Here is a 144179-nt window from a genome sequence, read left to right on the forward strand (position 1 = left end):
TTAGAATAGTATTTGGGAAAAAGGGCCTTTAGGAACAATCTAGACTTTATAGTGGCATCTAGTTCACAAATATCACCAGTTTCCTATAAACTTACTGAAGTCCCCTTATAAACATTCTCATTAAATAGCAGAACAGAACATGTTCATATACTCTTCCTATTACTTTAATTCAATCTTCATATTTATGATGAATGAATTCTGAAACACATTTGTGCTACATTAAATGTGATTCCTTCTACCATATTTTGGGGGGAAAAGACTTCCCAAACAATGCTCAGGATTCCTGGGGACTGCTCAAAAAGATTTGATGATCTGGCTGGCAGCTCAATTTTAAGGTCTGAGAATGTAGTGATCTTGGGCACTGTGGTACAAGTGATTACCCCAGTTGTACTGGTTTTGCTGAGAGCAGGGTTCCAGGACTCTACCTAGTGATGCCCAGGGGACCGTGTGGGTTCAGGAATAAAGTTTTCTCCATATAAAGCATGTAATTTAAGCATGTAATTGCTCTTTCAATCTCTCTCTCCTTTTATCATTTTATCATAAAGATCTATCTATTTGACTCTAAAATTTTTCTTAATATTTACATATTCCTTGGTTCCAGGAGCCATGATAGTGTTGTTTACTAAAAGTTAGAAAAGATAGATGTGTGACTGAACAATTGAGTGCATTACTTGCATGTGTAAGGTTTTGGATTCTATTCATGAAATTGGGGGGAAAATCATAAAATGGTAAAAACTACACATATAGATATGTCAGTCTTCAAGTACAAAATACTAAATACCACATTTATTTTAATGTAGGAGTACTGCTATTTATTCAGCCACTGATTAGCTGATTGAATTATGCATGGACTCTGCCTTACTTTTTTTTCTTTTTTTATAATTTTATTTATTGAATCACCGTGATTCAATAAATAAAATTACAAAGTTACAAAAGTTACAAAGTTACAAAGCTTTTGGGTCTAAGTCTCGGTCATACAATGAAATACCTGTACCTTCACCAGTGCCCATTCTTCATCCCCAACAACTACAGTATACCCCCATCCCACACCCTTCCCCTACCTTTGGGACAGATGATTTCCACATTACTCTCTCTCTACTTTGATCACATTCAATACTTTGACACCATACCCACCATTATTATTTGAGATTTTATCCCAACACTCAGATTTGCTGAAAAGGCAACAGTAGACAATTTGTTTTCTATTGCTGGTTATGAATAACATATGATGTTGTGTGGCTGCAGTAGTGGCCGCGCGATTTTGAAATACTGAAATTTTAACACTTAAATCTGGAGGGACTTCTGCCAAAACCTGCTAGTTCCGAGATTTGTTCCTGAGTCTCTGGGATCATGGCTGTTAAGCAGCTTGATCAGGAGCCAGAAAAGACTTCATGGGCCATGACTTGGGGTCTCGTTGGGGTGGGGAGGACGGAATCAGCTCCACTCCCATCCCATGTGGTCCAAAATGTCTCGTGACTGTGGGTCCAAACCTGACTGCCCAGTGGCCTCTGGAGGATGACGGCCACCGAGCGGCTAGGGGAAAGCAACACCCCTTCCCCCCTGGGGTGGCCCGGCGACAGTAACCTACTGTGGGGTTCGGACGCATATCTGCCAAGAGCCAGTGGGTTTTGAGATTTGTTTCTGAGTCTCTGGGATGATGGCCGTTAAGCAGCTTGATCAGGAGCCAGAGAGGCCGTTCGTGGGCAATGACTTGGGGTTTCGTTGGGGTGGGGAGAACAGGACAAGCTTCACCCCCATCCCGTGATGCCCAAAATGTCTCGTCGCTGCAGACCCAAACCCGACAGTCCAGTGGCCTCTGGAGGATGGTGGCCATAGGGATGCCAGGGGGGAACAGGCCAAGTCATGAAACCTATTCCTACCTGGGTTGGCCCAGCACTGGTAACCAACTGAAGGGACTGGATGCATTTCTGCTAAAAGCCATCAGGTTTCGAGATTTGTTTCTGAGACTCTGGGATCATGGCCTTTAAGCAGTTTGATCAGGAACCAGAGAGGCCATGCCTCCAATTATATAACTGAGCCAGAGGTGGTTTGTTGGTATGTTTCCCACATACCTCACTTTTGGCCATTTACTTTCTTGGTAAACTTTGCCCCAAGTTTTTAGGGTCTGGCTAACGGCACAGCAGCAATTTTGGGGTATCTGGACTCCTGAAGGCGCCATCAGGTTATTGATGTACTCGCCTCATAGGTACAGATTGACCTGCTGGCAGCACTATACCCCCTAAATACCATATTTTAATGATTCCTTAAAAAGTTTTAAAACCTGCAATCACTTGATTACTTGACATCCCGTTAATCATCGATCTGCTCGAGTGGGTGCCAGTAATGTCTCCATTTGTCCCTGTGGCGTGCTAGTGTAGCCCAATGGCATCTGTTCATTCTAGGAACGCAAAGAGCCTCAAACCTGCAATAAGTTTATTAATAGATAAATGGAATAAAATAAGACACGTAAAATCCTAAAAAAAATAAACCTCAGTTAAAATATTGTGTTTTCTTATAACAAGTAGAATGATAGGTGATGTAATATGGAAGTCCTAAAGAGAAAGGAAGTGAATAACTCCAGTATAAGCAAGAAATAAAGGACAATCCAATATAAGCAAAAAATTGGAGAACAAGTTAGAGAAATATGGGAGTGATAATATGCAAAAACAGGATGAAACAATCTCAAATCTACTCATTAGTAACTCCTTATAAAAATATATTTGACAGGAAAGAGGGGGAACATGCTGATAAATTATTGTAATGGGTCTATATGTTAGTTCTCTTGGGCAAATATTGAATAAAATATGTTCCAATGCATCGACCTGTATATACTTAATTTTTCATTTTGGAATAATGTACAAAATATGTTTCATTGCTAATTGAAATTCAACAGGACTATGCAATTTTATGTGAAACCTTTCAAAATAAAATGTATATAAATACAACTAGCATATTTATAAAGCTAGATTATTTTTAAACATACACTAGTATATTTATAATAAATATGTATGTATTAGATATTAGATACAGATAGAGACATAACTATTAAAACTAGCAGGCTTGTAAATCTTGAATTGTTTCTATTAATTACTGATATTCGCCCCCATCTTCTTCCCACATGTATATTCCAATTATGAGTGTTCCCCTATTCATTTCTAATTTTTGGTTTCTTAAATTCACTGTGGGCTGGAGCAATAGCAGAGCAGGTAGAGCATTTGCCTTGCACGTGACTGACCCAGGTTTGATTCCTCCATCTCTCTCAGAATTCCTGGCAAGCTACCAAGAGTATCCCGCCTGCACATCAGAGCCTGGCAAGCACCTCATGGCATATTCGATATGCCAAAAACATAACAAGTCTCACAATGGAGACATTACTGGCGCCCACTCGAGCAAATTGGTGAACAATGGGAGGACAGTGAGACAGTGCTACAGTGCTATATTCACTGTATTACTGTGTCACTGTCCTCCCGTTGTTCATCAATTTGCTCGAGTGGGCGCCAGTAATGTCTCCATTCATCCCAGCCCTGAGATTTTAGCAGCCTCTCCTTACTAGTCTTTTCCAACACTGCCGTATTGGACGTTTTTCAGGGTCAGGGGAATGAGAGCTGTTATTGTTACTGTTTTTGGCATATCGAACATACCACAGTTAGCTTGCCAGACTCTACCCAGTATTTTAATGTATTAACTTTATTCAGAGAGTGTACAAATTAATAAAAATAGTGGTTTGAATCATATTTATTTTTACTTGAGTGTAAATGGTTAATCACTTCACTTATCACTTAACTTCCCGTTAGTCGTCGATTTGCTCGAGCGGGCGCCAGTAACGTCTCCATTTGTCCCTGTCGCGTGCTAGTGTAGCCCAATGGCATCTCTTCGCTCCGGGAACATGGAGGGCCTCAAACCGATCGTTCATGATCTTGACAAAGAAGTCTGACCATCTGGTAGGTGGGCGGCCACGCGGTCTCTTGACATCCCGTGGAATCCAATCAGTAACAGCTCTAGTCCAATGGTCGTCTTTAAATTTCATTACGTGACCAGCCCATCTGATTTTCGACACCTTGGCATATGAGACAGCGTCCCTGATCCTTGATCGTCGACGGATGTCAGAACTCCGGATTCTTTCTCTCAATTGAGTGAAACGTGATATTCCAAGCATAGCTCTTTCTATTCTTCTTTGGGAGACCTGAATAGCGTTCTCATCTTGTTTGCGTAGGGCCCAGGTCTCTGAGGCATATGTTAATGGTCAAATGGTTAATATTCCAACAAAATGTAAAATTTTTTACTTTGTGGTGGTTAGAAAAAGAGTTCTGGAATGAAATGGATTGGGGCAAAGCCAGATGATCCCATAATATAACGGTATCACATGAAAGTGGTCATCATTTCAAAATTTTTCTTGTAGTTATAATAATTAGCTTTTAAAAATTTATGACTTTCAACTTAGTAAACTTTAAGGAAAAACATAATAGAGCGATGACAATTTTGAATAAATATTTATCTTCTTTCACAAGTAATAAGATCTTAGAAATGATTTAAGTTTTAGAATTATGTCAATATCATAGAATGTACTTCTGAAAGCTGGATATTCTATAGACTGAGAAGTTACATTATATGGTATAAGTGTAGCATATTAAAGCAACTATTTTATATATAACATATATTTATATATATACATACATATATATGTATATACATTATGCTAAGTAATTGTCTGAAAATTAAGTGGACACATGATCATGATTTGAAATAAACAGATTAATTAAACAAAATGTTTAATTATGTGTTTGGGGTTTCTTTTGTCCTGTAACAATTATAGATAAATTACTCTTACTTGATCACATTTGTTTTGTTCTCTACTTCTATGTATTTTTCTGAAGATTGGAACATAATTAGAAAGATTAGGAAATTTGTTGCCTTGATGACTTTACACTTAATGAGGGATTGTTTTAATTCCAAAACCATGCATTACTAATACTTTCTCCTTGTGTTGTCTTTATTTTTCCACAAAGAAGTAATATCAATAGTTCTGGTCACAGTTAAGAGTGCACTGGATTACAACACACACACTATACTTTTTAAAATTGTGGTTTGCATTCAAGTTAACCATAATTTATTTTGAGTCCTATAAATTAGATTAGCTTTTTAAACCTACACTTTGTGTATCAAGATTTTTGAAAATATAAGATTTACCTACACTATATTACAATAGTTTAACAGTTGAAAAATTTCTTGTTTTGCTACATAGATGTGAGATTTGTATGTATGTCATCTTTATTGTTGATTCTGTAATATGTTCACCAATTTAGCTGTTTGTTTCTTATTTTAGTTATTTAAAATGTAATGCACACAAAATAGACACACAATTTATTTTCAATTATCATCAGAAATTATTCCCTTAAATTTAATTCACTAGGGATATATTAGTAATTTAGAAACTCTACTGAAAATAAATTCTGCAGCTACCTTGAGAACAAACATACTTGAAGTTAACTGCTACTTCTTAGTGTTATCCTTTCTTTGTGCTATCAAATCTCAATGGAATGATAAGCATATGAAACATCAGGTGCTTTATTTTAACTGAAGCTTTTGTTGTCTTTTATTTGATTTTTTGGTTTGGAGCTAACCTGGCAAAACACAAGAGTTATTATGACTCCGCATTCAAGAATCATCCCCTGAATAGTGGGGTTCAAAATCTGCCCTAGTCTTCAGCATTCAAAGTTCCTATCTTACCCACTATACCATCTCCCCAGCCCCTTCTTGTTTATTTCTTTGACAGTGATTTAAAACATTTGAAAATGTGAATTTGTAGACAACATTAGCAACTGAACTCTTTAAAACATGTCCTGATTTTTTTTTCAAATGGAATGAATTTTCCCTTTTCTCCTATCTTCAATCCCTGCTTTCCAAGCACAGTTCCCAAATTATAAAGGCTTCATTTAGAAAGTTGAAATAGAATATCCCTGAGGGAGTGCAAACCTTTGCAAGCTCATAAATAAAGAAACAAACCATTTGGACTGAAAAGGAGAATGTTTAAAATCTTTTTGTCATGCACATAACCAAAAAGTTTCCCTTGGAAAAAAAGAATCAAGATTCACAGTTTCTAAAAGGAATGTTGTATTTAGGGGTCAGTTATTTTATTCCTTGGATAGAATATTTCGATTTAATGGGGAATCATTGGCAAAGGATCTTGTCTGTTGATAGTCAGCAGGACAGCTTGGTGCTCAGTGGCAGATCATTGGAGGAAAAGAAAAACACTCTAAGGAATTATAAACATATGGAATCATTAAACCAGGGTTCACTTAGATGCTTTCGTTTTTCAGCTTGGCAAGCAAACTCCAAATACCATTGTTACAAGTATCAGCACTACATTTTTTGGTTTAATATTAAATTTTAACATTATATATCCCTAATATGCCCTTCCATTTGACTTTTAGTTGCAATCTACATCATGAATTATTTCCACCTTTCACGCCAAGTTTTCACTTTGTTTCTTTATTTTGGCTAAAATATTGCTTTAAAACATGCTATAATTTCCCTCCTTTCCTTACTTATGTCTTGCCATGGAAGTTTTACATGTTGTTATTTTGCAACTTAAGTACATTTTGGGACATTATGTCTCATCTAAATTCCATGGCAGGGTCAGAGAGTTTAGTACAGCAGGTATATCTTTCTTGCATGCAACCTGCTGGGTTCTAGTCCAGCAGAGCAGATAGTCCCCAGAGTACAACCAGAAGTGATCCCTGAACATTGAACTAGGAGTAGACAATGAGTACTGGGGAGGGGCGATGTCTCCCAAAAAAAAGAAAGAAAAACATTTCATGACAATGTAGATCTAAACTATGAACTTTTATTTTCTTGCTAAAATAGTCTAATATAATGATATAAGACATATATTAGTATTAGTCTGCTTTGTTATTAATCTAAAATCACACTCATTTTGAATTAATACATTTCAGAAAATGAAATTTTTTGGAAAAGGCTTATAAACTATATTTTTCACAGAATTGAAGTATTATACTGTCTTACTGTTATATTATACAGGTTTCAGTGAATTAATAATAGACTAGTGCACTGGATAATATTTCGCTAAATATTATATCATTTTAAAAAAAAGAAATGAACTTGTTAGTTAATTTACTCGAGGATGATTTACTAAAAATTAATTCTTATGATACATATAAATAATAAGAAATAAGTTATTTAGACAAGGTGTTTTAGGCAGTTAAACTACTAGATATTTTTAACTCTAAAATACCGATGAAGTTTAGCATTAAAAACTACATAATAATTTGATTTTTGAACTTAGATATTGCCATTACATACAAAATGATTTCCAGTAATGGCTTGTATCTAGAAACTCCAAAGTTTGATAGGAGTAGGTGTTCAGCTGTTTTGTTAAAATGTTTGTTTAAAAACCAATAATGCAATCCCTTTAAAAATGTTGTAGGAGATGAATAAAGTATTTTCTTTAAAAGAAAACATAGAGATAGACAAAAAAGGGCAAATAAAAAATACTAATCATCATTGCTCATTGGGGAAACAAACCAATACAGTAATGACATATATCCTCATACCTCTCATACCTCATACCAGCAAAAATGTTTTATATGAATATTAGGAAAAAATAAATGTTGGCAGTGATACAGTGAAAAGGAACTCCCTATTCACTACTGGTGAGACTAGGATATTTTTCAACATTTTTAAAAGTGTTTTGGAAATCTCTCAACACATTACAAACAGAACTTCAATATGATCCAGCTATTCTGATCCTAGGCAAACACCCCCCTACACACACGCACACACCCCACAGGAACACAAACACCTTAATCTTAAAAGATATAACTGCATTTATATTTATCACAGAGCTATTTATAAGAGCCAAGACTGGAAACAACCCAAACAACAACAGAGGAGTAAATGAAGAAAGGATAGCATTTGTACACAACAGAATACTATTCATTGGTGAGAAAATATGAAAATTTATAGCTTGCTGTAACTTGGATAAAATCACAGGGTGACATGCTAAATCAAGTGACCAGAAAGTAAAAGATGAACATCAGATGATAGTGTTCATCAAGGGAAATGTGAGGAAATAAAGAAGGAGATCTGACAACTGAGGGGGGGGTGTGGTGGACAGGGATCTTATATGTGGTAAATTATGCCGCATCCCTTGCAGTCAACTTGAACCTTGGCCAAAGTGAGGGAATGAGAGCTGACCAGGGCTAGGGAGGACTGCATGCAATATACACCATACAGCATACAACAAGTTTACTGTAATCCAAGCTGGTTTATATAGTCTTATTTTAGCGAGGGTCAGCAGGTTACATAAACTGCATAAACAATATTTTTAATCATGCTGTGCAAGCAACTTTACTTTTGCCAATATTAGTTGTTTTTTGCTCCTTCTTGTTTTTCGGTTACTTATCCCAGCTTTGAGAAACAAGGAATGGAGATGTGGCCTCAGACCGGGTCAAGGCAGATACGAACCATCCTTTCCTTTAGCCTCCTCTTAAGTCCAATCACCAGAGCAGGTGGCCTTTTGGCTTTTCTCTTGAGGCAGGTGGTCCTTCAGCTGCCTGTCAAAGCCTGCTGTCAGGGGATGGCTCGTTCTCACGCCAAGTTTCTCCACACCTGTCCCTGTTCACAGGGACAGGGGCAGGAATTGCCTAGATCTCTTCGGCACCCAGAACCTGTTTACAGGGACAGACACAGGGGGTGCCTAGGTCTGTCCCCAACAAAATTGAACTGGCAACTGCTGGGTATACTTGTTGAGGCTGGAGGGCAGTGGATGGGATCATGATGGAGGAATTTTAAAACACTGGTGAGGGAAAAAATAATGAACGATAATAGAAGGAGGTATTTTTAAGTTCACTTCTTTAAAATTGTGCCCCGAAATATTAGATGTCTAGGAATCAACCCAACAAAGGAAGAGAAAAACATGCACTGTGAAATCTATAGATCATTCATGAAAGAAACAGAAAAAGCCACCAGGATATGAAAAAATCTCATATCCATGCATTGGTTGAATTAATATTAACAAAATGTTTATCCTATCAAAAGGACTATTTTGTTTTCATGCAATTTCCCTCAAAAGCTGATTACATTCTTCAAGGAATCAGAACAAATGTTATTAAAATATTTATTGATTCATAAAATACCAGTATGAGACAGAGTGATTCTTGCTGTAAACTAAACTGTAGTAATAAAAATAGCATGATACTGGAATAAGATAGGACGACAAACCAATAGTTCAGCATTGAGAATAGGATAAGGACCGTTAATATATAACAAAAGAATCAGGTACATGAAGTGAAGCAAAACAAGTCGACTTAACAAATGGTTTTGGGGAAATAGGACAACTAGTTTTAAAATAATAAAACTGGATTCATATCTCAATACACAAAATTTAATTTAAAGTGGATCAACGTCTTAAAAGATGAGAAACCGAATAATACATTGAAGAAAACATGGGCAGAACTCATCAGCATTGGACTTGCCTTGTACGCAACCAAACCGGGTTCAATCCCTGGCATCACGTATGGTCCCCCAAGCACCAACAAGAGTAATTATTGAGTGCAGAGCCAGGAGTAACAGCAGATTATCACCAGGTGTGATCCCCCCAAAAAATCTTAGCATCTTGTCTTCAATGACCTAAATATGCTGGGAAAGATAGTAAAAAAAATAAGTAAGTGGCACTTAATGAAATTGAAACGCTTCTGCTTAGCAAAAGAAATGCGCTAAATTAAGCAGACACCCAATTGATTGGGAAGGGATATTTGCACACAATATCTCAGGTCAAGGATTAACAACCCAAATCAATAAAGCACTCACAAAGCTCAGCAACAGATTAAGCGATGAATAGACATTTCCACGAAGAAGACAGATGGCCAACAGGCATATAAAAATGTGCTTATTATCATTCTTTATCAAGAAAATAGAACTCAAAACATCAATGAGGTATTATCACTTACCACTGAGAATAATTAAATATATTATATATGTTATAAAAAAAATTGCTAGCAGGGCTGTGGTATAAAAGAGAAACCCTAATTCACTCTGGTGGAAATGTATCCAGTATCTATGGCAAACAATATGAATATTTCTTTCTTTTTTGGTACAGTTGCATACTTACACATTTTTGTGCTTGGGTTTCAATTATACAATGATCAAATACCCATCCCTCCACCAGTGCCCACTTCCCACCACCACGGATCCCAGTATCCTTCCCACCCCCCATTCCCCCATCTCACCCTGTCTCTGTGGCAGGGCATTACCCTCTGTTCTCTCTCTCCTTTTGGGTGTTGTTTTTTTGCAAAAGAAACATTGAGTGGCAATCATGTTTATGAAATATGAATATTTCTAAAATAATAATAGGACTGGTGCTCCCATTGACCCAGCTATCCTACTTCTGGGTATCTATCTCCAAAATACAAAAACATTAATTCAAAGAGGCACATGCACACCTATGTTTGTTGAAACTCTTATCACAACAGCCAGCATTTGAGTTTAAACCACATGTCTAACAACCAGTGAATGGTAAATAAGTTGTGATATATAAACACAATGGGATACTCTCCAGGCACTAGAAAATAATAAAACCATGAAATTTGCTGCAACTTGGAAAAAAATTGGAAGATATCATGTTGAGCAAAATAAGCCAATGACAGAAAGACAAATACAGAATAAGTTTACTCATCTGCATTATATGGAGAAATAAAGCAAAAACATAGAAAATATCAACCAGTAATAAAACTCAGATACCAGAATATAGAACTAAAAATGTCAGGTTAGGGATTTTGGGGAAAGGAAATGAACATCAGTACCTATTGTAGCCTATCACCTAAATAAAATTTTTAAAATCTAGTGGTGTGATCTCAAAAAATAAAACAAAAAAACCCAGAAAAACTGTTTTGCTCTAATACTGTAAATTCACCAATTATAATATTTTTAAGTTTATGTAATACATATTTCATCTAGTGTCCAATTTGATTTTCACCTAATATGAATTGACCTAATATATTTGAATCACCTAATATCATATTTGATTATTTATATACAAGAGGAATATTTGTTAATAAAAATATATACAAATATTTATTTTAGTAAAATAATTTGTCTCATGTGTAAAATAGATTTATTTTGCATTTATAAAACATAAATATTAATATATTTATATAGTATAAGTAAAGTAAAGGCCCTCCCGTTGATCATCGATTTGCTCGAGCGGGCCCAGGAACGTCTCCATTGGAGACTTTGTTGTTTTGTGTTTGGCATATCGAATACGTCACGGGGAGCTTGCCAGGCTCTGCTGTGCACGCGAGATCCTCTCAGTAGCTTGCCGGGCTCTCCGAGAGGGGCAGAAGAATCGAACTCGGGTTAGCCATGTTGGCTGCATGCAAGGCAAACGCCCTACCGCTGTGTTATCTAATTAATAATAGCTTTATATTAATGCATGTTATCTTATAACTATTTATTTAAATACCTATATTATGAAGTGAATTCATATAAACATTTTTATCTGTATTGATCTATTTACTGTGTCTGGCATATCAAATACTTTTGGTAGCTTGCCGGGCTCTCGAATACTCTCGGTAGCTTGATCTATTTACATAAAACATAAAGAATATTCATGTTTTATATTGATATACACTTTTATAAATATTTATGTATTTATAAAAATATATACAGCAATTTAAGAATTATTCTAGGAAATGACAGAATGGGAAGCTCCAGACCTTCATTTTCCCAACGGAGACACCAAGTTAACAAAAATAGATAAACTGGTTCTTTTTATGAGAATTTCAGACATGAATTATGAGACTTCTATTGCCCAGGCAGGGTGAATTCAGCATTATCAAAGCCAATAGCAACTTTTTCACTGATTTCCCAAAGCATCTGAGTACTTGCCAACAGAATGCAACAAAAGAAGGAAAGAACTTCAGATTCTGGCTTCTCAGTACAGGGAGAAAAATAGAAACGTGTGCCCAACAATCAATTATTTTAGAAGACTGCCAAAGAGAGTGATTTCTGGCTTCTTTTCCCTATCATTTTATTGATTAAAATACATTAAGAATATTAGTTACTGATGTGCACAATTCAAGATCAATATGTACATACTATACCACCAGAAGCTCCATCAATTTTATTCATCCTAATTTTTTCCCACTTATTCAGATTAACACACTTTCACCTTCCGCTCCAGTATTACTGATTTGTTAAATAACCAGAAGTGCAATGATAGTACTTCTATTTTTAATTTGATTAGCACTTATATACCACTTTCTATAATGGATGAACCAATTTATATTCCACCACTTTGTAAGACTATCCTTTTTTCTGTATCCTCTCCAAAACTTGTTTCTTGGCTTTTGGATAATAGCTCTTATAACAGACATTTTGGAAAACTTATTGTTGCTTGGATTTGCATTTTCCTAATAATAATTGATGTTAAACATCTTTTCATATGCCCATTAGCCATCTGTATGTCTTCCTTAGAAATGTGTCTATTCAGATGTTCTGTTTATCATTTGATTGGATTATTTGTTTCTAATTATTGAGTTTTAAATCATCCTCCATTTGGTAGGATGTATTTTGGTGCAAGTTCATTTGTTTTGCAGACATATTTAAGTTTAATTATTTTAATTCTATTTCTTCTGCCATTGGAGTTAAGACCCCAAATAAATATGTAAGGCTAAATCAAGAAGTATATTGATTATGCTTTCTTTACATATTTTATTGTCTTAAGTCTTGCATTGAAGTCTTTAATCATTTTGAGTGAATTTATAGACATGGCGAGTTTTCTATTGTTTTTTTAATATTCTAACACAAAGTTACAAGATACAATGCAGGCCAGAGAGAGAGAAAAAGGGCAAGATGACAGCCTCATAAGAAGCCAATCGTATTTTGATACTCTTCACTTCAGATGGTGGCCCAAGCACCATCAGGAGTTAGCCCTGAGAACTGCCATGTGTTACAGCCCCACCAAAAATTAAAAGAAGTCTTGCTTTAGATTTAAATGACATAACCAGGAAGAAGGTGAAAGAGTAAAATAAAATTGCATTTAATGCGAGCAATAACCAAACGGGACAAGTAAAACCTTATTTTTCTTAGAGAAAATAAACTTTAAGTCAAAATGTTGAAAACTAAAGAAAAATAATATTTGGTGATAAAACCCCCAATATGTAGATGTAGTAAATATGTCAACTAGTCTAAAAGAAGTAACCATGTTCAAGTTAGTAGAAGGAAGAAATTAAACAAAGATAAGAAGAAAATTATAAGATAAAATAAAAGAAAAATACAATAAACTAAGAGTTTATCTTCTGAAAAAATTGACATTTTTGCTACATCTTTAGGTGAATTAAAAATAAAATACTGTCACTGTCATCAATTTTCTCTAGCGGGCCAATAACATCTCCATTGCGAGACTTGTTACTGTGTTTGGCATATAGAATACGTCACGGGTAAAGAAAATTAAATCATAAATAAAAGAAAATGTTACAACTGTTTCCAGATATAAAATGTATGTGACTACTTAGAACAACTAGCTCCCACAAATTAAACAATCTATAAAAAATAGATAAACATCATGAAGGGTAATTTTGGATTAGATTGATACATAGTAGTCTTCAAATCAGAGGAACCTATAAATTTACCTTTGTTCAGATTTTATACATGTAAAAAGTCCCTAGGTATACAACAAAGAAATTCTGTTACAATTATTAAATACAATTATAAAATAACAATTTTTAATTTAAATTTATTATAAAACAATTTTATAATACATTTAGTATAGAAAACCATAAAATATTTACAACAAAATTAAAGAATGTAAGAATAAATGAAAAGCATCTCTTGTTCATGGGATCATCCCTTTTTCTTTCTCATAATAGCCATATCCTTCAAAGCAATTTCTATATTCAATGCAATCCATACCAAAATTGCAATGCTATATTATGTAAAAATATAAGTAATCATAAATTTCACATTGAAACACAAAAATGTATCAAACAGATAAAATAATAATGAGAATAAAAAGACTAAAGAAATTCTATTTCTTGACTTTAAAATACGTTATAAAGTGTCAGTAATCAAAGCAAGAGTGTCTTATGACAAATGTCACTGTCACTGTCCTCCTGTTGTTCATCAATTTGCTCGAGCTGGCCCAGTATAGTCTCCATTGTGACACTTGTTACTGTATATGACAAATGTATTTGTGGTAAAATGGACAATAGAGACTGCAATTCATGCATGTAATATCAAATAACTTTTGAAAAAGATGTCAAAATTGATAAGGGGTAAAAGATAGGTTTTTAACACATTGTTTTAGAAAACTGATGTGCATATAAAAAAGGAAAGAAGGAAGGAAGGAAGGAAGGAAGGAAGGAAGGAAGGAAGGAAGGAAGGAAGGAAGGAAGGAAGGAAGGAAGAGAAAAAAAGAAGGGAGAAAATAAAAGGGGGAGAGAGAGGGAGGAAAGAAATAAGGAATGATCGAGGGAGGGAAGGAAAGAAGAAAAGAGAAGTGTAGTTTAATACTAAAAGTAAAATCAACTCAAAGCTAAATTAAACAAATATAAAATCTGTATTGTAGCATTCCTGGAAGTGAATGCAGAGAGCAAATTTCATGACATTAATCTTAAAAATTATTTTTTGAATAGACAACAAAGCACAGATAACTAAATTAAAAATAAAAGTAAATGTGATTATGTCAAAGTAAAAGTTTCTTGGAGATGATACCTGATCATGGCTGATGGGTCCTAAACTTTGGTGGTGGGGAGGTGGTGTAACTGTATATACTGAAACAATAAATGTCAAAATCATTTTAGACATATTACCTTAACTATAATAATAGAAATTTAATAAAAATTCAGTTAAACATAAAAAACACTTTACCCTGTGGCCAGAGGAATAAAGATTAATAAATAAAATAAAACTGATTTTAAAAGTTTTAAAAAGAAATGTTTTAAAAGAAATAAAAACTGATTTAACTCGAAAATAAGAATGTTGCAAAGAGACTTTTTTTAAACAATTAGGTGATTCCTTTAATTAAATATTTTTTGTAATTTTTTTAATATTCTAATTATAATGTCCCCTCTTATTTCTGTCATTAATGTAATTTTTGCCAGAAGCAAATCAGATAACTGGATAAAGAGCTAGATTAGTCATTCTGAATTACCTATATTTATAAAGGAAAAAATTATCCTCCATCTGCATCAATTTTTTTTTGTCCCTAGGTGAATCTGTGCACCAGACCATTCAGAAATGTATTATTTTATTTGAATTGTACATTGATTTAAATTCACAAGAATAAATTCTTATCAATAGGAGGGAATTAAAATGCTTCTAAAAGCAAAGAAAACCATCATCACTATAAAGACTACAAAATAGTAAAACATACTTGAAAATAATTTTTATCTCATTAGGTTTTAATGTATAAGAAGATTGTATGGTTCAATAATACAACCCAAATAATTAATTTTAAAAATGAACAAAGAATTTTAGTACCTATTTCTTCTCACAAGAGAGATATATTGCCTATTAGTTCTGGAGGCTAAAAGTGTAATTAGCAAAGACATGCTTCTTTAGTAGAGAGAAAACAATCTTTCACCTCTTCCTGCCTTCTGGTGATTTTTAATAGTTTTCAGCTTTATATGCTTGTAGATGCATCCCTACAGATCATCTTCTTCCTGTTGTATTTCCTTTTTCCTAAAAAGGTCTGTCCCTGTGTCTAAAATTTCCATTCTATAAAGACACCACAGTGTCCTAATTTTCCTGAAAAGACTTTTTTACTTATGATATTGTACAAAGAAAATGATACTAATAAAAAAATCTTAATTCCTTTACAAATCCATCCAAACCCAATAATTAATTTTACTTTTCCACAACTATTTACAAATTAATGTAGCATTATATATAAATTGTATATATCTATATAATTGTATAATTACATGAATTTATTTAAATATTCATATATTTATGATATGTATGTTTTATATAAAATAGATGAATTAGTCATAGTTATATAAATTTACATATATGTATAAATTTATTTAAGAAAACATTCACTAAGGAATTGAGCATATAATTAATATGGACAAATTGAATTTACAAGAATAAATCTTATCTAATGCTTATCTTATCTAATGGTTATGCCTTGTGTTTATAATTCTGAAATTTATTAAATTTATTAAATAGGTCCATTCATATACAATCATGGCATTCCAATTTTGTCAGATCTTTCCTGTCTCAATCTTCTGCATTATGTATAGCCTATATATTTTCAATGTTTATCTTTTAAAAGCAGGTTAAGATTTAAAATACAAAGGATCACCTCTGTGCTAAAAACAATAATTTGAAACATATTATTTTCTGCAATTTTCCCCTTACATATGATATTTTATATTATATTCTTTGCTACTATATTTTCATTTAGAGATCTAATTTCATAACGTTGAACATACAAGAATAGGCACGCTATTTTATCTAAAAAATTTTATCATATAATTTAATTGACCTTTCCCTACTTTATTGTTATTCTGCATAATATACTCTCTCATTTACTAAAAAAAGTTTTAATAACCCTAGTAACTGTGGAATCACTAAAATACACAGTTTGAAACATTTCAATCATGTTTCATGTTTATCTTTGATTCAGATCTTTATCCATGGGTTACAGGCAGAATGAAGATTAATTAATTTTCCATTTGTTTGGGAACAGGCCACCATTTGTAAAGCTAACAGACAAATCACTTCAAACAGAGAGCGTTCTCAAAGCGAGGTGGAATACTTCTTCAACTGATACCCCATGACCTTTCAAGATGAAAGGATAATAGTCATTCACCCAGAGAAGAGGGAGAAAAGTTCTATGTGCTATTTACAGAATTCGGGGTCACTTGGTTATAAAGAAAACAAAATACAATGGAAACTGCCGAAAACACTCGAGAGGGGAATCATGGCTACATATTTTTCTAAGCTTCCTATTCACCACTAGTTTTCATCTTTTAATAAGCCCCTCTGTTCCTCAAACTAAGGCCACATTCTGTTTATTGTGTCACTGGGGCTTCGCTTATGTTCAGCTGTCTATCTGGGCCCTCCTTTAGGGTGCAAGTAATTGGCCTAAATCAAGAGCCAAATGGCATGTCTAACTCATTCAGCATGCTGGTGATCATATGACAGAGTTTAGAGAATCTGAGGGAGGTCTCAAGAAACAAAGCAGGATATTATTTTCAGTGAAGTCTTGTGGTTATGTTACCTCTGTTGCAAAACAATTAGAGTCTTTGTTGCTCTTAGAAGCCTGAAAGTCAGTGTGATTGTCTCATTGAAAAAAAGGAAAGAAAAAACTCAAGGGACTTGTTCTAGCCTTTCCAAAGCACGGCATTGTGCGTAGAGACCGCTCTGCAGCCAGTGCCTAAGAATGTATGTTTTGGGAAAATGAGAGTTTTCTAATACACACATATGTATATATATGTAATATTCATACATATATAATAGCATAACTGTAACAGAATTCTGCTTTGAAAAGCATGAAATAATTAAAATTTTCTCTATTGTTTTAAACATATCATTGACATTTCAAAGGTTAAAATATTGAGTTTACATTCTAGACTCAGGATTTTATATGCTTTTTAATATATCTGTTCTACTCACTGTGCAGTAGTAGCACACTAGCTGATTTGCCCAAGATTGGAAAACAAATCTGATTTGTATTCAAAGACTTTTGGAAACTACTTGAAGAATAATTGTTTTTCTGTTCAAAGTGGGTGTAATCACATTGTAAGATAAACAAGTAAACATTTAATACTTCAATAGCTTGGGCATACATAAATTTGATTTATTTAAAATTATAAAAGATGATATATCTTATTTGGCAAATAATCAGGATTGAAGAAACTTGAGTTTATCTAGTACTAACTGCCAGATTAATTTTGATATTGTGTGTATTAATTTGTCCCAGAGAACCATGCAATTAATTCTGATCACATCAAAACATATGTAAAAATCTTTATTAAAAGAGCAAAGATTTCTTTTTGGTTAAAAAAGATAGCTTCTAAAAATTCCTGTCTTGAAGCTAGAGAGATAGTACAAGGGTTAATATGTGTTCCTTGCCCATGGATGATCCTGATTCAATCCCTGACATAACATACAGTAGCCCAAGCACATCTTGAGTGACCCTGAGCAAAGAGTCATGAGTATTCTCTGAGCACCAATACTATGGCCCAGCATCCCTCTCTGAAGACATGTCTATTTTATTTTTCATAATTTACAGTATACAGTTCTTTATTTTTTTCTAAAAGAAATATATACATGTGTGTGCCTATAGATGTGTGTGCATATATATATGTGTGTGTGTTCATATATATATATATACATATATATAATATTTTCTACTCACAGATACAATAAAGTGAAAACTACTCTGGTCAATCAAGGGCACTATGACAAATGTGAAATTTTCTAAATTGAAAATAGATAATGCTCACTCATATTCCAAAAAAGTAATAAAAATATCACTAGAAAATGTAAGCATAATAATAGTAGTGGAGTACTTACAAAAGTATTGTTTACTTACAAAAAAAAGCAGGAAGATTAAAAGAAAAAGGATGTTAAAATAAAATGAAGCTGAAGAATAAATAAAAACATGTAAAGCAAGGATGTGAATAGGAACATTAAAGTTATAAAATGTGTAGAAAAGAGAAAAACTTTTGGATTGTGTTCAAAGGTAAGTAGCTTTTTAGTGAGACTGGAGATACTATCTAGGTTAAGGTAATCGCCTTGCATTAGGCCAATCTGGGTCTGATTCCCAGTGCCATAAACAGTCTCTTGAACACTATTAAGAGTGATCCCTGAGCACGACAATATGAAAAAGCCCTAAGTACCATCAATTATAGGCCCCCAATAACAACAAAAATGTATATAGTCATCAAAAACAAATATTATACATCAAAAGTTATCTGTGACTAGAGCTCTTGGACTCAAGAAGGAGGAGGAGAAGGAGGGGGAGGAGGAGGAGGAGGGGGACGAGGAGGAGGAGGGGGACGAGGAGGAGGAGGGGGAGAGGAGGAGGGGAAGGGGGAGGGGGAGGGGAGGGGGAGGGGAGGGGAGGGGAGGGGGAGGCTCTCTGAGAGGGACAGAGAAATCGAACCCGGGTCGACCGTGTGCAAGGCAAATGCCTTACCTGCTGTGCTATCACTCTAGCCCAATAATAATAATAATAATAATAATAATAGAAGTAGTAATAATAATAATAAATAGTCCATTGAAGAAAAGTACATGAGCTTTCAATTTCACAAAAAGGAAGTTAACAGAAACTATACTAAGATTAGTAAGACTCAAGAAAGAAAAACTAGAAACTTGAGTTTCTCTTATTCATATATCACAGTCAATTTCAATTTTTGATATTTTGAGGTTTTGAAATAGGAGTATCTACAACAGGTGTGATATCAGAGGTAAATATTCATAAAATTATGGAAAAAACTAATAGAAAAAGAGAGTTAATGAGATTCTTTATAGTTGACCTGGTTAAAAAGAATAACCAAAAGCCTAAATACAAACTTCATTCTCATCAACAGGAAATGTTGCTTAGGTAGAGAAAATACTATGCAGAAGCTATAGAATTTGGCATACACATATAAAAGTGAGTATATTTAAAATATTTTAAAGTAGTTTGCCAAATTATATGTCTAAGAATTTTAAAGTATGAAAACTTGCAAAATTATCATATTTATGAATACTTGCATTTTTATCAGACCACAAAATTACACAGATTTTTGCTAATTTAGGTGCTGAAATTCTTGTACAGAGCAGAATTTGCTTATGAGGAAGGAATATTTAATGAAAAGTATACTTCCAAAATTCTTTTAAAATTCTAAGGAAAATATGGCAGGATGTATTGTTTTAATGAAGATAATATTAAATATTGTTTGATTTAAATAGGCTTCTGATTATTTAAATTATTAAATATTAAAAAAATACCTTAAAACTACTAAAATATTTAATATAATGTTACACATTTACTGTAGATGAGTTTTTAAAGTGCAGAAAACAATTGATCACTTGCTATCACTTGACATCCTGTTATTAATGGATTTGCTCGAGTGGGAGACAGTAACGTCTCCATCCGTTTCTTCTGCGTGCTAGTGTAGCCCAGTGGCATCTGCTCGTTCTAGGAACACAAAGAGTCTCACTGATCATTCAGGTTCTTAATGAAGAAGTCTGACCATCTCGTAGGTGCTGGCCACACAATCTTTTGACGTCCCGTGGAATCCAGTTGGTAATGGCTCTAGTCCAGCGGTCGTCTTTAAATCTCATTACGTGACCAGCCCATCTGATTTTCGACACCTTGGCAAACGAGACTGCGTCCCTGATTCTTGATGTCAACGGAGGTCAGAACTCCGGATTCTTTCTCTTAAAAGAAAACAATTAAAATTTAATAAATACAATTTGTAAATTTATTTATACATTTATTTTTTGTTACAGAAATTGAAATGATTAGGGAAAGGGATTTTCACAAAGAAATGCAACTGTATAGTTTTAGTTGATAAGTGAGCATCACAATTGTGAAAACATATTATTCTATTTTAAATTTTGGTTTTTAGAAAGAAAATACCCTAGAACTATAATTTACCTAATCCCAATTGCATTAATTATCTCAACACTTAATATATTTCTCTAAAATATTCATGGAAAATGTTCAAGTCATATTTTGATTTTTGGTAGACTCTTCCCTGGTGTTGCTCCGTCTGGTAATGCTGCGTTGCTGGGATGTGCATATGGAGGGCCGATCATAGGGACCTTCTAGAGTGCTGGGCAGTGAAGTGTGCATTACTGGGTCTGTTACTAGGAGCTTCTTTATGGAATTCATGTGCTTCACCTATTCCCACTACTTCCCAGATCCGTAAATCATATCATTTATGTATAATAAATTTCCTTAAGTTAAGTTAAGGAAAGAAAAATGCTAGATGGAAATGTTTGGGTTGTGAACACAGACTGTAGACAAGTCAATTTCAACAATGTTGTGGCAGGGTTGGAAAGATAGTACAGTGGGTAGGGCATTTGTCTTGCATGCGGCGGAACCACGTTCAAGTTCCAGCATCCCATATGTTTCCCTGAGCAATGCTAGAAGTAATTCCTGAGTGCATGAGCCAGGAGTAACCTCTGTTCATCTCTGCGTGTGACCCAAAAAGAAAAAAATGCTTTATTTCTGTGCATATTACTCATAATATGATGTAATTTATAATGATAGAAGTTAATCCCTAGTTAGAGTAAGGGGGGAAAGACAGTAAATAGGAATAACAATAAGATTTTGAAAAGGTTTTATTATACTTCTCTTAGAAATGTGTAATTTATACATTCAAACATAAATTGTTTAAAAAGCAAAATTTTAAATAAAGGAACTATGAAACAAATAAAATTTAAAAGCCTATATATAATTTATAATTTATTTATTAAACAGTAGCTCATCATAATAAAATAAATATTAATGTGCACTTAAGTTAACAAAATATTTTATATAAACTTCAATTAAGAGTCTTTTAAAAAGCTATTAAAGTACTTTCTTGAATATTTAAAATATCCCTAGGATTAAAAGAAAATCCCAAAACAAAATAATAATTTATAAAAAGTATTTTTCTGGCACATCTAGAAGTGCTAAAATTTCACTGTGGCTAGTAATGTAGAGGGTACAGCGAGATTATACAGTGGGTTACAGTGCTTGCTTTGGATGTAGTCTACTGGAATTGATCCCTGGCACCCAGATGATTGTTTCCCCGAACCCTTCCAGGAGTGCTTACTGTGAGCAGAACCAGGAGTACATTCTGGGTACTTCCAGGAGTATGCCCCCCCAGCAAATAAAAGCCCCAAGTAAATTAATAAAATTAGTAATGAAGAGAATAAAGTAATGAAGGGCTGAAGTGATAGCACAGTGGGTAAGGCGTCTGCTTTGCACACGGCCTACCTGGTCGGCCCAAGTTCAATTCCTCCGCCCTTCTTGGAGAGCCCAGCAAGCTACCGAGAGTATCTCGCCTGTATGGCAAAGCCTGGCAAGCTACCCGTGACATATTGGATATGCCAAACACAGTAACAAGTCTCATGATGGAGACGTTACTGGGCCTGCTCGAGCAAATTGATGAACAACGGGAGGACAGTGCTACAGTAATGAAGAGATTATTCTCATGATAAAAACTATAATTAATGGTTGAAAGAAATATCATAAAGAGGAAAGGTATTAGCAAGTCTTACACATTGCCAATCCCAGTTAGATCCATTGCACTGCATATGCTTCTTCCTAGCACTGCTAGGGAGAAATCCTGAGGGATAGATCCAGACAATAGCATCATATTATATCAACTATACTGTTGACGGGCTGGAGCAATAGCACAGCGGGTAGGGCATTTGCCTTGCACGTGGCCAACCCAGGTTCGATTCTTCTGCCTCTTTCAGAGAGCTCAGCAAGCTACCAAGAGTATCTTGCCCACACAGTAGAGCCTGGCAAGCTACTCATAGTATATTTGATATGCCAAAAACAGTAACAACAAGTCTCATTGTGATATGTTACTGGTGTCCAGTCTAGCAAATCGATTAACAATGGAAGGACAGTGCTATTATGTATAGATGCTTATAAATGCATATATAATGGTTATAAGACATCTCAGAAGGAAGATATTTTCAATTTAAAGAATATAAAATTGTTCCAAAATTATAGCTATGTTGCTAAATTGCCTATATGTAAATTGTTTATTAATGTTTAGTGAGAAAAAAATTGATGCAACCTGGAAGTGTCGATAGACATTTTAAAATAGTCTAAATTCAAAATGTCAATACAGAAATTTCTAATTTAGAAATAAATATATTTACTGTCAATTATATTCAACACAATCTGTCACTGGTAGCAAATATTTGGAAGTGACTAAACGCTTATCATAATAAGTAATAGCAATATATAAAATACACTAACGCCGTCTTTTTTTAAACCATGAAGTTATATTTGTGCAATGCCTATTAACAGTTTATATCTGAATGCTATTCCACCTTGTCATTATATTAATCCATGATAACATTGTTGCGAATTAATAGAACATGCATTACTTAGGAAGAGAACAAGAAGACTGTGATTGCAAGGGAAGAACAAATAACACTGATGACTTTATATCCCCAAAAAACACTAAAATTTTCATGTGGCTCATAGAAATTAGAAAAGAATTGAAAATTCAGTCTTTCAAAAGGACATTAATTTCTGTAACAGTTATTTTTACTGGTTTCTCGCCTTTCTCTAAGAGTAGGCATCATTGTCTTAAAATGTTATGGGATCAACAAGAATTCCAGTGTAGTGTTGGCTGAAATAACTATTGTCAGCCAAATTGAGTGTTTAGTGAAAGGTGAATTTATTATACTGTAAAAAACCAAACAGAGGTATAAAAGGCCAAGTAACAGTCAACACACTTTTCATAGTGTCTTCACAGTTTTTATCAGTTGTTATAAGTAAGTTATGTGCACAGAAAAGTAGATATAATCTTGGTTTAGAAACTTGTAAACATTTAATTATTTCTTAGGGGCTTTGGGAACACTTGGGAATCACCAGAGCTATATAGTGCTCAGTAGGCAATATAGTATGTCAGAATCAAACCCCAGGTCCCTGTGTATGCCAGGGTCTTGCTCCAGCCCAAGTTTCAAGAAGACTTCATTGATAATGTATGATTTATAACTTCAAAGCAATTCCTTGGATTGTTAACTTAATCTGGAGAAACATGTTTGAAAATACACAAGACCTACAGGTCAGAGATGTGTCTCAGTGTTGTGCACAAATCTCACACGTGTGAAGATATGGTTTGATCCCCAGCACCATACAAACTCACATGTAGAAGCTAGAGTAACTAGATGTTATTAGAAAGTGTTATAAAGTATCCTGATAGAATTGTTGGTCAGTACATTATAAAATATTTCACTGAATAATTCATAAACTTAACAGATGTGGACTTGGTCTTAGAAAAATAATAGAATAATCTTTGATGAAGCGAATCCAAAATTTTTTGAAAAACATTATTAAGGCAACTTTTATTTAATGTATTTATACATATAATTGGATTATATTTGATATTTGGTGACCTAGGGATACAGGAAAATATAAAGGATCTTGACTATATATGTAATATATTCTATGTATGACACTTACTTCAAAAGACCACATGGCCGCCCACCTACCAGATGGTCCGATTTCTTCATCAAGATCATGAACCATCGGTTTGAGGCTCTTCATGTTCCCAGAGCAAACAGATGCCATTGGGCTACACTAGCACGCGACAGGGACAAATGGAGACATTACTGGCGTCCGCTCGAGCAAATCACTGACTAATGGGAAGTGATTAAGTGATTAAGTGATGACACTTACTAAAACACTAAATGATAACTAAGTATAGCATTTAAGAAAATGCTAAATAGTAATGTGGGGAAGTGATGGGCTGGAGTGATAGCACAGCGGGTAGGGCGTCTGCCTTGCACGCAGCCAACATGGCCGACCCGAGTTCGATTCCTCCGCCCCTCTCGGAGAGCCCGGCAACCTACCGAGAATATTTGATATGCCAGACACAGTAACAACAAAGTCTCCAATGGAGACGTTACTGGGCCCGCTAGAGCAAATCGATGATCAACGGGAGGGCCTTTTATTATTTTAATATCTCAAGTAAGTGCTGTTTTAGCTTCTGAATTAACCAGTACTGTAACTGCAAACTGGATTGAGGCTAATGTTTGGGGTCAGAGATGGTGTAGTCTTCCCACAGAAGCTCTTAGATTAAATGTGGAGAGGCACAGAACTAAGTAAAGCCAAGCCAGGGTGAGAAAAGAGAGAATAAAAGAAAGAAAAAACACTGTATACCTAAATTATTACTCTGTGAAATATAAATGTGCTTTTAAAAATAGATAAAACTAAGTATTACACTAATTATAGATATACGTATACATATATGTGTATATAGTAGAATATATAAGAAGAATGCATGTATATGTATGTGTGTGTACAATGCAAGTATATATACATTCTTCTGATATACCCTCAAACACATAATTCTTAAAGGTTTCCTAGTCATTTTCTTTTGGAAAAAAATTTCAGAGATTTTTAACAGGAAACCCCCAATAAGTTAAATAATGCAATCTCTCATTGCATATGAAACATTCCACCTTTCTTCTTCAATTCTCTATTCTCAGTCTGTATGTATTCCCCACATCTCTTGTCACAATTCTAATTTATGAGTCTCCTGCATATATAATTTATGATTCTCCTCTAATATGGCCAAGGAACTCCTAAATTTGATCTGAATGGAAGAATCAAAAAGTGAAGGAAAATATCTTTGGCACTCAGATCATTTCTTTTCTCTTTGCTACCAAATTCATTGTTGTGTTTATACTTGATCCCTAACTCCTTATTTAAGGTATTATTTAATTTTTGTTCATGTAATTCTCCAAATAATGTATTCTTCTCTCAACATTATTATTGACAATTCCCTCTGATCTATAGGAGTCGAATTTTTGTATATCCATAGTGAGATGTTTACTTTCAATTATATTTCTAAAATATCTATGATATATGTGTGATTTTTTTGTTTTGGTAACATCTCTTTTCTAACACTTTATATTTTTTTTACAAAACAAAAAACACAATTAGTATTTTTTTAACCTTTGCTTTCCTTTTACTACCTTTGAATTATAGTAAACTGAGCATGATTTGTCTCACCAGCATAAATTTTGTAGGTATAAATTACTGAATATATTTTATAGTATATATAAGTTAATCTGTATTTTTTTAAAGAATGTTTGACTGCTTATAACCTAATTTTTAACTTTGAATTCTGTCTCCAATTTCCAAAAAAAATCAGATTATTGCTCATGTTTGGTAATCTATGCAGTGACTTGAAATAGAAGTTTGAAAAAAGATTCTCTATAAAATTTCATAAAAATTAAAAATTAACCCTGCTTATTTCACATAAATTTTTAAACAAAAATGTATGTAATTTTAAGAAAATTAGTTTCAAAGTTATTTTCTTTATTGGCTATTCGTTTTCTAAGATTTCACAGATAGTCACAAAACTATACTAAATACATGGAGATTTCTAAAAGAAATATTTCCTATATAATTTTTGCGGTTTAAAATAATCAATGAAATGACAAAGATATCTTCACATGCACTTCAACACTTATTAATTTGAGATTATTTTAGTTGATTTTTAAGCTTAGAGTACTGGAAAAATTTTTAGATTCTCCTGATATGCTTTTTTCTTTTCCTTGTTCTATTGGAAATGATAGCTAGATAATAAATAGAAAATTATCTTTTTATGGGAAAGCGTCAACAAATTTTCATAAAATTATGGAAATATATAAATATGTTTATATATTTTAATAAATAAATATAAAGTATATTTAATACAAAATATACATTTATCTTAAAATAAATTTAATCGTGTTATTCACAAATTTAAAACATACACATGTATAAAACAGACCCCTTTTCGCAAGAAGTTATTTAGTTTTGTCTAGTGCTCAACATTTATATGTAAAAGTTCATATGCTTATTACCATGACAACTATGATAAACAAAAGTATTTATTTCAATAACTAGTAGTTAACTAGATGCAAATTTACATAGTTAATTGCTGTCCATAGTAATAGGCACTATTGGTGTCTATTATACATAACAATAATAAAATAATAAAATAAACGGTCATGGTCTTCCCGTTGTTCATCGATTTGCTCGAGCGGGCCCAGTAACATCTCCATCATGAGACTTGTTGCTACTGTGTTTGGAATATCGAATACGTCATGGGTAGCTTGCCAGACTCTGCCGCACGAACCATATACTCTAGGTAGCTTGCCGGGCTCTCCGAATAAAATAAGCAAAATTAATAAAATAACAAATACAATAATTTAAAAGTATCTATGTGCTAATAATGATTAAAGTTCTTATTCTTTTCTTTGACTTTAGATTTCTTTAACATTTTCTTCATGCCTGCCAGTGCTTGGGAACTTCTACTGACTTTGTTCTTAAGGGACCACGCATTTCTAGGCAACAAATCTGGGTCTTTGTTATGTAAAACATGCTCTCAACTTTGTGACTTGGGGGCCCTTAAGTTCTTATTTCTAAACTATGAATTTATTGATTAGTAATAGTGCAATATTATCTGATATACGTATCGGTGGATATTCAAAATAAGCCTTTTTAGCACTTTCTTCTCATGCATAGTTACTACGGAAAAGGAGATTATAATTTGGTCTATACATGTGCATATGAATATGTGTTTATGTATAGCAAATATCATTTTAAAAATAACACTTATTTTAAGTGTTATTTCTTCAAAATAATACTCATTATAGGAGCATTTGTTAGGGACACAAGAAGGACTATTTTGGTCATCGTTATTTGTTTGCTTGCTTCTAATAATCAAATAAGTGCTGTCACATGGCAGGAAACATTAAACAAATGGTCTGGGCTAAGGTTACATACATTTGTGCAGTAACCTCCTGTCTAAGTGAATAGTTAATTGGACACCTATGTGAAACCTATTGGAAAGTGGCAGTTCCATTAAGCCCTATGTCAATAAAAACAACATGAGCCTAATTAGTTCTTATTACTACACAAAAAGAAATTATAGAAACATTTTAAAAATCTGCAGGAATTCTTTGTGTGGTATAAATATGGTTTTTTTTTTGCCTTTCCTTTATTTTCTTTCTCAAACTCCAATCTATGCTCTTCACAGAGAAAGTCAATACTTGGAATTGGAATTTTTTTCAGGGTGAGAGTTAAAGCAAAATATTTGGAAAGCTAAATTTCCTAGTGTTTGATGGTTGGCACTAAAGAGGTCACTTACTTCAGAATTTGAGTAAGAAATCTCTTAGCAATTAATATTGGAGGGCATAGGCTTGGACAGAAAACACATAGAGGTAAAGGAGCGATAGCACAGGGGGTAGGGCGTTCGCCTTACACACGGCCAACATGGCCGACCTGAGTTCGATTCCTCCGCCCCTCTCAAAGAGCCCGGCAAGTTACCGAGAGTATTCAATATGCCAGACATATGCCAGACACAGTAACAACAAAGTCTCCAATGGAGACGTTACTGGGCCCGCTCGAGCAAATCAACAATCAACGGGAGGGCCTTTACCTTTACCTTTTTACCTCTAGATTTACATGTTCATGTGTGCAAATATATATCATATATTCTGTCTCATTATAAAGTCAGTAAATACTATTAGTTGTATGAAAATTAATTAGAAATTTTGATAGATCAAAAGTATTAGACATGATCTTTGTCTTAATTTTTTGATGTTGTTGTCATTTTGGGTAATTCTTGGTAGTATTCTGGTCTTAATCATGGATCAGTACTTAGAGATTACCCTTGGCAGTGCTTGGGGTACCATACTCGATGCTGTGAATCGAACCTGGATCAGGTATGTGCAAGCAATTTGCCCTACCTCTGTATTCTATTGACCCTGATTGTCATTTTTAAAGGACTTGAAAACAATTACAACAATATTAGTAAAATAAGGCAATTTACATAAAAAGAACTGTTCACTACTTATTATTAAGAAAATGGAATTCAAAATGACAATGAGATTTCTCACATGAGTGAGAATGGCATACATCAAAAGGAACGGAAATAATTACAGTTGACCAGGATGTGGTAAGACAGAACCCTCATTCACTGTTGGTGGGAACGTCATATGGCTCAACCTCCAGGGAAAGGAATAAGGAGATCTCTCAAAAGTGAAGAATAGAATTTCCATATGACTAGAAGTCCTATTTCTTGGCATTTACCCCCATAGCACAAAAATATTAATCAGAAAAGAATATATGCATCCCGATGTTCATTGTATCAGTAAATGACCAACTATGGAAAACATCTAAATATTTCATGACATTTGAATGGAAATAGACATTTTGGAGTATAGGCACTGTGGAGTACAGTATAGCCATCAGAAAAGTTGAAATCTTAAAGTTTGCTGCAAATTTAATGGAACTGGAAGAGTATCATGTTAAGCAAAATAAGTCAGAGGGAGAAGGATAAATTACAATGATCTCATTTATCTGTGCCATATAGAGAAAGAAAATATGGAAAAACACAATACAGAATGATGATAATGAGATTTATCATTATTAGCCTTTGAATAAAAACTGTGATTACCAAGCAGTATGACAAGTGGTGGGAGAGTTTTGTCATTTTGGTGATGAAAGATACAGTACTTTTGAACATCAAGACACATACGTTAACACTATTATAACTACAATTATGCAAACATATAAATTATAGCTAAATTATGCAAATAATTATCAAAAATACATACAAATTTTAAATTAGCACCTAATCATAAATTGGTTAATATTTATAAATATCCCCATAATAAAGCAATTTGAATTAGAAAATGAAAATGTGGTCTACTATATGTTAAAGGAATGATGAGTAAATAGTAATCAAGTAAGTCCAACTTGATTAGTAAAATGGAGAGATTCTAGCAACTGTAAATAATTGACCTAAAAATATGCAGAAATAAATGTCATTACTGTTTATAATTTTAACTAAGTCATTAAGGATTCCTACATCAAATGTCTGAAAGAGGGTATGTGGCCTTCATCCCTGAAAAAGGATTTATTTTTGACTACAGAAATAATTATGAATTATTTTTTAATTTTTTAAAATAATTATTAATTATTGTATGTACATCACTGGTATTACGATAATTTCAATGCCCTTTCCTTTTTGCTTTTTCACAATATAAAAGATATATCACCATGTAAGAATGATTTGGAAAGAAATAACTACTTTTAAGTGCTAGGAATGCTATTTTCTAAGGACTACTGTATGGGGAAACTCTGCATGTGCCTATTGTATGGGAAGTTATGCATCTCTAGCATGAGACTAACCCAAAAGTGAGTTATGTAAGAGAGACAAGTAAATAATGATCATACATAAAATTGGAAAATACATATAAACACACACACAAAATCTGATGGAAAATAATTCTCTAAAGACTATACATACAAAACACAGAAAAACATTTGAGTACAAAAGTCAAGGTGTAAGCACAGGAATCAAGAATTTTGAAGGAAAGTGTTAATAAAAGTGACAGTAATGAAGAGAAGATCAATTTCAGAAAATCTCTATTTTTCTTAGAACAGAGTATAATTTCCAATCAATTTTACCCATTATGATCATTGCAAATAGGTAAAAGCTTGAATATATGTTTGAATATATATTTCTTGTCCAGAGTGGAAAAAAACAGCACAAGTTTTCTAATTTAATGGCATACAGACATATTTTCATCTGCTTTAACTTAGAAGGAAAATATACACCTTGATACATGTGAAAAAATATATAGTTAGTGGCACTGTAGCACTGTAGCACTGTGCTCCCGTTGTTCATCAATTTGCTCGAGCGGGCACCAGTAACAAGACTTATTACTGTTTTTGTCATATCGAATACGTCACAGGGAACTTGCCAGTCATTGCTGTGCAGGCGTGATACTCTCAGTACCTTGCCAGGCTCTAGTGTAGATAAAATAAACTAGCATGATTTTGAAAGTTCTATTTCACTGAGGTTAAGCAGAAACAAACTATTTGTTTGGTTATAGCAGTGAATTACAATTAAAATGAACTTGATACAATGAGTAAGCTGTCTTTCAGTTCATATAGATTCTACTTTATAAAGCTGGGACTAGAATTATATACATCTAAGGTTTCTCCTTATGTTAACTACCAGTAAAAAATTAGAATACAAGATGAGGGAAGCAACTCCACACGTTCCTACTTATTTTCAGCATCTTTGGCATGGCTCTGACATACCTACTTCCAGGAATTGTGAAGCTCTCTAGCATTTTGCATGCTAGAAAACTTATAGACCCTATATCACCATTTCGTTCTGAATTTTCAGTGTCAGATAAGCACTCATGTATTCTCAGAAACCTAGATTTCAATCCTGCAGGAACCAGTTTTTATGTTCTAAGTTCCTGAAATAGCAACATAATTTCCTTATATTTATTCACACTTAGAGTTTCAACAATCTCCTGCAGCTATTACCTTGGCATTAACTTCTCAACTTGTTATTTGGCTTTTCTTGCCTCCACTAGTTTAAAACATTCTGGATATTATACAACTTCTGTTATACCAACCAGTGGAGGCAATGGTGCTTGTATGAAGCTTATAAAAGAGTCAGACAACTGATGCCCCAACCAGAACAAACTAAAAATATTATATACTTTATTTTAAAAATCATCAGTGAGCTCTGGATGTAATAAGATTAGATTGGCAAGTCTAGAGAAGACAGATAATTTCAAATAAGACACCATACATTGAGAGGCAAATAATTTTTCTTTGTATACAATCACGTGAGAGTATAGGCTTAATATAGGCAGAGAATCACTGAAAATCCAAAATGAACCAAAAATTTTTTGAACAGCAATAGCAAGTTCCCTTGCTCCTGGTGAACCTGGCTTCAATCCCTAGCACCACACATGGTCTCCTAAATTAGGCAGATGTAATCCCTGAGCACAGAGCCATGAGTAAGTGGCCCCTAAAAAGAATGAAAAAGGGGAGGAAGTAGACGAGGAGGGGGGAGGGGGCAGTGGTGGTGGATTCAGAGAGAAAGAGAAATAAAAGTAGAATTCAGATTCTGTGTTTGGAATAGTCACACTGAAGTGGCAAGGGCTTCCAAACAAACTATAGATATGTTTCAATTCACCTGCTTCTAAAATTTGTGTCTTCGCTTTCATTTGCTTAGGGCATTTTAAAAAGTAAGTTATAATCCTCTGAAGGATACACTGTGTCTCATAGTTTTATAAATGTGAGAAAATAAACACCATATAAATTCCCATTACAAATGTTGTGTAAGAGCCCCACAAGTTGAGAAAAAGTGTGTCAGACTTAACGAGAACATTTTTAGACAGCGGTGATTAATCTCTATTCCTACTCTCCTAAGAAAGCAGGTAAATCATTTATAATTTAAAGTTGTGAAGTTTCAGTTTAAATCTCATATTTTAAATGTTGTCGAGTCTGTGCTTTGGATATATAACTATACGCGTCTCCCACATTATTAGTATAAATGATGCCACTGATTCATGTTTCCACATTGCTGGCTTTCTCTTCTTCCTCCCCTTGATTTCTCTCCTTCTTTGTCCTTCTCCTTTTACTACGGAGCCAGGATTTATCTAGGCATCCCCCCTTTACTATTGCCTTTCCTCATACAGTTAATTTCTTTGATTTCTCTTTTTTTTTTTTTTGAACCAGGTTGTACTCACAGCTTCCTCTGAGAACTATGTGGTTTTAAGAAGTGAATCCAGGCATTTATGATATTTATTAGTATGTTAACTTCTGTAATTTTTCCATTTTTAATTTGCATAAATATTTACTAGAAATTTATCTTACATATTAACAAGTCTTACTTAGGGACTGTCAATCATATATGTTCTTTCAAAAGACTATCTCTTGGTTCCATTAATTTTTGTATTAATTTTAAAATTGTTTTTATTCCGTTTCTGTTGTATTTTGTACTACTTCCCTAACTTGCTGAAATTGGTATATATTACATAAATATATGAATGGTTCAACATACTCAAATCAATGCAATACATCACACAGCAAAAATAAAGAGACGAATCATACACAAACATAACAATTGATGTTAATAAATATTGTCACAAGATTCAACATCCATTTTGGATAAAAATTCTTCAAACAAGTGGTATAGCTGCCAGACTTGTAGTACCAGGTAGGGTATTTTCATTGTATTTGACTGTCCTGAATTTGATCCCCAATATCTCTTATGGTTTCCCAAGCCCTATTATGAGTGACCTGAAGTAAGTGCCAGAATTAAGACTGAACACTGCCAGATTAAGTCCAAGCCCTTCCCCCAAAATAGTGGTATAGAATGAACTTTCTTCAACATAGTAAAAGTCATATGCAAAATACACTTAGCACCCTAATTAGTTGCAAACGAGCTAACATGCTAATTAATGACAAAAATAATTTTTTGTTCTATGGCCAGACTCAAAGCAAGTATCTCCACACTCACCACTATAATTTAACATTGTTCTGTAAGTACAAGACATTGCAATTTGGCAAAAAAAATTATAACAATACAGGAAATAACATTGGAAAAGAAAAAATCCAGTTATTATTATTTACAGATCTCAAACTACACCAAAAATAAAAGATTAGGAAACATAAAGCAACCCAGTAAAGTGGCAAACTACAAATTTAATATAAAAAATTTTACTTCATTTCTTAATTTTATTCCCTCTGGTCATGGGGGCAACACAAACTGGTCATTCTAAGAATATCTCATAAAGTATTCAATCATCAGTGATAACAACAATAAAAGCAGTGTTAGTTATGTGTAAGGCAATTGCCTTAGATCTTGTGCTATATCTTTGTCTCCTGATGTGTTTCTGTTGCAAGTGATGAATTAAAAGAGAAGTAATTTTCAAGACTTATTTATAATTGTATATACAACCATATATAAATGTATTGAAAGGCTCATACATCAATAACTTTACGTAATATTAAAAGAAATTAAAGGCACAAGAAAGTGGAAAAATATGTAATTCTCATAGACTGGAAGAATTAATATAATTAAAATGACCATCCTACCAAAGCATTGTTCAGTTTCAAGGCATGTCTATAAAAAATAAAATGCCATCATTAAAGATTATTGAAAAATAATTAATGAGGCTGTGTCATTCAGGGCACCCCAGAGGGGGGTGGGTGAGAGCCCTCTCCACCCCAAAGGACCCAGCCCTGGCAGCCGAAAACCTCCAGAACTCAACCATCACCATGCTCAAGGCCACTCTCCACACATTCACGCATGAGTGAAGTCCAACAAAACCCAGGTAATGCGGAACTTTGTGACCATGGACTGTGGGCTCAACCAGACCGGGAGTGAAGATCCCCTGCCTGTTTCCCCCAGTCTCTGGCGACCCAGGGGTCATGCCCACAAGCCACCTCCTGCTGCTACCAGATAATCTGGTCATCAGCCACCATCCAGATCACATGGCTTTTTCTCTCCAAAGGAGAAACATAACACCTGCCATAGCCATGCCACCAGTCTCTGAGCCAGGCTGTTTCACTTGGGGAGCCCCAGAGGGGGGCAGTGGTGAGTCTTCCCCACCCCAAAGGATCCAGGACCAGTAGCCAAAAAGCTTCAGAACCCAACTACTGTCACGTTCAAGGCTGCTCCAACAATCTTGGGCTGAACTTCACATACAAGTGGACATATTCCTGAATCTCGTGAACACATTTGGGGCCACATGACACATCATAAGGCACTCCCTACCCATTCTCCATAAGTACCACACCACAATTGATGGGGTTCAAGTAGGTGATAAATCATAGAGGGGAAATATATATGTATATGAATATATATGTATATATATTTCACTTGTATCACTTGTCATCCTGTTGCTAATTGATTTGCTCAAGCAGGCACCAGTTAAGTCTCCATTCATCCCTGTCTTGTGCTAGTGTAAACCCAATGACATCTGCTCGCTCCAGGAACATGAAGAGCTTCAAACCGTTTGTTCAGGGTCTTGAGGACGAAGTCTGACCATCTCGTAGGTGGGTGGTCAGGCATTCTTTTGACATCCCATGGAATCCAGTCAGTAATGACTCTAGTCCAGTGGTAATCTCCAAATTGTGTCCAGCCCATCTGACTTTTGAAACCCTAGTAAAGGAGGCTGATTATACATATATATATTTTTTCAGATATATATATATATATATATGAAAGCTCAAATCATTCAACCTTTAACAGCATGTTAGTGATATCCTGGACTGGAGCAATAGCACAGTGCGTAGGGCGTAGGCCTTGCACGAGACCAACCCAGTTGACCCGAGCTCGATTCCTCCATTTCTCTCAGAGAGCCCTGCAAGCTACTGAGAGTATCTCGTCTCACAGCAAAGCCTCGCAAGCTACCCATGATGTATTCGATATGCCAAATAAGTAACAACAAGTCTCACAATGTTACTGGGCTCACTTGAGCAAATCGATGAACAACAGGAGATCAGTGATAATGACAGTGATATCCTAAAGTATGTCTTAGCTGCAATGAACATATAGGTACAGATGTCATTACATGTGCTTTTTTTTTTGCTTTCCTGGTGTCTATATTGCAAACCATAATGGCCAAAAGTAGAGAGAGATTATGGGGAATATTCTCTGCTCTCAAAGCAGTGCAGAGATGTGATCAAGGAAGACCTCAAAGAGAGAAGAGCAGAAGTGCTGGTAGATGTGGCAGAAGCCAGGAAAATTACTCGTAACGCCCGCCTGTCCTTCGCCAACTATAAGACCAAGATGAATGCCCTCCAACGTCCTGATGGATCCATCACATCCTCCAGAACGGCAATGGAGATTATCCATGACTTCTACTCAAATTTCTTCGATAGCCATGTCCACTTGCTGACATACCAAATTCCACAGGTTGGATATGTTGTTCCCAATGTTCTCCCTTCCGAAATCTGACACGCCATTTCGTCAGTAAAGAAACGAACAGCACCTGGCCCAGACAAGGTCAGACCTGAACTCCTGTAGAACCTGCCGTCAGTACTCATCAATACACTAGCTCGGCTCTTCACACGCTACCTGTCTGAATGCAAGGTTCCGTCCCAATGGAAAACCAGTAGGACCATACTACTGTTCAAGAAGGGAGACATCCATGACATTGGCAACTATTGCCCCATCTGCCTATTGTCTGTCATTTACAAGTTGTTCACTTGAGTCATCCTAAATAGAATTGGCAGAACACTAGATAAAAGACAACCATGCGAGCAAGCCGGGTCCCGCAAAGGATTCAGCATCATCGACCATATCCACACGATAACCAAGCTCATTGAGGTTTCTTGGGAGTTCAAGATGCCGCACTGTGTAACGTTCATTGATTTAAAGAGGGCCTTTGATTCTGTTGAGACAGAAGCGGTCATTGAAGCCCTAGTCAATCAGGGCATTCAAGCCCAATACATCAAGATACTCCGTGAGCTGTATTGCAGATTCACTACCAGGATCTCACCATTCTACAAAGAAGTAATCATTGATGTCAAGAGAGGGGTTCGGCAGGGTGATACCATTTCACCAAAACTCTTCAGTGCCACTCTTGAGAACATCATGCGATGACTGGAATGGGAAGGAATGGGAGTGAAGATAGATGGTCGGCAACTACACCACCTCCGCTTTTCTGATGACATTGTTTTAATAACATCAAACATCAGCCAAGTGGCACAAATGCTGGCCAACTTTGACCGTGAGTGTGGAAAGGTAGGACTACAGCTGAATCTTACAAAGACAATGTTTATGAGAAACAGCCTTGTTTCTGATGCACCAGTCGCTCTCAACGGAACGACCATCTCTGAATGCAACAACTATGTGTACCTAGGTCGAGAAGTCAACATGACAAATGACCTGGCATCCGAGCTGCGCAGAAGGAAGAGAGCGGCTTGGAACGCCTTCAAGAACATCGAAGAAATAGCTAAGAGGACGAAGAACCTCCGGCTCCGGGCACATCTCTTTGATTCCACTGTTCTTCCTGCATTAACATATGCCTCAGAGACCTGGGCCCTATGTAAACAGGATGAGAACGCTATTCAGATCTCCCAAAGAAGAATAGAAAGAGCTATGCTTGGAATATCACGTTTCACTCAAATGAGAGAAAGAATTCGGAGTTCCGACATCCGTCGATGACAAAAAATTAGGGATGCTGTCTCATTTGCCAAGCTGTCGAAAATCAGAAGGGCTGGTCACGTAATGAGATTTAAAGATGACTGCTGGAATAGAGCTGTTACCGACTGAATTCCACAGGATGTTAAAAGACCGAGTGGCCGCCCACCTACCAGATTGTCAGACTTCTTCATCAAGATCATAAAGGATAGGTTTGAGGCTCTTCATGTTCCCAGAGCGAACAGATGCCATTGGGCTACACTAGCACGCGACAGGGACAAATGGAGACATTACTGGTTCCTGATTGAGCAAATCGACCACTAACAGGAAGTTGAGTGATTAAGTGATAAGTGTCTGCCATGAAGGCAGGAGGAGGGTGGGAAAAGGGGAATATATCGGGGATATTGGTGGTGAGGAATGTGCACTGGTGGAGGGACATGTGTATGATCATTGTGTGATTGTAACCCAAACATGAAAGCTTGTAACTACCTCACAGTGACTCAATAAAATTTAAAAAAAAAAGAATGATCTTAATGGGCCCTGCCAAAATAGAACAATCTTCACACTGTTTCCTCTATGGATACTTTTTTGTAGCATTTTCAGCAGTTTTTCATAACAGAAAATATAAAACATATTATTTCGGTTGTGCTTTGGGACAGGGATTGGGGTTTAGGATGAAACATCCCAAATTTGGTGGTGGGAATGTGTAATGGTGGAGGGATTGGTGTTTGAATATTAAATGAATTCAAATATCGTGAACTACCTTATAAAACAAAAAAAAGTAAAGAAAATAACTGGTCAAAGACATAATTGTTCAACCATTTTACAATAAAATTATTTTTATACAAACAAAAAATTGCTAAAGTTTACAGTGAACCACAAAACTTATGAATAGACAAATCCTGAGGGAGTAAATATAAATGAAAGACATTGCAATCCCCAAATTTAAACTCTACAATATGTTTATAGTAATTAAAATAGTGTGATGTTTGAAAAAGAACACATATTCAAATCCAAGAAGTTATACTGAAAATCCAGAAGTAAATCATCACATACAGAAAATTAATTCATGATAAAGAAAATAAAATGAGACAAGAAATTGTCTTCAATAAAATCTGTTAAAAAACAACTAGTTAACTAGTAAGAAATAAAACAGGACTACTATCTCACATGTACAAAAATTAACTAAAAATGAATTAAATTTTCAGACTTTAGAATTAAATATGCATATTTTCTAGAAGACATCAGAAAACACTATGATATTGGCTTCAGTTATCTTTATATGAACTATTTTAATAAAAAAAATTAAAATAAATGTTTGACGTTACACTGTCACTGTAGCAATGTCCTCGCATTATTCATTAATTTGCTTGAGCAGGTACCAGTAAGTTCTCCATTGTGAGACTTACTGTTACTTTTTTTGGCATATTGAAATACACCAGGAGGAACTTGCCAGGCTCTGTCATGTGGGCAGGATACTCTCTGTAGCTTGCTGGGCTCTTCAAGAGGGACAGAGGAATTGAACCCAGGGAGGTCGTGAGTAAGGCAAATGTCCTACCCGTTGTGCTATCTCTCAAGCCCATGATATTACATAAAATCAAAAAGTTTTGACATTATATAAAATTAAATGGTTTCTACACTGAGAATTAAAAGCATAACTAAATCTCTAGATAAAAAATTGCTAAAATTTCTGCAAGAAGATGAAAATAGAAATCAAGTAAATTGATGTAGGGTGAGGATGATCTCATTGCAGTGCATGCAAACATCAATAATTAGTTTTAGTATAAATTTGAATTTTTTTAATTTAAAACTGTAATCATTTTATACATTTAAGAGAAAAGCTGTCAAGAGTGATAAATGCAAAATCAAATGCAGTGAAGCAAAATAATTTGTGAAGTTAAAAATAGAACAAACCATAACAAGTATAAATTCAAGTAACTTGTAAATTATAGATTTTTATCTATATACCAACCATCATGTATTCTAAGGATATAATATTTAAAGGAGTCCTAAATATTTAGCAGGTTTATCTACATTTAAAATGTAATATTATTATGCCTTCTTTAACAATAAAACATTACCCTATAATTGTAACTCTATGTAACTTTAAATCTTGGCAAATACATAATTTGCTAAATACAATAAAACAAAGATAATTCCAGTTACTTTAGAAAGTGGAATTTAGTTCTAGTTCTTTTTGTTCTAGATCTTTTAAAAGAAGAGAGATTCAGTAATGGGCAGACCTCTTTTATTTGGGGAGTGGGGGTAAGGCACAAAGTCTAAATAGATCTCTTAATAATTATTTTGTTTTGGGAGAGTTTGGAATTGAATAAAATATGTAAGCATATTTACTTGGGAAAATTTACAATGCATAAGAGAACTTACCCTAAGCTTTATATTTACCACTGGAGATAAGTTCCTTGTATTTTAACATTAAAAGTATTACATCTAAATGGTGATAATTAGGTTTAAAAGAATGTTAGATGCAAACAGATACTGTATGTAAGAGTGAGTGGAAAATGCTACTGTATTTATCAAGGTACACTGTCCTCCCATTGTTCATCGATTTCCTCGAGTGGGTCCAGTAACGTCTCCATTTTGAGACTTGTTGTTACTGTGTTTGGCATATCGAATACGTCATGGGTAGCTTGCCAATACTCTCAGTAGCTTGCCGGGCTCTCCAAGAGAGGTGGAGTAATTGAACCCGGCTGGGCTGGGCTGGCTGTACGCAAGGCAAACACCATACTACTGTGCTATCGCTCCAGCCCATTTATCAAGGTACAGTGCAAACAATCACACACACTCATATATATATATATATAATATGTATATATATACATATGGAATATATGTCTATGAATGAAAAATCAGTACAAAATATACAGAAGGCAATGAATTTGGGAGAATAGACCAACCAAATAATTTTATAAGTAATACTTACAACTTTTCAGTGCTCATAAGACCACCTACGGAACTCTGTCCACAAGTCTGTGAAGCTGAATACAATTCTAGAGATTATGGATGAACCTGTTTTACGATTTAAATTATTCCATTAATATAGTTCATGCTAGAATTAAAACACTTTACATTTTTCCCCATCACTTAGACATGAGTACAAATACACTGACACATAGATAATGCCATGTCAAACATTTAAAATTATATTCATGTAGTTTGGTATCGAACAATATGAAATTTGTAGAATCCTTAGGGTAAAGTATTTGGAAGTAAAGTATTTACAAACTGTAAAATAGAAAAGCAGTTTTTTCTAAGATTACCAATACTTCTTCCCTTGTGAGGCCTGGTGTGATTTTAGGGGAAACTTTCTTTTTATTTTTACAATCGCTCATATTTACACACGTACACACACACACCACACACACCACACATATACACACACATACACACACACTTCTTTATTTTGACCTTGATAAGTATATAAAAAAGTGTTCCCCTTCACCCTCACATACAGTGGACTGAGAGACACTTCTTGTTTACGTAAAAAAGGTATATGTATAAAGTGGGTCACTGAATAGAATTTCTTTTTTCTGAAAAGGAAGGAGTAGATCAAATTAGCTTGGGAAACTGGTTATTGTAAGATAGCTTAGAAAGCTGAGATTCCTTTATAAAATTTTGGGGATTTTCTGCACCACACCCAGCTGTGATCACCCTTGGAATTGCTCCGGGGACTATATGGGGTGATGAGAATCCAGCCTAGGGCAGATACACACAAAGAATTCTCTGGCACCTGAGTTCCAATTTTAAAATACAGATTCAATATGAATTATTTCCCTCTGTTAGAATGTAGATAAATAACTTTTTAAAAAAATTAGAGTAAAGAATCCAAGGTAAAAAGGAGACGCTACACTATCAAGGTCAGCAATGCACCATATTTTTAAGCAATGAAGATTTCAGATTTATATAGATATATTTATATATTTTATTTCTGCTTAATCAAAAAATGGCATTTCTATGTTGAAAGAAACTGAATTTCTAAAGCCTGCTAAAAGCTTTCAAAACTCATTTATTTTAGTTATTACACTTTCAAGCAGCAAGCTCATTTCTCATATAAGAAGACTCAATAGATGTCAGTGTTGAGGGGATTTAAAATTCATTCAAAAATTTATGACTCTCACTTCAAGGATAAATGATGGTTTCTGAAGCCAAAATGACAGGGAAAAAACTTGTTTAGCAAAGAATCAAATCTGATTAGAAAAAAGCTTACATTCTTCATAATATCAACCCTCACAGGATAAAATATGTTTATACAACACTAGAAATTTTTCCATTTGCTTTAGTATTTTTTATTTTTGCATTACATATATATGTTTTTATTTATAATGGATTTTGGATTTTCATAATATACTTCATTAAGTCTAATCAATATTGTTAATTTATTCTTAAAGTAAAATATCCCCGTAATTAAAATGCTCAAAGCTGTGAAAATTAGCCAGATGATAAGAAGCATTCACTATGTATGTATATTTAATTTGAATTTAACATGATATCCAAGTCATTTGAAGATTTACTGATTATGGAACACATTCACTTTTTATTGTCAAGGGCCTTGGATGGCCCACATCAACTTAACTCTGTGCTAAGGGTTCACTTCTGATAAAGTTCAGTCATCCATTTGTGCTGGTGGGCACTGAGCCTGGGTCAGCCATATGCAAGGCAAGTGACCTATCTGCTATGATATCCTGTGTTTTTTTTTTTTGCTTCTTGAGTCACACCCAGCGATGCACAGGGGTTACTCCTGGCTTATGCACTCAGGAATCACTCCTGGTTGTGCTCAAGGGACCATATAGGATGCTGGGAATCGAACCCAGGTTGGCCGCGTGGAAGGCAAATGCCCTACCTGCTGTGCTATAGCTCCAGAGCCCTGTAATATACTCATTCTTAAGATCATATATTTTTAAAGTTAACATGAGATTAGAGTTTGATTATCTTTGAGGAGGTAACTATCAAGGTTACCTATAAATTAATAATAAATCTAAAATTAAAATTTTAAAATTAAAATCTAAAATAAAATTTCATGTTTAACTATTGCTTAGAGTTTATTTATTTTTTTGGTTCATGACAGTTCAACATTTTGAAATATATATTAATAATTTTATTATCAGAGAAGCTACTATTTCAACAATAATTAGCTTCCAACATAACCTACTATCTTTAGTCTGTAAACGTGGAGATAATTTTAATATACATTACAAAAATACTCCTCAGTGGTCAGAAGAGATAAATACAGAAAATTGTTTGACCAATAATTTTTCAAATAGTTTTCAATTCTACGTGTCTATTCTGATTATATTATCAAATATTTTGCCAACACTAAAGTGGTTATTATACCTTCTAAAGGAAATGTTAAATATGAGTAATATAAAAATTTACAACATTCCAAAATATATTTTTCCCAGTCAACACATGACTTTTATTATATTCTACCAGAATATATACTTTGGCAATGTGTATTTTACCATTATGAATATCAGCAATATAAGGTATAACTGTAAATACAGGACTAATTCAATATACTAAATGTTAATAACAACCAGTTCTTCTTGTCAATGTTTTTTGCTCTTTCTCTTCCTTGTTTTCCAAATTCTCTGTCATAAGTATACATTAATATTATTTTAATGAGAATTCAACTAGTTTAAATTACTACTTCATCTACAAAACGCTCAATTTGTATAATTGAATAAACTGGAAGTATTTTATATTCCTTTTTTAAACATCATTCCTTATTAACATTGCATTTTACATATTTCATTTACTTTTCTCTGAGATGCAGACAAGAGTGAATTAAACCTGCCAACATTTAAGTTTGGAAAATGACTAGGTGAAAGGGAATAGAATGGAGCTAATAATTGGTAGAATTTCTCTAAGACTTGGAAGTAGGCAAAAGTACACCTGATGAAAATAGGGGAGTTAGTGGCCACAAGCATTCTTAATTAGAAATAGACTTAATAAAGAATTAAAATGAAGATCAATAAAATCCAATAGGGACTCCTTAATTAAGAAAAACAAAGGCTCCCATGTCCTCCAGGTATAAGCAGGTTTTGACAACTCTTCCAAAGGAATCACTGATGGAAAAATCCTCTGGGAGGTTTGCATCCTAAAAATACAAGGTGAAACATGTGCAAATGAAGCATTTCAGTTAATTTTGATTCTAGAGTGAGAGGTTTACAATTGAAATAATCGTGAGCATCTTCTAGTGAATATGGTTTAATTCTCTAAGTTAAGTCATTTAATTTCATTATAATATTTTTGCATTTTTATGCAAAAATACCATGATATATAATATTAAGATATTAAGATACCATGATATATAAAATTCCTAAGGAAAGTTTCATGCATCAAACTCCCAACATCACAATAGGGACAGAGTGAATCCTTCCCTCCACAAAGATCCTAGGGAACCCTCGCAATTTCCCCACTGCTTTCATCCATGTAAGATCAGTTCTATAGACCAAATTTCCACTTCTGTTGCTTTTTGGACATATTACAATGTTTAGATCCCACAAATAGAGAGAGAGAGAGAGAGGATAGAGAGGAAGAAGAGAGAAGAAGAGAGAAAGGAGAGAGAGGAGAGATGGTAGAGAGAAAAGAGGAGAGAGGAGAGAGAGGAGAGCGAAGAGCATAGAGCAGAAGAGGAAGAGGAACAAGAGGAAGAAGAGGAAGAAGAAGAAGAAGAGGAAGAAGAGGAAGAAGAGGAAGAGGAAGAGGAAGAAGAAAACGATTATCTTTCTATATCTGTTCTATCAGTCTATCTCCTGACAGAGTTTACTAAGTATGATTTTGAAACAATTGTTTTTAAGTCCTTTGTGTAGATACCAAGAAGAAAAACTGCTGGATAATGTAAAAAAAAGCAAATTTAGTTTTTTTGAGACTTTTTCATATTACTTGTCAATGAGCTTGAACCAGTCAGCATCCCCAGTAGTACTGGCTGAGGTATCTTTTCCCCACATTCCAGGATCAATGATTGGTTTTGTTCTTTTATTGTCCAACAACCTTACTGCTGCGAGGTGAAGTCTCATTTCAAGATAGGTGATGGATGGATATTTTTTCACAAATCTGTTGACCATCTTCATCGTCACTGTCACTGTCCTCCCGTTGTTCATTGATTTGCTCGAGCAGGCCCAGTAACATCTCCAATGGAGACTTTGTTGTTACTGTGTTTGGCATATCGAATACGTCACGGGTAGCTTGCCAGGCTCTGCCGTGCGGGCGAGATACTCTCGGTAGCTTGCCGGGCTCTCCGAGAGGGGCGGAGGAATCGAACTCAGGTTGGCCATGTTGGCTGCGTGCAAGGCAAACACCCTACCCGCTGACCATCTGTATATTTTCTTTAAAGAACTGTCTGCTCATCACTTCTCCCCGTTTTTTGATGACGTTCTTTGTACTTTCTTCTGATTTAAAAATGTATGTATGTATCTTGGGTATTAACTCCATATCAGACAGGGCGGGGGGGGGGAATATTTTCTCCCAGTTTGTGGAGAGACGTTTTATTCTAGTCATAGCTTGTTTTGCAGTGCAGGGCTTCTTAATTTGATTAGTCTCGTTTTTTAATCTTTGCTTTCTTTTGTTTGTCCAATGTCATTAAGTCATGCTTCTAGCTTCAATTTCATGAATTGTTCTGCCTATTTTCCCCCTGGTATTTTGTTAAAAATTTTTGTTATCAATAAAATGAGATGAGAGACTAGAGAGTACAACCTGTAGGGTACCCAACCCAGGTTAGATTCCATGACTCCTTATGTTTCCCCAAACCGGACAAGAGTAAGCCCTGAATAAAAGCCAGATGTAGGCCCCAAATCAACAAAACACAAAATCTGGTCTATAATTTTCTTTTAGAGTGATATTTTTCTCTGCTTTTTTATATTAAATTAACATTTGCCTCAAAGAAACTTGGGGAATTCTTATTTCTTTGATTTTCTGAAGAGCCAGAAATATATTGGAAGTCACACCTTGAAAAATTTGAAGGAACTCTCTAGTAAATATGTCTTGACTTTTGTTTTTGAGGAATACTTTTGCTGACCATTTCATTTTTTGTAATCAGTTTTCTTTTTCTCTCTGATTCAGTCTTGGAAGATTATAAGATTTCAAGAATTTATTCATTTCTTCTAGGTTTTTTAGTTTTGTGGTATAAAGGTTTCCATAGTCATATCTGATGAATTTCGAGATTTCTGTGGAATCAGTTGTAATGTCTCCTGTTTTTTTTATTTTAATTTGATTTATTAGAGTTTACTTTTTTTGTGATTATAGCTAATGGTTTATTAATTTTTTTGAAAATTGGCTTTAGGTTTTTTTTGATATTTTCAGTTTCCTCATCCACCTCTCAGCCCAGCAACCTTGCAATTGATAACTCACTTAATTGTTGCTGTTCTTATAGAAGCTATCTGGGACATGCACCATGAAGTTTTGTACTTCCTTTCTGTGCCAGGCCTCTTAAAAAAATAATGGTTCTTTTCTCTTCTGTTCATTTCATTTTTTGGTGCTATTCACTAGGTTCTTTCCTCTGCCTTTTTGACCACACCTCCTCCTGATCATTTTTATAAAGTCAAACTGATGGGTATTTTCTTTTTTTTTTAATTTTATTTGTTTATTTATTTATTTATTTTCTGATTGGTATTTTCTATGGGTCTTTTTGGAAAACATTGTTCTTGCATAATAGAAACTATCTTCATTCTTTTTATTACTAAAGTTCATTATATCCCTGCATGCCAATTTCAAAGTCTTAGAGACTTATACTAACATTTGATATAATAGTCTTATATATCATATAAAATAAAATATGATATTAAGCTTAGTTTTATAATATGATTGACAATTAATTTTCAATAAAAATGAATAGGAAAAGCAATGCTTGAAGAAAAGATGAAAGGATTCTCTTTTTCAACTTTAAATAATATTATAATGCTATAATTTTAAGATATAGTATTCGAGATACGCTCAGACCAACGGAATAGAACTAAGAACCTTGATCTTCAAAAAAGAAGCTAGCAATATGAAGTGGAGCTAGGAAAGTCTCTTCAACAAATGATCTAGGGAAAACCCCATGTAAAAATATGAACTAAGAACTTTATCACACACTGTAGACAAATTCAACTCAAAAATGGGTTAAAGGTCTCAATATAATATTTAGGTGCATAAAATAAGTGAAAAATATATAGACAAAACCAATGATGGAATTTAATGTGAGGTACTTTCAATGAATCAATGCCATTGAATAAACACAAACACAGAGATAAGACAAAATGAAACAAATAAAATAATAATACACAAATTGGGACTACATGAAATTCTTAAGCTTCTGCAATACAAAAGAAAAAGTAACTAGAGTAAAATAGAATAACAAAATAACAAGTGGTCAATTGCAACAGAACCTAAAAACAGGTCCATGGATAGGAACTTGCCAACAATGGTACTGGAGGGGCCCCTGAGTCAATGGTAAGGTAAGCAGATACTCTGATGGAAAGTTGGTGTTGTACTTTGTATGAAAAAATAATGTCATAAACAATAATATAAATCACAGAATCTCAAACAAAAAGAATCTTTAATCTGAAGACAGTTCATTGAAGAGGAGTTTCAGGATTTGTTGCATGTTACATGAAAATTTATTTGCACAGAATGTCTGCTTTAAGGATTGGAGGAAGATACAATGCAAAGTAAAAACTCTGGTATATTTTTATCAAGTCATCTTCAGTTACAAACATAAGAATAAATTTAATGAAATGGAACTATATATCAAAATATATATCAACATGTCTCTTGCAAAGCCCAGACTATTTAGATTTTTCTATTCCATATTTTGTTTGCTTCCGATACAGTCTTTTTTCCCTTTCTCAATAAGGAAATAAATTTTAATAAGAATTTAAAATGTATTGTTTTTAATTTTATTGAAAATATTTCTGAATTCAATTTAAAGATACAATTTAAAATCTCTAGTTTTGATCACTTTACATTTTAATATTGCTTATATATGCATTTCAATTTTCTAAAAATTTCAGTTTCCATGATGTTAAATCTAACTTAATAACAGTAATTTTAATTGTATTATAATTTATTGTAGGGTTCTGTACTATTACTTTCCTTACTTATCCTGTAAAACGTTATTCCTGTTTGGAGTTTATGTGACATAATAATAGCCATTCTCAGTAAGATTAATATCCATATTTGTTTTCATTTTAACTCAAAGTTCCACAAGAAAAGAAAATTATCTGAATTTCAACTTTTATACTAATATTGGTTTGAGCTAATTATACTTACATTTTGCTCATCTATCTTCTTTGTCAACAATAAGAACAAACACAATAATGCAAATATATGACATTCCATTTTGTGTCTAAGAAAAGTCATACTAAATCTGCTTATATCTCCTATCTGTTTCCATTTTTCTTTATTTCATTGATTTCTAAATTAGGGATATATGAAAACCATCTAGACATTTCTACATTATTCCATATTATTTACATTCTTACTTTTGAAAGCATCCGTCTTGAAAAAGGACACTTACTTTCACTTTTGTGTAAAAAGCAGAGCTTCCTACTAAGATTTGTTGAATTAAGACTGGACAGCTTTGAGTCAAAGGAAAATGAATAGCAGAATGGAGTGTACGCTTTTCTGTTATTTCTGAATGACAGGTTCATTTTGTTTCACATAAAAATCTATAAGGAGGACATAGGTGTATTGCAAAGTTTGACTGTATGGAATTTAAAGCTACTAGGGTAATCCTACCATAGTCTAGTTATGGGATCCAGCAGACTTTGCTTGAAATATAGGTTAAAGTAGCCCAGTTCTCATCCTGTTCTTATAGGCACTTTGGTCAGAATTTATGGAAAGTTGCATCAGCCAGGAGGCCAGATATCAATTTAAACTGAGATCTGAATTTACATTTTAAATCTGGAACCTAATAAAAATAGAACTTTCATTTTCAATATTGAGCACAGCAATTTTAAACGTGAATATAAAAGCAGTTAGAATTTTCCTCACAAATCACACACTAGTAATATCGTGAATTCATTGCATTATTTGATCTAGATATCTCTTTTACTTAGATCAGCTTTTCAGAGGTAATGAATAAGCTTATCATTGTTGTCTCATATTACCCATAATCTTTTATGGGACTGAGTAAAAGCCTTGACAGAAATACGCTATGGTTGACGGAGTAAATTGACTTTTGTTGCAATAGTGTTATTAATTAATTCTACATGAAATCCTCTTTGCTTTCCTTTATAGAATATTTAGTAACACGTAGCTAGTAGTATTATGTTTGCTTTTATTCAATAAAATGTGTAAATAATACCACTATTTATCTGTTGAGGAACTCAATTTTGAATGTTTCAGTTCCTAGGAATGTTAAAAGCAAATAAAACTGATTTCTTGCCTACCCAAAGCCTGCCCCCTGCATCTCCGTGCTATTCCTTCATTTTAAAGCCATCTTAACTACAAATTACTGTTCAAAGACTGTACAACAACAATTTTTATAAATTCTTTAAGATACATAAATAATTTATCAGCAATCTTAAAAGTCTTTGAAAAATAAAAATATCAAAGAAACATAAAAAACAAAATACAGCTCCTCAGAAATAGTCACAGCTATGATTGATTTTCAATAAATTTTTTATTGTGCCTTTACTGTTTTACAAAGGCTTAGAATTTTAAATACAATCTCATATGACTTGATGACAGGAAAGGAAGATAAACTTTAAAGAACACCTGAATTTAATTGTTGAGTAGAATATTTAATAAATTTTTGAATCTAGAGAATATGAAGTTATTAAAATATTTATGTGAGGTTCAGAGGAAATGATAATAGGAGAAATTATGTGTGCACAAAAATGCAAAGTTATCAAACACCTGTTTAACAGGAATGGTAGTTTCTCAAAATGAATTGGACTGAAAGAAAAATGGCAGTAATTTTTGTTCTTAAAAAAAAAAGATACATACTCTAAACTTTTTGGTAACCAGGCAGATAGAAAATGTTTCTTAAGAAAATCATGAAGAATGGAGAGAATGTCAGCTTTGTTGCTGCTATTAAATTTGCCTTTTGAATCTAACCACCTCCCCACTCAAGTGAGTAAGTGAAACAGTATTTTAGTTTTACCTAATTAAAATTTTATTTTTATTAAATGAATAAAAACAGATAAAAATGTTGTTCATAGCTTAAATCTTAATAGCACTGTAGCACTGTCCTCTGGTTGTTCATTGATTTGCTCAAGCGGGCCCAGTAATGTCTCCATGGTGAGACTTGTTGTTACTGTGTTTGGCATATCAAATACGTCATGGTAGCTTCTGGGCTTTGCCGTGCGGGTGAGATACTCTCGGTAGCTTGCCAGGTACTCCGAGAGGGGCAAAGAAATCAAACCTGGCTCGGCCGGGCCAGCTGCTTGCCAGGCAAACGCCCTACTGCTGTGCTATCGCTCCAGCCCCATATTATTTTTATCCTTATGTTTATGACTAACTTAAATGTTGAAACAATTATTACAAAATATTGAAATTAGATATGGTGTCTAATACCTACCGAGAGTATCTCGCCCACAAGGCAGAGCCTGGCAAGCTACCCGTGACCTACTCAATATGCCAAACATAGTAACAACAAGTCTCATGATGGAGACGTTACTGGGCCTGCTCAAGGAAATCGATGAACAACAGGAGGACTGTGATTGTGACATATTATAACTGGGCTGGAGTAATAGCACAGCGGTAGGGCATTTGCCTTGCATGCAGCCAACATGGCCCACGCGAGTTTGATTCCTCCGCCCCTCTTGGAGAGCCGGGCAAGCTACCAACACTATCTCGCTTCCACGGTGGAGCCCGGCAAGCTACCCTTGATGTATTCGATATGCCAAACACAGTAACAACAAAGTCTCCAATGGAGACGTTACTGGGCCCGCTCGAGCAAATCGATGAAGAATGGGAGGACAGTGATATTATAACTGGAAGTTTTCTGTAATTTTGTTTAGTCCCATCTAAGTCTCTGTCACTGGTTACCAGTCTAAACTGTTCTTCTATAATAAAATTTGTTGTCATTTGGGCTGGAGCGATAGCACAGTGGTAGGGTGTTTGTCTTGCACGCAGCCAGCCTGACGGCGCCGGGTTGATTCCTCCTCCCCTCTCAGAAAGCCCAGAAAGCTACCGAGAGTATCTTGCCCGCACAGCAAAGCCTAGCAAGCTACCCGTGACATATTCAATATACCAAACACAGAAACAACAAGTCTCAAAATGGAGACGATGCTAGGTGGGCCTGCTCAAGCAAATCGATGAACAGCGGAAGGACAGTGTGTGTGTGTTTTGTTTTGTTTAATATACCACATCTAAGTGACATCATACAGTATTTTTCTTTGCTTTATTTGCCTGGAGCAATAGCACAGCAGGTAAGGCTTTGGCCTTGCACATGGCCGATCTGGGTTCGATTCCTCTGTCCCTCTCAAAGAGCCCGGCAAGTTACCAAGAGTATCCCGCCCTCACGGCAGAGCCTGGCAAACTCCCTGTAGTGCATTTGATATGACAAAAACCAGTAACAACAAGTCTCACAATGGAGACATTACTGATGCCCGCTCCAGCAAATCGATGAAAAAGGACAAGAGTGCTACAGTGATACAGTGCTTATTTTCCTTAACATAATCCTTTCCAGTCTATTCATTTTTTGTCACAAATGAAAACATTTGAAAATTTTATGAGCTTAATAATATTCCATTTTATTTATAAAGTAAAGGCTGGAGCGATAGCATAGCGGTAGGGCATTTGCCTTGCACGCAGCCAACATGGCCGACCCGAGTTCGATTCCTCCGCCCCTCTCGGAGAGCCCGGCAAGCTACCGAGAGTATCTCGCCCGCACGGCAGAGCCTGGCAAGCTCCCTGTGACGTATTCGATATGCCAGACACAGTAACAACAAAGTCTCCAATGGAGACGTTACTGGGCCCGCTCGAGCACATCGATGATCAACAGGAGGGCCTTTATTTATATACCATGTTTTTTTTCTTTTTTCATATATGTATATGTATACCTGCTGCCAAACCGGCCAACCTGAGTTCGATTCCTCAGGCCCTCTTGGAGAGCCCAGCAAGCTAGAGAGAGTATCTCATCCACACGGCAAAGCCTGGCAAGCTACCCGGCAAAGCCTGTCAAGCTACCCGTGATGTATTCGATATGCCAAACACAGTAACAGTAAGTCTCACAATGTTACTGGACCCACTCAAGCAAATTGATGAACAATGGGAGGACAGTGCTACAGTGCTACAGTATATGTATCGGTGGATTCTAATGCTGTTTGTATGTCTTGGCTTTTGTGACTCATTACGCTTTGATTGAGAAAGAGCAGCTAGATTTTGTGTTAGTACAGTGCTGCAGTGCTACAATGCTACTTTTGTTACCTTTATATGTATTCTGAGATGTTGAAGTGAAGCTACATTTTCTGATTTTTTTTTCAGGAATTTAGAGGGAGCAAACCCAGTGCTCAGAATTTATTCCTGACTTTCTGTCAGGAGTGACCACTGACAGGGCACCATATGGGATGCTGGGAATTTTTGCTGATGTTGGCTGATGTACCAAGCAAATCATTTCAGTCCTGTGCTATTATCTAACCCCTTCTTATTTTTGTGTGTGTATTTATTTGGTTTTTGGTTGGGTGCCACACCTGGCAGTGTTCAGGGATCACCCTTTCATTAAAAAGTAATTTTAAAATGCACACAGATTTTCTTTTCACTTATCTACACTAGCAGTTTTATGTTGTGCAGAAAAATATCTAAATATTTTAAGTATATTCTATCCAATTCTTTGTCTTCATTCTTTAAGTCTGACACATGTCAGTTTTTTTTTTTAAATATAAAGACATTTCAAGTATACTTTTAGTAAACTGAATAATGGTTCCTTAAAAGATACCTGTGTGTTGCCTCTTGGAATTATCAATATTACCTTATAAGAAAGAAAAGAGACTTTCTGATATGATTAGTTTGAGATTCTTCAGTAAAGGCAATTTTCTGGACTTTCAGATTGTACTATATTCTATCACACTCATCCTTGGAGATTCAAAGGGAGACAGAAGTGAACCATGTCAATGAAAACCATGTATGTTGATTACTACACCAAATTTGCAGAATAAACTCACAATCTGGAATCCAGGAAAAATAATGTTGCAGCTCGAATGGAAAAGAGTCTACTGATATTTCTCTCTTCCTCAGGGAAAGTAAGTATTTTTTTTGGTTGTTTGTTTTCATCACTGTATCACTGTCTTCGTATTGTTCATCAATTGCCTCAAGCAGGCCCCAGTAATGTCTCCTTTGTCCTAGCCCTGAGATTTTAAAAAGTGCCACATTCGAGGCTCTTTCAGGGTCAGGAGAATGAGACCCATAATTGTTACTGGTTTTTGGCATATTGAATATGCCATGGAGAGTTTGCCAGACTCTGCTGTGTGGGCAGGATACTTTTGGTAGCCTGCCTGGTTCTCCAGAGTAAGAACTTGGTTTTCATAAAACATTCAAATGACTGATTGATGGGATCATTTCCATGAATTTATTGTATGTCATCTATTTCACTAACTGACTTGGAAGTTAAAAAACAAACATCCAAAATAACCTAAACTAGTCTTAAAAATATCTGCACTGATTTTTCTTCTGACTTCACCTTACATACTACCCATTAGTCCCAGCCCATTTTTAATGAACTGCATGATTCCATCTTTTCTTATATGTGTTTTATTTATGCTTCTGTCATTGGGCTTTTTGGTATTTTCATATCCTATTGTAGTTTAATAAACTATTGTAGTTTAATAAATTTAGGTGTGCATACGGTTTTTTTTAAATTAAAAAATATAGTTGTGTTTTGGGAGTAGATACAAAGAAAAGGGACTAGTAATGTGGAAGCTTTATTCTTTCTTTTGGGACAAATGTTCATATTATTTTCCATATAGATTAACCAGACAGTATTTCTATTAACAGCAATTGTTCCTTTTTCACTATACCTTGTTCAGTACTCACTCATCTGTGGTTTATAGAATAATGAGATAAAACCCAGCTCCTAGAAGAGAACAACACAGAGTCTCCTTTCCTCATGCCTGGCTGTCCTCACCGGGGCCCCTTGGAGGGGGGCGGGTTGAGTTTCCCTCCCTGCCCCGAGCAGAGCCCGGCAGCTGAAGACCTCCGGTTCCAGCCACAGTCATGCTTAAGACCACTCTCCACACGTTCAGATGAGCCTCACGCATGAAGGGACCAGCAGAGGAACCCAGGTGTGTGGGACCTGGGGCATAGATCTCCAAGCCTGCTCGGTTCAGGACTGTGTCTCCTCCACACAGATCCCCCACCTTCCAGTATGTAGGCATTACACCCACCAACTGCCTCCAGCTCCATGTAATCCCATCAACGGTCAAGACCCAGAGTCTAAAACCCAGCTCCCGGAAGAGAACAGCACCTAGTCTCCTGCCTCCACGCCTGGCTGTCCTCACCGGGGCCCCATGGGGGGAGAGTTGAGATAAAGAAATAGGATATATCAAATAATAGAAAACTTTTGTCCTTGGATAACAAAAATAAGAATGCTGGGTAAAGTGGGGATTAGGAAGATAGAAAGAAGAGAGACTACGGGTACCATAAGGACATTGGTCAGTGGTCTTGGAATCTTAGTTGGCAAAAAGGTGAAGTAGCTGTGTACATCAAACGCCAAGGATCAATACTGCTGTAATCATGTATACCAGATTATAATAAATAAATTTTAAAATGATCAGTGATAAATACTTTTTCATATGTTTACCTAGAAATATGTGTTTTCTTTATGGCTGAATGTATATCTCACCTTTCATTGTTGGAAATACCAACTGGTCTAACCTCTATGGAAAACAATGTGGAGTTTTCGCAATAAAAAAAAGAGAATAGAGCTTCCATATGGCCTAGATACTCCTTTTCTTGACATATACTTCCAAAACACAAAACTATTAAAAATGAGACATGCACTCCCAGGTATAATTGCAGCACCTAGTATAAGAAGTAGGTTATGGAAAGATGAAAAATGCTCAATAATTGAATGGATAAAAACACTGTGGCATATATGTACAAAAGAATACTATGTAACCATAGTGAAATATTAAATCATGTAGTTCACCATATCTAGGATGGAAGTTATGTTAAATTGAAGGGTATCATGTTAAGCAGAGTAATTAAGAAGGAAAGACAAATGATCTGATGATCTAACTCATCTATGGCAGATACAGAAGGAAGCAAAGGATTATATTCTTGATCTTGGACTACAAACATGAGATAACCTGTAGAAGGGAAAGAGTGAAGAAGATGAAGAATCAAAGTAGAAGTAACATAATGTAGAGGTAGTAAGGGACACTTTTGTGGTGGTGAGTTATAGTAATTGTACACCAAAACATAATCATATTATTGTACACATATTTCCTGAACCACAAAAGAAAAAAGGCACACACACACACACACACACACAAAGCAACTTCTAGACAGGTTTTACCAAATACTTGGCTGCTGTGATCCAGTTAAATTGATTACACGAAAACAATTATCCAAAAATAAATAATCTGGAGTAAAGCAAAGAAACAGTGGTAGCCACCAAGAATTTAGAGATACAAAGAATGGTTCTCCCTTGTAGATGATATCACTCATACCTGGTACATAGAAAAAGGCATTGCTCATGACAGGACATTTGTGCCACTCTCTTGGATCCAGCTCAGTGACATAATCACTGTCAATAATCGGTTATGCACAGTAAAGTAAAAAATTTTAAGTTTTTAAGTAAAAAAGATAGATCAGTTATCAATGAATGGTCTCTTTGTCATTCATTAAAATTGGAATCATCAAAGAAATTTAAATTTTTTCATTGTTTAAGCTAAAAGAAAATATCTATAATAATTATATTTGAGTTGTTTTCTTTAAATACCTCTAATCTGTATCATTCCAATTTTAGTATATGTGCTGCCCAAGCGAGAACAGTGCAGAGTCTCCTGCCCCCACACTTGGCTGTCCTCACCAGGGTCCTTTGGCGGGGGGTGGATTGAGTTTCCCTCCCCACCCTCCGAGCAGAGCCATGGCAGCCAAAGACCTCCAGTAACCAGCCACAGCCATGCTGAGACTACTCTCCACACGTCCGGACAAGCTTCATGCATGAAGGAACCAGCAAAGGAACTCAGGCATGCGGGTCCCGGGACTGAGATCTCTAAGCCTGCTCAAATCAGGACTGGGCCTTCTCCACCCAGATCCCCCATCCTCCAGTAGGTAGGTGTCACACCCACCAGCTGCCGTGTGTGCCAGGTGGTCCCATTAATGGCCAAGACCCAGAGACTATAAAACCCAGCTCCCAGGAGAACATCTTATTATCTTATTTTTACTTTGGATAACCGGGCAGGCTACCGAAAGTATCCACCTACATGGCAGAGTCTGGCAAACTTCCCATGTCGTACTCAATATGCCAAATACCAATAACAATGATAGGTCTCATTCTCCTAACCCTGAAAGAACATTGAATATGGCTCTTTTAAAAAATCTCAGGAGTAGGAAGGAGACATTACTGGTGCCTGCTTGAGGCAATCAACGAACAACAGAATGATCGTGATTGTGAAATACCTCTAAAGTTATAACAACATATATTAATAACATTTCAATCTGATTTGATAATTTATTGCACTGAAAACACAATGAGGACAGATAATGTTTTCTTTACTGTCTCTATTATCAGAAACCATAGATAAAAATAAATGAAAATGTATAAATATTTATTTAAAGAAATCAATAAAATTTATTTTCTCTACAAAATCTTTGGGCTGAAGTGATAGCACAGCGGTAGGGCATTTGCCTTGCACGCAGACAACATGTCCAACCCGAATTCGATTCCTCCGCCCCTCACGGCAAGCTACGGAGAGGATCTCGCCTGCACGGCAGAGCCTGGCAAGCTCCCCGTGATGTATTTGATATGCCAGACACAGTAGCAACAAAGTCTCCAATGGAGACGTTACTGGGCCCACTCGAGCAAATCGATGATCAACGGGAGGGCCTTTACTTTACTTTACTTTTACTTACAAAATCTTTACTGACAAAGAAATAAATAAAGTGTACCCCAAAATTTTAATTTTTCATAAAATTATATCAAAGACAAGATGCTCTTCTTTGTTTTGAGTTACAGATGGAGAAACTTGTCTTAAATTTTCTTTAGGGTTTTGCAAAATGAATACAACTATACTTATAAATCATAAAATTCATTTTGAAATTATGTACTTAATTGTGAAATTTAAATTGATGTAATATCAAACAAAATATTTTTTCCATGATGGTTATATCAAATACTTTCAAAATAGACTATTTAAATTTGAGTGGTATTCATAACTTATAAATATTTTTGTTTAATAATGCATCTCCTAATTTATACATAATTCACAGCTATAAATTAAGAAGTATGTTTTTGCTTCATAGAATTAAGATTAGTTAATACAAAATTAGTTAATTTATATTAATGAAATATTTAATAGTAGGGCTCTGAATTTAAATACTTTATTTGAAATTAGAATTGTATGAGGAAAAGTATTCATGTACAGAAATTGTTGCATAGCAAATAAATAAGAGCCACATAAATTAAAGTGCCTTTTTATTTTGATGGATATTTTTTCAATATTTCTTTATTGATGTAAATTTTAATTTGCATAGTTTATCACACTTTAACATTTTTCTTGACTAATGGATGTTCTGAGAATACTCATCCTGATTTTTGAAAAATGTATTGAGATTATCATATTATATGGATATAGAAAAGATGGAAATGTGATGTATTAGTTTCCTGTGACTGCTGAGTCAATTGCCTACATACTGGTAGCTAAAAATGAAATTTATTTATTTAGGTTGCCAATTATGGCTTACTTGGTAGAGCCCAAAATTTACATGTACAAGACCATCCGTTTGATCCTTGAAGTCTAATGGAACCTGAGCATTACTATGTGTGGTCCCTGTTTAAAAAACATAGGGATCTTCTTCATTTCATTGCAAGCTCATAGTTTTTTTTTAATTGAATCACCATGAGATAGTTACAAGCTTTCATGCTTGGGTTACAATCACAAACCGATCAAACACTCATCCTTCCACCAGTGCACATTCCCCACCACCAATATCCCTGGTATACCCCCCTTTTCCACCCTCCCCCTGCCTCCATGGCAGATTATATTCCCCATGCTCTCTCTCTCTACTTTTGGATATTATGGTTTGCAACACAGATACTGAGAAGTTATCATGTTTGGTCCATTATCTACTTTCAGCACACATCTCCCATCCCGACCAGTTCTCCAAGCCATTAGTTTCTTAGTGATCCCTTCTCTATTCCAGCTGCCTTCTCCCCTTTGCTCATGAGTCAGGCAACCAGTGCTGTCGTGGATGTGAGAAAAAAGGGACACTATTTCACTGTTGGTGGGAATGCCTATTAGTCCAGCCTTTCTGGAAAACAATATGGATAGTACTTCAAAAACTAGAAATTGAACCTGCATTACCACTTCTGGAAGTATATCACAAGGATGCAAATAAGCACAGTAGAAAAGACATCTGCCTGTATCTTCATTGCAGCACTGTTCCCAATAGCCAAAATCTGGAAAAAACCCACGTGCCCTAGAACAGATGACTGGTTAAAGAAACTTTGGTACATCTACACAATAGAATACTATGCAGCTGTTAGGAGAGATGAAGTCATGAAATTTGCTTATAAATGGATAGACCTGGGGAGTATCATGCTAAGTGAAATGAGACAGAAAGAGAGGGACAGACATAGAAGGACTGAACTCATTTGTGGAGTATAAAACAACATGACATGAGGCTGACACCTAAGACAAGCTCATAGTTTTGATATAGCATTTTCATAAAGTTTGTAGTTCTTTTATGTATGTCTTCAGAATTTACTAGAGGCCTTATTATAATACAGTGAGTAGGGTTCTGGCCTTCCGCATACTTGACTTGTGTTAGGTCTTCAGCACAATATATGGTCCCTGTAATGACACCAGGAGTGATCGCTAAGCATACAGGCAGGAGTAAACCCTGAACACAGATGGATGTGAAGCTAAAACAAGACAAAAAATCACTACATTAAATAGAAAATTTCTTCCCATATTTTTTTCATAGAAGATATCTCTTTTGAGATGGTTGAGAAAATTCATGAAACACACACTTATTTTCAAACTTTGATTCTTTTGAGGTACTAATAAATATTGGCCAAATCACCTCTATAGTTTTTCTCTTTAAAGCGCACTTTTCTAGCACTAGATCTCCTCGATTTTATGTTTTTCAGTCTGAATCAGCTAAAGGTCTCTCAAAGCACCAAATCTCTAATTATGGCACATTTAGTTTAGCAATTCATTCCATTTCCTTCAAAATCTTAATATAGCATCAGGAATAAAGCAGACCATACCTCTGACATTTTACTTAAAAATATCTTTAATTATGTATTCAAATTCAGAGCTTACAAATTCTGCTCTCCCATAGGTAGAATTCAGCAGGGTTTTCTGTAAGTATATAACAAGAATACATTTCTCTTCAATCACTAATAATTTGTTTCTTACTTTATCTTCTGCTACACGGTGAGAGAGCAGAGTGAATATGCAAAATACAAGTGCTTTTCATGCCTGTGAAACTACTTGGTATTAGATCCCAAAAACAGATATATGTCTTTATACGTTTTACACAATGTTTAGAATATAAAATTATGATGAAGCCCAGAATAAAATGTGGACTATGGACAATAACAATGTCTCAGTATAAATGCATCAACTGAGATAAATCAAATAAAAAAAGTAGAGAACACTGGGAAGAAGTGTGGTGTTGATAATGGGGAAATATTTCCATATGTAGAGAACCCAGCTATACATGTGAAGTCTTGTTATCTTCTGCAAAATGTTGACATTGATTTAAAACTGCTCTCAAACTATTCTACTAAATGATTGCATATGCACAAAATATTATTTACATAAAAAATCTAAATCACTATGAAGGTAGACAATTAAATATGAATGTACCACATTATTCTACCAAAATATCGATCTTGGTTAAGTTTCAAATCAATCAGAAATCAATATACTAAAACACAGGGAAGTTTATTAAAGGATAAAATTTTTCATAACAAATTTCTTTCTTTATTATACTCTAGGTAAAGGCAATCTAATGTTCAACAAAAAATGATGAGAGGGGACAGGCATGGAGGCCCAGCTCTGGGCAACCAAGCTGAACGGCTCCTCATTCGAATCATAGACATTCCCAACTCCTCGCTCAATGCCAGGGACTCGTTCCGGAGCTGCGGCCACTAACGCGGCCGCGAAATATTTTCCCACTACATATGCCATAGGAACCATAAGCTACCTTCTTAGATGGAAACTTCTCTAGTTTAACTCAGTCACTAGAAACACAGTAGCCAATAACTCATAAGCCTATCTTAACTCACACTGTATATCAAGCAGAATAGTAACAGTGAACGTGAAGGACTAAACCACACTTCTCACAATGGTAAAGCAACACAAAAGCCCACCAAACTTTCTTATTGAAGAGTCTAGCCCAGATGAAACCAACAGTACTGTAGTGTTAGACAACCTCTCTGACAAGGAATTAGGAAGGGAGCTACTTAGGATGCTTAGGGAACTAAAAGAAACAATGGAAAGCAATGCCAATAGAAGACAAGAGGATCTGAAGGCAGAAATGAGGAAAATGCAATTGGAAATGTCAGACCTGAAAAATCGCGTAGGCGAATTGAGAAACTCAGTGGAAGGCCTCAGCAGCAGAGTAACAGCTGCAGAGAACAGAATCAGTGAGCTCGAAGATGAAGTTCAGAGAATCTCCAGAAAAGAGCAGAAAATGGAAAAGAGACTCACAATTCGGGAACAAATGGCAAGAGAAGATCGTGATGAAGTCAAGAGGGGTAACATAAGAATTATTGGAGTCCCAGAGGTACAGGAAGAAAACCTTGATGAAGAAGAAACTGTCAAAGACATCAATGCTACAACGTTTCCAGAACTGAAGAAAACTTGTGACCATATTCAGGAGGCCCGAAGGGTACCAGCTAGAAGAAATCCGAATAAAAATGCCCCAAGACACATTCTGATCAAAATGACCAAAAACTTAGACAGAAACAAAATTCGGAAAGTAGCAAGATCGAAGAAAGAAATCTCTTACCAAGGAGCATCCTTAAAATTCACAGCTGATTTTTCTGATGAAACCTTCATGGCCTGAAAACAGTGGTGGAACATAGTGAAAAAACTCAATGAAATAAATGCCTCCCCAAAAATACTTTACCCAGCGAGACTCTCATTCATAATAGAAGGAACAACACACAGTTTCACAGACAAACAACAGCTCAGGAACTTCATAGACTCAAAATCATGATTACAAGTACAACTAAATGGGCTACTTTAAGGCAAGACATGCCCCTCAAATACACCAAATTTCAACAGAACAATGGGAAAAAATCCCATAACAATAATCTCTCTCAATGTCAATGGGCTAAACACACCAATTAAAAGACATAGAGTGGCAGGATGGATTAGAAAATTGACCCAACATTCTGCTGCCTGCAAGAAACATATTTCAATAGTCAAAGCAAACACAGACTCAGAGTCAAAGGCTGGAAAACAATCCTACAGGCAAACAGCTCCCATAAAAAGCTGGGGTAGCCATCCTAATATCAGACCACATCGATTTCAGAGTGAGGAAGGTCATAAGAGACAGTGAAGGCCATTTCTTATTGATCAAAGGATCTGTACAGCAGGAAGAACTTACAATAATAAATGTATATGCACCTAATGAGAGACCAGCAAAGTACTTAAAACAACTACTCATAGATTTGGAAAAAGACATCAATAGCAACACAATACTAGTGGGAGACTTCAACACTGCTTTGTCACCTCTTGATAGATCAACCAGACTCAAGCTTGGCAAGGACATATTTCATCTGAGGGAAACAATGGAAGAAAGGGACTTAGTAGATATATACAGGACACTTCATCCACAAAAAGCTGAATGCACATTCTTCTCAAGCGTACATGGAACATTCTCCAAGATAGACCACATGCTGAGCCACAAAACATGCCTCCATAAAATTAAGAAGATAGAGATTGTATCAACAAACTTCTCAGATCATAATGCGCTGAAATTAGAAGTAAATCACACACATAAACAGAAAACTAAATCAAACACCTGGAAATTAAACAGTGCACTATTGAACAACGAGTGGATTAGACAGGAAATCAAAGAGGAAATCAAAATATTCCTAGAAACGAAAGAAAATGAGAACACGAGTTACCAAAACTTATGGGACACAGCAAAGGCTGTGTTAAGAGGAATATTTATAGCTCTACAAGCATTCCTCAGGAAGGAGGAGCGAGCACACATAAGTAACCTAACCTCACAGGTTAAGAGCTTGGAGAAGGACCAAAAATAGGAGCACAACCCGAACAGGAGAAAGGAAATAATAAAACTCAGAGCAGAGATTAACGAGATGTAAACCCAAAAAACAATCTGAAAGATCAATGAAACCAAGAGCTGGTTCTTTGAGAAAATTAACAAGATCGATAAGCCTCTAGCAAAACTCACAAAGAAAGGGAGATAGAAAACCCTAATAAACCGAATCAGAAATGAAAAGGGGGTCATTACAACAGAAATCACAGAAATTCAGAGGATCCTCAGGGAGTACTTTGAGAAGCTTTATGCCACGGAACATCAAAACCTCGAGGAAATGGATAAATTCCTAGACTCCTACAGACTCCCAAGGCTGAACCAAGAAGACCTGGAATATCTGAACAGACCTATCACCATCAAGGAAATTTAAATGGTAATAAAAAGTCTCCCCAAGCACAAAAGTCCTGGCCCGGATGGATTCACTAGTGAATTCTTCCAAATCTTTAAAGAGGACTTACTCCCAATCCTCTTTAAGCTTTTCCACGAAATTGAAATATCAAAAACACTTCCGAACAGTTTCTACGAAGCAAATATCACACTGATACCAAAAGCAGACAGAGATACTACAAAGAAAGAGAATTACAGACCGATATCCCTGATGAACACAGATGTAAAGATCCTCAACAAACTACTAGCAAATAGAATCCAACTACTCATCAAAAAGATCATACACCATGACCAAGTAGGATTCATCCCAGTGATGCACGGATGGTTCAACATTCGGAAATCAATCAACATAATCCATCATATCAACAAAAGAAAAGATAAAAAGCATGTGATTATATCAATAGATGCAGAGAAAGCATTTGACAAGATCCAGCATCCCTTTATGATGAAAACCCTAGCCAAAATGGGTATAGAGGGGACCTTCCTCAACCTAATTAAAGCCATCTACTACAAGCCTATAGCAAGCATCATCCTCAATGGGGAAAAACTGAGAGCCTTCCCTCTAAGAACAGGTACGAGACAAGGATGCCCACTATCTCCACTGCTGTTCAATATAGTACTGGAAGTACTTGCAATAGCGATTAGGCAAGAAAAAGATATTAAGGGCATTCAGGTAGGAAAGGAAGAAATCAAGCTCTCACTATTCGCAGATGATATGATACTCTACTTAGAGAACCCAATCACCTCCACCAAAAAAACTCCTAGAAACAATAGACTTGTATAGTAAAGTTACAGGCTATAAAATCAATACCCAAAAGTCCATGGCTTTCCTATACGCAAACAGTGAGAGAGAAGAAAGCAACATGCAAAAACAATCCCGTTCACAATTGTGCCCCAGAAAATCAAGTACCAAGGAATCAGCTTAACTAAGGAAGTAAAGGATCTGTACAAAGAAAACTACAAAACGCTACTTCAGGAAATAAAAGAGTACATGAGGAAATGGAAAGATATCCCCTGCTCATGGGTTGGGAGACTTAATATTGTCAAAATGGCAATACTACCAAAAGCATTGTATAAATTCAATGCAATCCCTATAAGGATACCCATGACATTCTTCAAAGAAATGGAGCAAACACCCCTGAAATTTATATGGAACAATAAGCCCCCACAAATAGCTAAAGCAATTCTTGGGAAAAAGAAAATGGAAGGAATCAACCTCCCGAACTTCAAACTGTACTACAAAGCAGTAATAATTAAAACAGCATGGTACTGGAACAAAGGCAGAACTGCAGACCAATGGAACAGGGTTGAATACACTGACATCTCCCCTCAATCATATGATCATCTAATCTTTGATAAAGGTGCAAGTAATGTGAAGTGGAGTAAGGAAATCCTCTTTAATAAATTGTGCTGGCATCACTGGACGGCTACATGCAAAAAATGGGCTCAGAACTCTGCCTAACACCATGTACAAAAGTATGATCAAAATGGATTAAAGACCTCAACATCAGACCAGAAACCATAAGGTACATTGAAGACAAAGTTGGCAAAACCCTCCCTGACATTGAAGCTAATGGTATCTTCAAAGATGCCACGCCACTGGCCGAGCAAGTGAAAACAGAGATAGATAAATGGGACTATCTTAAACTAAGAAGCTTCTGCACCTCCAAAGAAACAGTGACCAAAATACAAAGACAGTCTACAGAACGGGAAAGGATATTCACCGAATACACATCTGACAAGGGGTTGATATCCAGGATATACAAAATACTGGTTAAACTCCACAAGAAAAAAACATCCAACTCCATCCAAAAATGGGACAATGAAATGAACAGAAACTTTCTGAAAGAAGAAATCCGAATGGCAAAAAAGCACATGAGAAAATGCTCTACATCATTAATCATCAGGGAGATGCAGATCAAAACCACAATGAGATACCATCTCACACCTCAGAGACTGGCCCACATTCAAAAGAACAAAAGCAACCGATGTTGGGGCAGATGTGGTGAGAAAGGGACACTCCTTTACTGTTGGTGGGAATGTCGATTGGTTCAGCCCTTCTGGAAAACAGTATGGACAATTTTCAAAAAATTAGAAATTGAGTTTCCATTTGACGCAGCAATACCATTCCTGGGAATATATCCCAGAGAGGCAAAAATGTATAGTCGAAGTGACATCTGCACTTGTTTGCTCATTGCAGCACTCTTTACAATAGCCAGAAACTGGAAGAAACCTGAATGCCCAAGAACAGATGACTGGTTAAAGAAACTTTGGTACATCTACACAATGCAGTACTATGTAGCTGTTAGAAAAGATGAAGTCATGAAATTTACATACAAGTGGTACAACATGGAAAGTGTCATGCTAAGTGAAATGAGTCAGAAAGAGAGAGATAGACATAGAAAGATTGCATTCATCTGTGGGATATAAAGCAACAAAATATGAGATTAATACCCAAGAATATTTGAGATCAGCACCAGGAGGATTACTCCATAACTTAGAGGCCAGCCAGGTATCCTAGAGGAAAGGGCAGTTCAGATAGAGAAGGGAGCACCAAATAAAGGGTGTTTGGAGGATCCTCCCAGGAGGGGAGATTCATGTCAAAAGTAAACTATGGACTGAACATGTTTGCCACTCAATGCCTCTTTTGCAGACCACAACACCCAAAAGGAGAGAGAACACAGGGGATTGCCCTGCCACAGAGGTAGGGGGGGGATGGGGGGATGGGGGTGGGGGGATATTATCCATGGTGGTGGAAAATGGGCACTGGTGGAGAGATGGGTATTTGATCATTGTATAATCGAAACCCAAGCACAAAAAATTGTAAATCTACAAGTGTACCTCGTGGTGTTTCACTAATAAAAAAAATTTTTAAAAATCTTAAAAAATGATGAGAAATCTGGGAGATAAATAGATTTACGGGCTGGAGCAATAGCACAGTGTGTAGGGTGTTTGCCTTGCATGTGGCCAACCTTGTTTTGATTCCTCTGCCCCTCTCAGAGAGCTTGGCAAGTTACCGAGAGTATTCTACCCACATGGCAGAGCCTGACAAAGCTCCCAGTGTTGTGTTCGATATGCCAAAGACAATAACAACAAGTCTCACAATGGAGACATTACTGGTGCTTGCTCGAGCAAATCGATGAGCAATGGAACAACAGTGCTACAGTGCAATAGAATTATAGTCTGTAGAACTTCAATTTATAGTCTGTAACATATGACAAAATCTACATTTTTTCATCCTTAATAGTAAAGCACCATAGATTGCAATTTCCAGAGTGTAGGTAGATAGAGAGGCTTTAAAAGTAACAAAAGCAACTTTATATGATAATGATATCTAAATGATATTATAAAGTTAGTTTTGATTATTGATAACAAAGAAGAATCGTACAAGGATATGAACACGAAGTCACAATCTTATATGACTCATAACCACATTTATCAAACTAAGGCAATTTATATGTTATCAAAAAAGAGATGCCTAAAAATCTGTTCTATGTTCTTAATATGACAAAAATTATTGGTTTGACACCTTAATACATAAAAAAAATTAATTTGGTCAATACAGATATTGCAAACATGTCAATATTTTTTCATTCATTCATTCATCATCCTGTTATTCATCGATTGCCTCGAGCAGGCCCCAGTAACGTCTCTTTCATCCTAGCCCTGAGATTATATTCAAGGCTCTTTAGGAGAATGAGACCCATCATTGTTACTGGTATTTGGCATATTTGGTACTCCACGGGGAGTTTGCCAGACTCTGCCCTGTGGGCAGGCTACATTCGATAGCCTGCCAGTTTGTCCAAAGTAGGAATGAGATAATAAAATGTCATAAAAAGATGTCCTGATAAGATGTCGCGCGGCCACAAATGGTGGTGGCTGGTCCAGTTCCCAGACGAGACCAGTGCAGTCTCCTGCCCCCGTGCCTGGCTGTTCCTCGCCGGGGCCCCTTGGAGGGGAGCGGGTTGAGCTTTCCTCCCCGCCCCGACCAGGACTCCGGCAGCCGAAGACCTCCAGGACCAGCCACCACCATGCTGAGACCACTCTCCGCACACGTGAAGGTACTGGCAGAGGGACAAAGCCACGTGGGTTCTGGAGCCGAGATCTCCAAGCCTACTCGGATTGGAGTTGAGCATCCTCCACCCAGATCCTCCAAATTCCAGTAGGCGGGGGTCACACCCACCACCTGGCCCCCTGGCTCCGTGTAATCCCATCAACGGCCAAGACTCAGAGACTATAAAATCCAGCTCCCGGACGAGACCAGTGCAATCTCCTGCCCCCGCACCTGGCTGTTCCTTGCCGGCGCCCCTTGGAGGGGAGCGGGTTGAGCTTTCCTCCCTGCCCCGATCAGGACTCCGGCAGCCGAAGGGGTTCATACCCAGCATATAAAAAGCACTGATTGAACTTCACAAGAAGAAAACATCCAACCCCATCAAAAAATGGGACAACGAAATGAACAGAAACTTTCTCAAAGAAGAAATCCGAATGGCTAACAGGCACATGAGAAAATATTCTACATCATTAATCATCAGGGAGATTCAGATCAAAACAACAATGAGATATAATTTCACAACACAGAGACAGGCCCACATCCACAAGAACAAAAGCAACCCGTGCTGGCGCAGATGTGGCGAGAAAGGGACCCTCCTTCACTGCTGGTGGGAATGCCGACTGGTTCAGCCCTTTTGGAAAACAGTATGGACAATTCTCAAAAAATTAGAAATTGAGCTTCCATTTAACCCAGCAATACCTCTCCTGAAAATATATCCCAGGGAGGCAAAAAATTATTGGCAATATTTTAAAAACTAGAACTGAAACAGATATTTTGTATAATAAAATTCTTTATGAAACCTTTAGAAGATTTAAAATTCTTTATTGTTCAAAATAAGACATGTGTTCCTAAAATCAAAGCTCATGTTTTTATTTCAAAAAACATTTAATAAAATTAAAATGGGAATAAAATATAGTAGTCAAGTAATAAAAATTAGAAATAGTTATAGCAATTTTATTAAAATATTGGTTTTCAAATGCAACTTAAATATATATATATATATATATATATATATATATTTCTAATGGAAAAAAGACAACTGAGAGTGAAAGTGCAAGCCCAGTATCTTGTGTAGCCAAGTTGGACCCTAACTGAATAAAAATATCAACTAGATATTCAAGTATTGGTAACAACCTAAAGAAAGATGAATATAAGGAAAATCACTAAGTGGTTTCTGACAAGCAAAGAAAATCTGTGTTCAAATTCATTAAATTAAAACAGCTACTAACCTAGAATTCTGTATGTAGTGAAAAATCAACTACAAAACTAAGGAAAATGCATATATTTTAACTGTAAATTTTGTGATCAGCATGCACACAAAATGAAGGAATATTTTTATGGTAAGATAAAACTGGGAAAGCAGATATGTACAAAGAAATAAACAATATAATTGGGAAATATAACTATAGACCAAATTAAATATTAAAATAAGACAAAGGGAGTATGGTGCCGCCAGCAGGTCAATCTGTACCTGTGAGGCGAGTGCATCAGAAGCCTGATGGTGCCTTAAGACTTCCAGATACCCCAAAATTGCTGCTGTATATTTGGCCAGTACCAAACACTTGGGGCCAAGTTTACCAAAAAAGTAAAGGCTAAAAGTTAGGTATGTGGGAGACACACCCACAAGCCACCTCCCACTCAGCTATATAATCGGAGTTAAGGCCTCTCTGGTTCCTGATCAAACTGTTTAAATGTCATGATCCCAGAGTCTCAGAAACAAATCTCAGAACCTAGCAGCTTTTAGCAGAAATGCGTCTGGTCCCCACTATAGGTTACAGGTGCTAGGCCACCCCAAGTGGGAATAGGTTTTGTGCCTTGGCCTGTTTCCCCCAGCGGTTCAGTTGCTGCCATCCTCCAGAAGCCACTGGACAGTCAGGTTTGGGCCCACAGCGACGAGACACGTGGGGCCTCATGGGATGGGGGTTGGTACTGGACCTTTCCTCCCCACCCTAACGAGACCCCGTTTCACTGCCCACAAATGGCCTCTCTGACTCCTGACCAACCTGCTTAACGGCCATAATCCCAGAGACTCAGAAACAAATCTCAGAACCCAGCAGCTTTTGGCAGAGATACTTCCAGTCTCCACAGTAGGTCACCTGTGCCGGGCCACCCCAGGGGGGAAAGGGTGCTCTCCCTCTGCCTGCTCCCCATTGGCGGCTCAGTGGTAGCAATCCTCCAGAAGCCATTGGACAGTCAGGTTTGGGCCCTCAATGACAAAACACGTGGGGCCTCATGGGATGGGTATAGAGCCCACCCTTTCCTCCCTGCCCAAACAAGACCCCGAGTCTTTGCCCACGAATGGCCTATCTGACTCCTGATCAAATTGCTTAACAGCCATGATTCCAGAGACTCAGGAGTAAATATTGGAACCCAGCATGTTTGGGTAGAAATCCCTCCAGATTTAATTGTTAAAATTTCGGAATTCCAAAATCACATGGCCACTACTGCAGTTGCGTGGCATCATATGTTATTCATAACCAGCAATAGAAAACAAATTATCTAAGGTTGCCTTTTCAGCAGATCTGAGTGTTGGGGTAAAATACCAAAAATAATGGTGGGACTGGGGGTCAAAATATTGATTGAAATCAAAGTGGATAGAGAATAATGTGGAAATCATCTGCCCCACAATTAGGGGGAGGGTGTGGGATGGGGGGTATACTGAGGTGGTGGAAAATGGACACTGGTGAATGGACAGGTGTTTTGTCTGTTTTGTCATTGTATGACTGAGACTTAAAACCAAAAGCTTTGTAACTGCTCTCATGGTGATTCAAGAAATAAATTTATATACATATATAAAAGAAAAAAAAACAACAAGGTGGAGGTCATGCCCAATTCAATCAGCCTAATCAATGGTTGAATAAATAGCAATACTATTACATTAAAGAAATAAAGAAAGAGAGAAAGAAAGAAAGAAAAAAAGGAAGGAAGGAAGGAAGGAAGGAAGGAAGGAAGGAAGGAAGGAAGGAAGGAAACACTGTAGCACTGCAGCACTGTCCTCCGGTTCTTCATCAATTTACTTGAGTGGGCCCAGTAACATCTCCATTGTGAGACTTGTATTTGGTATATGGATAAAACAAAACAATAAATGAGAATCAAACAAGTAAAGAGAATCAACATAAAGACAAAATTATTAAAAGTGTTATTATTTTATTATTTATTATTTTGGTTTTTATTACCCAAGTGCTTGGGACTTACTCCAGACACTGTGCTCTAGGACAACTCCTTGCAGGCTACAGAAGCATTTAAGGTACTGGAAATTTGTCCTAGGTCAGTCGAGTGCAAGGCAAGCACTTATCATCTCTATCTGCTTTTTATTAATCCACTATATATCATTTTATTAAATTAGCATATGGCCATGTAAACATACATATAAATCTGTACCAGGTAAACAGGAAAGATTATCTCTGAATATTGATATTTAGGGAGTATAACACTTTCTCTTTATGAGGATTTGGAATCTTATCTTTAAAAACATATATTTTTACCTCTTCATAAAGTAGTAAAGTTATTTTATTTTGGGAAACAGTATCGAAAGGAGAGATGATTTTCCAGAAGCACTTAATCCATTTTGTCACGACTTCCATCAGCTTACCCATGGAGGCATTTGTGTTCCTTGGAATAAGGTCCTTCTCTGTGTTGTTTTCCACTGACTACCAGTGCATGAATCAGTAGCTAACATTTGTTTTTAAGTACTCAATAACTGTTTGTGAAAGAAATGCTTGTAATTATAGTTACTATCAAGATAAAAAATAATGTACTTTTTGACAGAGATTATAGGTTTCTTGAGCACTGGGAGGAAGGAGTCTTTCCAAATGAATGGTGTTACTGCCCTCCACACCCGAAGTTGAATTGGCCCCTCCTAGAAGACTTCCTGCCATGAGTGCGGGTGGACTTTCATACTCTCAGGTTCTAACAAGATTTTTCCTCCCAGTAATTTTTATTTTTATTTCTCATTTTGTCTTCTTGAACTTTCTTCCAAGGTTAGGCTGTTAACTGTGTCAAATTTTTAATACAATGTATTTTATTTTCTGATATCCAGTTATTGAATTTCAAAAAAAATATACACATCTTACAATGATCACTGAATCAAGCTAAAACATAAGTCTTATCACAAGTTTCCGTCAGCTCTTTTAGTGATTTTCACCTTTTACATTCACAGGTCTTAGAAATAGTTGATTAATTTTTGTATTTTTGGATCTTCTTTTAAGAATGTTATATAAATAGGATAATAGAATTCTAATGGTTTAATGTTTTTCATTTTTCATTGAGTATAGCTCTTTTGAGCCTCATTTATAGATCACACATGCTATTAAGTACAATTTTCATTGCTGAATGATATTCTCTGAATAAGAATTTATTCTTCAATGTGCATATTTGTTTACCTAGTGTTGGCTATTTATAGTTTTTCCAATTTGATTGTACTGACATAAATATATAAATATTCACTTATATAAATATTCACATAACCTCTATCAATTAAATACAGTCGATATACTGGAAAAATATGTGGGAATGAATTTGTGTTCTTAAATAATGTGTGTGTATTAGTCTCATGCTACTATGAAAATTTTTTCAAATCAAGATATTTAATTATGGCAAACACTTTTGTCATCTCAAAGTAACAAATGAAAAAATCTCTGGGCTAATTGAAAGTTGTGTTAAGGAAGCTTTCCATTGGAATATTTTTTGTTTTTTTTATTAAGCAATGAATTTATTTGTAAATATTTAACATGTATATATTCCTTAACTCAAAAAAGATTTTTTTCAAAGGCACTGGAAAGATAGTATAGGAAGTAAGGTACTTGTCTTGCTTGCTGTTGACATCCTAATCCAATACCACGCATGATCTATAACTGCCCTACACAACTTACCCCAAGCAGTGCCAGAAGTCGCTGTTGAACATAGTCAGGAATAGATTTTGAGTAAAGCCAGGAGTCACCCCAATTTATATCCCCAACAAGTAAAGGTCTAAAATCAAGAAGATGTCTCTTCAATGAAGTTATGCATTCAATATTTTTTAAATAAAAAGGCTTCTTAATGTTTTCTTTCTTTTCTTGAAGGATTGATATTTTGTGGCTAAGATTTAGTGTGTTGTATGTAATATCATATTCACATGCCAAGTCTGATTTATTGGATGTTTACACTAGCCTGCTTGTCTCTGATCAAAGATAAATAGTAGGTTCAATAATCATCCTTGCTTTGGTGGCTCCTGTGATTGTTTATAGTATATTAAAATATACTAAATGCTGCTTGATGCTTCCGATAACCTTTTGATCACTGAAGGAGACTGCTAGTCTGTTGCAGGTTCCTTAGTAATGTTGAGAGGGAGATGGGGCAGCATTGATAGAAGAGTACTTCCACTTCTCTGCACAGATCACTGTGCATAGAGCACTGTGAGTAATGTTTGTCTTCCTGAATTTAAAGAATTTTTCTAGTTCTTGACCTATGCTCATCAAAGGAATGTTGTTTAATTGATACATAAAAAAATCTATCATGAAATAAAAGCTAAAATACTAAGAGGCATTTTTAACTGAAACCAATTTATATCATTTACTTCATTTCTGAAGATGTTAAGGTGTTTTAATTTCATTGGGTCATATTTATTTTAGATCTATAATAAAGTGTTTTAAAATTACAATTCAAACAAAAATAATGAATGCCTGTTAAAAATAAATTAAATTAAATTGCTTACCATATAATTCTTTGTTCTCTGGCAGTAACTTCCTTTCTGCTTGTATCATGATTTGTTAATTCCTTCCACACTTTGCTTATACTGACTGGATTTCACGCTCACTACTTAGTGACTTAATAAAGTCACAATTAGCCATATGTCATATCTTGGGAAATGAAAAGAATTTTCAATTAAGAATATATAAAATAATCTTTGCTTACTCTTTTTAAATATTTAAATATAAAACCATAAGAGGTAATTGTTATTTGCACTAACCATTATAATTTGTCATTCCAAGCTAAATCTAGTTCCCTAGAAACTATAGATTACATCAATTGTCTCAGCATTATTTTAAAGTCCCTTCTGTATATGATTATCTCTATGTCTCATGTTTCTATTGACTTAGACAAACATGAATTTTCTTTATTTTAATCAACTTTTATATAAAAACAACAAAGATATGCATGTTTATTTTACTTTTATCTTTATAATAACTTAATAAAAATAATTATAAACGTAACTTTTTAAAAAATGTATGAATTGCAAACATGCCATGATGTCACAAAACTTATTGATGATTAGGTAGTACATATAATGATAAACATAATAAAATAAGAGATAATTCAAGTGGCTCAGGAGAGAAATTTGATTTTATAACAGGAATAACTTGACATAGGTAAGGAAACACCTATTTAAAAAAATAATATGCCCACTTATGAAGCTTCTTCCATCTTATTCTCCTTCTGAGAAATCATGCCTTAGTTCTCTTTACTGACTTCCCATTTTGACTTTGGAATATCTATTAAGGAAGGAGTTTAATAGGAAACTAATTTTCAATATTAAAAGGAGATGAAATCATTTGTTTTCTTTTTTGATTGGATTGTGGTATCTAAGATGTAGCTTTCCACACATTACAATTATGTAATGTTGTATCCTCTTTGGTCTTATTATTCTTTTAAATAGCATATACACATAAAAAAGAGCACATTGATATACTAGAAGAGTTTTGTCAATTGTATGCATATGATAAAAATGGAACCTTTGTATTTTCAAACATTCTATTAACAGAACACATTGGTTTCTTTCAAGAATTTATTCATTGTATTTAGTACCCCGTTTTTCACACTGCAGATATAATGTGAGGATTTTACTTTATATAACAAATATGTACAATCAAATCCCTTTTCTTTAGGTCATAAAATCCAACCACATAGATCAGGTGATTTTTATTGTATTTATTTTCTTGAACGAAGACAGCAGTTGGGTCACACTATGGCAGTGCTTAGAGTTTTCTCTTGGCTCTGTGTTCAGAGGTCACTCCAGGTAGTACACGGAAAACTATATGTGATGCTGAGGATTGAACTAAGGTCAAACACATGCAAGGTAAGTGCCTTAGATTAGGTCTCTTGAGTTAACATAAAGTACAATTAAGAATACTTATCTTTTAAATCATAAGTTGTAAAATTTCTACCTACAAGTTTTCACATTCTGTTATTATTGCTTATAAGCTTGCAATTTAAATCATTTTGTTGATGAGTGGACGTATTTATGTTATAAACTACACTAGATTTTATTAATTAGTTCTTTTTCTTAAATTTAGATAAATGTAAAGTATGTCTACTTAAGAAAAATATTTTTAAATGAGAAAAATATTTTAATTTGATAAATCCTCTTTTCCATCCCTTCGATCTCTCTTTTTTTTTATTTTTTAGGAACTTTAATTTTCTAAATTAAATTTCTAAAATTTCACTTTAGAAATTTTCATTAACACCTTCATATCTCTATAGCTGGTACAGAACCAGATTTGTCTTCACCTGACATAATTGGGATGTGTGTTTGTTTGTTTGCTTGCTTTTTGGTTTGCTTGTTTGTAGCCAGACCCATTGTTGTTCAGAGCTTACTCCTTGCCCTGTGCTCAGGGGCTATTACTAGCCATGCTCAGATAAAATATGTGGTGTTGCGGATCAAGCCAATATCAGCTGTGTGCAAGGTAAGTACCTTGTCCACTGTACAGTCTCAGGTCCAATTAGTTAGATGGAAATCTGCATTAATTGCATAAAACTTATCTTTTTTGTTTTCTTTTTTCTCTTGTTCTCACTAATGCCCTTGACATACAGTGATTCACAGAATAATCCCATCAAAACCTGGCTACTTTGTGGAGACTGTTTACCAAGTCAGTGTACCTACTTCAAACTTACTCATTCCTCTGACATCTTTGCAAGTGTATCATACAGTCCTCATCTCCAGAGTATCTCTCACGTTGGTGCATTTTGCCTTTCCCTACAATATTTACTCTTCTTGATGGTGTTCTTATGCTTGAACTTTTGCATATTGCTTTAGATAAAGTCCTGTTTCTTTTAGGGAAGAACATCTGAGCCAGGGTTGTGCAGTTGATATTAAGAACTCAATAGTCTCCACTGTGAGAATCTGAGTTCTTGTTAAAACAGGGACATGGGGTTGGCAGGGACAGGTGACAGGGACAGGAACGAGGTGGCAGGGACCAAGGGAAGAGTAGTAGCAGCTTCAGATCTCCGTGACATACTTCCTTGGTGTGGACATCACCTTTTGAAATTCAGGCCAAGGATGGTAAAGGTACCAGTATTTTCAACACTTCTGTATCTGAGGTAGAACTTCAGCTTCCTTAAGTATGAGTAGGGAGGAAGAGGTATACACCACTTGTTTTCAACAACCAGGATAGCTGGGGGAAAATTAAAAAAATAATGATACTGGTTCTTCTAGAAACACAACCTCTGACTGGGAGCTGGAAGTCAAGGAATCCTACTTTCTTTGTTGAGATTTTATGCCTTTCAAGATTTTACAAAAGCCACACCCAAGATTTCTTGGGTTTTAGTCAGAGCTTCTCACATGCTAGACATGTGCTCTTTGACTCAAGATATCTCCTGACTCTCTACACTAGTTATTTTAAAGCCATTTTTAAAGACCTTAAAGATTGGCATAGATAGAGTTTTAGTGATTTCACTGCAGTGTGTCTAAAGAGCTTTTTAGTTCATCATTCCATGAATAGTTATTTTCCCCTGTAAAAATGTCTTTCCATATGACTATAATTCTCAAATTATGATAAGTATAACCCATTCCTGTGGGTATTCAACATTACTCCAGAGAATATGGCAAAGCTATAGAATAAACTTGGTCTTGGCAGGTATATTCGTCTGATTTAGTCCACATATATGAGGGGAAATATTTACATTGAAGAAAAATATTATGGTGAAATATGATTCATTTGGAGTTTCAATCTAAAATCTGACCTATGAAAATAGCTTTATACTTGGGTCAAATTCTCAACCAGAGATTTGTCTTATATTTTAGAGGATTTATAATCACCACAAAATAAATGATCTATAGTAAATTTTTGTACTGAATTTGAAAATGCATAAAAATAAAATTATTACTTGTGATATATGATGATGTTAAAACTTTTAGGATTTTCTTGCTGAATATTATATTGGAGAATTATAGACATATCACTGTGAATAATCAAAGTAAAGCATTGTTTCTTCTTCATAACCTATAATTTAATGAGAGAGAGAACAAACTAATATAGTCTTTGCAATTTAGACTGAAGTTCAAATATAGTGTAATATAAACATACTGCTTAACAGTAACAGCAAAGCAGATTATTTAATGATTCTGTTGTAGTGGGAAAAAATTCTATTAGTTCTAAAGTCTACCCTTTGCCCTACACTTCTATCAAGATGTCCTTCCCAATCGCTCTTAATCTTTCTAAGTTCTCTTTCTTCTTTTCCCTCAAGATTTGACTATGCAACATTTTATGCTCATATAGTTTTAACTGCATTCTCAGGGCTAATTATTCCCCAAAGAACATCTCTAATCTTGTCCTTTCTATCTCCCTTCATTCTACCAATCTAATTACATAGTGTTGTGTTCCAGAAAAATACTGACAGATCATTTTCCCAGTCGAGTTCCCCAACTATTAAAATGAATCTTACCCCTCACTTCATTTCCTCAAACTATTGACTCCAGTGCTGAATTTAGCACAGCCTCTAAAATGAAAGTGTGTTAATGATTCCAGGGAACTATAAAACATGAAAATTACAAATATTTCAATACACTGCCAAGAGAACATAATACAATACTCAGTGTATTGCTGCTTCACAAATAGTTTCAGACTTTTAAGGTTTCTTATAAAGCTAAGATTAGTAGCTTGAAGTTCTATAATAGAATAACATGTACCTTCCTAATTTATTTTCAAGATACACAAATCATCAAGAAGAAATTTGTTTCTAAAATGCTGATTCTGAAATAAGTTCCTAATGTGTTTTGAGAAAGTAGAATAATTTTACTTGCATTTTATCTTATTTGTTCTCTTAACTTTGGAATCTTCATTCTTTCCACAAAATGCATGTATCACGCTGAGTATTGACCATTAAGTTATTTCTTGATACAAATATGTAAACAAGCACCAATTATAGCAGATCATATTTTCTATATTTCATTTATTTGATGGTTTAAAAGAATACATTTGTGTTGAAATACTAAATCCTTTTGCAAAGATCCCAGCTTATTTATGTTCCCAGTCAGATCATGATCCCCAGTTTCCCCAGAATAAAAATATTTATGTTACTGCTTTGTAATTCTGAAAATGAATGCAAAACATGTTATTCCAGGGGCTGGAGCAATAGCACAGCAGGTAGGACATTTGCCTTGCACACGATCAACCTGGGTTCGATTCCCATCATCCCATATGGTCCCCTAAGCACCGCCAGGAGTGATTCCTGAGTGCAGAACCAGGAATAACCCCTGAGCATCCGCTGGGTATGACTCAAAAAGAAAAATAAATAAAGAAATAAATAATATTACATTTAAAAAAATAACATGTTATTCCATTTCAGTGTGATTATAATATTTAAGAAATAACTTTTTATATAAAATTCATAACATTAAACTTGTCTGAATGATTTAAAATCACCTTCATGGAGAAATTTAAAAGCTACTTATTTTATGTTACATTCACAATAAAAGAAACAATGGGGACTGGAATGATAATATAGCAGGTAGATCGCCTTCTTTGCACAGGGCCAACCGGGATTCAGTCCCCTACATTCATAGGGGCCTATATTCATGCCAAATAGACCTTCAAGCCTGCCATGAGTGAGCTCTGAGTTCAGAGTTAAGAGAAAGTCCTAAACATAGATAGGTATGCTCCCAAAACAAAATAAAAACAAAATAAACAGAAAAAAGAATCAATGCAGTAAATATTATAGTTCTATTAAGATTACCAGGAGAGAATACACTGATTCTAGAGAACACAAAAATTATTTTTCACCGAATAAAATCAATAACACAATGCTGTAAAATAGTATTTACTGATTGTTTAGTAAGTGCTAGGGAGGTGTGCATTTAATTTTTTTTTTTTTTGGTTTCAGAGTATGTGGAATGGACCCCAGGACCTCATGCATCTGAAACGAACTCTTCCACTATCAGATCACCTGCTAAAATGCTTTTGGTATTTCTGTGTGCATGTCTACTTTAGGGGAAGAGGCCTCTGGGCACTGCTCAGGGAGTCTGGAATTCATTTCTTGTGATACTCAGCCTAGTTCCAGGTTGGCAGTTCAGTGACAGGGTCTGAGGATGTGGTGCTATTTAGGCTATGCTATGCCTGGAATCTCCAGGCTCTACACTGATAGATTTCAGCAAACTGCATTAGAGATGATCAGGAGAACATATGGTGTTAGGGATCAAGTTCAGTTCTAGCACATAAGTAACCTAGTCTCTCTAATACCATCTCAATCATCCAAATTTTTTTTTTTTTGCTAATTTTTGGGCCACTCCTGGCTGTGCTTTGTGCTTATTCCTGGCTCTACACGTAGTCATCACTCATGGTGGATTCTGGAGACCACATGGTATGTGGGGGTAGGGATCTAGGTCAGCCAGGTACAAAGTAAGCATCCAACAGGGCTATATTAGAGCTCTGCCCATATTCTCAACATTCATTATCAGTTGACAGGGCTACTTTCTCTATCTTATAATTCTTTTTAAATGATGGATATTGTTATTGTCCTTCGCCAACTACAAGACCAAGATGACTGCCCTCTGACGTCCTGATGGATCTATCACATCTTTCAGAAGGGCAATGGAGAAGATTATCCATGACTTCTACTCAGATCTCTTTGATAGTCACATCTACCTGCTCACATATAAAATTCCACAGGATGGATATGTCGTTCCAATGTTCTCCCTTCTGAAATCCATTTCATCCGTAAAAAAATGAATAGTACCTGGCCCTGACAAGGTCAGACCTGAACACCTGAAGAACCTGCCATCAGTATTCATCAATACACTGGCTCGGCTCTTCACACGCTACTTGTCTGAATGCAGACAAGTTCTGTCCCAATGGAAAACCAGCAGGACTGTACTACTGTACAAGAAGGGGGACATCCACAAAATTGGCAACTATCGCCCGATCTGCCTATTGTCTGTTGTCTACAAGCTGTTCACTCTAGTCATCCTGAATAAGATTGGCAGAACACTATATGAAGAACAATCATGCAAGCAAGCCAGGTTCTGCAAAGGATTCAGCACGATCGACCATATCCACATGATAACCAAGCTCATTGAGGTTTCTCGGGAGTTCAAGATGCCACTCTGTCTATTGCTCATTGATTTAAAGAAGGCCTTTGATTCTGTTGAGACGAAAGCAGTTATCAAAGCCCTAGCAAATCAGGGCATTCAAACTCAATACATCAGGATTCTCTGTGAGCTGTATTACAGATTCACTACCAGGATCTCACCAATGTACAAGTGATCATCCATGTCAAGAGAGGGGTTTGGCAGGGTGATACCATTTCACCGAAACTCTTCAGTGCCACCCTCGAGAACATCATGCAATGACTGGGATGGGAAGGAATGGGAGTGAAGATAGACAGTCGGCTATCTGTCATTGATACTGTCATTGATACCATTATAGAAATTATCTAGATTTGTCATGGAACAATATTTTATACTTATATGCACAAATGTGTATATATAATATGTGATATATCACAAAATATATAAGTGATATGCATATATCTTGGATAGGACACATGCATTGCACAAGATATACTTATTTATTACATATATTATATGTATATAGGTAGCTAAACTATCTTATCACTTCTATTAGGAGATAAACACATATAGATATGTCAGAAATCATTTTGATTACAAACTAATATCAAGAGATTGAAAGATATAAATTGGTCAGTTGGATAATAGTTAACATTTAGAAGTTAGAATTTTTTATCTATCTTGCATAAAAGTATCTTCATATTCTACATTACTTTCTTAACGTACCAAATTTACTAATATATGAACTATCCAAATTAATAAAATGTACTACAGGGGCTGGAGCAATAGTATAGCGGGTAAACAAATGGGCGTTTGTTTTGCATGCGACCGACCCGGGTTCGATTCCCAGCATCCCAGATAGTCTCCTGAGCACCATAAGGAGTAATTCCTAAGTGCATGAGCCAGGAGTAACCCCTGTGCATCGCCAGGTGTGACCCAAAAAGCAAAATATATATATACTACAAAAATAGTAAATTTAATTTGAGCTAAATAAATTTTAAAGCAATCATTTCAGGTTATTTTCGTAATATAATTTTAAGTAATTTTTAATAATACAGCAATTTTTTTGATTTTTGGGTAACACCTGGCCATGATCAGGGGTTACTCCTGGCTCTGCACTCAGGAATTACTCCTGGAAGTACTCAGGGGACAATATGGAATGCCAGGGATTGAACTCAGGTTGGCAGAGTGCAAGGCAAGTGCCATACCAGCTGTACTATCACTCCAGCCTCAATAATACAACATCTTGACTTTTAGATTTCCTTTGGTTTGTGAATGATCGTCTTATTTTAACAGTGTTCCAAACCATGTCCAATAGTCAGAAGCACAATGTTCATCTGATCATACAAATTGTTATCACATTAAATGATAATAAATGAAAATGTTACTATATTTATTTAAAAATACCATGGTTGATGCTAGAATTAAGGCACTTGCTTTGTGTATGGTCAGCCTGGATTCAATCCCAGTTACCCCATATGTTTTCCTGAGCCTCTCCAGAAATAAACCCTGAGGACTGTCAGGTGTTACCCTAAAACAAGCAATGAAAAAGAATTACCATGAATAAATTTTATAATAATGACAATAAAAATATGACACAAACAACTACATACTTATAATAATGTGCATATGTGATTGAAAATGATATTATTTAGTATGACTTTATAAGGCAGTTTCCTGATTGCAAAAGGGGAAAGAAGATTGTGATTATGTGGGTACTCAGTTAGTTATTGAATTTTACAATGGCAGTCTTTTTATGTGTGTTCTACTTTAATGAAGATATTTTATTTTTAATTTTAAATGTATTGTTTAAAAATGATTTTGGATAACTCATGGGTAATGTAGAGTATAAGAAAATGACAGTCATTCTAAGTCATTGACTACAAACTAAAGAACTGGTGGTTCCATAAACTTTAAATATCTATTGGCACAAATGTAAATAGAACAACTTATTAGTCTTTGCTATCATAATTAGAGTTTTAGTCAATTCAAATTATTTCATTTCAAAACTTAAAAAACAAAACTCAAAGGTAATAAAACCATGACATTTTTATGTCTTCAGGAAACTGTCTAACTAAGTAAGAAGGAATATGGTAAGTTTCACTTGTCAGATTGTATTGCAAAAGCATCTGTAGAAACAAACAGCAAGTATGATGAAGCAGTTTTCTTGAACAGCCTCCTTGTCATCTGTTTTCTTTTGATCTGAGGACTTTTTTTCACAGTATTTCCCAGCTATGTCTTTAAAATCATAGTAGTCTTACAATATTCCATCTTTTCTTTCTGTTTTAAATTGAGACTCAGTGACATCATCAGATTCCAACTGATTCAGGCATCTCTATAAACACTAATGCAAACTGTTCTTAGAGTATCAGTTGATTCTAATATGTATTGGAATTAACAGTTGCTAAAATTATATGGCAAAGTGTTCTGTCAGATAGCATTTCTGTCCTTCGCTGAGACCTATCTTGTACTCAATTGGCATTCTGTTGGCATTTTTCTCTACTGTCAGCAGGGTAGCTGGCAGAAGAGGGTGCTGCATTCTTTAGGTGAACCCTTGTGGTAATGCTGATAGTGATTTTAATGGTTCCCAGTGCAAGGGGTCAGGACTAGCCAGGGTCATGTGGTGGTGGGGTTGGAGACATGCTCAAAAAAAGTTACTTCCCCTTCAACACTTTGACTGAAGGGAAAAAGAACAACCTAATTTCCCAGAGACATACCCCCAGAGGTTTCCATTTTTGTTTCAGCATCCTGGGCTTTCTGAGCTAAAAGTGGTCAGTGTGACAGACCAATCTTGGCAGGCAATTTCCACATCTGGTAGATCTAGATTCTATAAATTCTGTAATTGGCTCTCACTTAAGTCAAATTTTCCATGTTGGAGCTCAGAGCTTAGTACAGAGTCTGGGCAATTTGTTAAGTAAATTTAAAAAAATGGTGCTGCTTAGCAATAGTTTGGAAAATCACTTTAAAAGTTTAGCTGGGACCCGTGGTGGTGGAGGATGGGCACTGGTGGAGGGATGGGTACTTGATCATTGTATAACTGAAACCTAAGCACAAAAATTTATAAGTCTATTACTGTACCTCATGATGTTTCACTAAAAAAAAGTTTAGGGACAGCAAAGAGAAATGCATCAATAGGCAAAGAACTGCAAGTAGGACCCCTGAGTTCAAACCTTGGGACCACATTGAACTCCAATCATGGAGCCAGGAGTTAACCCCAAGCACTATCAGGTGTGGACTCCCCCCAAAATCAAATCAAACCAAATCAAATCAAAACACAAAAACTTAGCTGTGATTTATTTCCAAACAAGACAAAGAATATAAATGAACAATTCAGGGTCATGTTTCGGTTGAAAAAAGGAGGTGATGCTGTTTTGTTCTTTTTTTCCCCACTAATATATCATCACCACAAATCATAAACAACAATTATTGGATTAGGAAGAATGCGGACTTGGCATTTTTTTCAAGAGAAGTAATCATTACCTAGGTTCAGGACTGAGAAAATGAGAAATACTCTACAATGCCTGAATTCCATATATACGAATGCTATATAGCACATCCTTTAAGATGTACTGACTTTAAGGGAAGTGATTGATTTTATTTTATTTTTCCTTGGGAGAGTACCGCCTGGTTGTTCACTGAGATTACTTCTGTCCCTGTGCTCAAGGATGGCTCATGACAGGTCCTGGGGAACCACATGAGGTTCCAGAGATTGGAAATTGGATTAAAGTCAGCCTCATGGTGAGCTCAGATAGAGAAAGGAGCACCAAATAAAGGGTGTTGGGAGGATCCTCCTCCCAGGATGGGAGAAGCATGCTGAAAGTAGACTATAGACCAAACATAATTGCCACTCAATGCCTCTTTTGCAGATCACAACACCCAAAAGGAGAGAGAGAACAAAAGGGTATGCCCTGCCACAGAGGCAGGGTGGGATGGAGGGGGGGATGGAGGGGTGGGAAGGATACTGGGATCCGTGGTGGTGGGAAATGGGCACTGGTGGAGGGATGGGTATTTGATCATTGTATAATTGAAACCCAAGCACAAAAATTTTTAAGTCTACAACTGTACCTCATGGTGTCTGACTAATAAAAAATTAAAAAAAAACAAATAAATAAAAAATAAAGTCAGCCTAATGGAAGGCAAGTGCTGTATCTGCTATACCATTTCTCTTGTATAAAAGTGATTTTATAGCAGCATTCACCTCAACTTCTAGATTGTGCATAATAATCTTTTTAGATATGTATTTTTAATTTTATAATTTAACCACAGCGATATGCACAATTTCAAAGTTGTTCATGATTGGGTTTCAGTCATATGTTCCAATACCTGTCCCTTCACCAGTGTACATATTCTACCACCAACGTCCTCAGTTTCCCTCATTCTCTCTGCCTCTTTGTCAGACGCTTCCCTCTCCCTCCTCTCTCCCCACCCCTCATACCTCATGGGTCTGTATTTCAATTTAGATATTGAAGAATTATCAGTTATATCCTTTAGCTACCTTTAAAAATGAGTTTCTGTCCAAAATGATCAATTTCAACCATTATTGTCATACTCGTCCCTTCTTTATCCTAACTGCACTTTATTTCTGACATATTTTTGTGGCAACCTTCCAACCACTGACCAATCTTTCTGCCCCCTGTTTTCCCTGACCTTGGATATTAGTCTCATATTGTTATTTTAATACATGCTACAAGTGATTGCAGTCATTCTAAATCTGTCCCTCTCTCTCGGACTCATTTCACTTAGCATGATACTCCCCAGATCCATCGATTTACAAGCAAATTTCAAGACTTAATTTTTTCTAATGACTATGTACTATTCCATTGTGTGGATGTACCATAGTTTATTTATCCAGCCATCACTTCTCAGACACTCAGGTTGTTTCCAGATTCTGGCTACTGTGAATAGTTCTGCAATTAACATACAACTGCAGATGACATTTCTGCTACGTTTTTGGGCCCCCAGGGTATATTTCCAGATGGTATTGCTGTGTCAAGTGGAAGCTCAATTTCTAGCTTTTTGGAGAAATGTCCACACTGTTTTCTAAAAAGGCTGGATCAGTCAGATTGCCACCAAAAAATGGACAGTCCTTTTCTCCCTGCATCCACATCAACACTGGTTGCTCTTTTTCTCTTGATTTTGTACCGGTCTCTGTAGTATGAGATGATATCTGACTGTTGTTTTGATTTGCATCTCCCTGATAATTTGTGATGTAGAGCATTATTTCATTTACCCTTTATCCATTTGAATTTCTTCTTTGAGAAAGTTTCTGTTCACTTCCTCTCCCTTATTTGAGGGTCTTTGCCAGTATATTCAACTCTATTCCACTGATCTGCCAGTCAGTCTTTAATCCGCGATCTTGCTATTTTACTTATCATTACTCTGTAATACATTTTAAAGTTTGGAAAGGTGATGGCCCCATCTCCTTTTTCCCAAATATTTCTTTAGCTCCTCCTGTGTGCTTATTGTTCCATATGAATTTCAGGAGTATTGGTCTATTTCATTGGAAAATGTCATGGGTATCTTTAAGGGACCACACTGAATCTATACAATGCTTGAGGAGTATTGTCATTTTGACAATGTTAATTCCTTGAAAAGACACAATTTTACCCATAACATGCATTAAATAATATTAAAAACATCTTTTCCTAAAATGAACTTCAATAATTATCTAACTCATATTCTGCTTGACATATCTCAATATGTTTGCTTGACATATCTCAATACATTTTTTTAAAAGGCAAATGATCTAGTTGTTGAAGTGGTTTGTGACATACTTGCATTTGAAATAAGAATGCTAAGGATATATATGAGAGTATGTTCAAATGATGTTGACCTCAGGGAGTCAAAACTCTCAAGTGCCATGTCATCATGTAGCTTCAAACTGTTTTTGGTTTTAGTTCTGATTCTTGGCAAATTTAAACTTGCATGTATACCCCAAATTAGAAAATATTTCATTGAGTAAAACACAGCAAAAAATAAATAAATACAATTATTTCTCCATAGGCAGGACAAAAATTGAAATAAAATGTTAGTGTATTGTATTATATATCCTAGATACTTGAAACAGATAAATTTTGAATTTGTTTTTCATTTGTGTGTCATGTGGCTAAGTATGTTTTGTTTTCCTGCTGCCTATTAATTTGAAGCTGCAGTGACAGAGATTGTCTTATTACATTTGAAAATTTGCCCAAAGGTTATTAAGCAATAAGCAATGATAATAAATATAATTTATGAAAATGAAAATTCTCATAAATAATATTTAATTCTTAAGAGTACTCTCAGAAGCTGAAGCTATGGAATGATATATCTTTTTTGGATTCAGCATTGGTTCTCTGGTACGGCATCAAGGTTGAAAAGAATGAACACTGACTATTAGAACTGGAGTGCAGGTCATAAATTAGAGAGAACTGTCATATCATAAGGCTATTTCAGAAAAATATTGCATCCTCAGTTGTGATCATTATTTTCAGTTCATGAGTTAATTTTATTATTTTACTCCTAAATTATAGAATATTTTGAATTTCGTAGAAAAGGGATGCTATTATAATTTCAATTAATATACTTACCTCACAATGACATTTAAATATGTAAATACACAAGCCATCTACCATGAAGTAGATTCATTTAATCATATATTTTTGCTTTCATACTACTTTATATAAAATTTCATAATTATAATTTATCACATCTGATTATATTCGGTTATTTATATGACTGTCACCCCTTAACAGAGAAAACCTTCAAAGTGAAAGAAAATTTCATTTGTCTCTGTAACCACTACCTGCATGATGACATATGGCAGTCATTTAATTACTTTCTGGATCAAAAAGCATAAACTTAAATTTAGAATGAACTGGCATAATTCCTAATAATTAAGTGGTGTATACACAACTACCGAAGACTAAATATGCAAATGAGGGTTAATGACATTTATTTTAAAACATTATATATAGAAATTGATATTTTATATTGATGGAAAGCACACCATCTGTTTTAGTGGCGTTCTACTTTGTTTAGTTTAATGAGACACATGCCGGTAAAACTTCATATGTTCCAGAAAATTGGCAATACATTAACTTCTTGGTAGGACAATTAAATAAATGTTACTACATATGTCACTTCTAATTCTATATTCCATAAAGAAGTTATTTACATACATATGTCTATATACATTAAAACTTTTCACTTTACTATTAATATTTATTTTTTAAAACAGACTAAACATCATATTGACTCCATTTGACAATTAAATAAATGTTACTACATATGTCACTTCTAATTCTATATTCCATAAAGAAGTTATTTACATACATATGTCTATATACATTAAAACTTTTCACTTTACTATTAATATTTATTTTTTAAAACAGACTAAACATCATATTGACTCCATTTGATCTAGGTATTGTGATTTGGGTCACAGCTGAATAGACAAAGCCCTCTCTGTATTATTGATTTTCTCTTATGCAAATTAACTATCAATAATAACTACCAGTTATCTTGCACGTTGAATGCAAATTTTATTTTTAAAATAAGATTACATATATTTGAAATTAATTTCCCATGATTTGACATGCTACAACTACCAATGAATATCTCTCAAGCGTTGTTTAATCATGGGGATTAAAAACTCTGCCACATTTTATCTCTATTGATATGACTGTCACTGTAGCACTGTCCTCCAATTGTTCATTGATTTGCTCCAACAGGCACCTGTAATGGCTCCATTGTGAGACTTATTATTACCTTTTTTTTTTTTGGCATATTGAATACACACTGGGGAGCTTGCAAGGCTCTGAGACGTGGGTGGGATACTCTCGGTAGCTTGCAGGGCTCTCCAAGAGGGACAGAGGAATTGAACCCTGGTCTGCTGCTTGCAAGGAAAACTCCCTACTCCGGTAATGACTAGTTTAAAAAATTATGGTTGAATGATAAGGTTTAAAAACATATTCTCGGAGGATGGGAGAAGCATGCTGAAAGTAGACTATAAACCGAACATGACTGCCACTCAGTGCCTCTTTTGCAAACCACAGCAACCAAAAGGAAAGAGAGAGAACAAAAGTGAATGCCCTGACACAGAGATAGGGTGGGATGGGGGAATGGGAGGTGGGAGGGATACTGAGATCCGTGGTAGTGGAAAATGGGCACTGGTGGAGGGATGGTTACTTGATCATTACATCATTGAAATCCAAACACAAAAATTTGTAAGACTAGAACTGTTCCTCATCGTGTTTCACTAATAATTTTTTTTAAAAAAGAGTAGTTTAAAATGGTCTCACCCCCTACTGGAGGGATGGGTACTCCATCATTGTATAACTGAAACCCAAGCACAAAAATTTGTAAGTCTAAAACTGTACCTCATGGTGTCTCACTAATAAAAATAAATAAAAATAAAAATATATTCTCGGAGCCAACAGATGGTACAGGGGTCAAGTCTCTTGTATTGAATGCAGCTTACCCCCATTTGACACCTGGAATGACATGGTCCCCTAAATATCAATATGGGTGGTTCTGGAGATCTCTGTGCACCACTAGAATGGCTGTGGTGATGCTCAACTCTGCAGGGCCTGAGCTGCGAAGCATTATTTGGACCATGCATTGAACCACAAGACTGGCTACCTGATATCACCAGAAAGGTCTCCCTGGCTCCTGAGGACTCTCTGGGGGACCCGCCAATTTTTAAGAATAAAACAAATCAATTTCTAGAGTAATTATGTATTAAAATGAATAGATAGTTACATGTTTGCTCCATGTTTAAGGAGACATTCAGTACTTTCTAAAAATGTTTTCCGCAAAACAAGCTGTTGCTATTATTTGAGGGCTTCCACTGCCCCTGTGTCTGTCTCCCGCCTTGTGTAGCGTAACCACAAATGCATGTCCCATAGCAATTTTGTGAGCAATCTAAAACAACACCTTTGCTTTGCTCATTTATCACTAATGTCCTAACACCTCTAAGCTGGAAATAATAACTCTATTCTCCAAAGTCCCAATATTTCATAAAACATGTTTCTCTTGACACCAAAAATATGTCAGACTGTTTGCTTTTGAACCACACCCGATGTACTCAGGGGGTCATTTGGTGTCAGGGTTTAAACTACTGAGATATCACTTCAGCTCTATATATCATAGTTTACTAGGTGTGAGTTTCCTTAGAGAAAAATACCTGTTCTATTAACTTTAAATGCATAAAAGGCATAGACAGTACCGTGCATAAGCCTGCATCTTAAAAAAATGTTTATTGAGTTAATAGATAAATCACCTCATTCTGTTTTCTACTTGACATGCTCCCATACAATTTGGCAAAAGCTTAAGGATACTATTCAATTAATATTCGATTTTAAATTATTTTACTTTTAAAGGACCACAATTTACAAAGTTATTGATAGTTTAATTTCAGCATTAATCCTACCACCAGTGTTCTCAAGTTCCTTCCTTCCCTCATGCCCCCGCCTTCTCCCCCACCCCCCACCAGCCTGCCACCTTGACAGACATAAAGTTTAGCGATTTTATATTGTATAGCATGTTGTCGATTCTGTTGTGTATGTTGGTTTGGCTATTTCCCTGCACCACCCTCCTCCCCATGATCTCAGTGTACCCAGGGGCCTTGACTCCAGCTCCCCTGCAACTTCCTTTATAATCTTATCTATCCTCCCCCTCGATTTTTTCATTCTCTGTCCTTCTCCCTATGCTCTCAAGGTCTGCCATCCGAATTTGGCTGAGATTTTGTTTTGAATCTACAAAATAATATAGGTAGGGTAGTCATTTTAACAATATTGATTCTCTAGTCCATAAGTGTGAAATATTTTCCTATTTTCTATCTTTTTGTTAAGTTATTTAAAGTGTTCATGGAATATGTCCTCTATATGTTTAGCAGAGTTGATTCCTAGATGTTTGTTATCTTTTTTTTTAAATTTTTGGTTACTCTTTTATTTTTTTCCCACTATATCTAAATATTTAAACATTGTGACTGAGAAAGTTGTTGTAGATAATTTGTTACAGGCATTCAATATTCCAACATCTATTCCACCACCACGGTCACCTTCTCTCCACCATTGTCTCCATTTGCCTGCCCCCGTAGCAGGCCCACAATAGTTTATTTTATATTGCTTGTTACCACTAAATAATAAATAGAATGATCAAAAAAATCAAATTTTTTCAATCAAAGAAAATTTGTGAAAATTGTTGTATCTCATCACTGTCACTGTCCTCCCATTGTTCATCGATTTTCTAGAGCAGGCACCAGTAATGTCTCCATTGTGAGACTTGTTACTTCGTTTGGCATATCAAATACATCACGGTAGCTTGCCAGGCTTTGCCGTGAGGGCCAGATACTCTCAATAGCTTGCCAGGCTCTCCAAGAAATGTGAAGGAATCGAACCCGGTTCGGCCTGGTCAGCTGCATGCAAGGCAAATGCCCTACCCACTTTGCTATCACTCCAGCCCCTGTGCTATCACTCCAGACCTGTATCTCATCATGAGGACATTAAGTTCTTGTCTACGGGTTTACTAAACTGTTGCTGCTAGTTAAGCCTTCTGTGTTAATGTTTTTGTTAGTCAAGGTTAGTTGGCTTCTGTGTTACATTCTTAATAAATCTGTGTGCTCCTAATAGGTTATTAGTATTGTAGAGTTTGAAGGTGCCACAGCCGTGCTCTCCAAAAGGGAAATGTTTTAAATGAAATAGAATCCTCGATCACTTTTTTACCTCTGATTCATTCTTTGTATATAGAAGTAAAATCAAGTTTTGAGTATTAATGTTGTAGCCATCTACTTTGTTGTATTGTTTTATTGTTTCTTGAAGCTTATTTTTTGAGGACTCTTTAGGGTCATTTAAGCATGCTATCATATAGTCTGCAAATAGTGAGAATTTAATTTCTTTTCCATTTTGGATGTCTTTGATTTGTTTTCCTTGCAGAATTCTGTAAATAGGACTCCTAATATATTGAATGAAAGTGGAAACAATGGGCATCTAAAACTTAGAATAGTGTTCTGTATGATTGAGCACATTATCAGTTGAATAAGAATTAACCTTCACTATTACTGAAACTTTAATTTTTTTAAATTCTATTTGAAGATTTTTTTTCTTGACAATACCTGGCTCAGTTTTGAACTGAAAGGGCTTTTTCTAGTCATTGCTTGGCGAACAGTCACTCAAATTCAACATAAGTAAATTTTTTAAAAGATACATGTGTACTTTGGTACCCATAAAATAGTTCCCAGATTTTAAGTGTCATAATGTTTAAAATATAATCTTGTCTTTAAAATTGATATTTGTAGCTTTGTTGGCAACCTTTTCAATTATATGGAAAATAATACTCGTGTGGGCATATTATGTTGCAAGTGACAGTTAGCATCATTTATATAAAATTTGACATTTAATTAATATTAAATCAAAAATACCTATTTAAATATTATAAACATGTAACAGGGGCTTATATTCCTAATATTAAATTTGCTAGTAACTGTTGGAATTGAAAACCAATTTGTGCAAATTTAAACTTTTTTCATGTTCTTATAGCTTCCCAAGTATCAGTTATATAAGATCAGTATTTCCCAGCTACATGTAGTTAGGTATTCTGATTTGTAGTAATTGCTAACTTTCATAATATAAATGCTCTTACCTCAACTTAGTTCTAGCTACTAATACCAATTTTAAGGTCAATTGAAAAGCAAAATATTTAACTGACCAAAAAAGTCCACCTGAAAAAAGTGTAAATGCTTATTTGCATTTCAGAAACTTTTTTATGTCATAATACATAAATGGGCTGAAGCAATAGCACAGCGGGGTGTTTGCCTTGCAAGCAGTTGAACTGGGTTCAATTCCTCTGCCCCTCTCCGAGAGCCTGGCAAGCTACTAGAGTATCCCTGGCAAGCTACCTGTGAGTATTGTATACGCCAAAAAACAATAACAACACGTCTCACAATGGAGACGTTACTGGTGCCTGCTTGAGCAAATCCATAAACACAGGGACGACAGTGCTACAGTGCTATGATATATCGATAAATGTAACACTGTCTTCCCGTTGTTCATCAATTTGCTGGAGCAGGCACCAGTAATATCTCCATTGTGAGATTTGTTACTGTTTTTGGCGTATCCAATACGTCACAGGCAGACTGCCAGGCTTTGCTCTGCAGGTAAGATACTCTCGGTAGCTGGCTGGGCTCACTGAGAGGGACAGTGGAATCAAACCCAGATTGGCCGCGTGTTAGTTGGTGTGCTATCACTCCAGTTTGTATAAATACATAGTAACATTAATAAATCAGACACTACACATTAGTGAAAAACAATGCACTATTGCTAGCAAAGTTAGCAAGAACCTCCAGAATGACACTAAGGTGTATTTCCACCTGAGATTTGTCCACATTTCAACCTGAGCTTAATATCAGTTCTTTTTTGAAGGAGTGACTCTCTAACTCTTCCTCTCTCTCTCTCTTTCTCTCTCTCTCTCTTTGTGTGTGTGTTTCTCTCCCTCCCTCTTTCCTCTTGTCGTATTTCCCTAAAAAACATTCTTGATTAATAACACAGACTATCATTTGTGGGCTGGCGGACTGAAAGGAGCCAAGGCATACAACTGACCATGGTTCAATTTCAGGTTTCACATGAGGTGTCTCAAGTACCACCAACAGTGTTCCCTGAGCAAAAGGCCAGAAATAAATTCTGAATACAACCAGGCATGGCCCCCAACAAAGAAAATATAAACAATATATTTTGGGAGCAACCCTAGCCCTAACGCTAACCCTAACTCTAATAAAATGGTCATAGTGAAATACCGAAGGAAAATAAATTTTAAATAAAGCTTAAATCATGATTTTTTAACTGTTTAAAGTAATATGGTTAAAATAGTGGTAACACTTCATAATTTTATGTAAAATATATGCTCCTTTATCATAACCAAAGTGCCTAAGAGCTTCCACTTTTGTTCATCTGTAACTTCTAAACTGAAGGTTTTTTGTTTGTTCATTTTGGGGTTTGGGGTCACACCTGGGAATGCTCAGGGATTTTTTCCTGGGTCTGCATTCAGTAATTACTCCTGGAGAGGCTCAGGCCTCATATGGGGTGCTGAGAATCAAGTCCAGGTCACTGCATGCAAGGCAAGCACCCTACCGACTGTACAACTGTGCCAGCCCCAATTCTCATTTGGGTGACAGAGGGGCTACACCAGGCCCCTCCAGGGCCAGGCTACACCAGGCTTTGCACTCAGGAATAACTCCTGGAGGTGCTTGGGGGACCGTTTTTGATGCCAGAAATCCAAAAGTCTCATGGAAGGCAAATGCCCTATCATCCACATAACTTCAATCCCTAAAATGAAGATTATTTTTGAAGGCAAAAACTGTTTCACTGCAGCACTATGTCCCTTTGTTTATCGATTTGCTCAAGTGGGCCCTCGTAACGTCCCCATTGTGAGACTTGTTACTGTTTTTGGCATATAGAATATGCCATGGGGAGCTTGCCAGCCTCTGCCATATGGGTGGGACAGTATCGGTAGCTTGCCAGACTCTCTGAGAGGGATGGAGGAATCAAACCCGGGTTGGCCGCATGCAAGGCAAACACCCTACCCCCTGGGCTATCGCTCCAGCCCCTGGTATTGTAATTATGGAAAATAGGTAGGGAGTGTCTTATGATGTGTCACAGGACCCCACAAACAGTCGCATCATCCAGGAATATGTTCACTCATACATGAGGTTTGGCCCGAGCATGTGGAAAATGGCTTGGAACATTGTGGTGGTTTGGTAGTGGAGGTCGGCTGCGAAGACTGGGTCCCTTGGGGCGGGGAGGGCTCTTACCTGCCCCTCTCCAGGGAAAACTAAGCAATGTATTACTTGATGGTGTGTATGGAGATTGGAAATGCCACTATAAAAAGATAAAAGATAAGTTTAATATTTACTTTCTTTAATATTTTAATATTAAATTTATATTAATATTAAATTTAATATTTAATTTTAGGTAATTACTTTCTGTAAGTACAGGGATAAAAAACAACTGAGATATTGGAGTATAAGTAGTCAGGGGTTGTAGGACTCGCCTACATATGGCTGACACTAGTCTGGTCTTCAGTATCACATAGAGTTCCCCTAGCACTGCAATGAATGATCTCTGAACACTAAGCCCTGAATACGTCCAAGTCTGCCTAGCAACATTCCAAATTTAAAAAGTAAAATAAGGGGCCAGAGTAATAGCACAATGGGTGCCAGAGTAATAGCACAATGGGTAGGGCATTTGCCCTGCATACGGCCAGCCCAATTTCAATCCCCAGCATCCATTATGGTCTCCCAAGCACCACCAGGAGTAATTCCGGAGTGCGGAGCCAGGAGTAACCTCTGAACATAGCTAGGTGTGACACCAAAAACAATAAATAAATTAATAAATAAAAAGTAAAATAATTGCAATAATAACCCTCCCCAAAGTAAAAATGTGTCTGTAGGTTGATAATGTTCTTTTTATAAAACTCACACCTTGATTATATAATCATTGAACTTTACTTGTACTTTTCTGAAAAATAAGAGGGCCTTTATTAGCAATGAGATAACTTAAATTTTGAAAGATAGAGAATTTCCACTGACCCAGACAGAACAGCTTCAAAGACAGTGAGTAAGAATCTGGTTTTATGCTTAGCCAAGACAGAATGATATAATAGTTTATACCTATTCTAGCAGTTTTTCAGAAAATGTATATATTTATGAGATTGAAAGCATGTGTGATTTAGGAACATACAAAACCATGCATCATGTACATCAGGCGTAGAGAAAAGAGTGAAAAAAACATTACCGTGTGTGTGTGTGTGTGTGTGTGTGTGTGTGCATGTGTGTGTTATTAATTATATCTGGAAGAAGTGTTTATCTAAAGTCCCGGTGAAATTATATACATTGCAGTTCTGTTTTTATGCTGATCAGCTAACTTTTGGTTATTGCACTATGTGATGTAGGGGACTTGAGTGAAGTGAAAAACAAGTGAAGTAGCTTTGAGAAAATAGCTTTATTACTTTCCTACTTGACCCATCTGCGTGACATAGGAAAATAGCCAAGTAGAGTTTGGATGCTAAAGTTTGCCATGACAGCTTACATAGTGTGGATACTTTCATCTCACCAGTCTTACAAGGCATCTGTCATCTTGTGCCTAAAGTCTACTTGATATACACAGCACAGAAATTGGTTTCCAATCCCTGTTATCAGGGATCCATAGACTCAAACAGTGGCAAGGATTTTTTCTTTGTTTGTTTGTTAGTTTTTACAAGAGAAGAAAAGGAAGATCTGCACCTCTTTTTCAGGTGAAACAGATAAATTGAGTTTTATCTTTTAAAATATGTATTTGGCTTTCATAGTACTGATGTTCAGATTTATTTGAAACTAATTTCTGGAAGCATTACAAATTCTTTCAAAATGTATTGATTGTTTCTATTTGTATATTTTTTGTTATTTTATAATTGCACTTTTTAAAAAAAGTGTGTGCTCTGCACATTCACAAAATTAACTGGTTATCCAATATATAAACAGGAAAAGTAAGAGTGAGATTGGTCATTTTGACAAATGTACTAATCATACTGGTTTCTAAATTGCTTGTCAGTTAGCTCAGTTTTATAACTATGGGATATATCCCAAAACAACTGATATGGAATGGTAGAAAATTTTATCACAGAAAATCACAAAAAGATTACAGTGTTGGGGCTAGAGAAATAACGCACCAAGTAGGGTACTTGCATTCTATGTAGAAGATATCAGTTCACTAGCACTCATCAGTTCAGTAGCAATCCATATGGTTGCCAGAGTCCTACCAAGAATGATCACTGAGTAGAGATAATGAAGTAAATCTTGAGTTCTTGCTTTGGGTGTGCCCTCCACACCCCACCACCACTGTGTACTCACCAAGCAACTAAGAAGCCTGCACTCTCTGTCATCACCTGTGTTCGGTGGTCTCGGGCCACTTCCCCGCCCAGGACGACCAATGCAATGGGCAGACAAAGGAAGAAAAGAGGGTCATACTGGTTGGTGATCAGTTGTCATTTATTCCATTCTCCCCACGCGCCTGTATCAATAGCACTAAGCCCCTCATTCCTGTCTTCTCCTGCTCCCCTTGCTAGTCTATCCTCGCTTCCACTTGCTGCCTTGGTCTCTCTCTAGTCTCTCTCCAACTCCCTGCATTGGAAGTATCAACCAGACACCCAGGTCGGATAGCACAATCAACTCATGAAAGCCCTTCTTGATTACCTACAGCCAGGAGATCAGGCTCAAGGGTGAAATACCACGTAGAGGTTTTTCTCCTTTCCCTAGTCCAATAATTTAATCAACAATGTAATTAATATCTTTATCATACTTTTTAATATTAGTTGTTTTGTATGGACACAGTAAGAGATACATCAAGCTTGTAGGGTGACTCTCCTGGGGACATCTCGCTATAGATCTCACACTACAGTGCTCAGGCCAGATTAATCTTTCCTAACACTAGCAGGGTCCTGGAGCGATAGCACAGCGGGTAGGGCGTTTGCCTTACAAGCGGCCAACATGGCCGACCCGAGTTTGATTCCTCCGCCCCTCTCGGAGAGCCCGGCAAGCTACCGAGAGTATTCGATATGCCAGACACAGTAACAACAAAGTCTCCAATGGAGACGTTACTGGGCCCGCTCGAGCAAATCGACGATCAACGGGAGGGCCTTTACCTTTACCTTTTACCTTGAACACTAGCAGGGTCCTAATATAGTTGTTACTCTTTTGGATCCATGACAAAATTTGTCCATGATCATGCTCTTAATCTATAGTTACGTATTATGGCACTTTTGCCTAATCTATTTCCGTGCCAGCATAGTTCACAGCTTGCCCTGGGTCCATCCAGTCTTTCGTCGGGCCCCTGCTTTTGGGGTGATAGGAAGTAAGGGCAACTGAGGCTTAAGTTGAGAAAACAGATGCCCAGGATTGAATACTATTTGGAGTCAATTGACTCCCAAGTTACAAAAACGTGACATTAACTGTCTTCCTATGTCTATACAAAAAGGTCATCACACTGAGTTAACTATGCAAAGACCTAAGGAGAAGAGAAAAACAATATTTACAAGTTAACAGAGTCTGATTAGGATATGAAGGTGATTGACCAATTGGGGAAGCAGAGCACAAAGAAAGAGGTTACAAATAAACACAGGACTGGGAGTACTGTATGGGAGTAACTCAATAAACCTAAGCTCCCAGTTGCAAGGTGGAAAGGTCAAATCAGTGTTATATTACATCCCACCACCAAAAGAAATAACAAACAAACAAAAAATCCTATCATGTTATACCATTACTGTGCTTTTCAAGTGTCAAAATATTACAAAATATTATACACAATAGAGATTAGTGACATGAGAATGAAAATAAGGCAGTTGATACCTTTAAAAATCACTCCCAAATGATACCTATGGCAGTAATATGACAAAATGAAATCACCTGTGACAGTAAATAAATATAATTTCTATTGTTTGGTTCCTGTAGCCTTACTGCCTTTATTTTCTGAACATACACTAAATAAAGAAATAAAAGTGATGCCAAAGTGGGGATAATATTGAGCTAAAACAGATTGTGGTTGAAAAGCAAATATACATTTCATGCTATTTTGACCCCTAAAATGTGCATTTTTTCATAATACCTATAAAAAATTTTTAAATCATGTTGTTCTATTATATTACATCTTTTAAAAGACCAATTATTTGCTTGTATATGTAAGTTTTTTCTTTTGCACCCAGTATAATATGAAATGTCACACAAAACTTAATGTAAAATCTAAAAATAGTTCACTGTTTCATGAGGACAAAAAATATATTACTAATTCTTGTCCTTATTTTTATCCTCTAATAAATTACTAGCAAAGAACACTGTCATTTTAGTAGAGGTGCATGATTTTCTGATATAAAAAAAAAGAAATCAATGACAAAGTGTTGTAAATAATAACAAATGTGTTCATTTTAAAAAATAAACACACCAGCCCTAAAGCAAGGTCTGTGAGAGAGTTCAAAGTGTTGTACCACATGATTATCAGGGAGAACCCTTGGTTCAGTCTTGGCAACTCCTGGTATTCCAGGTACTATAGGGAGCAGTCCCAAGAGCACCTGGTTGGGAAGGGTGCCCCATCATTTCTGGATGTGCCTCAACACTCCCAACTCCAAAAACATGAATAAACTGAACCCACAGAAACTCTAATTACTTTGTAGATGCTAACTCGATGTAGCTAACTTAGCAGAACATAACTCCACTCCTCAATGATCACAGAGCAACATATACAGAGAAAAAATTTTTTTGCAGAAACTAAGCCAATGCATCTGTTTGTTGACTACACTGTTCCAGTATGAAAATGTTTTCTGTTTTTCAGCATTGCTCAAAATCTCTGATTTTTACAGTGAAATGGATTTCATGAATGACTCTCACCAAGTTTATAGTGATCCAGTGTCAAAGCAATATATTGAAAATTCAGATATCTGGCCAACTACCCAGATGTCTGGTTTATAGAATGCCAGTCAAAAAAATTTTTTTTTCTGATCGTGGCGCATAAATGTTTAAATACATCGAAAACAAAAAAATAATCACAAATCAATCACAAATTGAACTTTATCAGGTAAATCACTATTAATAAATTGTAGTGTTTTCTTATAACCTTTACACACATGTTGTATATATAGTTAATTACATTTCTGTTTAACATAAATATTTAAGTATAAATGGAAAAATGTTTTAAATACTCTTAAAAAGCTATAGGTCTATACTCAAATTAAGATGAGTACTATTTAAATAACTCCTGTACTACAGTGTATTTGTCAGAATTTATTATTTATAATAGAACACTTTATCAAAGTCAAGTATCAGGGCCAGAGAAATCACACTGGGGGTAGGACATTTGCCTTGTAAGTAGCCGAACTGGGTTCTATCCCCCGCATCCCATATGGCCCCCCAAACACTGCCAGGAATAATTTCTGAGTGCAGAGTCAGGAGTAACCCCTGAGAATCACAGAGTATAACTCAAAAAGCCAAAAAAATAGTCAAGTGGCAGACACATAATTATATAATTGTCATAAATTCATAGTTGCTTATTTTTTTATTTTGGCTCAAAGATGCTCAGGGGTTACTTCTATCTCTGCACTCAGGAACTACTCTTGGCAGTGATTTGGGGGCCATATGGGATGCCAGGGATTGAACCTCGGTCAGCCGCGTACAAGACAAACACCCTACCTGCTGTATTATCACTCTGGCCTCTAGTTCATACAGTTTTAAGTTAAAAGATATGCAAAAACATAACTTGATATCACCTCGCAGTGTGAGAATGAAATCTATCAAAAAAGACTACAACCAATCAATATCGGTAGGGATACAGCAAAAATGAATCTTTTATTCACTGCTGCTTTGAACGTTGCCTGGGTCAGCCTCTGTGAAAAACAATATGGCAATATCTATAAAAGGTAAGAATAGAGATTACATATAACATAACTCTGTGCTTCATAGCATCATCCCCTGAACAACACAAATTGAATAATACAAAATGTAATTTACAAACCTATACTCATTGTAACATTGCATACAATAATCAATATATAAGAATGACTCAAAGATCCAACAACAGATGAATGGATAAAATATGCATGTATGTAGACAGACAGACAGACAGATACATAGATAATATGTGCACTGTAGCACTGTAGCACAGTCCTCCCATTGTTCATCGATTTGCTCAAGCAGGCCCAGAAACATCTCCATTGTGAGACTTATTGTTACTATATTTGGCACATTGAATATGTCATGGGTAGCTGGCCAGGCTTTGCCAAGTGGGCGAGATACTCTCGGTAGCTTGCTGGGCTCTCTGAGAGTGGTGGAGGAATCGAACTCAGGTCGGCCAAGTAGGTCACATGCAAGGCAAATGCCCTATCCACTATCCACTGTCCTATCACTTCAGCCCATACAATATGTTCATGTATACATAAACGGAATGGAATACAAAGCAGCCATCAAAAAGGTAAATTCTTTAGTCCACCAAAAAGGTAAATTCTTTAGTTCACTGCAACATGAATAAAACTGGAGTGTATCCTATTAAGGGAAGTAAGTCACAGAAAGAAGTATATATTCTAGATGTTCTCATTCATCTGTGGTATAGAGAAATAAAGCAGACTGGGAGGTTTTAAAGGAAGACTAACCTCGGTCCTTGATTTACAGAAAAAAGAATGCAAGTAGTGGGTAAGGGGGGAGTGGTTATGGAGGGGAGGGAAGGATGAAACTTACCACAGTTACATGAGGACTTTTGATGAAAGACTTGCACTTGTTGGTGGTGGCGAGTAAGGTAAGTATGTACAAAAAAAAAAAAATTATGTGTCCGCACTATTCTAAGTATGGGATACCTACTATAATAATTCAATAAAAAATGTGGGCCTTGACCATCCTAGCCAATCACCCCTTTCTCTGCTACTTACCTCCAGACCAGGTAATGAGAAGTACAAGAGCCGGCTCCAAAGGGACTGTGCAGTTGCAGGGGAGAGGCACTGCATCTCCCAGTTGACTTGTTTTTTTAGACTTCCCTGGATATTATTGCAATTACAGGACTGTAGCACTGCACTGTCCTCTCGTTGTTCATTGATTTGCTAGAGCCCAGTAACGTCTCCATTGTGAGACTTGTTGTTACTGCATTTGTCATACCGAATATGTCATGGGGAGCTTGCCAGGCTTTGTCGTGCAGGCAAAATACTCTCAGTAGCTTGCCAGGCTCTCAGAGAGGGGCAGAGGAATTGAACCCGGGTTGGCCATGTCCAAGGCAAACGCCCTACTGCTGTGCTGTCGTTCCAGCCCTGTTATCGCTCCAGCCAGTGGTAGGGCATTTGCCTTGCACGTGGCCGGCCCCACCAACCCGAGTTTGATTCCTTTGCCTCTCTCAGAGAGTCCGTCAAGCTGCCAAAAGTATCTTGCCCACACGGCAAAGCCTGGCAAGCTACCCAAGACGCATTCAATATGCCAAACACAGTAACAACAAAAAGTCTCACAATGGAGACGTTACTGAGCCCGCTCAAGCAAATCGATGAACGACGGGAGGACAGTGCTACAGTGCTTCCTGAATATGCAGCTTCTAACCTCCACATCATTCCCCAGGAACCACACCCTTGTTCCTCCTGCATTGGATGCATATAGTGTTCTTAGTCACCTCCATATAGCAAACTAAGAAGAATTTATTTCTAGATCTATCCACCCCTCTGGTTGAATGGTGGTTGGACAAACTTCTAGAACTCTAAATTATAGACTGAAGAGAGGAAGATCTGATGACACTGAAATTTGCCCTGGAGCCCTCACAGGGAACTCAAAACAGAAACAGGAATCTGGTTGCATAGCTTCAGGAGGAAAGGAAGAGAGAATTCCTCAGACAGTTCTCCCCAAGGGGCAGTAAATTACAAAGTTTTGTGCTAAACTACAACAATCATCAGGAATACAATTTAGAAACCCACCAAGATTAGTGACTGAAAAGAATATCCTAGAAGACTCAAACAGTGATAACCAGAACTAGAAAATCTCAGATCAGGATTTATAGATACTATGTTGAGAATAACCGAGCAATGAAGTGAATTAAACAATTATTGAGTTAACAAACAATGATTAAGGCATAAATAAGTCTGAGGTCGGATATAAGAAAATTATTATCATAAAGTCAAAGAACTGAAGAGTTTATTAGGTGAAATTAAAAAAATACACAATATAAGTAAGGCATTGGCATTAGAGAAACAGCTTCTTGGGATAAAATCAGTGAGTTACAAGATATGATGAAAGAAACCCCTAGACAAAAAGATTTTTAAAAAGTCTCAAAATGGATGAACAGCATACCAGAGAATTATGGGATATATCCAAAAGGAACAATGCAAGAATTGTCAGCATTCATAAGGAATAGGGATGGAAATTCTAGGAAGAGCTATTAGTCAAAGAAACCACAGTTGAGAAGTTCCCAGAGTTGAAGAACATATATACCCATATTCAAGAGGCCCAACAGATCCAAGTGAAAAAAAAAATAGTGAAAATCCACCCCTCTCAGAGTACCTGGCGAGATACCTGCGTGGCAAAGTCTGGCAAGCTACCCATGATGCATTCGATATGCCAAACACAATAATCAGTGTCACAATGGAGACGTCATTGGGCCTGCTCGAGCAAAATCGATGAACAATGGGAGGACAGTGACAGTGTCAGTGACTCCAAGATTTAACAAAATCAGAATGATGGAAGTCAAAGACAGAGATAAAACATTGAAATAACAAAATCAAAGAAGGAAATTACACAAAAATAAGCATCCTGTGGTGGGATGGAGGCTGGGGGAGGGATACTGGGGACATTGGTGGTGAAAAATGTACACTGGTGGAGGGACGGGTATTCTATCATTGTATGACTGAGACTCAAACATGAAAATTTTGTAACTGTAGAAACCGTTAAAAAAAAACCCAAAATATAAATCAACAAAAACATAAAAAAATTTAAAACATAAAAATATGTAAAAGATTTAAGGCAGACCTATTAAGTGAGGTATGAGCTAGGAAAAATAAAACTTGGTATGTAGTTAAAAATCTCAATGATATGACACCTAATCAAAAATATTCTATCCAGATGTGTTATCATTCAGATTGGAAAGAATGGCACAGAGCTTCATAGATAAGCAAAAGGTCAGAAACTTTGTAACTTTAAAGCCAAAATTTTGAGAAGCAAGAAAGGGTATATGTAAGACAAGATTAAATTCACAACCACACAGTTCAAAATCTAAATTATAATGACACCATATTCCATCTCAGCAATGTTAATGGCCTAAACTTAAGAACCAAGATAGATGACATGACAATGTGCAACAGAAAACTGAACTCAACTTTCTGCTGCCAAAAGAGACACATTTTAGTACCCAGAGCAAGCATATACTAAAAGTCGAAGTATGGAGAGCAGTATTTATATCAAACTTTTTTTTAAAGACAAGGGTGGCAATACTTATACCAGACATTCTGTCACTGTCACTGTCCTCCCGTTGTTCATCTATTTTCTCGAGCGGACCCAGTAATGTCTCCACTGTGAGACTTTGTTGTTACTGTGTTTGGCATATTGAATACACCACGAGGAGCTTGCCAGGCTTTGCCGTGCGGGCGAGATACTCTGGGTAGCTTGCCGGGCTCTCTGAGAGGGACGGAGGAATCAAACCCAGCTCGGCTGGGCTGGCCACATGCAAGGCAAATGCCCTACCCACTGTGCTATTGCGCCAGCCCATACCAGACATTATAGAAGTAAAATTAAACTAAGGTTGTGGGAGATGTATACAACTTACTGCTTAATGATGAAGGGATGCGTGCATCAGGAAGAACCACACTCCTAAATATTTATGCACTCCATGAAGTACCATCAAAATATCCGTGACAACTACTAACAGACCTGAAAGAAGAGACTGATAGCAACACAATACAAATTTGAGACCCCAACACTGCTTTATCACTACTGGATAAGTCAACTAGACTAAAACTCAAGAAGAAAATTCTGGCTATAAAGTAAGACATGGGAGAGATAGGCTTAGCAGAAATATATAGGGTCCTTCATCCTGCAAAAGTGAAACACACATTATTTTCCATTATGTATAGAACATTTCCTAAAATAGACCAAATTTGACTCACAAAGCAAACTGTCCCAAAAATCCAGAAAGTAGAACTTGTATGAACTATTTCTCAGATCACAGTGCATTAAAAATATATCATAAATTAGGAAAAACAGAAATAGAAAGAATATCAAATCCCTGGATATTAAACAACTCACTTTTGAACAACCAATGAGTGAAAGAGGAAATCCAAGGGAAAATTAAAAGATTTCTAGAAACAAACAAGAATGAAGATATAAACTACCAGAACATGTAAGGAACAGCAAAAGCAGTATTAGGAAATTTGATAGCAATTTACGAATTCACCAGAAAGCAAGAAAGGGATCACATAAAACCCCTAATTGCAAAGCCTAAGCAGCTGGAGAAAAAGGTCAACAAAAGAGACCCAAAGTAAACAGAAAGATATATTTAAACTCTGAGCAGAAATTAATGAAATGGAAACTAAACAGTGAGCCAAAGAATCAACAAAACTAAGAACTGGTTCTTTGAAAAAATAAACAAGGACGACAAACCATTAACAAGACTCACAAAGAAAGGAAGAAAACCCTAGTAAACAGAATCAGAATTGAAAGGAGGACATTGGATGAGACCCCACAGAAGTTCAAAGGATCATCTAAGATTAATTTGCTATTTTTTATTTCACAAAACTGGAAAACCTAGAAAAAAATGGGGAAAACACTGGACTCCTATAACCTCAAAAAACTGAATAAAGAGGAAATAGAGGCAAATTTCTACCAAAAAGGGCAATTTGTACCAAAAACACATTGAAATGGTAATTTAAAGTTTCTCCCCAAACAAAAGTCCAAGCCTAGATGGGTTTACTAGTGAGTGTTCCAAAACTATAAAGAAGACCTCCTACCACTTTTTTTTAGGTTCTTCTAGACAGTAGAAGAGATAGGAATCCTCCCTAACACTTCTATCAAGCAAACTTTATTGATACCCAAGACAGGAAGAGACATTGCAAATAGAGAAAATAAAAAACTTCAAAAGAAATTATGATCAGAGTAAAAAGATCTTTAGAGAAAAGAAGAAAGTCTTTGCCTACCACACTTATGCCAAAGGATTAATATTCAAGCTCTATAAAGTACTGATAGAACTTCTCACAAGTTAAAAAATAAATGAAAGAAATAAACAGAAACTTCCTCAAGCACATACAGATGGCCAATATTAAATGAAAAATACAAAAAAGCTCTGTCACACTTATCATCAGGGAAATGCAAATAAAAACAATGAGATGTTGTCTCACAACAGTAAGATTAGCACAAATAACAAAAATAACCAGGGTTGCCATGGATATAGGGAAAAGGGGACCCCCTATTTCACCACTAGTGGGAAAATTGACTGGTTCACTTTTATGGAAAACAATAGGGCACTTCCCTCAAATAAAACCTAGAAATTAAGCTTCCACATGATGCAGTAAATTATACTTCTCGGCATCTTTCCCAAGGACCCGAAAACTCTATTTGTATGACATGCACACTCCTAGGGTTCATTTGTAGCATTATTTATAGTAGACAATGTCTGGAAATAACCTAATTAGCCAAGAATAGATAAAGAAACGATGGTACATATAGACAATGGATTACTATTTGACTGTAAGAAAATATGAAATCATGCAAGTCGCTATCTGGGTTGATCTGGAGAGTATCAGGCTGAGTGTAGTTAGTAAGAAGGAGAGGTACAGACACGGAATGATCTCTTTAATATGATGGATATAAAGAAACAATAGGGAAATAACACATACCCAAAGGCAACAGGAATTGAGAACTGGTTTGCATCCCAAAAGTTGGAGAGTTGGGAACCATGCACTCTGGTGGTGGTTGTGGTGCTGGCATATTTTTGCATATATGCATGTTAATAACGGTTTTATAAACCATTTTACATGATATAAAATTTTGTTAAAAATGTGTTTTCCGAGAATTGTTTCTGGGTGGATGGCTGGGAGGGAAATTTGAGACATTGGTGAAAGGATATTGGTACTAGTGGTTGGTGTAGACTTGAACTTCCGTGTATCCCTGAAGCTCTGTTATTAACATTGTAAGTCATGATGCCTAAAATATTTAAGTAAAATAAATTATGTATTTCTTATTTGTATTAACAGTAGTTTGATTCCATTTTTGATGTTTTCTTTAAAAAATGAAGTCATAATTCACTATTTTCCCTAAGTGCTAACACATTTGAAAAATAGTTTTTCACCACATCTATTTTATCTTTCAGCAAGATTTTTAGTTATGCAGTAATTCTTGAGTGAGCTATTTTTTCCTACTGTGCCTTACATTCACCATCTTTAAGTCTAGGTAGACACTTCAGTAAAACAAATTAAATATATTCTCTGAAATAATGAAACAGTTTGAAATTATGCACTCTTCAATTTCATAATCCTCTAATTCTAAGGCCATTATATTTTTATCTCTCTTTAAGTTACTACTTATGTATTCCTTTGAGAATGTATAGTGATTCTCACTTCTGTTATTTATGATTTAAATTTGCATACTGCCTTTCTTCTGAAGAGCTTATGGCATTGAATAAAAACACTTTCAACTTTCATTAAACATCTGTCACAATCCAGTTCTGAAAAAGCAGCAGGGAGGTTTCACAACAATAGCTGTTGAAATATGAGGAAAAGGAAAATATTAAATAATAATAAAAAAGAAACATATTCTACCAGCATTCCAAATCCACTGACCAAATAACATAAAGAAATCTTAATTTCAATGAAATATGTTAATTACTAACAATCCACCTTCTAGACCTTTGATTTCTAAACATGATGTACAATGTCCCATATCAGCACATTTGCTGAAAACTTACTTTAAGCTGATTATTCATTTGAATTCTAAGATTAACCTTTGAGAATTTGTCATTCATCTTTGAGAATTACAATAAAAATCAGTTGGCGAGGCAGACAAGTGGGAATCTAGTGTTTTGATTTTTATGAATTTTTCTTTTAACAGAGTTTGAGCAATTGCCTAAAAAAATGATTTACATTAGAGACAACAATTATAAAATGTTTAAAGGAAAGGATTCATCAAGTGCAAGTGAGCCTGTGTAATAGCAGTGGCTATTCAAGATTAACAAGAGGGAAGCCCACGGAATCTCTATGCTACAGCAGTCTACATTTCTAACAGCAGAAAAATTATGAAACATTTGTGCTACTGAACTGAGGGTTCAGATATTGAATAAAATCTCAACAGAATAATCTGGGAACACAGCCAAAAAGAGAAAAGAGTTTATCAAGCTCCCATTCAGAAGCAAATATAAGAGGACTATGGAAAGGTCAAAGATGTCAGGTTGTTCTGGAAAGAAGGAAGTTTCATATAAATCAAAAGAAGCTCTGATCCAGAATAAAAACAAGCAGTGAGAAAAAAAATTCACAGAAGTTATTTCATTAATGTGAAATCTTGTTCAAATAAGGGAGAAGAGGGGCCGAAGCTATAGTATAGTGGATAGGACATCAGTCTTGCACTCATCCAACCTGGGTTCACCCCCGGCATCCAGTGTGTTTCCATGAACACCCCCAAGAGTAATTAATTCATGAGTGCAAAGTCAGGATTACGACAACTGTGACCCAAAAGAATCATTTATTTAGGGTTGAAAATGAGCAAACTAAAAGGCTTTTTAGAAATAAATAACATTAGCTGGAAAGGTCGTGAAGGAGTCAGGTTGGTTAAGCCTTGCATGGGAAAGACCCAATCTCAGTATGGTCACCTATACTTTTCTGGGAAGCAACTATCAAGCATAGAGCCGAGAACAATTGCAACCCCTCCTGGGTGTGTTCCAAACCATTCTCCCAACAGAAACACATTAGTCAATGTAAGATAATTTAAAAAAAAAAACTTGAAGGGTCAATTCAAGCTATTGATATGATAATATGATGGAAGATCTTAATATCCAGAAAATATATTTTTGTTTGTTTTGAGTCCAAACCCAGCAGAGCTCAGAATTTACTCCCACTCTGCACCAGGAATCCTCTTCTCTTGGGCTGGGAGAACCACCTGGGATGTCAGGGATCAAACCTGAGTCTGCTGCATACAAACCAAATTTGAGAGCTCATGTTCCCATTATATACTTAATTTTTTTATTGAACAGTGACAGATATTTTCTTTTCCCTTTTTTTTTAATTGGGTCACAGTGAGATACACAGTTACAAAGCTAGGGTTTCAGTGTTACAATGTTCCAACACCCAGTTCTTCCACCAGTGTACATTTCCTCTGTCTTCGGTTCTTCTTCTTCCTTCTTTCTTCTTTCTTCTTCTTCTTCTTCTTCTTCCTCCTCCTCCTCCTCCTCCTCCTCCTCTTCCTCCTCCTCCTCCTTCTTCTCTCTATCTCTTTCTCTCTCTCCCTCCACCTTTTTGGGCAATATGGTTTGCCATACGGATACTGAGAGGTTATCATGTTTATTCCTAAAACGAACTGTTACTACACAAGGAAAGGTTAACAGTGACATTTTTTTTCTGACTGAAGACTAACAATGAAATGAGTGGAGGGTGAGACTGTAAGATTGAATAAATGCCACAAGTAACTTGAACAAATCTGTTTAGGGATAGTGAATGTAGTCTGAAATAAATGATCATTTACTTGTTACCTTTTATGTTAAGATACTATCTGCATGATCCTGATAGTGTCTTCATTCTCATTTGAAGTATTTTGATATTTTTTCGATATTCTCTTTGATACCATTATTGTTTAACAAAAAATTGTTCAGTTTCCAAACATTCCATCTTTTCTCTGCTTTCTATTTGTCATTTGCTTCTGTTTTTATTGCTTTGTACTCCAAGATATTTGGCACGATTTCTATTTTTTGTGATTTTTTGGCTTCTATAGTTATATATATATATATATATATATATAATATATGTATATGATATATCCCAGAGAAAAAGACCTCTTTCCAGTTTAAACAGAACATGTAAATAAAAACATATGATTACAGTGTTTAATGTCATAATTTATATTGCTTAAATATTTTTAATCTAATGTAAGCATACAGAGACTGAATATTCTCCATTAGTATTGCTTATGTATCATCATACTTATTATTAGTGAAATATTCATTCCTATTTTTATCGATTTTCATTTGTTTTCTGATTTCAACATATTACTAATTTAGTTCCAGTATGATAAGAAGACATATTTTGCATGAGTTCAATTTTTTAAATTTATTTGGACAGAAGAAATAGTTGATACTAAATAGCTGATATGATATTAGATTAGGGATGTGTTTAATAAAGAGGAAAGTATAAAATGTGGCTATGAAGATTTAGATTTAGTATCTAAAATAGTGTTTATGACATTATCATTAAAAGAAATAGCATATGAGCAGGACTAGAGCAATAATACAGTGGGTAGGACATTTGTCTTGCACGTGATCAACCCATGTTTGATCACAGGCATTTTATTTGAAACTTTGAGCACAGTCAGGAGTAATACCTTACTCAAGAGCCAGAAGTAACTCCTGAGCATCACACAATATGGTCTAAAAACAAACTACCCCAACCTAAAAGGAAAGAAAGAAAGGAAAAGAGAAAGGAAGGAATGAAGGAAGGAAGGAAGGAAGGAAGAATGGAAGAAAGAAAGGAAGGAAGGAAGATTACCAAGAACTTAAGGGTTTATAAGGAAAATTATGAGTTCAATTTTTTACACATAGAATTAAAGTTTTTTCACTTGATCACTTGACATCCCTTTACTCAATAATGCGCTCAAGCAGGCACTAGCAACATCTCCCATCCATCCCTGTCACGTGCTAATGTAGCCAATGAAGTCTGCTAATTCTAGGAACATGAAGAGCCTTAAACTGATCATCAGGGTCTTGACGAAGAAGTCTGAGCATCTCATAGATGGGCAGCCACACGATCTTTTGACATCCCGTGAAATCCCGTCGGTAATGGCTCTAGTCCAGCGTTCATCTCCAAACCTCATTACGTGTCCAGCACATCTGATTTTTGACATCTTGGCAAATGAGACAGCGTCCCTGATTCTTGACCATTGATGGAGGTCGGAACTCCGGATTCTTTCTCTCATTTGAGTGAAGTGTGATACTCCAAGCATAGCTCTATCAATTCCTCTTTGGGAGACCCAAATAGCATTCACATCCTGTTTTCATAGGGCCCAGGTTAATAATTCTGAGGCATATGTTAATACAGGAAGTACAGTGGAATCAAAGAGATGTGCCCAGCGCTGGTGTTTCTTCATCCTCTTAGCTATTTCTTCAATGTTCTTGAAGAGGTTCCAGGCCTCTCTCTTCCTCCTGCGTTACTCAGGTGCCAGGTCATTGTTCATGTCAATTTCTCGACCTAGTTGCACATAACTGTTGCATTCGGAGATGTTCGTCCTATTGAGAGTGAATGGAACATCAGGAAAGAAACTGTTTCTTAAAAACATTATATTTGTGAGATTCAGCTGTAGTCTGACCTTTCCACACTCACGGTCAAAGTCGGCCAGCATTTGTGCTGCTTGGCTGATGTTTGGTGTTAAAAGAACAATATCATCAGCGGTGGTGTAGTTGCCGACCATCTACCTTCACTCCCATTCCTTCCTATTACAGTCATCGCATGACATTCTCAAAGGTGGCACTGAAGAGTTTCAGGGAAATGGTATCAATCACCCTGCTAAACCCCTCTCTTGATGTCAATGATCACCTCCCTGTAGAATGGTGAGATCCTGATAGTGGATCCACAATGCAGCTCACTGAGGATCCTGATGTACTGAGTTTGAAAGCTCTGTTTGGCTAGGGCTTCAATGACCACTTCAGTCTCAACAGAATAAAAGGTCTTCTTTAAATAAACGTCAGAGAGAGCAGCATCTTGAACTCCCAAGAAAACTCAATAAGCTTGGCTATCTTTTGGATATGGTCTATCGTGCTGAATTCTTTGAGGAACCCGGCTTGCTCGCATGGTTGTCCTTCATCTAGTGTTTTGCCAATATTATTCAGGATGACTCCAATGAACAGCTTGTAGATGACAGACAACAGGTAGGTCAGGTGATAGTTGTCAAGGTCGTGGATGTCTCCCTTCTTGTACAGTAGTACAGTCCTGCAGGTTTTCCATTGGGACGGAACCTTGCATTCAGACAAGTAGCGCATGTAGAGCCGAGCCAGTGTATTCATGAGTATTAGTACTGATGGCAGTTTCTTCAGGTGTTCACGTCTGTCCTTGTCTGGGCCAGGTGCTGTTCGCTTCTTTACAAACAAAATGGTCTGTCGGATTTCAGAAGGGAGAACTTTAGGAACAACATATCCATCCTGTGGAATTTGGTATTGGGCAGGTGGACGTCGCTATCGAAGAGATCTGAGTAGAAGTCACGGATCATCTTCTCCATTGCCCTTCTGGAAGATGTGATCGATCCATCAGGATGTCAGAAGGCAGTCAATTGGTCTTGTAGTTGGTGAAGGATATGCGGACATTGTGAATGCTTTTCCCAGCTTCTTCCGCTTCTGCCAGCAATGATGCTGTTCTCTCTTTGAGGTCTTCCTTTATCACTTCTCTGCACTGCTTTGTGAGCTCGGACGTTCCCTTGCAGTTGCCTGAGGCTTGCGCCAAGCCACTTTGGTAAATGAGCTAGAGAGTTTTCGAAGTCAGGCATCATTTTGTGGCTATATCTCTCTTGGCATTCTTTACACAATCATAGATGTACTGATCCAGTCGATCATATTCCTTGTCAATGTTGTCAATGATGGCATCTTCCCATGTTGCCTCAATAGTGCAAAAGGGCTCCCAATTGGTGGTCATTCTGGCAATTCTCTTCTTAAACTTTGCAGCCCTTTCTCCCTGCTCTGTGAAGTAGAATTTTGCATGAAGGAGACAGAGGTCCGATCCCGTTTGGAATATTGGGACAACAGTGACATCAGTCAGGCAATACCGTCGATTGAATACGATGTGGTCAATTTCATTGTGGAACTGTCCATCAGGAGACTCCCATGTCCAACGTTTCGATTCGGCCATCTGGAATTATAAGTTACCATGGATGGTCTTGGTCAACATGATGAATTCAAACAGTCTCTCACCCTGTTCATTCCATTCTAGGCCATGGGTCCCAATGTATAGTTCTTCAGCTGATCTTCTCGGTCCTATCTTGGCATTAAAATTACTGACAATGATCTTGTAGAAGGTGTGGTCTTCTTTATAGAACTTCTCCCACTCCATGTAGAACTTATCAATTTCTTCTTCATCATAAATGGATGTTCGTGCATAGACAACAAGGATAGAAACTGCCGGCAGTGAGCCACATCTATTCACATGCAATCATCTGATTCGGGTTGTTAGGCATTCAAATGAATCAATGTTTATGGCCAAGTTTGTGTTGACAAGGACACCAACACCACCAATGCCTCTTTTGTCACATGATCTGAGGCACAGGTGATGTGAATGATGCCTTCTTGTCTCGGTCAGAACAATGATGTCGTACTTAATCTTTTGTGCTTGCACCATCAGGTCCTTGATGAATGTATCCAGTGCCAGTGTATGTGCATTGAAAAAACGGACAGTCATTTTTGTCTTTCTTCTTTGTGACAGCTTAGGTTGGCCCTGAGATTTTATCAGCCTCTCATTTCTCATCCTTCTTAACATTGCCATATTGGTGGCTCTTTTAGGGTCAGGGGAATGATACCCATTGTATTTACCTGTTTTGTCATATTGAATACGCCACGGATAGCTTGCCAGGCTCTACTATGTGGGCAGAACACTCTCGGTAGCTTGCCAGGCTCTCCGAGCAGGATAGAGGCTTTTAGGGTGGCCTCTAATCGACCTTGCAGGTGGTCCCATGGTTCAACCCATATTTCAACACAATCAAATATGGTACGGTAATCTTGTATTAAGCGTTTTATGATGTGTCAAAACAGCCACAAAGCTGTTTTGCAGCCTCATGGTCCAGAAAGGGTCCTGGAGTGTGTCGGTGGCCGGGTAGTGGAGGTAATAGAGGTCTGCCAGGCTGCTGGGAGCAGGCAGAGGATCTCTGTTCCCGGGTTCATTGACCTGCATTTTGAGGCCACAGAATTCTGTTTTCCTCGCTCTGTTGGGCTTCACTTGTGTGTGAGTCTCAGCTTGACTGCCTGGAACGCATCCTGGAGTGTGTTGGTGGCCAGGCAGTGGAGGTAGATGAGGTAATGAGGGTCTGCCATGTTGCTGGGAGCAGGCAGAGGATCTCTATTCCTGGGTCCGTTGAGCCTGGAATCTGAGGTCACAGAGTTCCTCTTTCCTCACTCTGTGGGGCTTCACTCATGTGTGAGTCTTGGCCTGAGTGTTCGGAAAGCATCCTGGAGTGTGTTGGCGGCCAGGTAGTGGAGGTAGCGGAAGTAATGGAGGTCTTTCAGGCTTCTGGGAGCAGGCAGTTTTTTTCATGTAAGAAAATTGTTGGAAGAATTTGAGTAACTGTTTTTGATTGTGGTAGGGTGTGATTACATTATACATAGAAAGCATGACATTGGCATTACACAACAGATACATAAAATAAAATCAAATTATTTAAAATCCAAAAGAAATATATTTCAAGGTATTTGTTATAAGTTTAAAGGGGAATTTCTAAATGGAGGTTAAATATCCTACAGAAATAACTGGTCTGAGCAAGGGTCTGAGAGATTGTGCAGGGATTAAGGTGTTTGACTTGCATGTTATCAATCTTGGTCTTATAACTGGTACCACATGTGGATCCCTGAGCATCACAAGGTATGATCCCTGAGCACAGAACCAAGAATACACCTTGAGTGCTACAGGGTGTGGTGCTCCTCCTGAAATGGAATTAGGAGAGCAATAAAAAAGTCCTTAAGGACTAGAGATAGTATAGACAGTTGTCGCTTTGCATATTATAACACTTACTCAATCCTCAGCACTGTTTATGGTTCCTTAAACACCACACGGAGTAATCCATGAGCACAGAGCCAGAAATAATTCATGAGTACTTCTGGGTATGTCCACTCACCCACTCCCAATTCCATGTGAAAAATATTGAGTATTTCAAAAATTGAATGTTTTTTTAGATTCTAAGAATACAGAAAAGAGATGAATATAAAGGAACATTGTGTCACTGGAGTCAAAAGATATTTCAAGATAACAATTATCAAATGTTGGAGAATAATAAAGCCTTTTATTTTTAATTAGCATAGTTTGCTAACTATAGAATAAATATAGTGCAATAGATAATGAGATAATTTTTAGAATGTATTTCTGAGACATTATATATTATAGATATAATTTTATTATTAATGTATTAGATCAGATCACCTACATTAGATCTCATTCAATTTTACAACAGCATAAAGGATAGAACTATGAGACCTAAGACAAGTGATATATTTTACTTTTAATTTATGTGATGAATAATTCATAGATGAACTAGGCCAGGTAAGGATTAAGACAGCACAGTGTAGAGACTGGCATAATTTGGAAGAGAAAGGACTGAGCCAGGCTAATATTTACGGGGTGAGATTTTCTTTACAGGGATTTGTTATTTCTTGTATACTATTTATAAGAAGCATGATAGAGACTGAAAAGTTGGTGACAATGAAGAGATGGAAAAAATGTTCTTACTGTATGGGGAAATTCTAATAATTTTTAAAAAACTAAAGTGATAAAAAGGTAAAAAATATTTCATCAGCAAATATCATTAATTTAAAAATACTATACTTCAGAATACTGAGACCATTTTACAAAACCTGTGAGTCAAGAAAATACTATATATCCATAGAGATTTCAGTTTATTTACTTTTGCTAATCATGATGTATGAAAAACTTTATGATAGTGGGCAGAATAGCAAAATATGTGGAAATAACAAATCACTTTCCAATGTCGTGTATACTTCTATGCGATACAATGCCACTTCTCATTAGTTATAAATTTTGTAATGTTAAAATAATAAAATATAAACAATATTGAACTCTATTCCTAAGAAAAATAATTTAGAAAGCTTAAGCCTAAAAATAATTATAATATACCTTCAATGCAGTTTGCTTTCCCTCACAACTTGACTATCCTGAAGAAAATATTAGTCTACCATTGTACCTAGTGGGTCAGGTGAATGAGACCAGTTGTAGTTACTGAGAAAGGAGAGGCCCACAAAATCTCAAGGCCGACCTAGGCTGCCACAACGAAGGAAGACAAAAATGATCGTCTGTACTTACAATGCACGTACGCTAGCATCAGATGCATCCATCGAGGACCTGATGGTACAAGCGCGAATGATCAAGTACGACTTCATTGGTCTGACCAAGACAAGAAGGCACGAATCTCACCATGCCATTTTCGACACTGCAGAAGAATTGTTCCTCAGAACATGCGATAAAAGAGGTGTTAGAGGCGTCGGTGTCCTTGTCAACACAAACTTGGCCAAGAGCATTGATTCATTCGAATGCCTAACAACCCGAATCGGACCTATACATTTGAATAGATGTGGCTCACTGCCTGCAGTTTCAATCTTCGTTGTCTACGCACCAACATCTCAATATGATGAAAGAGAAATCGAGAAGTTCTATATGGAGCTAGAGAAGTTCTATAAAGAAGATCACACCCTCTACGAGATCATTGTGGGTGATTTTAATGCCAAGATAGGACTGAGAAGATCAGCTGAAGAACTTCACATCGGGACCCAAGGCCTAGAATGGAACGAACAGGGTGAGAGACTGTCTGAGTTCATCATGTCGACCAAGACCATTCATGGTAACTCACAGTTCCAGAAGGCAGAATCTAAACGATGGACATGGGAGTCTCCCGGTGGACAATTCCACAACGAAATAGACCACATCATATTCAATCGAAGGTTTTGCCTGACTGATGTCGCTGTTGTTCCAAAATTTCAAATGGGATCGGACCACCGTCTCCTTCGTGCAAAATTCTACTTCACCGAGCGGGGAGAAAGGGCTGCAAAGTTCAAAAAGAGAACTCCCAGAATGACCAGCAACTGGGAACTCTTTGGTACTATTGCGGCAACATGGGAAGATGCCATTGTTGACAACATTGACGAGGAATACGATCGACTGGTTCAGCACCTCCATGAATGTGCAAGGAATGCCAACAGAAGGTAGCCACAAAATATCGCCTGTCTTCGAAAACTCTTGAGCTAATTCGCCAGCGTGTTTTGGCGCATGCCTCAGGCAACCGCAAGCTAAAATCTGAGCTCGCAAAGCAGTGCAGAGATGCGATCAAGGAAGACCTCAAAGAGAGAAGAGCAGAAGTACTGGTAGATGCAGCAGAAGCCCGGAAAAGTATTCCTAACGCCCGCCTGTCCTTCGCCAACTACAAGACCAAGATGACCTCCCTCCGATGTCCTGATGGATCCATCACATCCTCCAGAACGGCAATGGAGAAGATTATACATGACTTCTACTCAAATCTCTTCGATAGCCATGTCCACTTGCCGACATACAAAATTCCACAGGATGGATATGTCATTCCCAATGTTCTCCCTTCCGAAATCCGACACGCCATTTCGTCAGTAAAGAAACAAACAGCACCCGGCACAGACAAGGTCAGGCCTGAACACCTGAAGAACCTGCCGTCAGTACTCATCAATACACTGGCTCAGCTCTTCATTCGCTACCTGTCTGAATGCAAGATTCCGTCCCAATGGAAAACCAGCAGGACCGGACTACTGTTCAAGAAGGGAGACATCCATGACATTGTCAATTATCGCCCAATCTGCCTATTGTCTGTCATCCTAAATAGGATTGGCAGAACACTAGATGAAAGACAACCATGCGAGCAAGCCCGGTTCCACAAAGGATTCAGCACCATCGACCATATCCACACGATAACCAAGCTCATTGAGGTTTCTCGGGAGTTCAAGATGCCGCTCTGTTTAACGTTCATTGATTTAAAGAAGGCCTTTGATTCTGTTGAGACGAAGCGGTCATTGAAGCCCTAGCCAATCAGGGCATTCAAGCCCAATACATCAGGATCCTCCGTGAGCTGTATTGCGGATTCACTACCAGGATCTCACCATTCTACAAAGAAGTGATGGTTGACGTCAAGAGAGGGGTGCGGCAGGGTGATAACATTTCACCGAAACTCTTCAGTGCCACCCTCAAGAACATCATGCAACGACTGGAATGGGAAGGAATGGGAGTGAAGATAGATGGTCGGCAACTACACCACCTCCGCTTTGCTGATGACATTGTTTTAATAACACCAAACATCAGCCAAGTGGCACAAATGCTGGCCGACTTTGACTGTGAGTGTGGAAAGGTAGGACTACAGCTGAATCTTACGAAGACAATGTTTATGAGAAACAGCCTCGTTCCTGACGCCCCATTCACTCTCAACGGAACGACCATCCTCGAATGCAACAGCTATGTGTACCTAGGTCGAGTGGTCAACATGACAAATGACCTGGCACCCGAGCTGCACAGGAGGAAGAGAGTGGCTTGGAACGCCTTCAAGAACGTCGAAAAAATAGCTAAGAGGACGAAGAACCTCCCGCTCCGGGCACATCTCTTTGATTCCACTGTTCTTCCTGCATTAACATATGCCTCAGAGACCTGGGCCCTACGCAAACAAGATGAGAACGCTATTCAGGTCTCCCAAAGAAGAATAGAAAGAGCAATGCTTGCAATATCACATTTCACTCAAATGAGAGAAAGAATCTGGAGTTCTGACATCCTTCGACAATCAAGAATCAGGGACGCTGTCTCATTTGCCAAGGTGTCAAAAATCAGATATGATGGTCACGTATTGAGATTTAAATACGACCGCTGGACTAGAGCTGTTACAGACTGGATTCCACGGGATGTCAAAAGACCACGTGGTTGCCCACCTACCAGATGGTCAGACTTCTTCGTCAAGATCATGAACGATCAGTTTGAGGCCCTTCATTTTCCCGGAGCGAACAGATGCCATTGGGCTACACTAGCACGTGACAGGGACAAATGGAGACATTACTGGCGCCCATTCGAGCAAATCGACGACTAACGGGAAGTTAAGTGATTAAGTGATTAAGTGTACCTAGTGGCAAAGGTGTTAATAATACCCTACTATATATGATACTCATATTGTGGCTATGCTGAGATATTGTTTTATTTTGTGTAACAACAGTATTTCACACTAAAAAATAAATACAAAGCTTAGATTCTTGTATCAAATTATCTTCTATACTGGCCGAAGGAGAAATATAATTATTTTTCTTTTTGGGTCACACCTGGTGTTGTACAGGGGTTACTCCTTGCTCTGCACTCAGAAGTTACTCCTTACAGTGCTCGGGGGACCATATGGGATGCTGAGAATCGAACCTGGGTTGGCCACGTGCAAGGCAAACGCCCTACCCTCTGTGCCATCTCTCCAGCCCCAGAAAGATAATTTTTATAGCTTTCACAAATACTTAAATTAAAAGAATGGGATCATAGATAACTATTTGTGTGTGTGTGTGTGTGTGTGTGTGTGTGTGTGTGTGTGGCAAATAGTTTTGTGCTAAATTTAAAAAGGAGAGCTATTTACATTTATCTTTCACCTAGTTAACTATGGTTTTCAAACATATGTTTTCATTAACTTTTATAATTCACTTTGTATACTTGAAACTTTGTATTAGTAAACTCACATATACTCTCAATCAAGCAAACACATATTTAAAGACTAGTGATCGAAAAGGAACCTTATATAAAAGAAGAAATGTACTTAAATACAGACCATAAATTTCATTTTCACTGTCATTTTGTTCAAGAAAAAAGTTAATGCTATTTTCCTAAAGTAAAGAAAACAAAAAAAAAGCAAAACAAATGTATGGGCCCTAAATTGTTGCTTTTATAAATAAAGGTTGTCAAAACTGATGGAAAAATAATAGCAAAATTGAAATGGTTGCATTTTAAGATCTCTATGATATCGGCAACTGGTAGCTTAAGGATCCTTCATGCATATTTAGTAATAAAAGCATATTTATTCTGTGCCTTTGTGACTGTGAATTGCCGCCCATAATCTTTTTTAGTATTAAAATCTTTGAAAAGGTGTTAAGTAATTCTATTCATTTTTAGAATTTATATTGTCATGGACTGACAATAAGTGAACCCTGAGTGTAGAGACAGAAGCAAGCTCTGACCACAACAGGGTTTGGTTCTGCCCCCTTCTCCAACCTCCTCCTCAAAAAAAAATCAATGCGATTTATTATGTCTATGTTATGAAACTACTTTCTTTAATTTGCCATGTAAATGTTTTTAATACTATCTTCATAAGGCACAGAACATTATTTGTACCAATTAATTTGTACCAATCCATTACCATATTATTTAACCTAGACAAGTAAAAGATCTTTGATCCATATTAGCAATATGTTGGCCAAATTAACTCAATACGTTGAGTTAATAAAATATTTTATAAAAGTAAACATGCTATTTGCCAAAAAAGACTTTTAAAGTAGATAAATGAGTCAATCATAAATTCTACAGTATTCCCTTTACTTATAGATGAATGTCCACTTCATTGAAATTAATTATCAATGTGACTTGAGTTGACCAACTAAATACAAATGGTAGTGTTATGTGTCACTTGCATTTGGACGCCTTCGGCTTTTCATTATATCCTACCTTATTGATCTATTTTTCCTGCATCCTAGATGTAAATGTAGACTAGAGACTATTACCATCAATAGTATTAGAGTAAAACTTTGGGGATATGTCCCAGAAATTGGAAAACCTTAAGTACTGCAGCATAACAAGTCTGTTTTGAATGACAGAAAAATCTGAAATAAAATAGAAATGAAACCAGCCCAAAAGAAATTAAGAGATTGTTAAAAAAGATTTTATATATATATATATGTATACATATATATATATGCAAGTTTTTCTGGGAAGAGATAGCTACCTTCATCTTGTCGTTCCCCAAAGATCTTAAGATAAAGACACATTGAAGTTTTACTCTGAAACTTTTGACTTAGCTTGGCAGATTAAAGTCTGACTTGGGGTAGCAGCAAAAAAAGCAATTTGCTAATCACCACTCAGCGGTCAGCAATTCAACTTTCTAAAATTATGTTCCTCTGTTCTCCTTTTCTATGAAACTATACTTGTGACCATGCAAGCAAGAGGGTTACAATGAAGATATGAAGTGTCCATCTTCTAAATGGCTAGCTAGTTGCCAATAAGCTGTGTCACTGTGTTTTTTGAGTTATTAGACCTTGGGGAACAGTGGAATCAAATTTTTATAATTATAGTAACATGCTAGCTGTACTTTAGCTGGTGAAAAAGTTTTTGAGATTTATAGGCAATTTGAAATAAAGGTTGTAAACTAATAAAATTAAATGATCAAATTAAACCTTTTACTTTAATTTTTTCACTATTTTTCATGTGGCTGTTTTTCCCAGCATCATTTGTTGAAGAGGCTTTCTTTGTTCTAGTTCATACCTAACTCCTTGGTCAATAATTAGCTTTCATGTACCTGATATGTTCTATCTCTGGGGCTCAGTTCTACTCCATTGGTCTGAGAGCCTGGCTTTATACAAAAGAAAAAGGTCCTCTAATCATATCAGTAGATTAAGAAAAGTTTGACAAAATCCTACACATATTCATAATAAAAACATCACAAAATTGATATAAAAAGAATTTCCTTTATTCTAGTTGCAGTAATTCACCACAAACCCACAGATAACATTACAGTCAATGGGAAAAATAAAAAACCTTTCCACTAAGATCAGACACAAGACAGGGATATCCACTGTCACCATTACATTTAAACATAGTCTGGAAATTTGTTGCCACAGCAATTAAACAATGGATAGTTATTCAGGGATACAAATAGGAAAAGAAAAGTCAGCCATTCACTATTTGCAGATGATGTCATATCATGCTTAGAAAACTCTAGAGATTACTCCCCATAAAACTCCTGGAAACAATAATTAAGTGGCAGTCTTCCAAATCAGCAATCAGAAATTCATGATTCCAATATTCAAGCAATGAAGTTGGATAGAGAGAAACCTAAATATAAAATCCCATTCACGGGGCTGGAGCGATAGCACAGCAAGTAAGGCGTTTGCCTTGCACGCAGCCAACATGGCTGACACAGGTTCGATTCCCAGCATCCCATATGGTTCCCCGAGCTCCGCCAGGAGCGATTCCTGAGTGCATGAGCCAGGAGTAACCCCTGAGCATTGCCCTGTGTGACCCAGAAAGAAAAAAAAATCCCATTCACAATTGTATGTAACCCACAAATAAATATCTGAGAATCAATTTTATAATGAAAGTGAAAAACTTAGACAAGAAAACTTTGTCACAATTGAAAGAAATAGACGATACAACGAAATGAAAGTACATCCCCATTCATGGATTGGAAGAACTGACATTGTTAAAATGATGATCGCATTCAAAGTACTACACATATTCAATTCAGTCTCTATAAGAAACTGCATGTCATTTCTTTTAGGAACATGGCCCTAAAAATTGCTTCTGAGTTATTATTAAATATTAGAGCATTGTTATTCAGAATATTTATTGTTATTAGTGTGTCAGTAAGAATTTTTATTCTACATTATTATAACATATACGAAATAATGTAACTCTATGAATAGTCAAAAAATTCTGAGGAGGAAATGGGAGATATTTTTACTTTTCCTCAGCTTTTCCTCCTACTATGCACTCTGTGATCATTCCTGGTGTCTTGAAAAGCTCTATGGGGAGCCTGTAATTAAACCTAGGTCCACTGTATGTGAGGCAAGCACCTTAGTCATTGAATTGTTGGCTTTTATTTTTTCTTTCTTTTCTTTTTTTTTATTTGCTTTTTGGGTCACACCCGGCAATGCACAGGGTTTACTCCTGGTTTTGTACTCAGGAATTACTCCTGGTGGTGCTCAGGGGACCATATGGGATGCTGGGAATTGAACCTGAGTCGGCCACGTGCAAGGCAAACGCCTTGCCCACTTTACTATCGCTCTAGCCCCTTGTTGGCTTTTCTTTCACCAACTTTAAATTACATTATATGGCTATAGTACTGAACAAAAACCTTTGATATTCTGTATGCAATAGCTTAAAAACTATATATTTGAATACAAGAAATCTGTAATACTAAAGTCTTGATATCAATACTTTTCAGGTATCTCATACATATAATTCAACACACGATCTACCAAAAATGGTAATACTTCTAAAGAGCCATAGTTAATATATTGTACTTTATGCTTTATACAAAATTTATGCAAGCTTAGATGTAGTTTTTCCTATAGATATGCTAATAATTTACTTGGATATAATGAAGTAAAAATTACCAAAAACAACATCCCAGTTTTTAAATGCTAAAGTGTTAACAGTTCAATGAAAAATTGGTTCTATAATTTTTTTTCGTAATAGGCATAATCATTTAATGTAACATTAAATTGTCAGTTTGCATATATTGCATTGACATAATTAATAGAAACTTGTTTTTCACTCTCAGAATAACAGTATTTTAAACAATGAATTACATATTCACAGTGCTAAAATATGTGTGCAGGCATAGTTTATAATGGCAAGTGAAATAATTTTTGAGATTTACAAGATTAATTAAATTAGATATGCAGGCAATATTCATCTCCCATAATAATGCCACCTATTTTAGGGTAATGGAAGAGCAGTATCATCAACACGTATTACAATAACTGATCATGAATAATTAGATAATGCATTGGGTTAATTCATGATGATGCTACAAGGTGAGATTGTCAAAGTATTAAAGAAACATTTAAAGTTAAAAAAGATGATAATAGGGCCATTATAGAACCATTTATTCATTGAACTGTTAACACTTTAGCATTTAAAATTGGGATGCTATTTTTGGTATATTTTACTCTTTACATTCAAGTAAATTATTAGCATATCTATAGTACAATGATTCAGAACTTGTAGGGAATGCTGTGAACACTAGTTCAATAGCTACATAACTTATCATTCTCAAGTATCACCAAGAGTAATCTCTGAGCATAGAGAAATGAATGATTTTGTAAATTAAAATTTTATTAATAAAAATTTTGTAAAATTTCACAATTGTTTTCAATTTTTCAATCTTGGTAAATTTCAGCAGAACAGATATTTTATATATAGTCAGTATGGAAATTTTCATAATTTAAAAATACACTTCAGTAATTCCAAAAAGTAATAATTTTGAGCCATTTAAGACAGATAAAAGAGGATGATTTATTTTATAAATTTGGTAACATTAAATTGCATTCATCAGGAAGGAAAAAAATCACTCTATTTTGCATTGAATGCATTTCTGCTTTATTGCGTATCTTAGGGATCTTAATGATTTAAAATGAGACTGTAGGGGATATTTTAAAACCAGCTGGGCATTTGTTAAGGGACTATTTAGCATGGAGAAGAAAACACTTAACAAATTATAATATTTTTAATATGTATTTGGAATATTTGGAATAATACTATGATATAAAAAGGTTCTCAATTTTGTTTAACTCTAGAGAGCAAATATCGAAAAAACTAATAGTGTTTTGAGGAAGAACATTTTTGTTCTATGTTAAAATAATTTCCATAAATTAGAAGGGTTTAACAATACAGAAAGTGTGGAAAACCTTATGTTTGATATTTTCATCTCTTGGTATAAATTCTTTCTCCCGTGTTAAAGTTTGCACGTTTAAGGGTCCTTAATACCCCCTTTATTTGGTATTTATTATACATGTGTCATCATATAGCACCCTACTGCTGTGCTGTCGCTCCAGCCTTAATTTAATTAATCTTGTAAATCTCAGAATTATTGGTTGGATGAATTATAAATGTACTGATGTGATTAAGATGAATCATGAATCACGACCATCCTGTTATTCGTCGATTGCCTCGAGCAGGCCCCAGTAACGTCTCCTTCATCCTAGCCCTGAGATTTTTAAGAAAGTGCTATATTCAAGGCTCTTTAGGAGAATGAGACCCATCATTGTTACTGGTATTTGGCATATTGGGTACGCCACGGAGAGTTTGCCAGACTCTGCCATGTGGGCAGGTTACATTCGGTAGCCTGATTAAGACAATGATTAGAATTTGAAGCCTGTTCCAAACTCAAGATTCAGTCAAAGAATCAGAGAACTAACTTTAATTATGACAGATCTTTTGTCCTTTGCTCTCCCGCAGAATAGTCTGTATGCCAGATTCTCAGTGTTTATTTTTTTCTGTCCAGATTATGAGAAATGATTTACACTTTTTCCTTGAGAGTCATTAAGCACTTTCTTTTCTCATCTGTCATGGTGATGTCATATTACAATTATAATTTCTCCAAATTAGTATAACTCAGAATCTTCTTTCTACTGTATTTTACAGCATCTTTTTTAGAGAGGGAATTTTTCTCACTACATTATAAAAACTTTTCCACCACCACCAAGTCACCTTTATAAAAATTCAAGTTTAAACTTAACTCCATTGTATTTTCATGTTAGTGTTATTCAGAAAAAGAGCTATTTTTTGCCACTGTATTTTAAATAAATACACAGTACCCTTGGCAATATTAAGTGTTAAAGTTTTGGTGTATTATAGTTTATTGTTTAAGAGATCTTACTCAAGCAATTCAAAAACTAGCTAGATTTTATCCAGGATAGTGTTCAAGACATTATTGTAATACTATTTTAAGGAATACTATTAATGGGGCTAGACCAACAGTAGAACAACTTGGTACATGACCCACCTAGCATTGATCCCAGATACCAAATATGGTTGTCTGAGTCCTCAGGAGTGTTGTGTGATGGCTGAGCAAGAAATGAGCCTTAAGTAATCCAGGATGTGACCCAAACCTCTCCCCACATACAAGAAAAGAAGAAATATTAAAAAATATTTACCTAATGATGCATTTCCATGAGACTAAAATTCAAAAAGTAAAAGAAAATTTTCTCATTTGTTTCAACTTTCAAAAAATTTAGTTACAACTTAAGTAATAATGGTTATAATAATTTTAATGTTTATAGTTTTGATGCATTCAATTTCTGCACCTCACTTAAACTAAATGTCTAAGACCCTCCATTACTATTCTTCTAGCCCACCTCTTCATTCCCTCAATCTTTCCCCCAGCTGTTTCGTAGTTGTAGTTTTGTAATCCAAAGTTCAGGGCTTCCCACTGATATTGCCTGTCTTTTGTTTTGTTTCTCTATATAGCACATATGAGTGAGATCATCTGGTATGTGTCCTTCTCCCTGTGCCTTAATTCTTTGAACATGATGTACTCCAGTTCTATCCAGGGTGCAGAAAGCTTCACTATTTTATATTTTCTTACAGCTGTGTAGAATTCCACTGTGTATATATACCAGAACTTCTTTTCTTTTCATTATTATGGTTTTTATTAAGGCACCATGATTTACAAAGTTGTTCCTAATAGAGTAGTTTCAGGCATACAGTGTTCCAATTCCAACCCAGCCACCAATGTCACCTTCCCGCCACCAGTATCCCCAGATTCCCTGCCGCCCCCCAGCTAACCCTCTTGGCAGGCATATAAAAACATTATTTCATATTACTTAGTCCAACAAAACAAATAAATGGCAAATGTAATTATCAGAAAATAAATTAACAAAGTCAGTTTGTAGTGATTGATTGATTGCTGTTGATTTTAACCTATGTAAATAAAAAAAATTCATATATTTAATGTAATGTAGTATATTGCTAATTCTTATTTATATAACTGAATTTACAACCACAGCATCCAGAACATATTACATTAAATTTTCTTTTGTACTTGGATTTTATTGTGGAAATCATATTTTCCCTATTATAAATAAACATTTTGAGCCCCCCCCAACCTTGGCAGGCATATTATAATTTATTTCATATTACTTTCATATTAATTGATTCAATGAAATTTAAAATAAATGAAAATAAAATTATCAGAAAATAAATCAATAAAAGTAAACTTTTGTGATAAGTTACTAGATGTTTTTAACCTTTTTCAGTTTAAGAGAGGACAGCCATATACACCATTGATGAATGTCATACTCAATGGAAGTTTCCCCAGTCCTTAGCAGGAGATATTTAAACACTTCTTGCAAAACTGGTTTCAAGGCTATCAACTTATTAAGCTTTTGGTTGTCCATGAAGCTTTTTATAGGTCCTTCAAATCTGAATCCAGCTGGATACAGCATTCCATCTGTCACTGTCACTGTCTTCCCATTGTTCATCATTCGCTTGAGCGGGCCCAGTATTGTCTCCATCTTGAGACTTGTTGAAACTGTGTTTGGCATATTGAATACGTCATGGGTAGTTTCCCAGGCTTTACTGTGTGGGCGAGATACTCTCAGAAGCTTGCTGGGCAATCTAAGAGGGGCAGAGGAATCGAAGTTGGCTCGACTGGGCTGGCTACTTGCAAGGCAAACGCCCTACTGCTGTGCTATTGCTTCAGCTCACAGCATTCTATATGAGGTGTTATTTTCATTGGGTTTTGTACTGTATTCTTTTGGTTCATAGAATCTGATTTAATAGATCTGCTGTACATATTATGGGCTTTTCTTTCATGTAAATTCCTTTTTTGATCTTGCTGCCTTCAATATTCTATCTTTGGATTTTGTCATATTGAGTATAATGTGTCTTGAAGATTTCTTAATATTATCTATTTTCACTGGAACCCTTTAGGTTTTGTGGATCCTGGTCAGTAATCTTCAACTCTGGGGAGTTCTCCTAGATGTCTTATTTAAAGCTTCTTCATCACATTTGACTTTCTGTTCTTAGGAATCCAATGATTCTTATACTGATCCTCTTGCAGACTATTTTCTTTTTTCTACTGTTTCCTAGCAATTTCCTCCTATTCATCTTATAGTTCTTCAATCTTTTGCTCAGTTCTGTTATTCTGCTTTTCAGATCATCTATTGACTTCTTTATATCACTTATCATGTTACTCGTGTATGTCATTTCTGACTGTAGTACATTTTTCATTTCAACTCTCATACTTGTGCTTTGCTGACTATCTCTACTATTGATTTTTAAGTAATTGAACATCCTCATCATAGTGTCAATAAAGACACGAAGGATTTATTGGTGCTGTTGTAGTTTTCAGTGATCTTGTTTTCACTCATTGAGCTTGAAGGGTTCAACATGTTGTGTTCTTGCTATGCTGAGGGTGAGTCTTTAAGTTACCTACCCTGGAAGATGCTTAAGGATTAAGCCACAGGTTTGCTCTGTCTTCTATGCTTGTCTTTACAGAAAAATAGAATAACTGTGAGCAGCGAGTGATTTGTTGAGTGAATCTGTCATGTAGATCAGTATTGTATGCTTCAGAAGCTGTGTTTTGGGCCACTACCATGGTGTAAGTCAGGTGTGGAGGTTGCTGGGGACCCAATTCGAGGGAGGGGCTCCTTATCTCATTTGGAATAGGGCTGGTAATAGCCTGAGGCAGGTCTCACCTGGAATGTACACAATAACTTCTCTATCCATTCATCAGTCGTTAGACATTTGGGTTGTTTCCATATCCTGGATATTTCACTCAGCTCTTCAATGAATAGAAGTGGACATACCTCTTAAACTTCATGTTTTTTTTTAATGCATTGTGGATAGATGTCAAGAAGTGGAACTGTTTCATCATATGGAAGCTCAGTCTTTATTTTTCTTTTAGTAATCTCCTTAGAGGCTATATAAGACAATAACACCTATGGTGAATGAGGGTTCCCTTTTCTACACATTCCCTCAATACAGGTTGTTCTGAGTCTTTCTGATATATAAATTATTATTGGTATGAGATAATATATAATTGTCTTCTTTATTTGCATTTCCCTTAAAGCTTTCTTTTATGTGCCTACTGAAAGTGTGTTTATTTCCTCTTGCAATTTTTCCCTTTATTATTATTTTTTTTTTACAGTTGTAGATTTACAATTTTTTGTGCTTGGGTTTCAATTATACAATGATCAGATACCCATCCCTCCACCAGTGCCCATTTTCCACCACCATGGATAATATCCCCCCACCCCCATCCCCCCCATCCCCCCCTGTCTCTGTGGAAGGGCAATCCCCTGTGTTCTCTCTCTCCTTTTGGGTGTTGTGGTCTGCAAAAGAGGCATTGAGTGGCAAACATGTTCAGTCCATAGTCTACTTTCGACATGCATCTCCCCTCCTGGGAGGATCCTCCAAACATCCTTTATTTGGTGCTCCCTTCTCTATCTGAGCTGCCCTTTCCTCAGTCTCATAATCTGAAGGTCCTGAGTCCTCTTGCAATTTTTAATGGTCACTTAATTACTTGATCACTTGACATCCTGTTCCTCATCAAATTGCTAGGGTGGGTGCTAGTAATGTCTTGATTTGTCCCTGTCACATGTCTGTGTAGTCCAATGGTGTGTGCTCATTCTAGGAACATAAAGAGCTTCAAATCAATCATTCAGGGTCTTGACCAAGAAGTCTGACCATCTCGTAGGCGGACACGGGATCTGCCAGCACTGCAGCTGTTCTCTTTGAGGTCTTTCTTCATCACTTCTCTGCACTGCTTTGCAAGCTAGGACATTCACTTGTGGTTGCCTAAGGCTTGCGCCAAGGCATGTTGGAGAATGAGCTCAAGAGTTTTCAAAGACAAACGTCTTTTTGTGGCTATCTCTCTCTCAGGGTTCCTCGCAGAATCATGGAGGTGATGAACCAGTTGATCGAATTCCTCGTCAATGTTATCACTTTGTATTTTACTGAAATAGTGACAAAGAGCTCCCAGTTGGTAGTTGTTATGACAGTTTTTTTCTTAAACTTTGTAGCCCTTTCTCCCAGCTCTGTGAGGTAGAATTTTGCACAAAGGACGTGATGGTCCAATCCCATTTGGAATTTTGGAACAGCAGCAACATCAATCAGGCAAAACCATCAATTGCATATGGTGTGGTCAATTTCGTTGTGGAATTGTCCACTGGGAAACTCCCAGGTCCAATATTTAGATTTGGCCTTCTGGAACTTTGAGTTACATGGATGGTGTTTGTTGACATGATGAACTCAGACAGTCTCTCACCCTGTTCATTCCTTTCTAGGCCATGGGTCCCGATGTGGAATTCTTTGTCTGATCTTCTCAGTTCTATCTTGGTATTAAAATCTCCAACAATGATCTTGTAGAAGGTGTGGTATTTTTTATAGAACTTATCCAGCTCCATGTAGAACTTCTCAATTTCTCCTTCATCATAATTGGATGTTGGTGCATAGAAAACAAAGATAGAAATTGCCAGCAGTGAACCACATCTATTCAAGTGTAATTGTCTGATTCGGGTTGTTAGGCATTCGAATGAATCAATGCTTGTGGCCAAGTTCATGTTGACAAGGACACAGACACCACTTCTTTTGTCGCATGTTCCCAGTAACAGTTCTTCTCCATTGTCGAAAACATCATGATCCCTTCTCGTCTCGGTCAGACCAATGATGTCTTACTTGTTCTTTTGTGCTTGCACCATCAGGTCCTTGATGGATGCATCCAATGCCAGCATAAGTGCATTGAAAGTACAGACAATCATTTTTGTCCTTCATTTCGTCAGCCTAGTTGGGTCTTGAGATTTTATCAGCCTCTCCTTCCTCATCCTTCTTAACACTGCCATATTGGTGACTCTTTCAGGGTCAGGGGAATGAGACCCATTGTATTTACTGGTTTTGGCATATCGAATACTCCACGGATAGCTTGTCAGGCTCTGCCACGTGGGTGGGATACTCTCAGTAGTTTCCACGATCTCTAAGAGGGATAGAGGTATTTTTAATGGTATTATTGTTTTATTTGGTTTTGTTGTAGGATTCAACATTTTGTTTAGACTGTTTGATTCACCTTAACTTTTCGTGCATTTTATTTACTGAGAGTTGCAAAAATCACTTTTATCTATTCTATCCTCCCTATCTTCATTTTTTAGTAACTACATATACCTACCTAAAAATCTACTTTAAGAAGTAGGTGTATATATAAAGGTCAGAATTATAGTCATGAGTAACTCAACTTTAATTCTGTTTTTTTCTTGTGGACACATTTATAATGAGATTCAAAAAGAAAAGAAAGAAGTGGATCAAGAGAGGCAAGTGTATTGGGAATCCTAATTCCTAATTCCTAATTCTGTGCATCAGGGTTATTCTGATGCACATATTGACAAATTTCATAGTTCTAATATAACATGTCTTTGATTTCAGAAGACAGAAATGGTACTACATTCAATGTTAATATGAATAATATCCTTATAAGAAAAAATGCATGTATTGGTTACTAACAAGAAAATATATGTATTTTTTAGATGATTTTCTGTGATCACGTCAGGAACTGATTAGATCTTGAATAAGAAAACCGACATATTTTATTGTTCGTGTTTTATTACAAATTTCTTTGATTTTCTTTTGAAAAAAATTGAGTCAGAATTCATAATCATGCTTTTCCCTTGGCAGACAGATTTAACTTCTACGATATTAATATCGGTGGACATGTCCTTAGGTTCAACATTTTACCAACTAATGACAATGATAGTAACCAAATATCACCACTACTACCTATAACAGGAACTTTGAATACTGCCATTCATAGTCTTTTGAGTCAATTCAACTTTTAGATTAATTTTAATGTAGTACATCTGTAGATGCTGTTTTTTTCCAGTCTGGGCTTTTATGGACTCACATTCCAATAAACCATTTTATCATAGCTCCTATCTGACAAGAAATATATGGGATCCCTACATAGCATATTCGCCTTAAGAAGTAATGATACTTGTTAAGCGAAATGAGTAAAAAAGAGAGAGATAGACATAGAAAGATTGCATTTATCTGGGGAATATAAAGCAACAAAATAAGATACTAACACCCAAGAATGGCCAAAATTAGTACCAGGAATTTTGCTCCATGCTTTGGAGGCCAGCTATACATGCTAGGGGGAATGGCACTCAGAAGGAGAAGGGAGCACCAAATAAAGGGTGTTGGGAGGATCCTCCCAGAATGGGAGAAGCATGCTGAAAGTAGACTATAGACCAAACATGATTGCCACTCAATGCCTCTTTTGCAAACCACAACACCCAAAGGAGAGAGAGAGAGAATAAAAGGGTATGCCCTGCGACAGAGGCATGGTGGGATGGAGGGGGATGGGGGTGGGAGGGATACTGGGATCCGTGGTGGTGGCAAATGTGCACCGGTGGAGGGATGGGTATTTGATCATTGTATAATTGAAACCCAAGCACAAAACTTTGTAAGACTACAACTGTACTTCATGGTGTCTTACTCATAAAAATAAGGTAAAGGTAAAGGTAAAGGCCCTCCCGTTGATCGTCGATTTGCTCGAGCGGGCCCAGTAACGTCTCCATTGGAGAATTTTTTGTTACTGTGTCTGGCATATCGAATACTCTCGGGCTGGAGCGATAGCACAGCGGGTAGGGCGTCCGCCTTACAAGCGGCCAACATGGCCGACCCGAGTTCGATTCCTCCGCCCCTCTCGGAGAGCTCATAAAAATAAAATTTAAAAAAAAGACAAAGTAAATGACTGCTGAACTCTGAAAAAAAAAAGAAGCAATGATACAGTGATGCATCTTTCTACATAGAAACAAACATCAGAGAAGTAATATGACCTTTCCTTAAAATTTTAAGATGAGAATACCCAACCCATCTAACAAGTGCTTCATGTAAATATTTGGGCTTATTCACATGCTTTCACAATTTTCCATTTGTGTTTAATTTATTGTTGACAACAAATTCAAAGAAACCATTATTATATAGTTTTTCTCATCAATAAATGGAGTAATTATCAAAATTTTTGGTAAAAGAGATACTCTCAAAAGTAAATGTAGTCCCCAAGTCTTCCATTCAAACAAAAAGACACGCAAAAATTTCCTGTGTATATAAATAACAGTTATATACAAAGTTTTGAAGTAGGGGGTGAGACCATTTTAAACTACACTTTTTAAAAAAATTATTAGTGAAACAAGATGAGAGACAGTTGTAGACTTACAAATTTTTGTGTTTGAATTTCAATTATGCAATGATCAAGTAACCGTCCCTCCACCAGTGCCCATTTTCCACTACCACGGGTCCCAGTATCTCTCCCACCCCCATTTCCCCATCCCACCCTATCTCTGTGGCAGGGCATTCCCTTTTGTTCTCTCTCCTTTTGGGTGCTGTGGTTTGGAAAGAGTCATTGAGTGGCAATCATGTTCGGTCTATAGTCTACTTTCAGCATACTTCTCCCATCCTGGGAGGATCCTCCCAACACCCTTTATTTGGTGCTCCCTTCTCTATCTGCGCTGCCTTTCCCTCTAGCATGTGTGGCTGGCATCCAAGCCATGCAGTAAACCTCCTGGTACTTATCTCGGCCATTCTTGGGTGTTAGTCTCCTATTTTGTTACTTTATGTTCCCCAGATAAATGCAATCTTTCTATGTCTATCCCTCACTTTTTGACTCATTTTACTTAGCATAATATTTTCCATTTAGTACCACTTGTATGTAAATTTCACGACTTCATTTTTTCTAACTGCTGCATAGTACTCCATTATGTAGATGTACCAAATTTTCTTTATCCAGTCATCTGTTCTCGGGCACTCAGGTTTTTTTCCAGATTTTATTGTAAACAGTGCTGCAATAAACAAACAAGTGCAGATGTCACTTCGACTATACTGTTTTTGCCTCTCTGGGATATATTCCCAGGAGTGGTATTGCTGGGTCAAATGGGAGCTCAATTTCTAGTTTTTTGAGAATCGTCCATACTGTTTTACAAAAGGGCTGAACCAGTCAGCATTCCCACGAGCAGTGAAGGAGAGTCCCTTTCTCTCCACATCCGAGCGAGCACCAGTTGCTTTTGTTCTTGTGGATGTGGGCCAGTCTCTGAGGTGTAAAATGATATCTCATTGTGGTTTTGATCTGCATCTCCCTGATGATTAATGATGTGGAGCATTTTCTCATGTGCCTTTTAGCCATTCAGATTTCTTCTTTGAGAAAGTTTCTGTTCATTTTGTTGCCCCATTTTTTGATGGGGTTGGATGATTTCTTCTTGTGGAGTTCAACCAGTACTTTGTATATTTTTAATATCAATACATTGTCAGATGTGTATTCTGCGGATATCCTTTCCCATTCTGTAGACTGTCTTTGTATTTTGGTCACTGTTTCTTTTGAGGTGCAGAAGCTTCTTAGTTTAAGATAGCTCCATTTGTGTCTATCTCTGTTTTCACTTGCTCGGCCAGTGGCATGGCATCTTTGAAAATACCATTAGCTTCAACATCATGGAGGGTTTTGCCAACTTTTTCTTCAAAGTACCTTATGGATTCTGGTCTGATTTTGAGGTCTTTAATCCACTTTGGTCTTACTTTTGTACATGGCATTAGGCAGAGATCTGAGACCACTTTTTTGCATGTAGCCATCCACTTTTGCCAGTACAATTGGTTAAAGAGGTTTCCTTACTCCACTTCACTTTTCTTGCCCCCTTATCAAAGATTAGATGATCATATGATTGAGGGGAGATGTCAGGGTATTCAACCCTTTTCCATTGGTCTGCTGCTCTGTCTTTGTTCCAGTAACATGCTGTTTTAATAATTACTGATTTGTAGTAGAGTTTGAAGTTGATTTCTCCCATTTTCTTTTTCCCAAGAATTGCTTTAGCTATTCGTAGGCACTTATTGTTCCATATAAATTCAGGATTGTTTGCTCCATTTCTTTGAAGAATGTCATGGGTATCGTTATAGGGATTGCATTGAATTTGTACAATTCTTTGGGATGTATTGCCATTTTGACAATATTAATTCTCCCGATCCATGAACAGGGGATATCTTTCCATTTTCTCGTGTTCTCTTTTATTTCCTGAAGTAGTGTTTTGTAGTTTTCTTTGTATAGGACCTTATTTCCTTAGTTAAGCTGATTCCTAGGTACTTGATTTTCTAGGGCACAATCGTGAACGGGATTTTTTTTATGTAAATTTCTTCTCTCTCACTCTTTGCTAATAGGAAAGCAATGGAATTTTGGGTATTGGCTTTATAGACTGCACTTTAATACACAAGTCTATTGTTTCTAGGAGTTTCTGGGTAGACATTATAGGGTTCTCTAAGTATAGTATCATATCATCTGCAAATAGTGAGAGCTTGATTTCTTCCTTTCCTATCTGAATGCCCTTAATATTTTTTCCGTTCCTAACCACTATTGCAAGTACTTCCAGTAATCTATTGAACAGCAGGAAAGAGGGTGGGCATCCTTGTCTCATCCCTAATCTTAGGGGGAAGGCTCTCAGTTTTTCTCCATTGAGAATCATGCTTGCTGTAGGCTTGTGGTAGATGGATTTAACTATATTGAGGAAAGTTCCCTCTATACCCATTTTTGCAAGGGTTTTCATCATAAACGGACGCTGGATCTTGTCAAATGCTTTCTCTGCAACTATTGATATGATCATATGCTTTTTATCTTTTCTTTTGTTGATATGATGGATAATGTTGATCGATTTCCAAATATTAAACCATCCTTGCATCCATGAAATGAATTCTACTTGTTCTCGGTGTATTATCTTTTTGATATGTCATTGGATTCTATTTGCTAATACTTTGTTGAGGATCTTTGCATCTGTGTTCATCAGGGATATCGGCCTGTAATTCTCTTTCTTTGTGGTATCTCTGTCTGCTTTTGGTATCAGAGTGATATTTGCTTCGTAGAAACTTTTTGGGAATGTTTTTGATATTTCAATTTCATGGAAAAGCTTAAAGAGGATTGGGAGTAAGTCCTCTTTAAAGATTTGGAAGAATTTACTAGTGAATCCATCTGGGCCAAGACTTTTGTGCTTGGGGAGAATTTTTATTACCATTTCAATTTCCTTGATGGTGATAGGTCTGTTCAGGTATTCCAGGTCTTCTTGGTTCAGTCTTGGGAGTCTGTAGGAATCTAGGAATTTATCCAATTCCTTGAGGTTTTCATGTTCCGTGGCATAAAGCTTCTCAAAGTACTCCCTGAGGATCCTTTGATTTTCTGTAGTTTCTGTTGTAATGACCCCCTTTTTGTTTCTGATTCGGTTTATTTGGGTTTTCTCTCTCCTTCTTTTTGTGAGTTTTGCTAGAGGCTTATAGATCTTGTTAATTTTCTCGAAGAACCAGCTCTTGGTTTCATTTATCTTTTGGATTGTTTTTTGGGTTTCCATCTGGTTAATCTCTGTTCTGAGTTTTATTATTTCCTTTCTCCTGTTTGGGTTGTGCTCCTTTTGCTGGTCCTTCTCCAAGCTCTTAAGCTGTGGGGTTAGGTTATTTATGTGGGCTCTCTCCTCCTTCCTGAGGAATGCTAGTAGAGCTATAAACTTTCCTCTTAACACAGCTTTTGCTGTGTCCCATAAGTTTTGGTAACTCGTGTCCTCATTTTCATTCGTTTCCAGGAATATTTTGATTTCCTCTTTTGTTTCCTTTTTAAGCCACTCGTTGTCCAATAGTGAACTATTTAATTTCCAGGTGTTTAATTTAGTTTTCTGTTTTTGTTTGTGATTTACTTCTAATTTCAGCACATTATGGTCTGAGAAAATTGTTGAAACAATCTCTAACTTTTTAATATTATGGAGGTATGTTTTGTGGCTCAGCATGTGGTCTATCTTGGAGAATACTCCATGCATGCTTGAGAAGAATGTATATTCAGGTTTTAGATATTAGTACTAATATATAAAGTACTAAGTGTCCTATATATATAAGGAGACTAATATATAAAGTACTAAGTCCCTTTCTTCCATTTTTTTTTCCTCAGATGAAGTATGCCCTTGCTAAGCTTGTCTCTGGTTGATCTATCAAGAGGTGATAATGTGGTGTTGAAAACTCCAACTAGTATTGTGTTGCTATCAATGTCTTTCTCCAAGTCTATGAGTAGTTATTTTAAGTACTTTGCTGGTCCCTCATTTGGTGCATATACATTTAGTATTGTAAGTTCTTCTTGTTGTACAGATCCCTTGATCAATAAGAAATGGACTTCACTGTGTCTTGTGACTTCTTCACTCTGAAATCAATGTGGTCTGATACTAGGATGGGCTACCCCAGCTTTGTTATGGGAGCTGTTTGCCTGTAGGATTGTTTTCCAGCCTTTGACTCTGAACCTGTGCTTGCTTTGACTATTGAGATGCTTTTCTTGGAGGCAGCAGAGTGTTGGGTTCAATTTTCTAATCCATCCTGGCACTCTGTGTCTTTTAATTGGTGCGTTTAGCCCATTGACGTTGAAAGAGATTATTATTATGGGGTTATGTCCCATTTTTCTGTTCAAATTTGGTGTATTTGAGGGGCCTCTCTTGTCTTCAAGTAGTCCATTTAGTTGTTCTTGTAACCATGGTTTTGAGTCTATGATGTTCCAGAGCTGTTTGTCTGTGAAACTGTGTGTTGTTCCTTCTGTTATGTATGAGAGTCTCGCTGGGTAAAGTATTTTTGGTGAGGCATTTATTTCATTGAATTTTTTTCACTATATTCCACCACTGTTTTCGGGCCATGAGGGTTTCATAAGACAAATCAGCTGTGAATCTTTTTATTTATTTATTTATTTATTTATTTATTTATTGCTTTTCAGGGTCACACCTGGCAATGCTCAAGGATCACTCCTGGCTTTGCACTCAGGAATCACTCCTGACAGTGCTCAGGGGACCATATGGGATGCTGGGAATCGAATCCGGGTCAGCCACGTGCAAGGCAAATGCCCTACCCACTGTGCTATTGCTCTAACTCCTCAGCTGTGAATCGTAAAGATGCTCCTTTATAGGAAATTTCTTTCTTTGATCTTGCTACTTTCAGAATTTTGTCCCTATCTAAGGTTTTGTTCATTTTGATCAGGATGTGTCTTGGAATATTTTTATTTGTATTTCGTCTAACTGGTACCCTACGGGCATTCTGAATGTGGTCACATGTTTTCTTCAGATCTGGAAACGTTGTAGCAATGATGTCTTTGACAGTTTCTTCTTCATCAGCGTTTTTGTCCTGTCCCTCTGGGACTCCAATAATTCTTATGTTGCTTCTCTTGGCTTCATCTTGATCTTCTCTTGCCATCTGTTCCTGAATTGTGAGTCTCTTTTCCATTTTCTGCTCTTTTCTGGAGAGTTTCTGTACTTCATCTTCGAGCTCACTGATTCTGTCCTCAGCCGCTGTTACTCTGCTGCTGAGGCTTTCCATTGAGTTTTTCAATTCGCCTACCAGGTTTTTCAGGTATGACACTTTCATTTTCCTCATTTCTTCAAATCCTCTTGTCTTTTATTGGCATTGCTTTCCATTGTTTCTTTTAGCTTCCTAAGCATCCTCAGTAGCTCCCTTCTAAATTCCTTGTCAGAAAGGTGGTCTAGTACTTCATAGCTGTTGGTGTCTTCTGGGCTATCCTCTAAAATAAGAAAGCTTGGTAGGCTTTTGCATTGCTTTACCATTGTGACCAGTGTGGTTTAGACCTTCATGTTCACTGTTACTATTCTGCTTGAGATGCAGAATGAATTGAGATGGGCTTAATGAATTATTGGCTAATGAGTTTCTGGTGGTTAAGCTAACCTACTGAAAGTTCCATCGAAGAGGGTAACTTATGATTCCTATGTTATAGTTAGTGGGAGAATAACTTGCGGCTGCACTAGCAACCGTGGGTCAGTGAAGGGCCCTGCGGTCTGGCGAGTACCTGATTGAATGAGGGGAGAGTGTCCAGAGCAGTTCAGCTTTGTTTTTGTGCGGTGTGCCTCAATTTCCATTCCCCGCAGACCAAAGGTGAAAACCGGCCATTCTCAGGAGATCTAGTTAGCCCTGGAGGCCTGGAAAGGGGCCGTGCCACCGGGCAGGTACCTGAGTGAATGAGGTTTAAACTACTCTTAACAAAATTTAAAAGCACGTAGTATGGGAGGTGGGCTGGAGCGATAGCACAGAGGTAGGGCGTTTGCCTTGTGTGCAGTCGGCCTGGCTGAGCCGATTTAAATTCCTCCACCCCTCTCAAAGAGCCCGGCAAGCTACCGACAGTATCTCGCCCACATGGTAAAACTACCCGTGAAGTATTTAATATGCCAAACACAGTAACAACGAGTCTCATGGTGAAGACGTTATTGGCCTGCTCGAGCAAATCGATGAACAATGGGAGGACAGTGCAGTGCTATAGTATGGAAGGTGTTGGTTTCTTGCTCTTTCCCTCAGTGGTCAGAGCAGGAGCCTGCTGTGAATGTCAGAGAAGCTGATGCTTCATAGCTGCTTCCTTCTCCACTGTCCTTCACCCAATGGGAGTGGTTTAGCCTAGGTAGAGATTAAGCAACTACAAACATGGTATCCATTGGTTTGATCTTCAGATAAATAACATATTTTCATTATAAGTACATTGTACTCATGTACTACTTATGACATTAACATTTCTCATGATCTAAAATTCACACACATATAAATGGGGCCCTGCATTGTATCTGGAAAGTTTTTCCTTAACAATACCTCTTGGACAGAAGGATAGTGCAACTGGGAGGGCATTTTCGTTGCATGTGGTTGACACTGATTTGACCCTTAGCATTCCATTTCTCCCCCCCAAACCCACTGGGAGAAACTCCTGAGCGCAAAGCCAGGAGTAAAGGCTGGCATAGTACAGAAACAATAGGAAAAAAGGAAAAAACAGTCTTATTCTACTTTATTATTTTCTCCAGCCGCCCAAAACCTCTTCTCCAGCTAGACTGACAAACACAAGTGAATATAAATCCAACTAACTTAAGGATTGTGCTTGGGAGACCCATGTAAAAATGCTGAATAATCTTTATTTGAGACTTGCTCCTGGTTTTGTTTCATTTCACTATTTCCTGAAATTACTTCCTCTGAGAATACGCCTCAATAATTAAGTCAACTGATAAGAGAAATGATTAAAAAAAGCCGACTCTGTGAATGGTATTCTGCAGGTGGATGGTAAACTTGTCAGGCAAAATACAAGGATTGTATGTCTGCTTATAAGTGGAGCATATCCTGTGTGTGACATTCTGTAAGAGAAAATTGCTGACTTTTGTCTTTAGCTAAAATGGGAAGGGAACAAATGACAGGAGGCACACTGCTAGTTTAAAAAAAATGGCTTTTGAGATGTACAAGAAAACAGTAACTAGGAGAATTAATGTAGAATATAATTAATGTAGAATGAATGTAGAATTAATTTGCTGTTTTAAGAGCCATTGATTTACTAAAAAGATAAAATAACAATCTAGATGCTTCTAATCAACAATTTGGAATCATTGATCATTTTTTTTTAATTTATGTGAGATACACAGTTATAAGGCTGTTTGTGGTGGAATTTCAATCCTACAATATTCCCTCATACACCCATCCCTCCACCATTGCACTTATCCCAGCACCAGTCTTCCCACTTTCTCCCTCCCCTCCAGACTGTATCTATGGCAGGCACTTTCCATCTCTCTCTCTCCCTCTCTCTCTCTCTTTCTCTCTCTCTGACTGTCTCTTTCTTCTTTCTTTATCTCCCCTTTTAGGGTTTGCAATACAGATACTGAGATACTGAGAGGTTATCATGTTTGTTCCTTTAGCACTTTTCACCACACAGTTCTTCCCAGAGTGATCATTTCCAACTATCTTTACCATCATGTCATTGATCATTATTTTAAATTCAAATAAAAAGTTCCTCCGACTTTCTTGCCTGCATTTATAAGGGAATTCATTTCACACAATTGGAGGACATATACAACTATAGGCAAGGGATAGGATTGATTTGTATGAATGACAGACTTTCAAAGAAGGTTGAGATCTTAGTTTAGCCAAATTTTGCCAAAAGGAGAATCTTAACAGAGCAGGTGTGGTGATCTGAAATTTGAAATAAAATTATGTTGTTTGTTTGTTTGTTTTTTGGGGGGACCACATCCTGTTATTCTCAGGGTATATTGAGGGGGTGGGTTCATTCTCTTGCTGCTCTTGCCATCCTCACCTTCCCAGATGGTCTCCCAATCACCTCCAGGAATTATTACTGAATGCAGTCAGGAATAACCCCTGTTAGGAGTGACCCAAAACTAAATACAAAATAAATAAATAAGACAGAAAGCTGATATCGATCTGGGGAAAATATTGTATTCCTAAGGCAAATAACTGTTCACATTTTAAAAAATAAATCTTATTATCATTTTAATTGGGTGGAAAGTTCATTTAATCACCATTTTAGGCACAATGGTGACAATATGAAAGTAGACATGTAACTTCTCAAGTAATGCTTTAGAGTATTTTCCTCTAATGCATAGAGAGAAAAAATCAACATAAACTGTTGGCCTAAGGACTATATCACTCCAAACTTTTATATCAATACCTTCATTTAACACATACTAATGCAATATAGGTACCATTTTTGATGAGCTGATGAAAGAATTAAATCCTAAATTTGATCTATTTGTAGGTAATTTGTTTAATTTGTCATATGGACCCATATATAAAAATCAACATTTACTGTGCTAGTTTTTGAGATAGTTCTGGAGACAAATACTGAGAACTAAATCTGTTCAAGGGGCAAGCAATTAAGCAGTAGATTTAGCTTTTTCCATTAGCATAATATGAAAAGTGAATGTGATTAGTATATACGTATACTTATTTACACTGGAGAACAAATTTAGTCTGTGGAGTAAAAAAAAAATAGAAGATGGAAAATGCACCAGTAATTTAAAAATAATATTTTAATAAAAATAATTAATCACCATACACAGGAAAAACACTATTAGGTAATATGATTAAGCTCTATATGATAAAGTAGTAAAGTAGCATGTACTGTCCTCCTGTTGTTCATCAATTTGCTTGAGCGGGCCCAGTAACGACTCCATTGTGAGACTTGTTGTTACAGTGTTTGGATATTGAAAACGTCATGGGTAGCTTGCCAGGCTCTAGGGCTGAGATAAAATACACAACTAAAGAACATAATAAGAAAAGCACCACCCTGAAAAGGCTGCTGTTTATGATTATGAAAAGAATTCCTGGGAAAAGGGGGGCTGGGGACCACAGGATGTTGAAAATCTTCAAGGTGCTAAAGAGAAAACTGTTCAAGGAAGGGCTATTGAAACTCGCCAGGAAACTGGATAGGGTATCAGGCTGAAATTACTTTGGAGTGATGACAGAACTTGCTAAGAAGTGTCCCCTGATGTGCTGATCAAACAAACTGTGAAGTTGTTCATTAAGTTGCAGAAAAAACAAAGAAAGATAAAAAAGAAAGAAAAAATCCTATGAGTGGTTGTCACTGGGAACTTGAGTGTGCATGGATATGTCAGACACTTCTTATGGCACAGGATCTCAAAGCAAGATACAGCACAGTAGAATTAAGAAAAGTAACCCCTTTCTCTTTTAGTAGGAAACACTCTCCACTATATACCCTAACAGTGTGCAGATATCAAAGGGAAAATATTCATAGAATTCAGATTGAAGAAGGAAGGAAGGAAGGAAGGAAGGAAGGAAGGAAGGAAGGAAGGAAGGAAGGAAGGAGGGAAGGAGGGAGGGAAGGAGGGAGGGAGTGAGGAAGGGAGGAAGGGAGAGGGGGGCAGGGAAGGGAGGGAGAAAAGGAAGGGAGTGAGGAAGGGATGGACAAAGTGAGGGAGAGAAGAAGGATTAAAGTTGATTAAGTTAAAGTTGATTTACTGAGATAGGTCTAGAATGAATAACATAGTAATATCAGAAGAAGGAAATAAAAGTCCCCCCAAAAGCATATAATTTTATTTATGACAATGTTTACAGCTATTAATACAATTTAATGTAAATATTAAGGGTTACTAGAGGACACATTAAACACCCCAACGTACCGACAGATGATATGGCCAACTAACAGCAGCCATTCCTTCTCTCTGTCGCATTACTCTAATGCTTGTGCAGAAGATTCATGAGTGACTTAGTGTTAGGGACAAAGGAGGACACCATAAATGACCTCAGCTACGTGACAATTAGAGCCCTGTATTCCACCTCTACTTTACTTGCATAATTACTTTCTCTGTAAAAATAACCTGAATATTTTCAGACTATCTTCTGGTACTCATTTATTATGGTTATGGTAAGATAAAAATTCATGCTGTGTTCAGAGTACAATGTCTTAATCATCGTAAACTCTTTTTTTAATCTCCAGCAAACTGGTCTAGCTTCTGAAAAACAAATACAGATGAGTAAATAAAAAATAGAACAAAGTAATGTGAGTAGTTTATTATATGCCTTAAGGAAAATTCTTATACAAAACAGAACAGAAAATAAATTCTGTTAATCATATTAAATGAATTTCTGTGCAAATATATTTTGCCTCACCATATTTAGGTCAGTGGATTCAAAATGTGACTCAGAAGGCCTCAATTCAATCAAGGGATCTTAGAAATGGAACCAAGTAATAGTAATGATGATGATGACAACTGTAGTAATAATAAACAATAAACCACAAACAATACATGCTTTTACATCCAGTCTCCTCTTAATTCACAGGGTGTAGCTTCAGAAGAGAAATTGTGAATGATTAACTCGTGTACTGATGATTAATAAAATATGTGAAATAGTAATGAGAACTCATCTCTATTATATTAAGCCAGAGATTAAAGATATTTTAATATGGACTAATCAATGTAAGTTTTCTTCCTAAAATCTTTTGAAGTTATTATATTTTATCAAAATATTTTACATTAAACTGAAATAGCATATTTATAAAATAGACAAATACCACACATACGGTTTATCAGTTTTATTTATTTATTGTTTGGAAGTGGGAGATTAAAGATTATCTTTATTTTTTTTTAAATTTTTATTAGTGAAACACCATGAGGTACAGTTGTAGACTTACAAATTTTTGTGCTTGGGTTTCAGTTATACAATGATCCAGTACCCATCCCTTCACCAGTGCCCATTCTCTATCATTTACATTTTTAAAAAATTTTTGTTAGTGAAACACCATGAGGTAAAGTTGTAGATTTACAAATTTTTGTGCTTGGGTTTTAATTGTACAGTGATCAAACACTCATCCCTCCACCAGTGCCCATTTTCCAACACCACGGGTCCCAGTATCCCTCCCAACCCTTATTCCACCTTCCCATCCTGCCTCTGTGGCAGGGTATTCCCTTTTGTTCTCTCTCTCCTTTTGGGTGTTGTGGTTTGCAAAAGAGGCATTGAGTGTCAATTATGTTTGGTCTCTAGTCTACTTTCAGCATGCTTCTCCCATCCTGGGAGGATCCTCCCAACACCCTTTATTTGGTGCTCCTTTCTCTATCTGAGCTCCATTTTTCCCCTAGAGTGTGTGGTTGACCTCCAAGCCATGGAGCAAAACTCCTGGTACTAATTTCATCCATTCTAGGGTATTAGTCTCCTATTTTGTTACTTTTTGTTCCCCAGATGAATGCAATCTTTCTATGTCTATCCCTCTCTTTCTGACTCATATTGCTTAACATGATGCTTTCTATGTAGTACCACTTGTATGTAGTGTAAGTATTAAAGGGGGTATAATTCAATATCCTTTGACAATAGAAATACTAAGGAGAATAATAGAGAGTGAAAGAAATTGAGAGAGGTAGCAAGAAGTGGACAGGAAGTAACAAAGATCAAAAACAAAAGTTCTGGATACATCAATAGTGTAGTGGGGTAGAGTTATAGCTATTTACCCAACTGTAGAGTCAACAACACTGAAAGCAGGAAATTTTCAAACTCCAACAAACCAAATGTCAAAGCGCCTGTCAAGGAGGCAAGCATTGAGTGAGGGCTGGGGGCACTTGGTTGGGTGAGTACTGGAACAGTGTGCCTAAAACTCAACAATGAGCAACTTTGTAAACCATAGTTTCTTAATTAAAATAAAATTTAAGAATGATGATGAAAGAGAGAGAGTTGTCGAGCTCTGTCTATACCAAAGTAAATAAATAAATCAGAGGTTTTCTGGGTCATTATCATTTTTAAGACAAGAATCTTAATACAAAACTAACATTAGCAAACAGCACCCGGCCCAGACAAGGTCAGACCTGAACACCTGAAGAACCTGCCGTCAGTACTCATCAATACACTGGCTCGGCTCTTCACTCGCTACCTGTCTGAATGCAAGGTTCCGTCCCAATGGAAAACCAGCAGGACCGTACTACTGTTCAAGAAGGGAGACATCCATGACATTGGCAACTATCGCCCGATCTGCCTATTGTCTGTCATCTACAAGTTGTTCACTCGAGTCATCCTAAATAGGATTGGCAGAACACTAGATGAAGGACAACCATGCGAGCAAGCAGGGTTCCGCAAAGGATTCAGCACCATCGACCATATCCACACAATAACCAAGCTCATTGAGGTTTCTCGAGAGTTCAAGATGCCGCTCTGTTTAACGTTCATTGATTTAAAGAAGGCCTTTGATTCTGTTGAGACGGAAGCGGTCAATGAAGCCCTCGCCAATCAGGGCATTCAAGCCCAATACATCAGGATCCTCCGTGAGCTCTATTGTGGATTCACTACCAGGATCTCACCATTCTACAAAGAAGTGATCGTTGATGTCAAGAGAGGGGTGCGGCAGGGTGATACCATTTCACCGAAACTCTTCAGTGCCACCCTCGAGAACATCATGCGACGACTGGAATGGGAAGGAATGGGAGTGAAGATAGATGGTCGGCAACTACGCCACCTCCGCTTTGCTGATGACATTGTTTTAATAACACCAAACATCAGCCAAGCAGCACAAATGCTGGCCGACTTTGACCGTGAGTGTGGAAAGGTAGGACTACAGCTGAATCTTACGAAGACAATGTTTATGAGAAACAGCCTTGTTCCTGACGCCCCATTCGCTCTCAATGGAACGACCATCTCCGAATGCAACAGCTATGTGTACCTAGGTCGAGAGGTCAACATGAGAAATGACCTGGCACCCGAGCTGCGCAGGAGGAAGAGAGCGGCTTGGAACGCCTTCAAGAACGTCGAAGAAATAGCTAAGAGGACAAAGAACCTCCGGCTCCGGGCACATCTCTTTGATTCCACTGTTCTTCCTGCATTAACATATGCCTCAGAGACCTGGGCCCTACGCAAACAAGATGAGAACGCCATTCAGTTCTCCCAAAGAAGAATAGAAAGAGCTATGCTTGGAATATCACGTTTCACTCAAATGAGAGAACGAATCCGGAGTTCTGACATCCGTCGACGAACAAGGATCAGGGACGCTGTCTCATATGCCAAGGTGTCGAAAATCAGATGGGCTGGTCACGTAATGAGATTTAAAGACGACCGTTGGACTAGAGCTGTTACTGATTGGATTCCACGGGATGTCAAGAGACCGCGTGGCTGCCCACCTACCAGATGGTCAGACTTCTTTGTCAAGATCATGAACGATCGGTTTGAGGCCCTCCATGTTCCCGGAGCGAAGAGATGCCATTGGGCTACACTAGCACGCGACAGGGACAAATGGAGACGTTACTGGCGCCCGCTCGAGCAAATCGACGACTAACGGGAAGTTAAGTGATTTAAGTGATTAAGTGAACATTAGCAATCAGTAGGTCTGAGTGGTGGCAGCGCGGAGAGCTGATGGACTCGAAGAAATACAGGGATAGTGGTGAAGTTTGGGGCTGGACCGACAGCACAGCGGTAGGGCATTTTCCTTGCATGCAGCCAGCCTGGCCAAGCCGGGTTCCATTCCTTCGCCCCTCTACGAGAGCCCGGCAAGCTACAGAGAGTATCTCGCCCACAGGGCAAAGCTTGGCAAGCTGCCTGTGACGTATTCAATATGCCAAACACAGTAACAACAAGTCTCATGGATGGAGACATTACTGGGCCCGCTCGAGCAAATTGATGAATAATGGGAGGACCGTGACTGTGAGTGGTGAAGTGTAATGGGTATCATGGTGGTGATGAAGAGCAGTAACTGTGTGCAATAAAATTATAAATGTAATAATATCACAACAATGTTACTCAAGCTATAATAATTTTTAAATTAAAAATCTTAAAAATATGTAAGATCAGGATCCCAAATGATAAGAATTGCTATGTGGAGATTGATTTCTCTATCATCTATCAACTTCAAATGCTTTAAAAATTTTTGTTTTGCTTTGTTTTGGGACCACACCCTATGGTGCTCAGGGCTTACTCCTGGCTCTGCATATAGTAATAACTCCTGGTGGGTTGGGGAACCATATAGGAAGCCCCCTAGAATTGAACCCGAGTCAGTTTTGTGCATGGCAAGTACCCTGCCCAATATACTATCTCTATGGCTCCTGTTTTAGAAATTTTAATTTAGCACTTGAAACTAAAACCATGATGCAAAACTTATGATTATGTATCATATATAGCATAATAAAAGCAGACACAGTATTTTTTGAAAAGTAAGTTCTTTACATTTTAATATATGTTTTATATCATTAAGAAATAGCCTCATTTTTATGATGACAGAAAGATAGTAGAGGGTTAAAGGTATTTGATTTGTTAGTAGCCAATCCTGGTTCAGTCCCCACAACCATGAGTTATTTCTTTAGAGCACTGCCAAGAGTGATTTTCTGCATATAACTAGGAATAAGCCCTATGCATTGCCAGCTGAGACCCATACAGAAAAAGTAAAAAAAAATACTCTTATTTTATTCATGAGGCATTTGATAAGCAGCAGAATCAAAGACTTTTTTTTTATCAGTTGTAGTTTGAATAAAAAATTTTATTTGAATTTCACATAAAAATAATTTATAGTTGTTTTCAATTCAATCTATGTAGACACAACTATGAGTTATTGTACATTTTAAAGGTATATATCTCATCTGTAACAGCTTAATGTGCTTTTGAAACTGAAAAATCAAAACACTACATTCACCTCTTTTGATACACTCATGACCATACCTTCACAGTTGCTCATAAGGACCAGGTTAATGAGTTTCCCTGCATTTAAAGTAAAAATACAAGCCTATCAAGAAGTAACAGGCAACAGCTAATGGCTTGTTTTACTTTAAATGTTAGTCTTCTTTATTAACCAGGCATGTGCTCCAGCCTTTTGAGCTATCTCCATGTTCTCTGGTTTTGTTTTAAAAGGAAATTCTTTCCTTGATCCATAGGAAGTGAGGCCATGGTAAATGAACTAATATTGTAAAACTTTTGTTACTAACGTTTCCATCTAAAATTTAGAATAATTTATTTGCAAATAGCTATCAGATTT

Source organism: Sorex fumeus, unplaced genomic scaffold (genome assembly GCF_029834395.1).
Source record: "Sorex fumeus unplaced genomic scaffold, SorFum_2.1 ptg000061l, whole genome shotgun sequence".
Lineage (NCBI taxonomy): Eukaryota > Metazoa > Chordata > Mammalia > Eulipotyphla > Soricidae > Sorex > Sorex fumeus.